Source organism: Muntiacus reevesi, chromosome 3 (assembly GCF_963930625.1).
Source record: "Muntiacus reevesi chromosome 3, mMunRee1.1, whole genome shotgun sequence".
Taxonomy (NCBI): Eukaryota; Metazoa; Chordata; class Mammalia; order Artiodactyla; family Cervidae; genus Muntiacus; species Muntiacus reevesi.
Genome location: NC_089251.1, coordinates 112013287 through 112153641, shown reverse-complemented (window position 1 = coordinate 112153641; position 140355 = coordinate 112013287). Strand labels below are relative to the sequence as shown.

General features: G+C 53.4%; 3 protein-coding genes across 10 annotated transcripts; all 3 read left to right on the top strand.

Annotated features, from left to right (window-relative positions):
• Positions 1 to 21951: 21951 nt before the first annotated feature.
• On the top strand, positions 21952 to 25577 carry IFI6 (interferon alpha inducible protein 6). Its single transcript, XM_065927563.1, has 5 exons — positions 21952 to 22100; positions 23412 to 23515; positions 23883 to 23969; positions 24056 to 24205; positions 25338 to 25577. The coding sequence occupies exons 2-5, from the start codon at positions 23443 to 23445 to the stop codon at positions 25439 to 25441; spliced, it is 414 nt and encodes a 137-aa protein (XP_065783635.1). The 5' UTR covers positions 21952 to 22100; positions 23412 to 23442; the 3' UTR covers positions 25442 to 25577.
• A 22446-nt stretch (positions 25578 to 48023) lies between these two features.
• Positions 48024 to 68535, top strand: FGR (FGR proto-oncogene, Src family tyrosine kinase). Of its 6 annotated transcripts, none has more exons than XM_065927561.1 (14): positions 48024 to 48218; positions 53266 to 53354; positions 55702 to 55764; positions 56722 to 56951; positions 57426 to 57528; positions 58299 to 58397; positions 61933 to 62036; positions 62494 to 62643; positions 63326 to 63481; positions 63609 to 63788; positions 64554 to 64630; positions 64868 to 65021; positions 65792 to 65923; positions 66030 to 68535. In XM_065927561.1, exons 4-14 carry the CDS (start codon positions 56732 to 56734, stop codon positions 66236 to 66238), a joined length of 1584 nt encoding a protein of 527 aa, XP_065783633.1. In that variant the 5' UTR covers positions 48024 to 48218; positions 53266 to 53354; positions 55702 to 55764; positions 56722 to 56731; the 3' UTR covers positions 66239 to 68535. The 6 variants fall into 6 exon arrangements, with proteins under 6 accessions (XP_065783633.1, XP_065783630.1, XP_065783632.1 ...); XM_065927558.1 differs by having other exon boundaries at positions 56719 to 56951; XM_065927560.1 differs by lacking the exon at positions 53266 to 53354.
• Positions 68536 to 75344: 6809 nt separating this feature from the next.
• AHDC1 (AT-hook DNA binding motif containing 1) lies at positions 75345 to 140142 on the top strand. Of its 3 annotated transcripts, none has more exons than XM_065930177.1 (7): positions 75345 to 75362; positions 76054 to 76151; positions 118891 to 119068; positions 124349 to 124460; positions 124594 to 124631; positions 125015 to 129925; positions 139718 to 140142. In XM_065930177.1, the coding sequence occupies exon 6, from the start codon at positions 125089 to 125091 to the stop codon at positions 129880 to 129882; it is 4794 nt and encodes a 1597-aa protein (XP_065786249.1). In that variant the 5' UTR covers positions 75345 to 75362; positions 76054 to 76151; positions 118891 to 119068; positions 124349 to 124460; positions 124594 to 124631; positions 125015 to 125088; the 3' UTR covers positions 129883 to 129925; positions 139718 to 140142. The 3 variants fall into 3 exon arrangements, with proteins under 3 accessions (XP_065786249.1, XP_065786247.1, XP_065786248.1); XM_065930175.1 differs by lacking the exon at positions 75345 to 75362 and adding an exon at positions 75567 to 75806; XM_065930176.1 differs by lacking the exon at positions 75345 to 75362 and adding an exon at positions 75567 to 75806 and having other exon boundaries at positions 124244 to 124460.
• The last annotated feature ends 213 nt before the right edge of the window (positions 140143 to 140355 follow it).

Below are 140355 nucleotides of genomic sequence, written 5' to 3'. Positions count from 1 at the left end.
GATCACTGAGGAGGTTTTGGCAGTCATCCAGGCAAGAGGCGATGATGACAGGTTTGAAGTGGAGATAAGTGAAAAGAGTCAAGATACATTTTGAAGATAGAGTCAACAGGTCTTAGGGATGGACCGGATTTAGGAAGTGGTGAGAGAAAGGGAGAGATTATAGTCTATGCACCCGGCTGTGTATGGATGATAGAATCATTTCCAGCAAAAGGAAAGACCAGAAGAACAGGTTTCAGAGACAAAGCCAAGAGTTTTATATATAAATAATTAAATTCATGGCAAATAGATGGGGAAACAGTGGAAACAGTGGCTAACTATTTTGGGGGGCTCCAAAATCACTGCAGATGGTGATTGCAGCCATGAAATTAAAAGACACTTGCTCCTTGGAAGGAAAGTTATGACCAACCTAAACAGCATGTTAAAAAGCAGAGATATTACTTTGCCAACAAAGGTCCATCTAGTCAAGACTATGGTTTTTCCAGTGGTCATGTATGGATGTGAGAATTGGACTATAAAGAAAGCTGAGCGGAGAAGAATTGATGCTTTTGAACTGTGGTGTTGGAGAAGACTCTTGAGAGTCCCTTGGACTGCAAGGAGATCCAACCAGTCCATCCTAAGGGAGATCAGTCCTGGGTGTTCATTGGAAGGACTGATGCTGAAGCTGAAACTCCAATCCTTTGGCCACCAGAAGCGAAGAGCTGACTCATTGGAAAAGACCCTGATGTTGGGAAAGATTGAAGGCAGGAGGAGAAGAGGATGACAGGTGATGAGAAGGTTGGATGGCATCACCAACAGAATAGACAAAGGTTTGGGAGGACTCCGGGAGTTGGTGATGTTCAGAGAGGCCCAGCGTGCTGCGGTTCACGGGGTTGCAAAGAGTTGGACACGACTGAGTGACTGAACTGAACTGAATTAAATTTATTTATTTTTAATTGAAGGTTAATTGCTTTACAGTATTGTGTTGGTCTCTGCCAAACATTAACATGAATCAGCCATAGGTATACCTATGTCCCGTCCCTCTTGAACTTACCTTCCACCTCCCTCCTCATCCCACCCCTCTAGGTGGTTACAGAATCCTGGTTTGAGTCCCCTATTATTATATTTCTTTGGCCACAACTTGCATCTTGTGGGATCTTAGTTCCCCAACCACAGGTCAAACCTGGGCACCTGACTGTGGGAGCTGGAAGTCCTAACCACTGAACCACCAGGGAATTCCCAGGAGTTTTATTTTTGACATAGTAAGTTCTAAATGCCAATGGGACATCCAGAGGGAGACATTGTGTAGGCAGTGACTCTAGTCTGTATATCTCTAGAGAAGAAATCTGGGATGACCACAGCTTGGGGGAAAATGATCCACATATATGTGGTATTGACTGCCTGGAGACTGGATGGTATTACCTTGGAACCCTAGCGAGAGAAGATAGCAGTGCCCCTTCCAGAGTCAAGAGGAAGTTCATCCAACAGAGGTCTGGTCAGGAGAAGATGTCTGCAAAGGAGCCATGAGCAAGAGAGTTCAGAGAGGAGAGTGGTTTCACAGAAGCCCAGAGGAAAGCAGGGAGACCTCAGTCAACAGTGTCATCAGCTGTTGTTGTGCTTAGACACTCAGTCGGCTGTGACTCTTTGCAACCCTGTGGTCTGTACCCCTCCAGGCACCTCGGTCCATGGGGACTCTCCAGGCAGGAATACTGGAGTGGATTGCCATGCCCTTCTCTAGGGGATCTTCCCAACCCAGGGACTGAACCCAGGTCTCCCCCATTGCAGGTGTATTCTTTACCAGCTGATCCACCATGGAAGCGAGGGCAGTGACTGATGCTTCCTGAACTAATCTGAACACACATCTGTGTTTGCTGAATGTCTAGCTGGTCAAACTTTATCCCTTCTTTCCTTTACCAAATCTCCCTCCTTGTATCTTTGGGTTTGTCCCTGTGGGAGCAGTAAGAAAAGAGAATATTTCTAGCAGGATTGCTCACATTAACAGAAGAGAAGGGCGGGGGTTGGGAATAACCATGAATAGAATAATGGATGTCTGAATTGTGCTGTGCTTAGGGTATTCTGGAAGTACACAAGAAGGGACCCTTGGTTTCAATGAGGTCAGCTCTCCTAGAATGTCACTACTTGCCTCTGATTCACAATCTCCTGAAAATCTTCATGCTAAGGAGGTGGTGTAGGTCCAGGGTGGGAGAGGGGGAGTTGATAAAAGTTGAAACTGGCTTCTATTATCAGGTGTAGATTCTTGATCCACAAACTCAGAAATAAAACTTTTCTAAAAACTGAATTTTAATTTCTTTTTTTTAAAGTTAATTTTAAAGATTTATTGAGAAATAATTGATATGTGGCAGAATTTAATTTCTACATTATTTATCAAATAAACATGCATTGCACATCTAGTATCTAGTGTTAAGCTTTGGAAGGACAGCAATGAATATGACCAAATCTCTGCTGTCATGAAGCTTACATCCCAGAGATGAGACACATGATATACAAGTCAGCAAATGTATAATATAATTTCAAGTGATGCTAAGTATTCAAATAAAAAATAAAGCGGGGAGGACTTCCCTGGTGGTACAGAGGATAGGAATTCACCGGCTAATGCAGGAGACATGAGTTTGATCCCTGGTCAGGGAAGATTCCATGTGCTCAGGGCAACTAGGCCCACCTGCCACAACTACTGAAATGCGTGTACTCTAGAGCTTACACACCACAATAAGAGAGTAGCCTCCACTCACCACAAGTAGCAAAGCCCGCTTTCAGCGATAAAGACCCATTCCCTTCTCTAGGGGTTATTTCTGACCCAGGAATTGAGCCCAAGTCTTCTGTGTTGAAGGCAGATTCTTTACCATCTGAGCCACCAGGGAAGCCCCAGCAAAGACCCAATGCAGTCAAAAAGTAAAAATAAATAAATAAAGCAGGGGAAATGGACAGAGAATGATGGGAGAGGCTCTATTTTAGATAGAATGGACAGGAAGGCTTTCCAGAGGAGGTGATACCAGACCAGGCACATAAATGAAGTGTAAGTATCAACCACCTGAAGATCTGGGGGAAAGAATTCCAGATGGAGGGAACAGTAAGTGCAAAGGTCCTGAGGCTAGGAACGCTGGGCATGTATGAGTAACAACAAAACCAGTGTGGCTTGCCCAGAGGAGTGAAAGGGAGACTGGTAAGAGGTTAGGGAGGCAGTCAGCAGCCAAATCCTCTAGGGTTTATGAGCCATGGTAAGGAGCCCGGATGTTGTCCAAGGGTTGTGGGAAGTCATTGGAAGGTTTTGAGCTGCAGAGTGTGGGATCTGATGTACATTTTAAAAGACTCCTTTGGCTAATCTGAGATGAGAATGGCAGCAGGGAGACCAGTTAGATGGACAGAGGTGATGATGACTGGGAGAAAAGGTAGAGATGGTAAAAGGTGGTCAGATTTGGAATACATTTTGTTTTGCTTCCTTTCTTTTATTGTGGTAAAAGCGGCTTCCCAGGTGGCACAGTGGTAAAGAATCTGCCTGCCAATGCAGGAAATGCAAGATGTGAGGGTTCCTCTCTGAGTTGGGAAGATCCCCTGGAGAAGGGGATGGCAACCTACTCCAGTATTCTTGCCTGGGAAATCCAGGACAGAGGAGCCTGGAGGGGAACAGAGGAGCCAAGAGGGCTAGAGTACCTGGGGTCACAAAGGGTCGGACACGACTGAGCATGGGCACAAACACATTGTGGTAAAATACATATAATTTGCCAGTTCAACCAAGTTCCGTCTAGTCAAAGCTATGGTTTTTCCAGTGATCATATATGGATGTGAGAGTTGAACTATAAAGAAAGCTGAGTGCCAAAGAATTGATGCTTTTTTTTTTTTTTTTTTTAGAATTGATGCTTTTGAACTGTGGTGTTGGAGAAGACTCTTGAGAGTCCCTTGGACTGCAAGGAGATCCAACCAGTCCATCCTAAAGGCGATCAGTCCTGGGTGTTCATTGGAACACCCAATACTGAAACTGAAACACCCAATACTGAAACACCCAAAAGCTGAAACTCCAATACTTTGGCCACCTGATGTGAACAGCTAACTCATTTGAAAAGACCCTGATGCTGGGAAAGATTGAGGGCAGGAGGAGAAGGGGACAACAGAGAATGAGATGGTTGGATGGTGTAACCGACTTGACGGACATGGGTTTGGGTGGACTCCGGAAGTTGGTGATGGACAGGGAGGCCTGGCGTGCTGCGGTTCATGGGGTCGCAAAGAGTTGGACATGGCTGAGCAACTGAACTGAATTGCCAGTTCAATCAGTTTTAGATCTATATTCAGTGGCATTAAATACATTCACAGTTATGCAACTCTCATGACTATCTATAGCCACCCATCTATCTATCTATCTATCTATCTATATATCCAGAACACTTTCATCATCCCAAACTGTGTTTCCATTAAGCAAGAACTCCCCAATTCTCCCTCCTTCAAGCCTCTGGTAACCTTTATTCTACTCCTTGTCTTCATGAACTTGCCTATTCAAGATATCTCATATAAGTGGAATCACTTATTGTCCCTCTGTGTCTGGCTTGTTTTCAAGGTTCATCCATATTATAGAACCGCATTCCTTTTTATGGTTGAATAATATTCCATTGTACATATATTTCACATTGTGTTTCTCCTTTCATCTATCGTTGGACATTTGGGTTTTGTCCACCTTTTGGCCACTGAATAATGCTGCTTTGAACATTGATGGTCAAGTATCTGTTTGAGTCCTTGTTTTCAATTATTTGGGGGTATATACCTAGGAGTGGAATTGCTGGATCATTTGGTAATTCCATGTTTAACTTTTTGAGGAACCTCCAAACTGTTTTTCACAATGGCTATAACGTACAGTACCACTAACAATGAATAAGGGTTCAAACTTCTCCATATCCTTGCCAACACTTATTTCATATTATTCTTCTTTATAATAGTCATTCTAGGAGGTCTGAAGAGATCTTCTCATTGTGGTTTTGATTTGTATTTTTCTCATGATTAATGATGGGTGTCTTTTGATGTGTTTGTTGGTCATCTGTACATCTTCTCTGGAAAAATGTCTGTTGAAATCTTTTGCCCACTGTTTAATTGGATTGTTTGTTTTTTGTTGTTGAGTTGTAGGAGTTCTTTGTATATTCTGGATATTAATCCCTTATCAGATACATAATTTGCAAATATTTTCTCCCATTATCTAAATGGGAATTTCACTCTCTGAATAAAGTCTTTTTTTAAAAAAAAAAAAGTTTAAAATTGAAGTACAGTTATTTTATAATATTGTATTAGTTTCTAGTGTATCAGTTCAGTTTAGTTGCTTAGTCGTGTCTGACTCTTTGTGACCCCATGGACTGTAGCACGCCAGGCTTCCCTGTCCATCACCACCTCCTGGAGCTTGTTCAAATTCATGTCCATCGAGTTGGTGATGCCATCCAACCATCTCATCCTCTGTTGTCCCTTTCTTCTCCTGCCTTCAATCTTTCCCAGCATCAGGGTCTTGTCTAATGAGTCAGTTCTTCGCATCAGGTGGCCAAAGTATAGGAGCTTCAACTTTAGCATCAGTTGTTCCAATGAATATTCAGGACTGATTTCCTTTAGGATTGACTGGTTTGATCTCTTTGCAGTCCAAGGAACTCTCAAGAGTCTTCTCCAACACCACAGATCAAAAGCATCAGTTCTTTGGCGCTCAGCTTTCTTTGTTGTCCAGCTCTCACAACCACATATGACTACTGGAAAAACCACAGCTTTGACTATATAGGCTTTTGCCATCAATGTAATGTCTCTGCTTTTTAATATGCTGTCTAGGTTGATCATAGCTTTTCTTCCAAGGAGCAAGCGTCTTTTAGTTTCATGGCTGCAGTCACCATCTGCAGTGATTTTGGAGCCCAAGAAAATAAAGCCTGTCACCGTTTCCATTGTTTCGCCATCTATTTGCCATGAAGTGATGGTACCAGATGCCGTGATCCTTGTTTTTTGAATGTTGAGTTTTAGCCAGTTTTTTTTCACTCTCCTCTTTCACTTTACTAAAAGGCTCTTTAGTTCCTCTATTTAGTTATATATATATATATATATGTATATATATATATATATATATATATATGCAAACTCCTAAATGTGGCATGTAGAATCTAGATCCCCAATCAGGGATCAAATGCAAGCCCCCTACATTGGCAGCTTGCAGTCTTGGCCACTGGACCACCAGGGACGTCCCTATTTTATATATAATAGCATGTCTATTTTAATCCCAAATTTTTAATTTATCTCCCCACCTCTTACTATCTCCTTTGGAAACCATAATTTGTTTCTATGTCTGTGAGTCTATTTCTGCTTTGTAAATCAGTTCACTTATATCATTTCTAAAGATTCTATGTATAAGTAATATCTTATGATATCTGTCTTTGTCTGACTTACTCCACTTAGTATGATAATCTCTAGGTCCATCCATGTTGCTGCAAATGGCATGATTTCTTTTTTATGACTGAGTAATAGGATAACGTCTTTTGGTGCATAAAAGTTTTTAATTTTGGTGCGATCCAATTTATCTATTTTTTCTTTTGTTGCCCATACCTTTGTTGTGATGTTTAGGAAACTGTTACCAAATTCAAGATCATGAAGATGAGATAAGTTTCCAGACTAGAACTTAAATGGCCAGCCAAGAGATTGGATACTGGTGTGAGCAATAGAGAGGAATAAAGGGTGTGTGTCTTGTTTTGGGCTTGAGCAACTGTGTGAAAGTGATGGCATTTACTGAGATGGAAAGAGTAGTGGAGGTGCTAATTTGGAAGGGAACAGCAAAGCTTCCATTATTGGCTATGATAATTTTGAGATGATTGTAAGATGAATAGGCAGAGATACAAATCTGGGGTGCACAGTATTAGAGAGTATAATCTGGAAATCATGAACATGTAGATAGTTTCAAAAGCCATGAAATCATCTGGGAAGAGTGAAAGAAGAATTCCAAAGACAAGCCTGGAGCTCCAAATATTATGAGGTTGGAAACTGAGGATGGGATGGAGGAGGCAGAGAGGAGTAATAAGCAAATGAGACTGCGAAGGTACAGCCAGTGAGGCGGGAAGAAAACCAAGAGAGTTTGGTGTCTCAGAAGCCAAGTGAAGAAAGTGCTTCAAGAAAGAAGTGACCACCTGTGGTAAACGGGGTTTGGTGACCCTGTCATGACTGGTTTCACTGGGTCAGCAGAAAGAAAAGCGTGCTTGGGATGGGTTGAAGACAGAACAGGGGAAGAAAAGACAGAGAGAGAATGGGAGGTGAGGCAGTGGAGTCAGGGAGTTATAGAGAAGCATCTAGAGAAAGTGGGAAACAAAAATAGAATAATAATTGAAGGGAAGCCTGGGGGTCAAGGGAAGTTGTGCCTTTTTTCTCAAATGGGGCTTATTACAGTAAAGGGAAAATTAATGCTACAAGAGAAGGAAGAGAAATGTGCAGGAACAAAGTCTTTGTGGGTAGTGGGGATGGGATCCAGTTTGTAAACTGAAAGTTGTTCATGGGCATAGCAGGAAAAATAATTTAGAGTGTTCCCCACACATTCCTCAGGGCCTGCATCTAAGCTCTAGAAGTCTTTTGAATCATAGACACAGGTGAAATGGAGCCAGGTAAGGAATATCTAGTCTTCCCTAGTGGCTCAGATGGTAAAGAATCTGCCTGCAACAAGGGAGACTCAGGTTCCATCCTTGGGTTGGGAAGATCCCCTGGAGAAGGGAATGGCTACCCACTCCAGTATTCTTGCCTGGAGAATTCCATGGACAGACGAGCCTGGGGACTACAGTCCATGGGGTTGCAAAGGGTCAGTCACGGCTGAGCGACTAACACTCTGACTTTCGATTCCTAGCATGGCCCTTCCCATCTGGTGTCGTGGTCCATGTGGCTTGCTGCCATGCCCTCCTCTTCACGTCTGCCAACAGCATTGCTACAACTAGTCTGCTCAAGGCTACCCCAGAAAGTGTGCCACTGTCCCCTGTGCACCCTCAGCACAGGGACTCACAACCTTCAGCTGTTCCTTTTCTACTGCTCCCGGATTGGGTTGGGTGTGGGGACCCAGGGTAAGCCTGGGCTGCCGTTACAAGAAGAAGGAACAATTGCTCAGCAGCTTGACCAAAATGGCAGTTCCTTTTTCTCTTATAAAATTGTAATGGACTGCATATGTCCTCCCAAATTCATGTGTTGAAACCTGATCTGGAATATGATAGTTATTTGGAAGTGGAGGCTTTGACAGGTGGTTAGCTCAAGAGGCTACCCCCTCACCGAAGGGATTAGTACCCTTATAAGAGAGGCCCTGGAGAGCTCCCTGGCTCCCTTCACCATGTGAGGACCCAGAAAACAGGAGCCAGAAAGCATGTGTCCTCATCAGACACTGAATCTGCCAGCACCTTGTTTTGCACTCCCCAGCCTACAGAACTGGGAGAAATAAGTCTCTCTTGTTGACTGGCCATGCAGTCTATGGTCTTCAGCTACAGCGGCCTGGACTAACCAAGACAATCGTGGTCTAAGACTCACACTCCAGCTCATCTGGTGGCCGAGCTTCCTGTTGTCCCCCGGGCACCTAGGGTCCCCCCCTGTCTGTGTGATTGAGACTGGTTTATGTGGGGTTCAACTGGCCAGGAAAAGGACAGAGTCCTGGGAGTCCTCCCCCTTTCAGTTAACAACAGTTCCATTTTCCCAGTTGTTTGGGTCAAAAATGTCATCCTTGACTTCTCTTTTTCTCATATCTCACATCTGGTCTGTCGGTAAATGCCTGAGGTATCCCTCACTAGTTGAATTCCTACTCTCCAAACTCAGAAACCAGAAAGACACAGATATTTAGAAGTGTTCTTTCAGTATCTGAGCCTTTACAACTATAACCATCTTTAGACTTAGGTCCTATGTTTTAGGAGGCCCTGCATATATCCCAGGTTTCCCCAGTGGTTCAGTGGTAAAGAATCCACCTGCAATGCAGGAGTTTCAGGAGATGCAGTTTCGACCCCTGGGTTGGGAAGATCCCCTGGAGGAGGGCATGGCAACCCAGTCCAGTATTCTTGACTGGAGAATCCCATGGACAGAGGAGCCTGGTGGGCTACAGTCCACAGGCTCACAAAGAGCCAGATGCAACTGAAGCATGCATGCATGCATAAATCACACACACACATTGAATAAAGAACACACAAGTGCCTCTGATTGTCAGGTTCTGAAGTTCAGCCCTGGCACAGAACAACTTATAATCAGAAATATCTGCTCTAGGACTAGCGCCATTCAGTCCTCAGGGAACGCTTCTAAAATCTCTTGACCTATGTCCTCAAAATAAAAGTTGACTGTGTTGATTGCTGTAAGGTTTACAACTTGTGTCACTGCCAACATCAGAGACAGACACTGCTTCAGAGTCTGGGGAAGATTGAGAGTTAGAAGAACTTACGCAAGAGAAACATCAAATTGGTTGACTTGCCAAATCCTTTCTCTCTGATACCATGAATGTAGTCATAAATCCTTGCATGACAAAACATTATTTACAAGTAGTGCCCAAGTGTCCATTTTCTTGCTTCTCTTCCAGTTTCAATTCCAAACGAGAGGTCCTCATAAATAACCTCGGCAAGCACGACAGCTGCGCATGGCAGCAAAGGGAAGTTTTCCAACTAAACAAGTCATATTACTCATCTGGGCTTCCCTCATAGCTCATCTGGCAAAGAATCCAACTGCAATGAGGAAGATCTGGGTTCAATCCCTGGTTTGGGAAGATCCCCTGGAGAAGGGAAAGGCTACCTACTACTCCAGGATTCTGGCCTGGAGAATTCCATGGACTGTATAGTCCATGGGATCGCAAAGAGTCAGACACGGCTGAGTGACTTTCACTTTCACTTTATTATTCATCTGTGTATATATAGATCTGGATCATATGTGAAGCATAGTACCAATTCTTTCTATTAGCATTTTCATAGATACTGCACCCTAAAGTGGTAGAAAGTTTTCTTTAAAAAAAAAAAAAGATTTGATAAAATCTTCCAAAATAAAATATATCACCTTTCAATTTTGATTTAAAATGTTATATTAATAGGTAGAGCTTGCTTTTTTATTTGTATTGATGATTTAAATCTTCTGGAGTAATTTTTAAAAACAAATATATAAAAATTTTTAATTTTAAATTTTCATATTTATTTTAATTTTTTATAAGAATATATACAAACTTGTGTACTCTGAAAAATTACATTTTAATTTAATTATTTTGCATTTTATTTTTTTACTTTATTTTTAACTGGAGCATAGTTACTTTATAATATCATGTTGGTTTCTGCCGTACATCATCATGGATCAGCCATAGGTATACACATGTCCCTTCTCTCTTAAACCTCCCACCCTGTCCCACCCTTCCAGGTTGTCACAGACCATCAGATCTGAGCTCCGTGGGTCATAAAACAAATTCCCACTGGCTGTTTTATATGTAGTAATGTATATGTTTCAATGTTATCCTCAATTTGTCCCACCATCTCCTTCTCCAGCTGTGTCCACAGGCCTCTTCTTCATGTCTGTGTCCCCTCTGCTGCCCTGAAAATAGGTTCATCTTTGTAGATTCCATATATATGTATCATATATGATACTTGTTTTTCTCTTTCTGATATATTTCACTGTGTATAATATGCTCTAGGTTCATCCACCTCACTAGAACTGACTTAAGTGGGTTCATTTTTACAGCTGAGTAATATTCCATTATATATACATGCCACAACTTTTTTACCCATTCATCCGTCAATGGACATTTAGGTTGCTTCTATGTCCTAGCTATTGTAAATAGTGCTGCAATGAACACTGGTGTACATGTGTCTTTTTCAATAACATTTGAAAATAGTGACTGTTCTCCATAGTAGCTATATCAATTTATATTCCCTCCGACAGTGCAAGAAGGTTGCCTTTTCTCCATGCCCTCTCTAGCATTTATGTGAAAACAGTTACATTTTAACTTTAATTCTTTAGCTCAGAAGTTGGTAAACTTTCCTATGTAGGGACAGAGAGTAAATATTTTAGGCCTTGTGGGCCATTATGGTCTTTGTTGTAACTACTTTGCACTGTAGCATGAAAACAGCCATAGACAATATGTAAATGAGTTAGTGTGACTGTTATCTGGTAAAACTTTATTTACAGAAACAGGCAACAGGTTTGATTTGGCCCGCAGGTTATAGTTTCCAAATGCTGTCAGGAAAACACAGATCATGTGAAAAGGAGTTTTAAAGATTTATTTAGTTATTTTTGGCTGAACTGGGTCTTCATCGCTGTGCACCAGCTTTCTCTGGTTACCGCGAGCAGGGGATGCTCCTCATCGTGGCGCAGTGGCTTCTCTTGTTTGGACCACAGCATTGAGGCTTGCAAGCTTCAGTAGTTGTGGTACACGGGCTTAGTTGCTCCTCAACATTTGGGATCTTCCTGGACCAGAGATCAAACCCATGTCCTCTGCGTTGGCAGGTAGATTCTTAACCACCAGACCACCAGGGAAGCCCTATGTGCAAATTTTGACTGTGAAAAATTGTTAGTAATTTTGCTGAAACAAAATCAAGAAAAACACATTGGTGCACTGGTACCCTTCAGTTCACCAGAAATAGACCTGTAGTTAAACAAGTTGGATTTATAACTCCCAGCAGTGAGGGAGAATACACACCACTGGAAATCATGGGATGTTTCAGAGAGTGTTAGGAAGAACCTGTCATAGGATCCTGGCTAGGGTTGAATGACTTGGGGGAAGGTCTGAGAAAGTGAGGATTTGCTCCAGATTAGACGTCAGAAAGCAAAGGCAATTCTGTGATTGGGGGTATAAATTTGATCTATAGATGGAGGTGACTAGCACAAGGGTAAAACTAGTTGGTAAGAAGTAGCCGTCACTCAGACTTCCCTGGTGGGTCAGCGGTAAAGACTCTTCCTGCAGTGCAGGAGACCCAGGTTCGATCCCTGGGTTGGGAAGATCCCCTGGAGGAGGTCATGGCAACCCATTCTGGTATTCTTTCCTGGAGAATCCCCATGGACAGAGGAGTGTGGGGGCTACAGTCCATAGCGTCGCACAGAGTCAGACACGACTTAAGCGACTAAGCGGCCGCAGCAGTCACTCATTTTAGCTAAGGGGGGTTGTTTGATATTTTATGGATGGCACAGTGACTTTGTTGTCTATGCTTAGACAAAATGTAAAGTGGCCTTGTTTTGTCTCATTTAATCATGGTCTCAGAGTAACTTTGTCTGAGACTGGTATTCAGTGTGGTCATTTATGTTCAATACCATGACCTAGCTGTGAGTACTAAGCCAACCTCCTTTTTTTTTTTTTTCTTTCTTATATGTGCTATGCGCTTAGTCTATCAGTTGTGTCTGACTCTTTGTGACCAAATGGACTGTAACCCGCCAGGCTCCTCTGTCCATGGGGATTCTCCAGGCAAGAATACTGGAATGGGTTTCCATGCCCTCCCCCAGGGTATCTTCCTAACCCAGGGATTGAACCCAGGTCTCCCATATTGCAGGTGGATTCTTTACCAGGGAAGCTTTTCTCATATGGAATAAATACATAATAACTTATTAATTGAGTATATATATTTTTTATTTCTCACCTAAGTATTTCCAGTCCATCAATAGAATACCCAGATATGTACTATGATAATTCAGTCATTTTATTTTTTATTTTAATAAATTATTGGTCATATAAAAACCATAGTTTTTCCATATATATTTTTCATTTTGTCATTTTGAAACTATGTTTGTTAAAGTATGAAGATAGAAGATGCCTTAATTAATAGATTTTTGTCTTGATTTAGAGTTTTTAAATATTTAGACATCAGGTAGATGAGCTTCCACTTACAGCATTGTCCCAGGTCCTGTAGAAGTGGGCAGTGGACCTTTTTGTTTCTCCTCATCAGACTCAAGGTGACATGACTACTGTCATATCAGAACTTACCATCCAAGCTCAGAAACCAAATAGATTCAGACAGTGAGGGATAGTCAGGATACTTTCAGAATTCAAGCACTTCTCACACCCTTGTTGTCAAAACTCTGGCCCAGTTAAACTCAGTTCAGTTGCTCAGTCCTGTCCAACTCTTTACAACCCCATGGACTGCAGCACACCAGGCTTCCAAGTCCATCACCAATTCCCAGAGCTTGCTCTAAGTCATGTCTATAGAGTCGGTGATGCCATCCAACCGACTCTGGCCCCAGTCATTTAAATTTATCCATTTATCCTCTGGGGTGGTGGGCTTTGTAATACGTCAGCTAAGCTAAGCTGCAACTATGTTTCCCAGAGTTCCTTTCCTTGTATAGTTTTGGGTGACAATTAGCCCCATAGGGAGATTTAGGCAGGGTCTAGAAGGTGAAATGAAGCTGCGGCCATGCTTATATTTGGAGGGCTAGTACAGGGTCAAGTGCTATGCATGTTTTCACTGATCTACTGCCCACCTCCCCCGTTGGTGTGAGGCTGCAGCTGGGCCACAGCACCCCCTTCCTGCCCCAATCTCTGTCTTCAGCTTCTCCAACTCCAGGATGTGTTGATGAAGGGCACCAGTTTCTCTCACTGGTCGTCATCAAAAGTGGAGACATAGAGGTGAGGAGAGAGAAATGGGGGGCTGTCTACAGATTCCATTCATCTTCATGGTGCCAGTTTGACCTTGCCCTCCACCATTTCATGTCCACCTTTCAGAACACCCATCATTTAGGACTTATGTGCTAACTCCTAGTCCACCATCAGATACGCAAGCAACAGCTATACATAAACTGTGTAACTAGCACCCATATGGTCAAATACCTCTAACAAATGCCCTCTTCTTATCATTCCTAATGGTTCTGCTTCTCTGATGGAACTCTGATGGATACATCTGGATTATTGCAATTGACTCCTAACTGGTCCCCTCGCATCTGTCCCTGCCCTCCTGGGCAGCCAGAGTGATCCTGTTAAAACTTTTCAGACATGTCACTTCTCTGCTCAAATCTCTCCAATAGCTTCCCATCTCTAAGTATATGCCAAAGTCTTCCCTGTAGCGGCACATATCCAGTTTAGATGTCTCTCAGCAGTCTGTATCCTTGCCTCATCTCCAAACTTGATGGGCTGCCTCAGCATCATCAGGAGGCAAGCGCTAGTCTTTGGCATGAACTCAGTTAAGCCTGCTACAGTAGGAACACCAGAAGCTTTGGCACTCACGACTGACCCAGCTGGATTTATGACGGCTCTGGCTTTCCCAGCAATGGGTCAGTGGAAGGAGTTAACACAATTCCAAAGTGCAGACTGTTAAGACCCTGTTGGCAAGCATGGGACTAGACAATGAAAAATTGCTGACATAAAAATTCCTCACACTTCTTCCTTACTATGGACTATTCCAAGACATACTGGTTTCATGTGACCTCACTGAAGAGATTCCATGTGACTGAGCAACTGACCTTGATTTTTGTGGAGCTCTGGCTAGCTAAGTAAAGCCCTTAGCTTGTATTTCTTTCCTTCCTTCTCTGTTTCACTTCTCTTCCCCCCCCCCCCCGCCCCCACTCGCTTTTGCTTCCTTGGGATTACAACCCCCAAGGAAGCATTAACATACAATCTTTTATTCAGGCTCCATTTTCTAAGGCATGCAGGCTGATATTTAATGCCAGAAGAAGTTCTAGAAAACAGACCTTTGGGTGTGATTTTGTAGTTGAATTTCTCACCCATGTGAAAGCAAGAGGGATCTCATTGCTGGTAGCAAAGGGAGTGATAATAACTTTGCCCTTCAGTTGGCATCACAATTAGTAAAGCTTTCACTTGTGAAGGGAAGGCTACATGGGGAAAAAGCACACCCAGTCACATTGTAAGTGGCAGAGTTGCAAAGGTCTCTACAGGTACAGTGTCAGTAGATGTCCTATGTCAGTGTCAGGGTCCTGATAGGGAAAGAGTAAGGCCCTGAGACCTGGGTTAGGGACGTCAGGGTAGACAAACCTAAGACTCTTTACCTCATAAGTTTTCCTGGGTGGCAGAAGCAGCTCCTGCCCTTTTGCTAACGAATAACAGCTTCTCCTTATCTTGAGACTATACAATAATCTCACATGAAGCAGGTCCCTCATAAGATATTTGTTCTCTTCAATACAAATGTCATTTCCATCGCACACTCAAATAACTGGGATCAGTTCCTAGCAACTCCTAAGAGGGGAGATTTATGTACTGACCCTGGAAAAATAGTTTCCAAATCAAAGGAATTGAAAGGCCTAGCAAATACATATGTGGGAATGACCTTGGGAGTTTTAGAGGAGGCAGGCATAGCAGGCATAGCAGAATATCAGACTGGTTTATGGTTTATGGGGAATCCATCATCATGGACCATTTTGTTCACTCGCCCAGTCATGTCTGATCCTCTGTGACCCCATGGACTGCATCACTATGCATGCCGCTAAGTCGCTCTGTGTGACCCTATGGACTGTAGCCCGCCAGGCTCCTCTGTCCCTGGGATTCTCCAGGCAAGAATTTTGGAGTGGGTTGCCCTGCTCTCCTTCAGCGAATCTTTCTGATCCAGGGATCAAACCCCATCTCTTACATCTCCTATATTGGCAGGTGGGTTCTTTTCCACTAGCGCCATCTGGGAAGCCCTCATCATGGACCAGTCTCAAGTAAATCAGGCTTTAATATGCATGCAAGGATGCCTGAGCTGGTCTCTGGTAGTTTTCAAAGCTTGTCACCACTGGGACTTCCCTGGTGGTCCTGTGGATAAGACTCCATACTCCTAGTGAGGGAGGCTGGGATTGGATTCCTGATCAGGGAACTAGATTCCATATGCCACAACTAAGATCCTGCATGCCAACTAAAGATTCTGTGTACTGAAACTGGAGACCTCACATGCCACGATGAAGGTCGAAGATGCCCTGTGCCCCAACTAAGACCTGGCATGGCCAAATTAATAAATAAATAAATGTTTTAAAAAATCCAACAAAGACAGTCATCATCAATTCCTTCCCTCCCTTTATGTACGTGCCACTCCTCACATCAGAAAATGGCATCTATTTCCCCCCCTCCTTGAATTTGGACTGGCCTTACAACTTGCCATAACCCACAGAATATGGCAGAAATAGCACTGATCCAGTTCCAGACCTGGCCTTTGAGATGATGGGCAGCTCCCATGTCCTCCCTCTTGGATGCCAACCACCATGTAAGAAATCCAACCACAGGGAGACACATTGTAAGGAGGTATGAGCTAGCCATGTGGAGATACCATACTGAGAAAGAAAGATGCCTAACGAGCCAAGATGTTCCATCCATTCCAGCTGAGCTGCCATTTATGTGAATGAAAAGGGCATCCTGAACATTTTACCTCCTGCAACACCTGCAAACAACAGATGAAGCATATGAACAATCACCTGAGCCTAACCCAGATTGCAGAATTGTCAGAAATTATAAATTGCTGTTGCTTTAAGCCTTCAAATTTTAGGTGGTTTGTTATTCAGCAGTAGATGATTGAAATATAATCTTAATAGCTTGCAAGTATGTTTGATTAAACCAGGATGATGACCTACAATAAATGAGGTCAAGATGTTAGAACATCCTTGGTAGAATATTTAGGAAGAGGTCAGAAAATTTAGGGAGGTGGGAATGTAAGATCTAAGAACTCAGCACCAATATTCTCTAGGAGGGCACACAGGACACTCTGCACTAAGTCAGTAAGGGGTTCATGATAAAGGGGACACCAGCATTCTGAGTAGCTCAGTGGTGACTGTTTTGGGTACCCTAGGATCAAGAGTAAGAGATGCTGCTGTAGAATTGGGATCACTAATGTCAATAGTAATGTTGGGATTCCAGAATGGCAGAGGTGGCATCCAAGACCAGGTAAATGTAACTGCTGTCAAGGGCAGCAAGGCCAGAGTGACAGTGAGGATGCCTCAATCTGCAGGAATCTATGGCAAGTTGATTATGGGGATGCAAGTTGATTATGGGGATGGGATGGATGGATAGCTCAATGGATGATCCTCTATTTTTGCTTTTTTTTTTTTAAGCAAGAGCTGGTAAGCAGAAGAGTGACATCAGCTGCTACCATAGAAAACCACCACAGTCCATCATCTAGATTCTAGATATAAATTTACAGAGCCAGAACCCCTTGGCTACAGGAGAGGCCGTTTCCCTTCAGAAACAACTCTACAGTGAGGCCATAATTATATATAGTAAATATTCCTCCACTCCTTCCCCAAAGGAATCTGATGCCATTTGCCAGGATAACTGTGTGTTGGAAAAAGGACAATATTCAGAATTTTAAAAGATTGTTAAAGAAATGGAGTCTGAGTTGACACAAAACACCATCACAGTTCTCTGGCTAAAGTGGGGAGTAAAGGAGGCCAAGTGATACAGATGGAGTTTAGTCTAAGTCCAGTGGGTCCTATAGAAGCTGACAGAATCCTGTCATTGGTTCCATGGTCTGTGGAGTAATGGCTATTATGACAGGAAGAGCCAAGCAGAAGCTCCTGAAACTCCCTGCTTTAGTCAGGGTTCTCCAAAGAAGCAGAACCAATAGGAAGTGTACATATGTAGAAAGGGAGTGATTTATTTTAAGGAATTAGCTCATGCAATTGCGGAGGCTGGCACGTCCACAATCTGCAGGATAGACTAGCCACCCGGAGAGCCAGGAAAGAACTGATGTTACAGCTGGGCCCAAAGGCAGACTGCTGGCAGAATTCCCCCTTCCAAGGAGGAGTCAGTCTTTTTCTTTCTCTTAAGGCTTTTAACTGATTGAATGAGGCTCACCCACATTATAGAAGACAATCTGCTTTACTTGAAGTATACTGATTAAATGTAAATCTCATGAAAAAACTACCTTCACAGCAACACCTAGAGTAGCATTTGACCAAATATCTGGGTACTGTGACCTAGCCAAGTTGACACATAAAATTAACCACACACTGCCCTACAGATGATTTGTGCAGTATTATTTCTGATCTAATACTTTGGCTAAGCTTGGATTCCCCATCATATCCCCATTCAATTCACCTGTCTGGCCTCCAGGAAAACAGATGGATCATGGTAGATGATGAATAGACTACTGTGAATTTAATCTTGTGATAACCCCCATCAGAGCTGCTTTTCAGGATGTGGTACCTTTACTGGAGCATATCAGCACAACTCCAGCACTTGTGTGTGTGGTTGTTGATTTAGCAAAAGCTTTCATTTCAACACCCAGGAGAAGAGACGATCAAAGGCAGTTAGTTTGCCTTTACATCACAATACTACAATGAGCACCTTTACTCTCTCCCCTAAGGGCTTTGTTAGCTTACCAGCTCTCTGTAATCTATAGTCCTCAGGAACCTCGACCACCTTGAGATCCCACAGAACATCATGTTGGTCCACTATACGGATGACATCATGCTCACTCACTGGACATGAACAGGAAATGGAAAGCACCATGTTCGCCAGAGAGTGGAGGATAAATTGCATGAAGATTCATGGTCCTGCTACAACTGGGAATATTTTTAGGGGTTCAGTGTTTTTTGAGGCATTCCAGGCTCAGTTATCTAACCCCACACATCTCTTAGAAAAATGCAGTTTTTGGCTAGAGCAGTGGAGAGCTCTTTGGAATTTTGGAGTCAGAATATACCCCCTTAGAAGTACTTCTCCAACCCTTTATTAGGTGACCTGGAAAGCTGCCAATTTCGAGTGGCGCCCAGACCAAGAGAGGGCTTTATAGCAGGTTCAGATCATAAAACAGCCAATGCTGCCACTTTGGATTATATGATCCTGCAGAGACAATGTTGCTGGAGGAATCTGTGGTGGATATAGTTTCTGTGGGGAGTCTCTGAAAGCTCAGATAGAAGGGCTGCAGTGAGGACCCCTAGGATTCTGGAGCAAGGCCATAATTACCATGGTCCATTTGAACAAAAAGGTTCTTCTGTGCCTCTGGGTCCCAGTAGTGACTGAGCATGTGACCACCAGAGGTCAGGTGGCTATATATCTAAAGCTAGATGTTATCAGATGGGCACAGCAGCAATCCAACATGATGGAAGTGGCACATTCAGGGCTATGCTCAAAGGATCCAGAGGCATGAGTAAATCAAATGAACAGACATCTCAGACTCCCATGTCATCTAACTCTATGGACCTGACACTTCTTTAACTCATACCTATGGCCTCATGGAGGATTCCCTGCAACCAACTGATAAAGGAGGAAGAGAGTAGAATACATTTTACAGATAGATCATTGGAGGCAGAAGATGCTTGCTCCTTGGAAGTAAAGCTATGATAAACCTAGTCATTAAAGTATTAAAGTATTAAAAAGCAAAGACATCACTTTGCCAACAAAGGTCCGTCTAGTCAAAGCTATGGTTTTTCCAGTAGTCATGTATAGATAGGAGAGTTGGACCATAAATAAGGCTAAAGGCCGAAGAATTGAGGTTTTTGAATTGTGGTGCTGGAGAAGACTCTTGAGAGTCCCTTGGACTGCAAGGAGATCAAACCAGTTAATCCTAAAGGAAATCAACCATGAATATTCACTGGAAGGACTGATGCTAAAGCTGAAGCTCCAGTACTTTGGCCACTTGATGCGAATATGCTGGGAAAGATTGAAGGCAAAAGGAGAAGAGGGTGGCAGAGGATGAGATGGTTAGATAGCATCACCAACTCAACAGGCATGAACTTGAACAAACTCTGGGAGATAGTGAAGGACAGGAAAGCCTGGAGTGCTGCAGTCCATGAGGGTCAAAAAGAGCTGGACATGACTTAGTGACTGAACAACAACAGAATAGGCACCAGATGGAAATGGACCGCTCTATTATAACCCCAGGTAGGAGTAGCCCCAAAGGACAGCAGTCAGTCCTCCCTGGGGGCAAAACTCCAAGCAATATACTTTGTCATTCCCTTTGTGTGAAGGAAGCAATGGACTGAAGCACAGACATAAACTAACTCCTACTAACTAGCAAATGGCTTGGCTAGTTGGTCAAGGGCACAGAAGAGGAAGGGTGGGATTTTGGACATAAGCAGGTCGGGGTAAGGGGCATATACATGAACTTCTGGGAGTGGGTGCAAGGCATGCAGATCTCTGTGTCTCACACTAATACTCACCAAAGGCTCTCCAGCCACAGGGTCAGATGTCCCACCTTGTGGAAGTCAACCATCGTCTAAACCTAGCCACCCTGCTGTTTTGCAAAAGACCCATACAAGGATGGGCCCAGTGGCAAGGATGGAGGCTATGAATGCACCTGACAACTTGGGCTCCCTTCCATCGAGGCTGATCTAACAACAGCCAACAACTAGCCAACCAGGCAGCAGCAGGCAGCTGCACGGAAACGTTGGTTAGGGAGAGCAGCCAGTCACCTGGGCACAGGTCAGTTACATCAACCACCTTCCAGCTTGGAGAAGGCAACGATTCATCCTTACTGGAATTGTTCAGTTCAGTTCAGTTCAGTCATTCAGTCATGTCCGATTCTTGGCGACCCCATGGACTGCAGCACGCCAGGCCTCCCTGTCCATCACCAACTCATGAGTTTACTCAATTGAGTCAGTGATGCCATCCAACCATCTCATCCTCTGTCATCCCCTTCTCTTCCCGCCTTCAATCTTTCCCAACATCTGGGGCTTCTCAAATGAGTCAGTTTTTCAGATCAGATGGCCAAAGTACTGAAGTTTCAGCTTCAGCATTAGTCTTTCCAGTGAATATTCAGGACTGATTTCATTTAGGATGCACTGGTTGGATCTCCTTGCAGTCCAAGGGACTCTCAAGAGTCTTCTCCACCACAGTTCAAAAGCATCAGTTCTTCAGCACTCAGCTTTCCTAATAGTCCAACTCTCACATCCATACATGACTACTGGAAAGACCACAGCTTTGCTTAGATGGACCTTTGTTGGCAAAGTAATGTCTCTGCTTTTTAATATGCTGTCTGAGTTGGTCATAGCTTTTCTTCCAAGGAACAAGTGTCTTTTAATTTCATGGCTATAGTCACCATTTGCAGTGATTTTGTAGCCCCCCAAAAAGCTGGAATTGTTATTTACTCCAAATATGGGTGGCATTTCTAGTTCTTCAATCATCACCATCCAAAGGTTGAAAGAATGCTCAATCCAATACCCAAGGCAAGAAGACCCATTTTATGGCAAAGGATCTGAGACAATGGCCTCATGAACATGGGCTTCACTGGTGTTACTATATACCCATCACCCAGAAGCAGCCAGGTTGAGAGAACAATGGAATGATTTCATTTCCACAAGCTTTAATCTCCTCATCTGCAAAACACGATTATGAGCAGTGATAGTACTTCTCAAGACTGTTGTGAGATTGGATATCTTTCCTGGACCTTGTGTGCAGCAAGTGCTTAATATATGACTTGTTGTTTAGTCACTAAGTCGTGTCTGGGGCTTCCCCGGTGTCTCAACAGTAAAGAATCTGCCTGCAATCCAGGAGATGCAGGATATGCGAGTTCAATCCCTGGGTCAGAAGATCCCCTGGAGGAGGGCATGGTAACCCACTCCAGTATCCTTGCCTGGAGAATTCCATAGACTGAGGAACCTGGTGGGCTACTGTCCATGGGGTCTCAAAGAATCAGGAACAACTGAAGCGACTGAGCACACACGCATGCAAATCATGTCTGACTCTTTTGTGATCCCATGGACTGTAGCCCACCAGGCTCCTCTGTCCATGGGATTTCCCAGTATTCCCAGAATACTGGAGTGGGTTGTGATTTCTTTCTCTAGGGGATCTTCCCGACCCAGGGATCAAACCCGAGTCTCCTGCATTGTAGGTGGATTCTTTACCTCTGAGCCACCAGGGAAGCTCCCCAATAAATGGTAGGCATTATTATTAATTCAATTAAATTGTCAGAGACTTTCTGCCTTAGGAGGAGCTGGTAGTCTGGCTTCACTAAGCCCAGTAGGACTGTGGATCCCAGTCTAGTTTGACCTGCTTTGAATACTCTGAGCTGTTCAGAAAGTCTCCAGCTTGAATTACATCTTTTAGCCCCGAAGCAGCTCTGCAGAGATGCTGTCACTGAGCAGAACTGGAAGGGAGGAGAAAAGCTGGTGCAGGGCGCGAGAAACTGAAACGAAAAACCGAAACTAGAAACTCTGACGCTGATTGGCCACTTGGAGGCAATCTGAAAGGGTGATAAAAAACCAGCCTGAGGACTGTTACTTCACTGCTGTTCCCTTCTAGCAGCAGGCTCCATCCAGGCAGGAAGATTCTTTCTCTGCTCTCCTCCAAGGTAAACCCAGAAGCTATAAGGTGTGGGTGTCAAACTGCCAACCTCTGCCAGGCTGCCTGCCTGGGAGCCTCATTCCATAAGAGCTAGAATGCCCATTCCTCAGGGAGGCTATACTTCTGCGTGCCCTGGACTAAGACTGGTCTGAAGGGATGGGTTGGTGGGCTTTTAGGAGCTTGGGTTGCACAAAACCCCGAGAGTCATGAGATTTAGCTTATAGGTGCTGTGTCAGAGGCCTGTGGCCTTAACCCTGTCACTTCATTTCTCTGGGCTTCAGTTCTATAAAAATGAGGATCAAGCTACTTCACCTGCCCAAAGGACTGGATGATTTCTGAAACCCCTTTATTATAGGATCTAATGTTATGGTGAGTTTATCTTTGAGGATAGAGGAAGGGATCTGAAGCAGATGTCCAAAGTGTGGGTGTGGCATCAGTTAACTGTGGCTATAAATCTTTACTCTGCTTCTCCCTAGCTGGGTAGGCTCCGGAGTGTCCCTTTTCTGAGCTTCAGTTTCCTTATTTATAACATGTGGTTGAGAACAATGGTACCTACTTCATGAGGTTGTTATAGGTATAATTAACCTTGTGCCATTAAGTGCTGAGTAAGTGCTCAGTCCAGAAGTTTTGGGGGATTTCTGCTTGCTTGTTTTTATTTCAAGGAAAATGCATTGAACAGACAAAGATCACATTAAAGGTAAACTGTGGTGGGGGCAGGGAACTGTGTTTCTGTTTTGTGGTGTAATGGTGCATAGGTTTTGGATTCTGCCGGTCTTGAGTGTGTGTCTAGGCTGCAGGATTTGGGAGTGACCTTGGGCAAGTTCCTTTATCCCTTTCTGCTTTCTGAAAAATGAAGTTAATCTGAGGCAGTGTTTGGTGCCTGTACATATTCAATGCACTGGAAGAATAATTCTATCAAGAACCATTGTTTAGAAAACCCTATGTGACAGGTCCTGTTCTAAATGCTAGAGATCCAGTGGTGCACAGTTGCAAAATCCACAGCCACCCCCTAAAATAGGCTCTATTAACACTCCCACTTTAGACTTAAGGAAACTGAGGTTCAAAGAAGTCCCAGGTATCCTGGTTAAGGTCACACAGCCAGAAAATTCTCACGACCACTAGAGGAACAGAAACATCAGCGTCGCTGGTGCAGCGAAGAAACGAAAAGCCTGCGGCTCCTTAGAGGGGGTCCTGGGCTTAGTCCAGAGCATCTTGATGCTTTTTGTGGACTTATCCTCGCATCGAAAGGGAATTACCACCGAACTTCGGGGCGTGGTTCCAATAAGAGGACCATCTCTTTCCTCTGCCCCTGTCCCAGGGACGGTGACAAAGCCTTGAGCTGCGCCACCATGCGGCAGAAGGCAGTATCGCTCTTCCTGTGTTACCTGCTACTCTACACCTGTGGCTGCTACGGGGAGGAAGGTAAGGATCTTGGGGCACCTAACGATTAAGAAGCGGAGAGTTTCAGGATCCCTCGTTTAGAGACCCAGGCATGCCTCTGAATGAGAGGAGCTATTCCAACGGACAGCGCGGCGGGGGTGGGGGTGGGGGGTGGTCCCTGTAGCCAGAGCCCCAGGTTTGAATCCCTGCTCTGTCCGTTCGTCCATTCTCTCGAAATGTATTCAAGCCAGTTCTGTGCCAGGCCCGGCGACCTGCGAAAAGCCGCTATCCTTCATTGAGGCTCTCCAAAATGGGAGGATGGTGGTCCTACCTGTCCGGGTGGCCTGGAGCTTCGGGCACAGAATAGGGGACCTTGCTCTCCACTGGGCCTTGTCCATTCTCCTTCCAGACGAAAAAAGACGCTCAGAGGAAAACACAGAGGAAAACAACGACTCGAGCTTCTGGGGCATGGTGACCTACATGGCCGTCGGAGGTGGTAGGTCTGCAGGGCGGGGAGCCCGGGAAGATGCAGGCGGGCCCTGCAGCCGGCGTCCCTCACCCACCGCCGTCCTCTTCCTGCAGGACTCATGGCCGCGGCACTGCCCGCGCTGGGCTTCGCGGGCACCGGCATCGCCGCCAACTCTGTGGCCGCCTCACTGATGAGCTGGTCGGCAGTGGCGAACGGGGGCGGAGTGCCGGCTGGGGGGCTGGTGGCCACACTGCAGAGCCTGGGTGAGTGCCGGCAGGGCTCCTGGAGGCGGGAACACCCCGGCCAGGGGCCTCCTTTACTGTCCCGAGCCCTTTTCACAGCCTAACTCGGCTCTACACACCGTGGGGAAACTGAGGCACCCAGCTGGGGATTAAGGGATTGACTCCAATTCTCCCATATAGTTAGTACCACCACCAGTATTCAAGCCCAGTCAGCAGGCCTTCTCACTTTCAGCCTGTAATGACGGAGGCCTCACCGATGCTCTGGCCAAGTCACAAGTCTCAGTTTCCCCATTAACCAGGATAAGCATCCTCAGTTTAACACTTTATGAAGCTCATCCAGCCCAGAAAATCAGAGTGGCAACGAACCAGTGAGAAGTGGCCCAATTCAAAGTCCTGCTCACCCTGGTCTTGCATATCTTGAGCATCATGACGGGGACAGATACAGAGAACAGAGTGGTGCTTCTGAAAAATCTGCTTTCACTTCTCTTTCTGTCTCCCCATCCAGCCCTTTGTTTTTTCTTTTCCCCTCTCTGCCTCTCTCTGAGGCCTCCCACATCCTTCAGAAAAACCACCCCTGACAAACTGCCCCTCTGCCTTTCCCTCCCTCTTCCCTCGGTTCTGGATGACAACAGCCCCAAGAAGCGGCCCCAGAGGCCAGGGCCCTTCTCAGAGCGGGCAGTGGGCAGCGGGCAGATGCAGAAGGAGCCACACCCCCAGCGGTGGGAGAGGAAGGGGCTGGGCAAGCCCAGCAACAGTCCTGTGCTGTGAGTCGGCTGTCCTCTCACATGTCACAGGGTCGTGACAGGTTGTCCTGTCACACATGGCGGGGACAAGGTGGACATATCTCACTTGCAAAGCGCCAGCACCCACCGAGGCCTCCACAAGGAGGTGGTTCGCATTACCCATAGCACAGCATGTCTGCTGCAGACATGAAGAGGATGCGCTCTTATTTTTGTCATTTTCATCTCGGATTTGAGATGGCAAGTTGGCAGGGTGGCGATGGGAGTCCCTTCGCAGAAGTCCTGTCCCCTCTGGGCCTCTGTTCCTCTAGCTGGAAATAAAAAGGGTACACTTGACCTGTTGTTTCCCCACATTTGGATTCGTGGGCCTGGTGCCTGGGCCCCAAGGGACCCGGCTGTCATTTGTGTTACAGGTGCTAGCGGTGGCAGCGGCCTCATGGCCAAGATCGGGGCCCTTCTGGGCTATACTGTCCACAAGCAAGTCGAAAGCAGACAGGAGAGAAAGGAGAAGAAGTAGCTAGCAGCTCCCTGGAAGCCCCTCCTTCCTCCTTGTCTTCCTTTTCCAGCTGCAGTCCAGAGCTTCCTCTGTCACACTTGGCAATGACCGAGGTGATAAAAAACACACACACAGAATAAATGTCTTTCAGAAAACACTCGGGCCTGCTGTGAGTCGTGGTTGCTATGAGAAGCCCAACAAGATCTCGCTCTGGTGTGCCTCGTCCACACACCCCACCCCCACACCCCTCCCCAGAGCCCCTCACAGCTCCTGGAGCTCGACCAGCTGGTTTTGCCTCTGAGCCTTGGTGAGTTCTGGTCTCTGGGCCTAGGACGTCCTTCTGAAGCTTGCAACCCACCTCACACATACCTCATCCCCCGGGACTCCTTCCCAGCAGAGCCTTCCTGCTACCCCTGTCACAGCCCTAGCGCCCAGGCTCCATTTCACAGGGTGTCTGGGGAGGCAGATTCTTTCTGTTTCCAGTGAGCAAAGCTTCCGGCTACTTCCCTGATCAAGTAGGGATGGATAAGCCAGATCTCCATTCCCCAAAGAATGGAGGGGTCTAGAGGGGTCTCCCTCAGATAAGGCCAGGCCTTTGTCGTGGGGAAATGGTTTAAGAGCAGCTTTTGAGGGGGTGGGGGTGGTCAGCGAGGCCTCCCTTCCTTTAGAGAGCTCTGGGGACAGGGTGGGGAGTTTGCAGCTGGAGCCCACACGCCTTCTGAAGGGGAAGGGGCAGCCCAGCCCTTGGGAGGATCTGAGGTTCAGGAGGCCCATCCAGGGAACCAGAGTGCCAGGACCTCAGTCAGGGAAGGGCAAAGAGGCCCCGGAAACCAGTCAGCAGTAAAGCTTGGGCTGGTTCTGGCACTAAAGCAGAGAGAGACAGACTCGAGCTCTGGTTCCGGCCTGAGTGGGCGTGCCAGCCGCGATTCCAGACCAGCCTTCTAGAGAGATCTGCACCCCCTGGGAAGTGGCCGTGTGTGAACCACAAAGCCGGTCACTAAAGGGCCCAGCCAGCTGTCCTCAGGCCTCCCCCACCCAGCCCCACTGCTAACCCTGAATTTCTCCTTCGAATACCAATGTGCAGCGGCAGCTAAGAGGCTGTATCATGCTCGCTCCTGTCTCCAGGTCCGACGCCACCCTGCAGATGGCAAACAGTTGGCCTCAGCTGGCTCACCCCAGGCCCCCAGAGAAGCCGGGTTTGTGAAAGGGGGCACAGGTGCTGGAGGCCCCGCCGGCACCACAAACACTGCCTCCACAGTTTGTTCCAGGAGCGGAAGCTGAGCTGAGTTCCCTGCCCTCAGACTCACCACAGGGCATCAGCTGAATCCCGCCTTGGTGGACTTTCGCCCACGTCTGGGAGAGGCGCCACACTCTCCCAGGCCTGCTAACTGCACCCCAGTTTGTCCACAGAGTTGATATCCCAGAGACGGAAGTGTGTTCCCTCAGCCCCTTCACAGCGGGCACTGCATCTCACTCATCTCGCCTCCCCAGCGCCTGGCATACAGCAGGTGCTCAATATATGTGGGCAGAATTGAACCTGAGGCCAGTCTCCTTCCGTCCACCAGCCCCTTCACCTCCCCCAGCCTTCACGGGAGGCAGGGGCTGGACCACTTGTTCTTTCCCTGGGGAGCCCTTGATAATACCCGCTGTCACTGCCACGCAGGCCTCGACCCCCTTTAACGCTGTGGTCAGGTAAACACAGGCCCCTAACTTTGGCTCAGTATTCTCTCGCACAGGTGAGGCTGGGTTTTCCATGAAGCAGAGGAGCAGAGTGGTTAAGGGTGTCCCTCCGAGCCCCACAGACCCGGGTTCGAAGCTGCCCTGCCCTCTCCGACCACGCTTCGTGCCCTGTGAGGTCCCCTCACTGCCCTGTGCTGCGCTTCCCTTCCCCGTAAACCGAGAACAATAACAGCCTCTGGGTGTTAGTTGCTCAGTCTTGTCTGACTCTTTGTGACCCCACGGACAGTAGCCCACCAGGCTCCTCTGTCCATGGGATTCTCCAGGCAAGAATACTGGAGTGGATTGCCATTTCTTATGAGACTAGATTAGATGAAATCATGAACAGAGTTTAGCACGATTGCCTGACAAATGCTAAACACTCAGTAAATGTCCATTATTATTATGAATAGGGACTTGCATAAAGCAAAGAGGAAATAGCCACATAAAACCAAGAATTAGATAATCTAACTTTGGAGTCTGGGTTTACTTTCTAGGGTTCACTGCCCTGGATCTTCTTTCTTCCTAAGGGTGGGCATCCTGCCCCCAGGGGCATACACCATCCTTAGATATCATACCGCCTTGAACAGCATTTAAAGCCAGAAAGAGGTGGACGACTCTGGCTCCAGATTTTAGATCTGAGGCCTCAGCAGTTCTCAAGCTGAGTGACACTGGCAATGACCTGTCTTTAAGGTGATCCTCTGCCTATCACAGGATCCCTTTGGGCTGGTGCAGGATAACTCTTGACTTTTGTCCACAGCATTTACTGGGAACTCACTCTATGTCTGGCACTGTGCCAAATATTAAGGACACCGCAGTGGAAGAGACCCAGTTCCTACTTACTTGGAGCCCCTGCATACAAATTAGAAGCTCCTCAGAATATTCATGACCACCCCCTCCCCCCGGTTCTCCTTCCCTGTCACCACCTCCTCGCCCCCATCTCCTTTCACCCATCCTGGCCCTTGTCAAATTTCATGGACTGCAATCATCTTGTCCATAAAATATGAGACAGAATGATGAACATAAACCCAGAATTCGCTGTGCAACAAGTCAGGAGACACTAATCACCTTTGGACTCCTCCTTGGCAATGGTCTTCAGAAAGACACAGCACCAAATCCTGGTCCAGCTCCAGAGTAGGGCGCTCAGGCAGGTTACTTGCCTTCCGTGAGTCCCAGCTTCCTCATTTTTAAAACAAGGGGAGGTTGGACATCCGAGTCTCTGGGCACTTCCTGCTCTAAAACTGCTGAGCCTGAAGCACAGACTTCTGAATCCCCTAGGTCTGTCGGTCCCAGCCCTCTGAGGTTTTATTTTTGGAAGCAGCCAAAAGCCATCTTGTGGTGCCAACTTTGGTGACTAAGGTGGGTGATGGTGCTGAGAGATGCCTATTTGGTCACAAATAAGGGTGGCTAGAAACTAGCAGGGCCGTTCCTCACTCTGGGACCGCACCCTAAGACAAATCCAAAAATAGATCCCATCTGTGTGGCTGACTTGATGGAAAACAACGTTGAGGTCCTCTGACATCATCATTTCTCTCTGGACCTCAAGGTCCTAGTCTATAAAACAGAAGAAAGGGAGAGCTGGACTCTCGTCTAGACCTAGAATATCTTTCCAAAGTGCTCAAGTTAGAGGTGTCTTGCTCTTTGATAAAAATCCCTTTATCCAGAGATTTATTTTATTCTTTAAGGGGCCCCCTGGCCCCCAAGACCCTTGAAAGTCCACTCACTCCCTCTCCGGGCAGGCTTCCCACATTTCCACTGTGCTATGCATGAGGATGACCACCAGGTGGCAGTGCCATCCCAGCCTGAAAGCCACCTCAGCCTGACTCATCCTCCCGCAGCTCCACTATGATCAACAGCTCTCCCTGGGGCCAGCCCCACCAAGGATGCTAGAGACCAAAATGATTCAGGCTCTGCGCCGGCTCTGCGGCAGGAGCTCCTGAAGCTCACAGGAGTGGTCAACGCTGAGGATGCCTGCAGGGCTGCCCTCTCCTCTCCTTCCAGGCCCTCGGTCCTGCAATGCTGGGATTTCCAAACTCCTGACCACAGCAATCAGGATACCCTGAGACCGGGTTTCACTTCCAGGCTCACAGCCTGTGCTCCCAGACCTGAGTCAAGGGGGATTTAAAGGCAATGAGAGGAGCACTCCACACAGGCCCTTCTTGTCGGGATGGGAGATGGTGATACCCGGAACAGGGCATCTCTGGACCCAGCCTTGAAGGGGACCTGGGCCAGGAGAGGGCTTGGGTCAGCAGCAGCTGGAGGGAGTGGAGGCAGAGGGGGCCTGTGGCTTCCTGTGAAGAACTGAAGAGCCACTTCCTTTAAGCTAGCCGGTGTGGGGGAGGGGCAGAAGGTTAGGGAGCATGGACTTCCTGGCTCAGGGGGAGAGGAAGGCCCTAGGAAGACCCTATGAAGAGGCTCAGAGCAGCCTTCTATTTCCTTTCCCTCTAGGGGTTTCCATGGAATAGACAGGGCTGACAGGCAAGGTCACACCTTTTCCAGGTTCTGTGAAGCCACTAGGAGGTCAGATTAGGGGAGGCTCATTTGTACCAGATCAGTAAAGAAATGGGGTCTTGATGGCTCAAAGAGACAGGCCCAAAGGTACCTCTAGGTATGTAGGAACCTAGGCTAGACTTTTGCCCAAAGGCGCCCCCCTACCCCCACCAACCTTCCAATGATAGCCTTCTTTACTCTGGGGTCTCCACTCAAATGTCACCTACTCTGAGAAGCCCCCCTTGACCACACTTTAAAGGAGCCTCCTTTTTTTCTCGCTACCACAGCAGTTCCCAAACTTATCTACAGCTGGAATTACCTGGAGGGATCAAAACATACTGATATGTATCTTACCCACATAAATTGTTATTTAACTGTTCTGGGGTGGAGCCTGGGCTTTGGAAGTTACAAAAAAAATCTCTGGGTGGTTTTTATGGTGCAGACAGACAAGTGTGGGAATGACTGGGCTAACATGTCATCCTGTTTTAATTTTCTGTATAAGGCCAGTAAAGAATTGGAGACTTGGAGGTCCTTGGTGGTCCAGTGGTTAAGAATCTACCTGCTAATGCAGGCAACATTGGTTTGATTCCTGGTCTGGGAAGACTACACATCCCTCGGGGCAACTGTGCCGCAACTACTGAGCCTGCATTTTACAGCTCGTGCTCTGCAACAAGAGAGGCCACCCTGATGAGAAACCTGCACACCGCAGCTAGCGCAGCCTCAGCTCACCGCAATTAGAGAAAGTCTGCATGCAGCAACAAAGACTCCACGCTGCCAAAAATAAATACATTTTAAAAAAATAAATTTTAAAAAAGAGAGCATCTTTAAAAAAAAAAAACAATTAAAGAATGGAGCCTTAGTTGCTTCAAGAAGCAGACCCAAACACTCAACCCCAAGTTCAAGTCTAAGGAACCTCAGAACCTGGTCCCAAAAACCCAGATCCAAGGTTTTACTTATATCACCTCATTTAATCCTTACCACAATCTTCTTAGATGTTATTAGGAGCTTCATTTCACAGAAAAGAAATGAAGCTAAAGAGATGTCAAGTCACTTCCCTGAGGTGAACAACTGGCAAGGACTTGAACCCAGTCAGCCTCACTAGGACAGTGCCTGGCCTCCAGAGGGCACTCTATAAGTAACTGCCCAACCAAGGAATTTAACTTTAATCTCCTTCTGCCTCAACCATCCAACCCCATTCAGCTGAGCAACCAGGCAACCTATAGATCTATTTTCTAATTATTTCCTGAGTCTGTTCACGGGTCTCCACCCACATGGCTCTCCTCTCAGCATCCAGGTCACTACCCTCAGGCCTAGAGGGCACCCACAAAGTCCTTCTAAGAGGTCACCCTGGGTCCACTCTTGATCTTTGTGTTCACTCTTATGTATTCTCCACACAGGGCCAAGGAGATCTGAAAACAAAGGAGATCAAGTGACACTCCCCCAAAAAACCCAACCCATCACACTTAGAATAAAGTTCCACTTCTTTATTTTGGCCTTTGAGGTCTTTAATAATCTGCTCCCCCAAATCTGCAGAGTCTTATCTCACTGTGCTTCCCCTCCCCCAACTCTTTTCCAGCCATACCGGCCTCTTTTCCCTTCCCAGAACCCTGCAAGAGCCTGCCAAGTTCAATGCCTTTCCACAAGCTCTTTCCTCTGCTTGGAACACTTTTGTTGCTTCAGGAGTCAGCTGGAAGGTAACTTCTCCAGAGACCCGAGCCCCCAATCTAAATTCAACACTCCTTTATTCCGGCAGCTGGTTCCTTATGTTCCTAGAATTGATCACGGTTGTAATAAAAGCATGATCGGTGTAAACATTTGTTACTGTCAGACTTGCTCACTAGACTTGAGCATTCTGAGATACAAGCACAGGGCTCATCGGTGTTTATCACCAGCACCCAGCTCAGCGCCTGGCACACGAGACGCCCCAAAGCTTTGGCTGAGCGGACGGTTAAGATGGACAGCTGGATGCACAGACCGATAAATGGGTGGATGAGTGAATGAGTGAATAAATAGGATACGACAGAAAGCCAACAGAATGGTGAAGAAGGCACGTCTACTCCTGAGGACAAGGAGAGTGGGCAGGAAGGGGTGGACAGTCTGGCAGAGGAAGGGACCAGTGATAGCAACACTGGCTCAGAAAGCAACAGCGCAACCGTGGAGGAGCCACCAACAGATCCCGTACCAGAAGACGAGAAAAAAGAATAAATGTTGCCTTGTTTTATGTGTTCTAAATAACTTTTTTAAATGAAAAAATGTTTTTTGAGTTTAAAAAAAAAAAAGAAAAGAAAACGATTCACCTGCCTGTACATTTCTCAGGGTATCTATAACGTGCGCGATTTACAAGGGAGTTATTTTCACCCTTCGACAAGCCCCACCCTCTGGCCCTTCGAGGCTTTTCCCAGGCCCGGCCACTGGGCGGGACTTCCAGGGCCGGATGAGTGACGTCACGGGGCGTGCCCGGAGCCGGCCGCTGCCTCTTGATTGGCGGGCGCCCCGGGCCGCGGCTCTCACCGCCACTGCCGTCGGCGTGGAACCGTGGGAGCTGAGCCGAGGGATCTCGGCGAGGTGTCCCCGTGGACCTCGGCGACGCCGTCTGCAGCTGCGCCGGCTTCGGCTCATCGGGGTCCCTTGGGGCACGTTCACGTAGCGCTGAGCCTTTGGTCAGGCTCTCCCCGTTCTGCTGGGAGATGGGACAGCGCAGGGGGCCCGCGCTGCGGCTGGACCGCTCCCCGCAAAGGGCGGGGCAGAGAGCTGGTGACCAGACCTTTGCGCGCTCGCTGAAGCGCCACTATTTCGGGCCTCTGACCTCAGCGAGGAAAGTCCCAGAAACACAGCCCCACACACCACCACCACCCCCCAACTCTTCTGGACACGCTTCATCTCTTCCCCAAACCCCCACCCCAAACTCAGACCCCAAAGATCTAGTAGCACTGGATTCCTATTGCCTCCGTCAGACTCCATGCCCGCCCTGTAAGGCGGGAGATGGTGTTCCCATTTTACAGACGCATGAGCTGGGGTTTCTGGTTGGATGCTTTTTATCTAAGGTCGCACAAATGAGATAGTGACCAAGCCAGGGTAGACTTGAAAGCCCAGCCTCTTTCTTCTACCTCTCAACTTGGAGCCTCTTGTCTACTGACCCTGCTTCCAGAAGCATCATGAGGTCCTGAGGGTCCACGGCTCCTGTTCTACACAGCTGGATCCCACCCACACTGGGGCCTCTGCAGCCAGCTAAGAGCTGACTATGTCAGGAGTCGCCCCTTCCTTCTGTACTTGGTCACTGCCCAAAACTACGGAGGGACCTAGACTAAAATTAGGCAGTGGCCAAGGAGCATTCTGGTAGCCATCAAGTCCCTGAAACTAGACTGGGCCAGTTATTTCCTACATGACCTTCAGTGGTTTCCTTTCTTGGAGCCTCTGTTTATCATCTGTAAAGGGGGAATATTATCCCTCCCCGGGGTCTCTGTGTGCCGGTTTTCAGGAAAACTGCTCTTCTTTCTCCCAGGTCTCCGTACTACTATAGATAATAATATTTAAATCCTCAATAATTAAAACCCTCCTGAACACTCTCAGAGAGCATGGCCTCCTCTTCAGGGTCCCTGTGATGGCAAAATGCCAGCATAAACTGCATATAACCTGGTCCTTGATGGAAGTCACAGATCCTGCGTGGGGCAGGCAGCAGTTGAGGGGAAGGGGCATAGCTTCCCAGCTTCAGCAGCTCTTGGCCTCCATATCTGCTGAGGAACTGCTCTCTCATCACCTCAACTCCCTCTCAGTTCTGTGGCATTTGCAGAGCCGTTCCCCAGGGGAACCCTGTCTCTTCTGCCTCCTTGTGTCATCCTCTCTCCCTTCTCTACCAACCGCCCCCCTCCCCCCCGCCCACAATTGTTTATCCATGCCTACTCTGTGCATCCGTCACTGAATAAGCTCAGTGCCAGTCCTTGCAAAGGAGGAGACTGACAAGGAAACCGAGTTATAATTCATGCACCCATCCCCAGTCCTATTACCCTCCCCGGTTCTGCCCTCAGCGGTGCAGTCTGCTCTCTACATCCTGATAAAAGGGAGGTCAGAACATGTCACTCTTCTGCTCAACCCCCTCCCACGTCTCCCCAGCCCAGAGGAAAAGCCAGCGTCCTTGCAGTGACCTGCACGGCCTGCCTGAGCTACCTCATCGCCTCCCACTCTCCCCTCTGAGAGCTCCATTCCAGCTGCACGGGCTGCCTTGCTGTTTTTCAACATGCCAGGCATGCTCCCGCCTCAAGCCTTTGCATTTGCCCTTGGTGCCGCTGGAATGTCTTCCCCAGGTATCCGGGTGACCTCCTCCCATCACTCAAGTGTCTCCAACTCTTTCAAGGGCTTCCTTGAAATACTGAATACTACTTCCTACTGCCTTCTGTCCTTTTATCTGCTTTATTGATGTTTTCTTGGCATTATCAAGTGACAGATAATTATTTGTTTATTGTGTGTTCCCCTACTTTCAAGACTGTAAGTCCCATGAAATCTCCTATAGTTCCTCACCCCTCAAGGGGAAAAAAAAATGAGGGAGGGAGAGAAAAGAGTATCAGGAAACTATAAAAAAAGAAAGGCAACACTCACCATACTACTATAGATAATGTTTAAATCTTCAGTAATTAAAACAACTTGCTTTGGCTGCAGGAAGAGACAAAGGAGTGGGCTGGGCTAGAATGTCCAGAAATAGACCCAACTGTACACAAGAATTTAGTACTTGATGAAAGTGGCATCTCAAAGTGAAGAATGGACTTGCTAATAAATAGTGTTGGGACAGCTAGGTAACCAACTGGGAGGTCAAATGAGATCTCTACCTCACATTAGAGCACTAGGATAAGCTCCAAAGGGGTCAAAGTTTTAAATGTTAAAAAATTAAAAGCACTAAAGGAAAACAGGAGAATCTGTAATCTCATAGTGGGAAAAGTCTAACTGATGACTCAAAAACTAAAATGTCATTAGAAAAGATTGATAAAGTCAACTATATAAAAATCAAAAACTTTTGCATGGAAAAAATCATATAAATTAAAAAATCACATAAATCATAAGATGAATGACAAAATAGAGGAAAAGATTCACATCTCAGATCACAGACAAAGGGTCATCTCTCTAATTTATAAAGAATTCCTGGAAGACCACTAAAAGGATCAATGATCTAGTAGAAATAGGCAAAGATATGAATTGACAGTTTGCAGAAAAGTAAATACAAATGGCTTTTAAACATATGGAAAGAAGATCAAACACAGTTGAAAAAATGAAAATCAGGAAAAACATGGTGGGATACCATGTCTTATCTGTCTGGTGAAAAATCCAAAAGTTTAATAATATACTCTGTGGGCCTTTCTGTAAGGAAACCATACTCTCACACCTGCAAATATAAATTGGTACAAGTCCCCAAAAGGGCATTTTGGCAAAATCTATCAAAATTACAAATGCATCCAGATATTCTACTTCTGGGAATTTATCCTTCGGATATACTTGCAGAAGTGAGAAATGATGTATGGACACGATTATTCTCGGCAGCGCTGTTTGCAACAGCAATAGACTGGAAACAACTCAACTGTCTGTTAGTTGCGCTGGGTTAGGCAGAGTACAATCCATCCACAAAATGAGGTACTATTTAACTATGAAAGAGAATAAGGGAGATCCATGCATCCTGACAGGGAAAGGATATCTGTAAGGGATAGTAAGTTTTAAAAGCAAGGTACAGGTACTTCCCTGGTGGTCAGTGGCTAAGACTCCATGCTCCCAAGGCAGGGACTCTGGTCAGGGAACTAGAGCCCACATGTTACAACTAAGACCCGACACAGTCAAATAAACAAATAAATTTTAAAAATATATATGTTTAATTTAAAAAATCTAGGTGCAGAGCAGCATATATGATATTCCATCTTTTGTAGGAAAAAGGGGGAGAATTATATATACAGTGGACCCTTTAACAATTCAGGGTTATGAGCTCTGAATCCCTGCACAGTAGAAAATCTGTGTACTGCTATGTCCGCCTCAAAAACGAAGGAATTGGTAAATGACTCACACAAAAGCAGGAAGTGGGGGATTCCCCAGTGGTCCAGTGGCTAAGACTCTGCGCTCCCAAAACAGTGGTGCTGGGTTCAGTCCCTGGTCAGGGAACTAGATCCCACATGCCGCAACTAAGACTCTATACAGCCAAATAAATAAAAAATAAATATTTGAAAGAAAAAGAAAAAAAAAAAGCAGGAAGTGAGAACAGTTCAGATAGAATCAGGATTCAACCTCAGTTCTTTTGATTCCATGGACTGGGATCTCTAATCAAACACAAACTTTCCCCCACACAATTAAGTTAAAGATCTATAAAATGAAATCCTTTGAAATCTCCTACAGATCTTAATATACCCATTTTACAGCTGGGGTTTGTCTAGGTACCATATTTATTGGGGAAAAAAATCCTTGTATAAGTGGACCCACACATCTTAAACCCATGTTGTTCAAATGCCGACTGTGTATTCATAATCTTACTGAGAGGCAGTATAACTGGTGATTCACAGCACAGGCTCAGAAGCCAGACTGCCTGAGTGCAAATGTACTTTTGGGTGCCAGGCTGGGTTCAATAGTGTCCCACCAAAATTGATGTCCATCTGGAACCTGGGAATGAATGTGACCTTATTTGGAAATAAGGTCTTGTTTGCAGATGTAATCAAGGTAAGACAAGGTCATCCCTACATTCAGTATGACTGGTGTCCTTATAAGAAGAAGAAAAATTGGACACAGAGACAGGCACACACATATGAAGACAGAGACTGGAGTGATTCATCTACAAGCCAAAGAATTCCGAGAATTGCTGGCAACCACCTGAAACAAGGAGATGGGAGGCTTGGAACAAATTCTCCCCAGAGCCTCCAAGAAGGACTGAACCTTGCTAACCCCTCAGTTTTGGACTTTTAGCCTCCAGAATTGTGAGAGAATAGATTTCGATTGTTTTAAGCTACCCCGCTTTTGATCATTTCTTCTAGCAACCCTTGTAGCTCTAGTGGTAATATAGCTACTTAGAAGCTGTGTCATCTTGGGCAAGTTATTTAGTCAACCTCTCTGTGCTCCAGTTTTCTCATTGGTTCTGGAACCAATCCCCAGCAGATACCGAGGGACAACAGTCACCAAGTCTCTATATTCTTGGACAAGTAATTCAGCCTCCCTGGGCCTCAGTTTCCCCATCTGTGAAACAGGAACAATGAGATTGACCTTTCTGTACATTTACTGTGCACAGTAACCCAACAGGCACCTCACATGCATCATTTCACTTCATCACATAGCAGATTTTATCAATATACCCATTTTACAGATGAGGAGGTTTAAGGAGTTTAAGCAGCTTGTTCAAGGTCACCCAGTAAATCAAGGAGTCAGGATTTGTCTAGAGGCCAATGTCAGGGTTATGGAGAGAAGGCAGTGTTAATCAGTTCAAGCAGACCTGGGTCAGACCCCAGCTTGTTCACTCATACACTAGTTGTGAGACCTTGGATAAGTTTCTGGAGCTCTCTGGCCTCTAACTTTATTCACTGGAAGAATGACTCTACTTTGCAGGGAGATGATGCAGGTAGAATGTCTAGAACAGGGCCTGGCATACAGTAGGTGCTCAATAAAAGTGTCCCCGCCCCCTTCCTTCTTTGCCTTCTCCCTTGCTTCTTTTCCTCCTCTGTTAGGGATTTCAGTCCTGTGGGCTAACCTAGCTGAATTGAGACACGGTTGGTGTTCCCTCCTCGCATACTGATGAAGACCGGAGGACTGCTGGGGGCATCCCCCACTCCCAGGGTCTCTCCATTCCCAGGGAGCCTCAGCCTGCGGCCATCTGGGGGATGGTCTCCAGTCTGATGCAGACACAGCCCAAGCAGAAGAGGAAGATCCCAGCCCCAGGCCTGACGCGGAAACCACAGCGTTGTGCCACCTCATTGCATAGTGTGTGTGTGGCTGTGCTGTGCACACAGGAGATAGAAGCGTTGGCACTGTAGCGGGGGCGGTGCGGGGGGAAGTGTCTGCCCCTCTGCTCTATGCTGAGTGACCTGCTGGGACCACGACCTGTTGGGAGGTGAGCGCGTTGTGTGGACGTCTGTTGGCACGGCCCAGCTGGTACTTGTCAAAGTGACAGCCCAGTTGGTCGCTAAAGCTACACATGGTGGAGCAAACAGGAATTGTACCCCGAGTGAGCCACACTGGCTCACTCTCTTCCTCCCACCACCCGTTGACACTGTCTACTTAGCACCCTGGCCCCCGAGGGCCTCCGGTCTCACAGGCTGCAGGAAATACCAGGGACCACTGGGGCAGAGTAACCTCCCCCGCCCCAGCAGGGCTCCTATACTCAGGAAATCAGCAAGCCCCCGGTAAAACAGGAGGGACTGCAGAGAGACGGCAGAGACACCCTTGGAAGCAAGGGCCTGAGCTCAGCAACGCTCCCCACTTCAACCGGGAGTCCCATACTTGAGAAAGGGTTGCTGCAGAAAGGAAAGGAGTCCTGCCCAGAGGCAGAGGGATGGCCAAGTTGACCTGACTCTTATCTGGAAGCTCCAGGGCACCAATGGGAGGCTACATCAGGACTGGCTTCTCCTTGGTGCCACCGACTTGGAGGCAACATTGGATATTGGACCCCAAGGCCTTGGTCACCAGCATCACCTTGGAAGCCACACTGAGGGACTGCGTGTGGCTGAACTGGAGTGCGATAACCCTGAGGGGCGGGACAGAGCATGAGACTGGGCTTCCAGGCACTCCAGAATCATTGGACTGCAGACTCGGGGCTGAAGGAGTTCTCTGGCAGCCTCCAAGGCCATACACCATCTCCACCACTATTCTCACTCACCTCTGAAATATCCCAGTCCACCCCATGAAAGACTTCAACTGCCTCTGAAGGACTCCTGGTCCCTCTGAAATAATCCAGCCTCCCCCAGAAGACTTCAGCCTTCTCTCTAACATTCCAGCTTCTCTCTGAAATGCTATAGATTCTCCTCACTCCCCATACTCTAGCACAGAGGTCCCCAACCTTTTTGTCTTCACAATTTTTTCCACAGACCAGGGGTGGGAGGATGGTTTCAGAGTGATTCAAGCACATTACACTTATTGTGCACTTTATTTCTATGATTATTACATCAGTTCAACCCTCAGATCATCAGGCATTAGATCCTGAGGGTTGGGGTCCCCTGCTCTAGCATCTTCTGAACCCAGCCCTCGATGAAGTCCTGTAGCTCACCCGCTCTTCATCAGACAATATTCCAATCGTCTCTGGAGTACTCCAGCACTTGCTTTGAAACTGCACTCCACTTTTAAACTGCAGCTCAACTTTCAATGTGTGCTCCGAGTTCAGTACTCTGGTTTTCTGTTTGCAATATGCCAACGTCCTTAGTACTCCTCACCACACTAGAGTACTCTAGTCCTCACTCTCATTATAGTCTCCATCCCCAGTGAAGATCTTCCAGCCCCTTCAGTGATACTCCAACCCCACGCTATAGCCCAAAACCTCTAGAATGCTCTGCCTGGCCCCAAAGATGGACTCCCGGGCCTGCCTAGGACGCAGTGAGAGGTAGGACTTGCCCTGGCAACTCAGTCTGCTGTTCCAATGCCCTCCTGAGCCTCATATGGCTCCTGGACGTCAGCATAGCACACAGTGTCAGTATCCCTTCTGGGAGGAGGCTCCCACCAGCTTCCTCACAGTCCTCCAGCCAAACAGACTCTCCTTCTAGAAATCTTCCCCCAGCTCTGCCCAAGTTAAGAGCCCCACTGACCAAACATGATTGCAGTCCCCAAAGGTTAGGGGCACCCAGGGTCTGGGGGACAGTACACCGCTGACCTGCCTGGTGGACTGGTCAGGAGCTCCCTGCCTGGGTCAGCCACCCAGGGTAATCCGACAGGTTCAGTCAGCCCCAGCGCCTGGCCGGCTTCCCCTTGGGCTGCTCTGAGACACCTGTCCTGTGGCTCCGTAGGTCTAAGATAAAAAAGCAGTTAGGCCAAGGCCAAGTGGCCTCTGTTCAAAGAACACAGTGACCCACTATGGCCCCTGTGTCACCAGGGAGCAGAACTGGGCCCGTGGGGAGGGTTTGGGGGGCCACCGGCCCTTTTCTTTGCTTAAGGGTCACCCACTGGGTCACCCTTATGTGAGGGTGAATGTAGCCAGAATCTAGCAAGTCCCTGACCACAAGGTGGCTCCATGGAAGGGGCTATTAATTGTGGGTTAGCAGATGGAAGGAGCTAGGTTCCAAGCCCAGCTCTGTTGTGTTACTTTAGGTAGATCACTTACCTTCTCTGCGCTTCAGTGGCTTAGCCTTTGAAACAGGTAATAATCTCTTTTTAAAAAATATGTATTTTTTGGGCTGCATTGGGTCTTAGTTGTGGCACTGGGGCTCAGTAGCTCCATAACATAGGGGATCTTAGTTCCCTGGCCAGGAATTAAACTGTGTCCTCTACATTGAAAGGCAGATTCTTTTTTATTTTTTTTTTTAATATTTATTTATTTGGTTGTGCTAGGTCTTAGTTACAGCATGTAGGATCTAGACCCCTGACCAGGGATTGAACTCAGGCCCCTGCATTGGGAGCACAGAGTCTTAGTCACTGGACCACCACGGAAGTGGTTCATAAGGCAGATTCATAACCACTGGACCACCAGGAGAGTTTCCAGATAATAACCCTTATTTTGCCCTGTACCAGTCTGCTTCAAGGCTCAAGTGAACTAGTAGTTACAGAATGAATATTTCATTTAATAAATATTTATTGAGTGCCTACTATGTACCAGATCTGCATCAGACATAGACGTAATATATTTATTATTTCTCCCTGCACCAACCAGTTAATGAGCATGAAGAAGGTAGGATACAGAGTGGTGGAGGAGAGATTCCAAAACTCCTGTTCAGACATCCCTCACTGGCTCCTAACAGCCTGTTGTACACCTGCTATGTACAAGGTACTTTCAAAGACATCATATCCTTTACTCCTCATTCTGGGAGATGAGGAGTTCTGGTTTTACTGATGTATAACTAAAGCTTAGAGTTGTTAAGTCATGGTCTAAGATAACATAGTAACTTATGGGGCCTAAACTTTGGTCCATCCTGCCTTTGACAAAGAAGAGATCAGAGCAGCACCACGCCCCGCTGCCCTCCATGAACCAGGTCTGTTCCTGGAGCCAGGACCACTTCTATCCTCTGAGAGTCCCTGGTCCATACAAGACAAGAAGACCAGACTCCAAGCCAGACATCTGAAGGTTGAATACCCCTCATAGGGCATCTTGTCCCACCCCATCCTTGTACAGATCAGGAAACAAAGGCCCAGAGGTTGATAGACATTTGTTCGAGGTCACACAGCCCATGAGGGGCCCTGCTTCTTACCCAAGTAAAGACTTGTTGCCTGTAAAAGACAGTATGCCAATAACCTTCCTTCCCAGATGGTGCTAGTGGTAAAGAACCTGCCTGCCAATGCAGGAGACATAAGAGACATGGGTTCGATCCCTGCCTGGGTCGGGAAGATCCCCTGGAGGAGGGATGGCAACCCACTCCAGTATTCTTGCCTGGAGAATCCCATGAACAGAAGAGCCTGGCAGGCTTGGCAACCCACTCCAGCATTCTTGCCTGAGAAATCCTGTGGACAGAGGAGCCTGGTGGGCTACAGTCCATAGTGTTGCAAAGAGTTGGATAGTACTGAAGCGACTTAGCACAGTACAGACCAAAAGTGCTCGAGGGTCAGAGAAGGGGGAAAAAATGCAACCTGCCTAGAAGACTGAACCTGCACAAGAAAAGAGGAGAGAGAGGCTGCTGGTCAGGGGGACCTCTGGGTCAAGGGTTGGCAATCAGACTCGTGTGCATCACCAGGGGGTCCATCCCCTGCCCATACAAGAGGCCAGTCCACGAGGATCCCCTCTGTGAATCACCCTGGTGCCTCCTGAGACCAACCATTCTGCTGCTGAGCTATTCTGAGAACGTGGTTCTTCCTGCTCCTGAACTGAAACTCAGCCGCTCGAGGCTGCGCCCGCTGGTCAGAATTCTCCTGTCCGGATCTCCAGAAGGAGCATCAACCCAGAGCCACTGGGGTAGGGGGGCGGTTCTATCAAAGTTCTCGCCAGTGAGCCATCTCCTACTTCTCCTTGAGAACCCATCAGACACTCTCTCCTCTGGGGAGTCATCCTTATCCCTCAAGCAAGGTTCACTCCTTCCTTTATTCAACTTATTTTTATTTTTGGCTGTGCTGGGTCTCTGTTGCTCTGCCTGGATGCGGTAAGTGGGGTCTACTCTTCATTGCAGTGTGCAGGATTTCTCACTGCAGTGGCTTCTCTTGTTGCAGAGTATGGGCTTTAGGGCACGTGGGCTTCAGCACTGCGGCTCACTAGCTCAGCAGTAGTTATAGTCCATGGGCTCTAGACCGAGAGTTCAATAGTTGTGGCACAGGGGCTTAGTACTCCGAAGCATGTGGAATCTTCCCAGACCGGGGATTGAACCTGTGTCTCCTGCATTAGCAGGCAGGTTCCTATCCATTGCACCACCAGGGACGTTCCCTTCATTCTTATTTTCAACCAACGCCTATCTATTGATGTGCTGGGAACTATTGATATGTTGGGAAGATCCAGGGACAAAACCCCTGCCCTAATGGAGCCGAAAGCCTAGGAGGGAGAGGGGAAAACACATTGACCAATACACACCATGATAGGTGTGTTTTTCCCAAGAACTCTGGAGCCAAGTTTTATATGTTACGTTTGGCAATGATGTTGTCTTTTTGGTCTCTTTTCATATAGCACAATGACCCCCGTCTTGCCTTTAAAAAAAAAAAGACAACAAGTTTTTAAAATGACCAGGTCAGTGGTCTTCCAGAAGTTCCACATTATAGGTGAGTGTGAAGTTTCCCTCTAGTGTTGTTTACCCTCTTCCTCTAAATCCGGTATCACTTGTAAGTGGAAGTTAGGTGGAGAGCACAGATTGGCAGACATTTTCTGTAAAGGAGCAGAAAGTAAATATTTGGGGCTTTGCAGCGCATACAGTCTCTGTTGCAAGCATTCAGCGCCGCCACTGTAGCACGCACACAGCACGCATGGAGCACGGCTACGTTTCAGTGCAACTTTATTTCAGGATGTTGAAACTGAGATTTAATGTAATTTTCATATGTCACGCAATATTATTCTTTGATTTGGGGGGAACCATTTAAAAATGTAAAAACTGGGACTTCCCTGGTAGTCCAGTGGTTAAGAATCCACTTGCAGTGTAGGGATCACCGGTTTGATCCCTGGTCCGGGAAGATCCCACAAGCCGCAGGGCAACTAAGCCCACCCACCACAGCTGCTGAAGCCCCGACGCCTAGAGCCTGTGCTCCTCAACAAGGGACACCGCTGCGGTGAGAAGCCAGAGCGCAGCAATAAAGAGTAGCTCCCGCTCGCTGCAACCAGAAAAAACCTGGATGTAGCAACGAAGACCCAGCACAACCAAAAAAAATTAACAATTTTTTTGTAATGTAAAAACCATTCACAGTTCATGGGCTGCACAAAAACAGGCAGAGACCATCTTTGACCCATGGTTTGCTAAGCCCTGATTGGATTTAGGTTAAGCATCTGTAACAAGATTTCTTCATAGTGATGGTGATTATCTAACAGTCATCGAAGGAGGAGGCACAAGGGCCAACTTACACGAGTTACGGGTGAGTTATGGGATGTCCACTAAACCTCTCCATTGAAAAGAGAGAGCCTCTCTGCAGAAGCCCGTCAGCCATGCAGGATTCCTTCTGCATCACTTGAATACTATTCCTCACAACCTTTCACCGAGGCACTTCCCCGGTGGTCAAGTGGTTAGGAATCCGCCTGCCAAGGCAGGGGACATGGGTTCAATCCCTGGCTGGGGAAGCTCCCACATGCTGCAGGGCAATTAGGCCTGTGCACCACAACTACTGACGCCCACGTACCTTAGAGCCCATGCTCCAAGACACGAGAAGCCGCCACAGCCAGAAGCCTGAACACCGCCAGCTAGAGAGTAGACCCCACTCTCTCCAACGAGAGAAAGCCCACATGCAGCTATGAAGACCCAGCACAGCCAAAAATAAACTAATCTTTTAAAAAAGTTAAAAACAAACCCCTTTACCTAGTGTTCTTGGCACCTTCAATACACTGAATTGGGTCCCCCGTCTCAATTCTTAAGTCTAAGCCAGAACCCCAATGTGACTATTTTTGAAGATAGGGCCCTTGTGGAAACAATTAAGCTTAAATAAAGCCATAAGGAGCTTCCCAGGTGGCACAGTGATGAAGAATCCACTTGCCAATGTAAGAGATGCAGGAGACATGGGTTCAACCCCTGGGTTGGGAAGATCCCCTGGAGGAGGAAACGGTAACCCACTCCAGTATTCTTGCCTGGAGAATCCCATGGACGGAGGAGCCATGGGGTTGCAGAGAATCAGACACTGAGCTTGCATTCATGTACCCAAAGCCAGAAAGGTGGGGCTCTAATCCAGTGGGTATCCTTATAAGAAGAGACAGTGGAGAGTGCCTTCTCTCTCTGCCAGGTGAGAACACATAGAGACGGTGGCCATCTGCAAGCCAGGAAGAGAGTTCTTACCAGAAACCCACCTTAATCTGGAACTGCTAGCTTCCAGAACCGTGACAAATAAATGCTTACTGTTGGAGCCACAGAGTCTATGGCTTTGGTATGGCAGACTGAGGTGACTAGCGCAACATCATTGAGAGTTCTTGCCTAAATCGATTATCAGTTGAGGCAACAAGATGGAGCTTTTCTAGTTCTCAGATTCCTGCTAGTATATTAGTTGGCATTTTTCTACAAAGAAAAGCTTTCCTTCAAGTAGCAATGAACTGCAGCCTCTCCAAAAAGAGGCAGGATAAATGCTACATTTTCTAAAGGAAAGTTTCGAGTTTTTTTTTTTTTTTTTTTTAATTTTTTATGGGAACTTCTAGAACCTGTTTGTATGCTGATAGGTTAATTCTTTAGAGAGGGAGAGACACGGTGCAAGAGAGGAGGTCACAGAAGGCGTGAAGTCCTAAAAAGGTGGGAGGATGTGGAGTGCAAGTGGAGGAAGGAAGGGGAGGGCAGAAGAAACGGTGTGAACTGATCATCTGGGCAGATGTACAAGGCCAGCTTACTAAGAAATGTGCCAGAGGATTGCTGGGCCTGGTTGCATGCATGCTAAGTCGCTTCAGTCGTGTCTGACTCTATGCGACCCTGTGGACTGTAGCCCGCCAGGCTCCTCTGTCCAGAATTCAGAATTCCTCTGAATTCTCCAGGCAAGAATACTGGAGTGGGTTGCTATGCCCTCCTCCAGAAGGTCTTCTCGACTCAAGGACTGAATCCATATCTCTTACGTCACCGGCATGGGCCCGCAGGTTCTTTACCAGGAGCACCGCCTGGGAAGCCCACTGGGCCTCGTCAGTGTTGTTGGAAGCTGGGAGCTGTCACCCTGTCTGTCTGGCAGGTGCTTTTCCCCTCCAGACCCAGAGAAGGTGGATGGTTTGATTGCTGCAGTTCTGGGGATTTCCAGGCAAGCACCCTGGAGGGTGAAGGGCATGGCAAAGGGGCACCATCACAACTGATCGCAGAATCCAATATGGTTGAAAACAGAAGTGGGAGCAAGAGAGTGATGGCTGGATGGGAAATGGATAGGAGTGCGCAGCTGCTTGCTAGCCCTTGGTTTTTAGTTTTGATATCAGTTTTCAGAATTGATTTAAAGGAACATGCAAGCGTGGGAACTGTGAGCACTAATGACGGTGAGGGAGGGCGTCCAGCAGGCCCCTCCTGTGGCCGCTTTGTCCTGTACCCACCGTGGGGAGCAAGTGCCGCATGGAGGGCAGGGACTGGACCTGACTCCTGTTCGAGCCTCCTCCACGCAGCCTGGCACGGGCTAGGGACAGGGAAGGTTGAGTTTGATTGACTGAACTGAAAGAATGATAGCAAACACTTTATACAGCACTTACTACGTACAGGTCACTAGTACACATGTACTAGTCACTTACTATGTCTGAGCACACTGATTTCTCCCAAGACTCCTGTAAGGTAGACTCTTCCATTTTTCAGATGAAGAAACGGAAGCACAGAAAGCTAAAATAATTTGTCCAAAGTCATGGAGCTAGAAAGAGGCAGAGGTGACCTACAGACCAGGCAGTCTGGGCCCAGAGAGCCCGTATTCCTCATCACTAGGTTATTCTGAATGGATGAATGAGAGTCATAGAATCGGCTTGTCTCTGTGCTGGGTGAAGCCAGGTATCTCTTGTGATCAGAGCCCGGATCTGGTCAAGAGAGAGCCAAGACAATCATCAGTGAACTGAGAACTACTCTGTTCTAGATTGTGACGAGAGCCATGAAGGAGACAAACTCGGTGCTAAGGGCAAGAATAAAGGGACCTCCTTAGATGACATGGTCAGGGACGGCTTCTCTGAAGAGGCAGCACTTCAGGGGAAGGATAGAAAAGAGCCAGTGCTGTGAAAAACAAGGGAAAGAGTGTTCTAGGAAGAGGAAACTGCATATGAGGAGATCTTGAGGCAAAAAGTCAATGTATTCTAGGAACTGAAAAGGATTGCAGTGTGGCTAAAGAGGAAGATGGCCCAAAAGGAACTGAAGAGGTGGGCAGGGGCCACGACTCTTGCAAAGCCATGCAAAGGGTTTGGATTTAGTTATTTTTCACTATTATTGAATTGTATTTTTGTTATTCCAAGCAAAATGAGAAGTAAGCCATTAGAGTTGAGTTTTTGAGTTTGTTTGTTTGTTTGTTTGCCATTAACGTTTTAAGCAAGGAACTTATGTGGTCTGATCTGCATTTTAAAGGCAGAAACAGTTCTGTTCTTCCATTCATTTGGATATTCAGTCATTGATTCTTGGATATGTTCATTTGTTCTTTAGTTCTTACATTCAGTCATTTATTTTTTCATTGGACTTTCATTTGTTTGCCTGTTAGTTCCTTTGCTTCTTGATTGACTCATGCACTCCTGTACTCAGAGAACCTGCCTCTCTGTGCCAAACTTTGCCTGGACTCCAGGAGCATTGCCAAAAGCCAGACATAGTCCTTGCCCTTGAGGAAAACATATCCCACACCCCACACCCCAGGAACCAGTGGTCACCAGGCAAATGGTGCTGAGTGCTCTGCTGGAGATGAGAAGCCAGAACTTGAAGGATGCCAGAGCCTGATAGATTGCGGGGAGAGGGGGTCCTCAGGGACAGGGGTCAGTGTCCTTCATGTCTGTGGTCTCTAAACCTGACAACTGACCAGCAATGGTAAATATGTTTGTTAATTGAACAGGTGGGACAATGGTCAGGCAGGACGTGCTTGATAGTGGAGGTGATAGTGTCCAGCCAGGGTGAAGCCACCCTCCCCAAGACCCTGCACCTCCATCTCCTCCCCTGTGTCTTCCCCCCACTCTTCCTCCAATGAGAAAGGCATTCTTACCTGCACCCCACTGTTCTCTGCCATCCCGCAATCATATTGAGACACACCTGAGCACACGCATGTGCACAAACACACACAGGCATTCACATGCATCCCTGCTCACACACGCCTACATAATAGGTCCCCGTTGTTGATTCCAAAATTGCAGTCATCGTGTTCATTGCCTACAACCACACACTCACACATCTGTGCTTACACCCCCTCCCAGCCTCCCCACCATCCCAACACACATACTTCTCCACCAAGCAGCCTTCCCACACACATCTCATCCTCCCCAGGCAAGAGAGATTCTTGTGGTCCTGGTTGAAGGCTGAAGAAGTAACAGTGGTGGAAATTGAACCCCAGGTTGAGGGGAGGGGCCTCGAACCCTACTAGTTGGAAAGGCTAGAACTGTTGTGATAGAAATTGCTATACTTCGCTTTTCTAAAAGCGGGGGGGGGGGGGGGGGGGGGGGGGGGGGGGGAGGCTGACACCTACCGGCTTGCTCAGTGTAGCGGGATGACTGATTCCTCTCAAAAGCAGAAAAGGGTTTTCCGCTGCTCCTCACTCTCCTAGAACCTCTCCAGTGCCCACTCCCCAAAGATGGCGCAGCATGGTGACTGGAGACCAAGCGGCTCTGATAACAGCAGCCTTGGGTCAACCGGCTGTGAGAATTTGGGTTAAGGCCTGTCCCCGTGTGGTCCTCGATTTTTCTCAGTTGCAAAGGCCAGAGGGCCGAGCAGTGGTAGAGAAATGCCCCCTCTTAACCTCAAGTGCAATAATTCTAAATGAGCAGGTGGTTCTGGGTGTGAGGAACCTGCCCCTTTGAAGGGGGTCTCGCGGAAGTCTAAGGGTTCAGGTCAGCGGAGAGGCGCTGGGGTGGGGTCGGGGGTGGGCGGGGAGAGGCCTGGGAAAGCTGAGCAGCGGTGACTCCGGGGAGGTGGGAAGCGGGGGCGGGAGGGCCTGGGATGTGAGGGCCCCTCCCCGCTGCCGCCGGGCAGCTGGCTTGGGGCTGGGGCGTGACTGCAAATTCTCCCCGTCGCCACCGCCACCGCGCGCGCCGCCGCCGCTGCAATAAGAGAAGTCCGACGAGGCGGCTTCCTCCTCCCTGACCAGAGGGGGAACGCGGTCAGAGGCGGGCAGCACCCCCGTTTGCTCGCCCCCACCCCTTTCGGCACTCGTGGCTGCTGGGAGCCCCGGCCGGCTAGCCCCAGGGTCAGTCAGAAGCGGTCTCGTCCGGGACCAGGTAGGAGCCGTCGGGGGAGCTGGCAGGGCCGGCGGTGCCCCGCCCCCAACCCCTTCGTGGTTAGGAAGAAAGGGGGACCCGGGGTGCGGAGAGGAAGCCCTAAACTTGGGGAGGAGAGCTGAGGGAGTAGAAGGCCAAAGGGACCTCACCCCGAAAAGGACATAAACAGGAAAACGGAGAGACCCTGGAGAGTGAAAAACGGATACAATTTGGGGAGAGGGCTGAGGGAACGCGGGGAAAGTAGACTAAAAGGACCCGCCCCCCAAAAAGATCTGGTGGGAACCTGCAGAGACGAAATTGGAAAAGGGCTGAGTCGGAAGAGGGAAACTGGGGGATCCCCAAAAGGATCTGGGTTGAGAAACTAAAAGGGACCTTGAAAGTGAGAATCTGGGGAGAACCTGGGGGTCTGGAAGAGAGGAACGACTTTTAGGTGGGCGGGGAGGGAGTCTGCCAGAAAGGAGTCGAGGAAAACCGTTTCTGGAGGACGCGCAATGTGGGTCGCAATCCCGAGGGTCCAGGAAGTCTCTCTATCCGAAATCAGCAGAAGTCGGAGGTGGGGTGAGGCCAGCGGCCGGGAGGGAGGGGAGGCTATCACAAGCGCCCCCCTAGGCGCTGCAGCCCCGCACAGGTGGGCGGGTCCCGGCTGGCGCGGGGACTCCTGCAACGCGCAGGAGGCGTGGGTCCCGGTTTCCTGGGGAAGTCCCCGCCCTCGGCAGGGATGGGCCTCTCTGGGTGCCCCCTCCCCGCCCGCAGCGGTGATCTCGGTCCACGTTCCTCTCGGGATCCGGGAATTGCTGGCCGCCCCGACGGAAATCCTGCCTTTGACCGCGATTGCCGGGAGGGGCTGTCTCCACGGTTACAAGAGGGCGGAGGGACTGAGCCCTGCGCTGGGCTGCCGCGGGGCTCAACGCCCGCGCTGCCCTCTGTGGGCCCCTCCCCCGCCCCCATTTTGAGTCCTTAGTTGGGGGCGAGCTGCGGGGCAGAGAAGTAAGGCGACGATGTGCAAGTGTTCAGGGGTCGGGGTGGCGGGGGATCTGCAGTCTCAGGGTCTTAGCCAGACTGGAACCTTGATTGCTGTGTGACTTTAGGCAAATTATGGGGCCTCTCTGGGCCTTAATTTCCTCATTTGCATTATGTAGGAAATTATCCCTGCCCCTACGCAGCTTATCCCCAGTGGTGGGACTCGCGTGCAGCAAGCAGTTTCCCCCACCCCCATACCCCACCCCACCCGGTGTCCTGGGGGGTAGCCTCTTCCGTTTCTCATAAGCATAGAGCTGGACCAGAAAGCCTGACAGGGCCTCCAGGGACAAAAACACAGGTGACTTCTTATAAAATAAATATTTGTGGGTCTGTTGAGGCCCCATACTGGGAAAGTCAGCCAGTTTGAGACTGTCCTTGACCCTCCCCCCCCCCCTTTTTTTTTTTTTTTTGGTGATTTTTTGTGTGTGTGTTTATGATATAAACACTGGTTTGTCAGCAAGTTTTGCTCTTCTCAATTCCAAATAATGCAAAGTTCAAGAATATGCATTTTATTGCAACTTCGTTTTCTTTTTTCAAATTGTTTTATTTAAAAAAAATGCCCGCGTCAGGCGACGCCGCACGCACAGAGGCACCCGCGTCAGGCAAAAGAAAAAAAAATAAAATAAAATAAAATAAATGTTTGGCCATGCTGTGCCACATGTGGGATCTTAGTTCCCCAACCAAGGATTGAACCCATGCCTCCTGCGTTGGAAGCGTGGAGTCTTAACCTCTGGACTGCCAGGGAAGACCTGAAACTTCGTTTTATTGAAACCAGTGATCCCTGAGTCTTTTGACATCCTTCCATCTGTGAGTGTGGTGGTGGGAGAGCGAGGCTCTGTTCCCACTTCTCAGATGGGAAGATGGAGGTTCGGGAGTGAATAACTGACAGAGGTCAGCAGTAGGGACCCAGAAGCTGGGGCATCCTGTCCCTGATGTGGTGAAGGATGTACACAGAACTGAAGCCTACATTCCCTCCTCATCCCGACCAAATTCCATTGCCCTCTGGAGAGGAGAGGGGAGTCGGGGGGGGGGGGTCAGTGGTGAAAAAACATATGGGTTTCCTGGGCTGTGTGGCTGGTTCTTGCTTCCCAGTGGGTGTGAAACTGTGAGTGAGGGTGGAGAGTGTTTGTGAGCATGGTTTGGGCTGTGAGTGAATGAGCTTGAGCGTGTGAGCATGTGTGTGGGTGTTTGGGTGTTTTCTGCAGCCACCTGGGGCTGATGTGGCAAAGGAAGTGGCCAGACCTTGGGAGGATGGGCAGGGGGACCCCAGGGCGGGGGAAAGAGGACCCAGGGCCCTTCCTGCACAGTCACCCAGGCTGGCCTCTGACCGGACCTGGGGAAGGGGACTTCCTGTCTGGCCGCGCTGTGAAATTCAGACTCCTACTCCCTCAGTTCACCCTGGACCGACTTATGGCTTTCCATCCCCCAAGAATCTCAAGTCCCTCAAGATCTCTATTTTAGAGGCTAGTGGGTAGGTTTTCAGCAACCGATGAGAAAACACTTTTACCAACAAGAAGTGGAGAAAATTCAGCTGACATGGTGAGGACCCTGCGGACGGGAGAGCTAGTGTGGCCCCTCCCTCACCCCCACACACTGGCCTTACCAGAGTGACAGAATCAGAGCCGGCTTTGTCTTCTTAGCCCCTGGGTGTTAGGGGTGGGGGTGATAAGGCCTGAGTGATGTGAGATGGTTGGAGGTTCTATGAGAGATGAAGGCCTCAGTGAGGAAGAGGGAGGCTCAGGAAGGGCACTAGAACCAGGGAGGGGTGGAAGGTCTCAGTGAGGAATGGAAGCCTTCATCAGAGGGGCCAGGCCTTGGTGAGGGATGGGCTGCAGCGAGCCTGAGACTTGGGCCTGCCCACCGGGCCAGCCTGAAGCCCCGAGGAGAAGCCGGAACTCTTGCTGGATGGTGGTTTCCTGTGCCTGTTCAGTCCCAGTTCCCTTTTGGTGAAATCCCCCGGGCGGCTGGGCCAGCTCAGCCCTCCCACCTCACCCCGAGCACTTCTCTTAGCACTTCTCTTTCTTCTCTGCCCCGTCACGTCTCCTCCCTCGGCCTTGGAGGGGGCTTCCTCTAGGGAAGGGATCAGAAGTGAAAGTTCACAGAGCAACTACAGTGCACCCGGTGCTTTTAGGGGCTTGACCGCAATTGAGGCTCAGGAGCAACCCCAGGAGGCAGAGATCTAGATTCGTATTTTCTAGGCGAAGAAACTACAGCTCAGCGAGAAGTGAAGCAACCTGCCCAGTGTCTCAAGTCGGGTAGAATTTGAGCCGAAATCAGTCTCCAGATCCCACAGATACTTGGCAGAAGTCAGGGGGAAACAGGACATCCTGTGTCTACATCAAAGCCCTGATGTGCTGTTGGCAAGTATAGACCTCAAGAAAGGATGGGTGCATCTGGGGCTCCTATGTCCAGGAGGAGGGGTGGGAGGTGGGCAGGTTCTCCGCTTTGTGGCCAGCTGCCATATATATGGCAGGGGTGGTATGATCAGTTGTCCAGGGACTGGGTAGGAAATATGACATTCACCAATCAGGGAGAGCATGACCCCCCTGCTCAGGTTTTGGAGAGCACAGCTGGGAACAGAATTCTATACATGAATTAATAGTCCTGGCTTTGAATCCCAGGTCTGGCTGTTTGACCTCCAACAACTCACTTCCCCTCTCCACACAAGAGAGAGGTAGACTGATAAATCATCCCTGGGGGCCCTTCTAGCTTTGCTGCTTGTGGTTCTCAGCCTCCCTTAATTACACTGGCCAAGAGCCTTCCCAACAACTGCACAGAAGATAGAGATGCAAAAACAGAGGCTCAGAAAGCTGATGTCATTCAACCAAGGCCCCAAAACTCAGGAAGGCCACACAGAGGGGGAGATGCTGAAGGTGGGAACACCATGGTCCAGGATTGGACCTCAGCTCTGACATCCACAGCCTGATTTTGACCCAGATCAGACTTTGGAAGCCAACTCCTGTCAACCAGATGTTCAAGAGGCCTGTTTATTAACAGACTCAAGTCCCTGCAGTGACCAGAACGCTTGTGGCGGGTCTCTGAGCCGCTCCTTTTGTAAGCAGGCAAACCTATATTGGTGCTGTGAAAAGAGAGACCTGGATTCAGATTCTAAGGGCTATTGAAAATCGGTGGTTGCTGAGAGAACCTAGGCAGGTCACTTCCCCCGCGCTGGGCTGTAATGAGGATTCAAGGTGTGTAGCACAGGGCTTGGCACTCTGTGAGGGCTCATGAAGGTACATACTGTATTGATTTCATGAGGACTTCAAAATACAGCAGTGCTTATGATGGACTTTGGAGCCAAATTGATTGGGGTTGTGTTTTAACTTCCCCTTATTCGCTGTGTAGGTAGTCTTTGGGAAGTTATTTAACACCTTTGTGACTTGGTTTCCTTATCTGTAAAATAGGGGTAATAATAAAACCTACCTCATAAGGTCACTAAATGAGATCCATCATGGGACTTGCTTGGCATTGTGCCAGGCACAGGGTGAAGTGAAGAGACGTGAAAGTCGCTCAGTCGTGTCCGACTCTTTGCAGTCCCAGGGACTGTAGCCTGTCAGGCACCTCTGTCCATGGAATTGTCCAGGCCAGAATACTGTAGTGGGTGGCCATTCCCTTCTCCAGGGGATCTTCCCAACCCAGGGATGGAAGCCAGGTCTCCTGAATTTCAGGTGGATTCTTTACGGTCTGAGCCACCAGGGAAGCCCCAGGCACAGAGTAGGTGTTTAATACATTAGCGTTTTAAAACTAATAGTTGTTGCCTCCCCACCCGCTTCCCCAGATTTCTAGGAAGTCAAATTATGCTCCTAGGTAGGCATTGATAGCTTGTAGCTGAGATGAGAGCTAGGACAGATTCCTGGGGGCTGTTTTCGTGCAGATGCCGAGCAGAGAGGACCCTCCGTGTTCCCTTTCTCTTTTCTCTTTGTGTCTTTCATTCTGTCTCTACCCCTCTGTTTCTCAGCCTTTGTCCCCCTCTGTCTCGCTGCCTCTCATTTCAGTCCCTGTTTGTCTCTTTGTTTCTTTCTGGCAGTGGTGTGCTGGAGCCAGCTACCTAGTACCGGCCCTGGGGAGCTGATTCTGCAAATCTCTTTCCAGCCCAGCATTCAGCAAGTCACTTCGGTAACTTGAAATCGACTATGGTGGGAATATTTACACCATGGAAATCAGCAAATGCTACAAATCTGGGCCTTTTTATTCCTCCGTTTCTTTTAAGAGTCAGTGTACCAGCACGGACACGACTGAGCGACTGAACTGAACTAAACCGATACCGGCACACCCTCACCCCTGCCCCCGCTGCCCGCCATCAGCCTTGCCAGGGCTCTCCCTCTGCCTCCTTCTTGGAGGGTCTCTGAACCCCCTCCCCATTCCAGGTTTGCAGAATTCAGGGATCCCCTTAGGCTGATTTTTAAAGATGGGGGTAACATATAGCTGTGTATTGTTGGCCGTGGCGGCATCATGTCTAAGTGGGGACTCAAGAGATCGTGTAAGTTTGAAACTCGTATCAAGAGGAGCTCTGTGTGGGTCTGTGACTGGGGGAGAGAAAGACTACATATATCTCTGGCTTTCCTGGTGGAGGCTCACTACACCTGTGTGTGCTTGAAGGAATGGCTGGAATCCTCTGTGTCTGTGACCAGGCAGTGGAGAGAAGTGGTTCAGATCCTGGAACCAAACGCCAGGATACCTCATCTGTGTGGCCTTGGGCAAGTTTCTAAACCACTCTGTGCCTTGGGTGCCTTAGCATTAATAATAATACTTAACCTTGTAGAGTTGTCATGAGAATAAACTGAGGTAATACGTATAAAGTGTTTAATGCAGTGGCTGACATAGAGGAAGGCTGTAATGGGAGAGGCTCTGTGTGTGTGTGTAGATGGGTGAAGGCTGAAGGTGTGTGTCTATTCCTAGATGTCTATGTCTGTGAATCTGTATAGAGGAGCTCAGACACTCCATGTGAGGCTCTGCTGTGTAGCCGAGGTGATGGGGGTATCTGAGAATGTGTTGGCAGGGCTGTGTGCTGTCTGAGGTGTGCGCGTGTCTTCCTGTGAGAAGACCTCCATTCTCACCCTGTAGGTTGTGTTTTCCTCTTACCCCCATCTGTCCCCTGAGTGCCTGAAATCCCCTCCCTGGCTGGAGATGCCCCTCCTCCACCCCTGTGTCTATACTCTCCCTGAGCCTCACCAGCCCTGTAGCACCTTGGAGCCCTTCAGACAGTGGCTTCACCCCAGGGGAGGGGTCCTGAGGTCCTGAGGTGAAGATCTCAGCAATGGCTTGGTGAACAGGGGCTATTTTGGAGCTCAAACCACAGCCCGCCTCGTAGTTCACCACATGGGTGTCACCCCCTACACATACACGGGAGAACAGTTGCAGCGGAGCATGAGACAGGCTGGTGGGTCTAGAGCAGGGGTCACAAGGCACTGATGTGACAGGGCCATCAGCCAAGCAGCTAGATCTGGTGGATCCAGGAAGGCTTCCTGGAAGAGGTGAGTGGTGCTGGCTGGACAGGTGGGGCTGGACCCATAGAGAGGAGAGGGGGATATCCATAAAGGGAACCGGACTCAGGAGTCCGGAGTCGAGAAAGGCAAGGTGGGACACCTGTCCCGAGGGTCCTCTGGGAGAAACAAAGGCACACTGGGTTGGCCCCACCCTGGAGCTCACATCTGAGGAAGTCGAGCCCTTTCCCCAGCAGTTCCTCTCTAAGTGTTGCAATGGCGGAGTTTCTGGCAGGGCGTGGAGAGCCCTTGCTCAATGACCTGCCTGCCTGTCACTCAGAGGACACAGCTACCAGGAAAGCCTTGGCTCCCTTGGGGGTACCCCAGGTCAGACCTGGTGGTCCTGACTTCTGACTTGGGCCTTTCCATGGTGTGGAACAAGCTCTGGAGGTAGGTGTCCTCCTTCCCTCGGCTACTCAATGGAGTCCTGGGGTTGCTGGGATTTACCCAGACCAGGGTGGGTGCCAAGGCAGAGCCCAGAGGGAGGGCTTGGTTTTAGAAGACAGTGATCAGAGGCCTAGGGGGAACTGAACAGGGCTGACAGAGACCTGGGTCTAACCCAGAGATGTGCATACGTGAGTGTACGAGTCTATTAGCCCGAGCGGGCAACCTGTGTGCACGTGCATGTGTGCACGCTACCGTGCACCGGGGCTTGGGCTCGTGTGGCTTAGTTGTGTTGCTGTGTGGTGGTGCTGCTGAGCCCACTCACGCAGGGGTGCGTGTGCGTGTTGCGTGTGACTCTGCTGCTCATGTGCTAATGTGTCAGGTGGAGATGAGTGTGAGCAGGCTGGCGTGGGTGGTGGGTCTTGTGTGAGGGTGGATGTTTAAATGAGCCATGGAGCCCAGGAAGAAAAGAAAGGAGGAGTCCTGTCGGGGCAGAGCCCAGGCCCCTGGCTTCCCTGGAGAGGACGGGCGTGGGCATCTGGCCGCCAGAAGCCTGGCAGGGACTTCATCTTCCGTGTCCTCTGCCTCGCCCTCAGGTCTCCGGCCCCTCCCAAGGACCATGCCGAAGCCCCACTGACGCAGGAGTAGGGGCCTGAGGGGTGAGTGGGGGCTGAGGGCTCCCTGGGTCAGGAAATGGGGTGGCGGTGGCCTCTCTGGGCCCCACAATTCCTCACAGCCCCTTCCTCCTACAAGGGCCCTGTTGCTAGGTAACAGATGGGGGAGCCAGAGTGAGGCAGCTTGAAAGGCCAGAGGCTGGACCCACGACAGGAAATGGCCTTGATCCCCCTCTGCAGGGACTCTCCAGGTGCAGGCACACAGCCCTCACACGCACTCACACACAAACACGCATCGACACACAGACATGCGCACACGCATGGACACGCACATACCCACACAGACTGATGCAGACCTGCACACACAGATACACACACGCAGACAGGCACAAGTACTCCCACACAGGGCCACATGCATGGTCATGACACACAGACACACTCACTCACACACGCCTGCAAACACAGGCACACACACCCATGCTGACACAGAAACGCGTGCATATGGACACACTCCAACAGACATGAGCACACAGAGTCGTTTCATACAAGAACGTCCACACACTCACATACACACAGACAGAGACATTCACAAAGAGCTGCCCAGACACACACAAAGACACGCACCCACAAGCAAACTCACAAATACTCAGAGACACAAGAAAGATACACACACAAGCACGCTGAGGGGGTCATAGAAACCCAACACACTGAAGCAATAGGAGGCAAAAACATATAAATAAATACAGAAACATCCCGAAACAGAAAACCAGTCCCGTGGAGGAGATACATACTCTCCAGAAACACTAAAGCAGCTGTAGGGGTGGAGGGAATGGTGACCCCGCCCCCCCTTTATCCCTCCACTTGGGGAGCACCCCCTCCCCCCAGGCCTGGGCAAGGCAGCTGCACGCCTGTGTGCGTGTATGTCAGTGTGCGTGCACGTGTGCTTAGGGTGGCAGGTTTCACAGGGACCCCCGAGTGAAGCATGCCCCCCTTCTATAGCAGGGCACCTGGCATGGGCTGTGTGTTCTGCAAGAAGTTGGAGCCGGGGGCCAAGGAGGATGGTAGCCTAGAAGGGGACTTCAGGAGCTATGGGGCTGCAGACCGCTATGGCCCCGACCCTACGCAGAGCCGGCCTACGTCTTCCTTTCCCCACATCCCCAACTACAACAGCTTTTCCCCGCAGCCCGCCAGCTCCGCCTTCCTTGATGCGGGCACCATCCGGGGCATCTCAGGTGAGTCCAGGGGGCTGGAGGCAGGCACTGACTGGACCCTCGCAGGACCTCAGGGGAGGAGAGACTTGGCCTTGTCCTTCGTAACCTCCAGGATGACTTGGGAGACACAGCTCTGCTTTTAGTGTCCAGTCTGAGGGAGTGCATCCAGCCCTACCCTCAGAAACCCCCATCTGAGGGGCAGACAGAGCTCTGTTCCCCATCTGACAAAAGGACTCTGAAGACAGTTACCAGTGGGATGTCTGCTTGGTGGGGGAGAGCAGAAGGGACTCCCAGGGAGCCCCCAAGGGAGGAGGGATGAGCTCGATGGTGTGTGTCCTGAATCCGTGAGGTCCAAATCAGAAATCCATTGGATTCCAAAGACCTTTGAGCTCCAGGGCACTGTCACAGTGGGGAGGCAGAGCGCTTGTATGGGGAACAGGACTCTGGGGGTGCAGCCTCTGGGGGGCCCTCTGATGAGTAACCCTGGCTCTGCAGGGGTTGGGGTGACCATGTTCATCGCCCTTTATGACTATGAGGCCCGAACGGAGGACGATCTCACCTTCACCAAGGGCGAGAAGTTCCATATCCTGAACAACACGTAAGTGATCAGGCCCCCCCAGCTCAGGACCCAGAGAGGAATCTTACCTGGTCCTTGTCCTCAGGAAATGCCAGTCTAACTGGAGAAGGAGACATGACAATAACAATCTCTGGATAACTGCTACTATGTAGGGGAAGCCTGAGGAACTATGGGCACGGAAAGACTGCCAGCCAGGGCCTCGAGGGTAGCAGTGATCAGGGCAGGCTTTCTGTAGGAGGTGATTTCTAAACTGAGACTAGAAAAATGAAGAGACATTGAAAGAAGAGGTAACAAAAAAGGAAGAGAGTTAGAATGAAACTAAATGATGACTTCTGGAAACCACCAAGTGGTTCAGTATAGGAGGGTCATAAAGTCTGAAGTGCAGAACAGATCCTGGAGGACTGGGTGGGAACAGATTCCGCAGGGCTTTTTAAGCCATCTTAAGGAGTCTGGATTTTATCAAGAAGGAAATGTAGCCATTGGAGGGGTTTTTAATGGGGAAGTGACCTAGTTAGCTGTTCACTGCCTGCCCAAACCCCAGCCCAGCTGAGGTGCCAGAAAAGAACGCCAGGAGGCCCAGATGTCCCCACACATACTCCTTCTGCGGAGAAAAATCTCCCAGGGCAGCTGCAGTGGCTGGGGGCAAAACAGGCAAAAGCCCTGGGGGTGGCGTGTTCCGGGTGAGAGGTTGGCAGGGCCAGTGTTCGCCTGATCCTTGATGTGACCCTGGCTGGCCCCACGGTGCCCCAGGGGCTAGGTTGCCAACGAAACCCTCTGTTCTGTGTCTCCAGCGAGGGTGACTGGTGGGAGGCTCGGTCCCTCAGCTCCGGACACACTGGCTACATTCCCAGCAACTACGTGGCCCCTGTGGACTCCATCCAGGCTGAAGAGTGAGTAAGGATGGGGGGACGCCAGCCTTAAGGGCAGGGCTGCGGAGTCCAGATTCAAGGCCACTCTTGAGCAAGTTGCAGCTACACTCTGAGCCTGTCTCCTTATCTATAATCCTGTAAGGTCATTGTGAGGATACAAGGAGATAAGAGAGATGATACTAACAGTTGGTAATATTATCCAGCTCGTACCTTGTTCTGAGCACTATTCGGAGTGTTTTCTGTGTATTAACAAAGTCTGAAACTAATACTATACTGGTTTACAAATGAGGAAACTGAGGCAGAGAGAAATTAAATATCCTGCCCAAGTTCACATGGCTAGTAAGTACCTGGAGCTGGTATTTGAACCCAGCTAGTCTGGCTACATTTGCTAAGCGTTATATATATATGAAAGTGAAAGTTAGTCACACAGTCATGTCCAACTCTTGGCGATCCCATGGACTGTAGCCTGCCTGGCTCCTCTGTCCATAGAATTCTCCAGGCAAGAGTACTGGAGTGGGTTGCCATTCCCTTCAACCCAAGGACTGAACTTGGGTCACTTGCATTGGAGGCAGATTCTCTCCCAACTGAACCACTAGGGAAGACATATATAAATACATATTCTCTCAGCGATAACAACAGTGTACGAGCTTTTTAAAAAACTGTGAAGTGCTAAACACATAGAAGGAGACATTACTTAGAATTAATTCTGTTAAGGAATCAAAGAAATATCATTTTTTAATACCCTGATGAAATTGAGATACTGTGACAGGTACTTTATATACCTTGATTCATTTAATTCTCTATGGATTTTACGGATGAGGAAACTGAGGCTCACGCTTTTTATCTAGCTTCACATATACATCCATATATAGGAAAAGTAGAGATTGGAGAGACTGCAGAGTAGGAGTCACGAGGACTTGGTGACTGATTTGCTGCTGGGTTGCGGGAAGTGAGAGGAATCCAAAGTGACCCAAAGACTTCCTGTGGAGCCAAGTGGGTGCTGTTTGCTAAAGTGGGGAACCCAGAAACAGGTACAGATACATGAGGAGGGGTTTGCTTGTTAGGTGGAATTCATGGAGGGGAACACTCACAATTAGGTCAGCAGTTAGATTGGGTATGCTTTGTATGAGAACTGCCCAGCCCATGCTAAGCCATGTGCCTGCATTAGCCCAGATGAAGGGGCATCCTTTTCTAACCATCACTGAGATTCCTTAGTTTGTTGGCTTTGGCTCTTGCAGAGGTCACGCCTGGGCTGGGGTGGAAATTCAGGACTCTGTTCAGAGTGGAAAGAATCATCAGAGCTGCACAGAGGAGTGAAGGAAGAAAATGAAAGAGACTGGTCCTAGGACCCAACTCTGGAAAAAGCTGGACGTGAGGGAGAGGGAGCTGTTGGCAGAGCAGGCCAAGCCAAGTCAGAGCAACCCAGAAGGCAGAAGGGAGGTTTCAGGAAACAAGAGAGGGAATGTCAGAAGCTGCCACTGGATTTGGCAACAGGGTTGACCTTGGTCAGACATCCCTCTGCCTGAAGTCAGGGTGGAGGCCAGACAGCAGAGCCTGGGAGGGAGTGGGAGGTGAGGAAGCAGAGACACAAGTGTGAAGGGCTTTTTCAAGTGAAGGAAGGTGAGAGATACAGCAGAACATTGGTGGTAAGATAGAGCTTAGAATGGTTTCCTTTGGGGAAAGAAGAAGTGTGGCCACAGGCAGGGGCTGGTGGGATGGAGAGGAGGCAGGTGGGGGCTGGTCGCTGCGGAAGAGGTGTCCCTGAGCAGAGGCCAGCGGACGGGCTCCAGAGCTCAGACGGCAGGAGGCCTTCATCCGGAGACGGTGATGGGAGGCTTCTTGGAGGAGAGGAGAGGTGATGAGGCAGGTGAGAAGTCTGGGGGTCCACATCTCAGAGGCAGTGTCATGAAGCTCTGAGAGGTGCTCCGTGCAGCATTGTGGTTAAGAGTGCTGTCGTGGTTAAGAGCGCAGGCCGAGAGCAGACAGCTTGGGTTCCTATTCTGGCAGCACAGCTTAAGAGTTGTGCAGCTCTGGGTAAGTTGCTTAACCACTAGGTATTTCAATTTCCTCATCTGTCTAATGGGGGTTAATAACAGTACTTGTTTCACAATATTGTTATAAGAATGAAATGGATACACACATGTAAGACAGCAGAGCCTGACACAGAATAGGTGCCGTTATTGTTGTGTCAATGATTAAGGAAGTAGCTAAGATCCCGGTATAAGGAAGGGGCAGAGCACTGAAAAAACTTGAGAATGTGATCTGTCTACACAGTTTCTCCTTTCCCCACCCTGCCTGCCTGCCTGGACACTACTCGCCAATACTTTCCTTGTTCCCCAGACTGTGCTTAGTAACCAGGCATGGCTTGACAGTCCCAGAGTTCACTGAGACTGCCACCTCCCTTAATTTGAAAACTGTGCTCCTTTTAATTCAGCCCAAAATGATCATAAGCCGATTTACTGATCAAATGACACCTGAGTCTTCTGTGGCACCTATGGTCACTTTGGCTCTCCTCCCATTGTACTCTCACTGTTGGCTCAAGGCTACAGTTCAGTCCCAGGAGGTATATCCAAGAGATAACAGGAATGCTTGAGGTCTCAGTTGAAGTTGAGACTTAGAACAACATCCAGACTTTAGAAAGTGGAGGAAAAGCAGCAGTCAGAACTGGGGAGAAGCAGTTCAAAAGAGGGAGAAGGGGACTTCCCTGGTGGTCCAGTGGTTAGGACTCAGCGTCCTAACTACTGCCTTGGCCTGGGTTCAATCCCTGAAGCAGGGAACTAAGATCCCGCAAGTCATGCTCTATGGCCAAGGGGGTAAAAAAAGAAAGGAAGAGTAGAAGAAAAGGGTGTTGTTCTGGACGCCAAATGAGGAAGGGGTTTGAGGGGCATGTGGAGAGAGGAACCAGAGTGACTGCGTGTGATGTTGGGAAAAGAAGTAGGGTGGGAGGCAAAGGTTTTAGATAGAGCTCATCAGCTAGCCTTGTGGGCAGGTCAGTTCTCCTCTCTGAACCTCAAGTTCCTCATCTGTAAATGAGCCTATGGAAGGAACTGTAGTGAACCCCTGATGACGTCTAGCAGTTTTAATTCAGGAGACACTCAGAGAGGAGATTTCCCTAGTGGTCCAGTGATTAAGAATCCACTTTCCAATGCAGGGGACAGGGATACGACCCCTGGTCCTGGAACTGAGATCCCACGTGCCGTGGGGGCAACTAAGCCCATGCACACAACTACTGAGCCCGCCCTCTAGATTGTGTGAGCCCCAACTAGGGAGAAGCCTTCTTAGTGAAAGGAAGATCCCTTGCAGCCAAATAAATAAATAACTAAGAGGGAAACCCGGAGAGTGAAGAGGAGAAGCCTAAGCTTCATTGGGTAACTATGTGCCAGGCATTCTTGACATCTCTGCTCTGTGATCCTCCTTGTCAGGCTGCAAAGCAGATGTGTGATCCCTGTTTCATGGGTAAGGAAATTGAATCTTGGCTAGTGAGGTGACTTTTCCTGGGAGGCTCAGTTGGGGGTTGAGCCAGGTGTATCTGACTCTCCATGGCCTTTCCCAACAGGTGGTACTTCGGAAAGATCGGGAGGAAGGATGCTGAGAGGCAGCTACTCTCCCCAGGGAACTCCCGAGGGGCCTTTCTCATTAGAGAGAGCGAGACCACCAAAGGTGAGGGTTCTGCCACTGCCCACCCAATGGGGGCAGGCTAGCCATTTGGGTGGGGCTAGGAGCAATGGGCTTCCCTTGTGGCTCAACTGGTAAAGAATCTGCCTGCAATGCGGGAGACCTGGGTTCGACCCCTGGGTTGGGAAGATCCCCTGGAAAAGGGAAAGGCTACCCACTCCGGTATTCTGGCCTGGAGAATTCCTGTATAGTCCATGGGGTCGCAAAGAGTCGGACACGACTGAGCGACTTTCACTTTCACTTCACTTTCAGGAGCAGTGGGGTGGGGCTTGGGTCAGGGCCAAGACTGGGACAGGGTTGGAGGGGCTGAGCTAAGACGGGAACTGGATTCAAGGGGTGTGGCCATCCAACTTCAGAGTCCCCAGCCTTTTGGGCTTCTCCAGGCTCCCAGACTAGGGGTGGTAAGGAGGAAAGCAGACCCAAAGGTGATCCTTGCCCACAGGCGCCTACTCCCTGTCCATCCGGGATTGGGACCAGGCCAGAGGCGATCACGTGAAGCATTACAAGATCCGGAAGCTGGACACCGGGGGCTACTACATCACCACGAGGGCCCAGTTTGACTCTGTGCAGGAGCTGGTGCAGCACTACCTTGGTGAGGGCAGCCCTTCAGGCTGGCGTGCGTTTGAGATTCCTAAACCAATCAGCTGCGACTGAGGTGCCCAGGGAAGGGAAGGGGCTCCCAAAACAGTTGTGCCTGGACCGGAACTAAAACCCAAGTTGTCTGGACGCCTGGCCCAGGATCCTGCTCTGTAAGTTTCCAGAGGAAACTGAGGCGTAAAGCTCTGCATGGCCGGAGAGCGCCCCCGCTAATGTCTGAGCTGAGTAGGAGACTGAATGGACCTGACTTGGAGGATGGGCTCTAGGGTGGAGGAGAAGTTTAGCATCCAATCCCAGTTTTTGCTTTGGTTGGTTAGGCCAAGCATAAGTCTGTGGAAGGGTGAAGGCTTTGTGTCCACACCTTTGTCTGGAATTCCCAAGTCCATTTCCACCTGTCAGAATCCCATCTTATCCTTGGAGGCCCAGCTGGAGGCCACCTCTTAAGGGAAGGCCGTCAATCCTTACAGGAAGCATCTCTCCCTTGGGTGCCACCTCCTTCCCTGGGCACCAACATGTTCACCTACTCAGTGGGCTGGGTTGCCTTCTGCCCTGGCCTGTGACCCTCAGGGGTGCTCTAGTGACTTGTAACTGGTCTTGGAGGCTGGGGTTGGAATGAGGAATGTGTGGAGCATCCTGGCCGCCTTTGACCTTCAACTTCCCAATGCCCCGCTGCCCAGAGGTGAACGATGGGTTGTGCCATCTGCTCACTGCGGCCTGCACCACCATGAAGCCGCAGACGCTGGGCCTGGCCAAGGACGCCTGGGAAATCAGCCGCAGCTCCATCACGCTGGAGCGCCGACTGGGCACCGGCTGCTTCGGGGATGTGTGGCTTGGTACGGAGGTCCCGAGAGCCGGGGAGGGGGTGTGGGTGGGAGTGGTGGTGTGGGGGATCGGGCCGAGGCCGGGGCGAGGTCTGGGGGCGGCAGGGAGCTGGTCCAGACAAGGCTTTCCACCCAACAGGCACGTGGAACGGCAGCACCAAGGTGGCGGTGAAGACGCTGAAGCCGGGCACCATGTCCCCGAAGGCCTTCCTGGCGGAGGCGCAGATCATGAAGCTGCTGCGCCACGACAAGCTGGTGCAGCTGTACGCGGTGGTGTCTGAGGAGCCCATCTACATCGTGACCGAGTTCATGTGCCACGGTGAGGGGCGCGTCAGCACGCGGGTCTGGGAAGGCGGGGTTTGCGGGGGGATTCCCAGGTTAATGTGGGTTTATCTGGGGGAGGAAACCGGGGTGGCGGTTTGTGAAGGGACGAGGAACGCTGGGCACAGACCGAGTGAGGGGCCCCGGAAGGAGAAAAAAAGAAACACCGGGGGTTTGGGCGGGGCCAAGGTAGACTGGGCGGGGTCTGTGCCCGGGGGCGGAGCCTCGTGGGGCCGTCCAAGACATGTGGGCAGAATAGGGTTGTCCGTGGGAGTAGGGTCTGGGCGAAATCCGTGAGGGGTGGAGGCACCTGGCGCGATCCCGAGTGGGTGTGTGTGTGGGCTTGGGGGGCGCGCATCTAGGGTGAGAGGCCTGGGAGCAGGGGGCGGGGCCAAGCGAGAGATGGCAGGCCCTAGGCTGGGAGTAGGGTCTTAACTGCTGCTTTTCTTTCTTTCTTTTTTTAAAATTAATTTATTTTAATTGGAGGATAATTACTTTACAATACTGCGATGGTTTTTGCCATGCATCAGTATGAATCGGCCATAGGGATACATGTGTCCCCTCCACCCTGAAGGTCCCTCCCGCCTCCCTCCCTATCCGTATCCCTTCAGGTCCTCACAGAGCACCAGGTTTGGGTGCCCTGCTTCCTACATCAAACTGGTTATCTCTTTTGCATATGGTAATGCACATGTTTGGATACTAGTCTCTCAAATCATCCCACCCTCTTCTTCCTGCTGCTGATTTTCTGAGTTCTTCTCTCCAGGTAGCTTGCTGGAGTTCCTCAAGGACCGGCAGGGTCATGTTTTGAAGCTGCCCCATTTGGTGGACATGGCAGCACAGGTAAACTGGGACAGCCGCCTTTATCTCTCAGAGCCCCTCCTATTATCTTCCACAAACCCCTGGGTCCTCCAGCACCTAGCCTGCTCCTGGAAGTGCAGCCCCAATGCCTGGACCATCTGTGCGACCTGAGGCAGGACCCTGCCTCTCTCTTTGGGCCCCAGTCTGAAAAATGGGATTTTTTCAAATGATCGCTTACACAAATATGGTGTCCTCATCTCTCTATTCCTTCGCCCCCAGGTTGCTGAGGGCATGGCCTACATGGAGCGCATGAACTATATCCACCGTGACCTCAGGGCAGCCAACATCCTCGTCGGGGAGCGGCTGGTGTGCAAGATTGCTGACTTCGGGCTGGCCCGTCTCATCAAGGATGACGAGTACAACCCCCAGCAAGGTGCCCTGCCTCACCCCTCCTTCCAAGAGCTCTCCAGTGCACCAAGGGGCTGCCCTGGGGCCCCGCCTCCTCCCAGACCATCCAAGACACTCCTACTCCGATATAATGTAAAAGGCAACTCTGGGTTCAAACCCAGTTCCTCCACTTACCAGCCATGTGGCCTTGGGCAAGTCACTTAACCTCTCTGGGAGCTGTCTTTTCTCACAATGGAATTCTCAGTGAATAATCCCAATGAAAATACTCAGACAACAGATATTTATCAAGCACCTCCTATGTGCCAGGCACCTCTATAAATCTCAAGACCATAAAGTGTAATAGCAAAAACGCTGTAGCCAGAATGCCTAGGTCTGAATCCTAGCCCCTTGGAAGCTGCATGATTTGGGCAAGTTATTAACGACTTAGTGCCACCTTTTCCTCTTCTGTACAATCGGGATAATACTAGTAAAAAAAAAAAAGTAGTAATAAAACTCACAGGGTTTTCCTGAAGGTTAAAATGAGTTAATGCACGTAAATTGCTTAAAACAGTGCCTGGCACATGGTCGAGGCTATACGAGTGTTAGCTATAATTATGATGAGAATTATTACAATGTTTGCAAAGTGCCCAGCACTATACTACACCCTTAGCAAGTTCTGGCTAGATACCAGGTCCTTCCTGTTATGCCCAGAGACCTCTGTGCTTAGGGTTCCCATTCCTAAAGATGCCATTCTTTTAATCCAGCTATTCCCAGGGATTTCTTCACTAACTTTCCCTTCTCCCTCAATCTCTCCAGGGACCAAGTTCCCCATCAAGTGGACAGCCCCAGAGGCTGCCCTCTTTTGCAGATTCACTATCAAGTCAGATGTATGGTCCTTTGGGATCCTGCTCACTGAACTCATCACCAAGGGCCGAGTCCCCTACCCAGGTTTGCCGGGGGATGGGGAGGTGGAAAGGTGGTCATGGGAAGAGCTACTTCCTAGCTGCCTCTTCAGAGGGCTAGGCCCTCTGACTGACAGAGCCCTACCTTCCAGGCATGAATAACCGCGAAGTGTTGGAACAAGTGGAGCATGGCTACCACATGCCGTGCCCCCCAGGCTGCCCAGCATCCCTGTATGAAGTCATGGAACAAACCTGGCGTCTGGACCCAGAGGAGAGACCCACCTTCGAGTACCTTCAGTCCTTCCTTGAGGACTATTTCACCTCCACAGAACCCCAGTACCAGCCTGGGGATGAGACATAGCCTGATTGGGCATCAACCACCTCTCTGGGGGTGCCTGCCAACCCCTTCCTATTCCTAGGGCTCTGGTCCCAAAACCCCCAGGCCTAGAACCCTATAGAGTCCTAGCATGTCAGAGTAAGCAAGTTGCTTTAGGTTCATCTAGGGCAACCTATTCATTTAAAAAATGGGGCAAATCGAGGCTCAGAGATCATCCCTCACCCTCTCTGGCCCCAGCTCTATCTCTCCTCTTCCCACTTAAGCCCCTACATGCCTCTAGCCTTCCTGCCTGTGCCCCTTCCCCCAAAAAAAGAAATGCTGAGATTTTTTTCTAGTTATTTATAAAATTGTATATCCTTTCCCTCACTTACCTCCTGTCCCTGCTTTCCTGCCTGTCAACCCACCCTGGTCCAGACCCCCAGAATTCACCTCCTACTCAATTCCCTCATGTCTGTAAGTTACAAACACAGGGAAAATCTCTGTCAGATCCCTTTCCCGCTGGGTGGATGCTCTCGTCCACGACTGGGGTCCAAGTCAGGGTGAAAGAGAGGGCTACAGAGGGCTTATCACCTCTCTGAATCATGTGTGTGTTTACTGATTTTGTAAATAAGAAGAGTGACCATATGAATCCTTGAGCCATGAAAATTTCTTTCTGTGGGAGGGACGGTGGTCAGTGGGAGGTGAGTGGGCCTGCTTTGACTGCTGGGAGGAGGAGGAGGTTAAAGAGAGCCCTAATGCCTGCTAATCACAGGGCACCCAAGGTGTGTTCTAGGACACCCCAAAGTCCTGAATCTCATCCTCATATGAGCTTAGGATGAGCTGAGAGATGGATATAGAATCAAGTAACTGGAGATCAAAATATCCCCTTCATTACTGATGTGGCTTTCAGTCTGCATGCAGTGGTTTCACTAAGTCTTTACTTGATTTCAACAGATTTACTGTTCATCACAGGCACCTCAGCAGAACCTCAGGCCTCCTCCACTGAGGCAGGGGGAGGACCACAATGAATCCTCTGCAGCTCCCCAGAAGGGACAGAGGTAGGGCTGGGTGGGCAGAGGCCTGAGAGTCTAGCTCCTTGGATTTCACTTGGGGCAACTCTTCCCCCAAGGGGCTTTTGGAGAGGTTTGGAGGCAGTTCTGTTAGTCACAGTGATGGCGGAGGGGGGGGCTCCTGCTGGCATGTAATGGACAGGGAGTGGGGTACTTAACATCCTGACATGTACCTGTGCAGTGAAGACTTGTTCTACTCCCTGGGTCCCCCTTTGAGAAACTCCTGCAGCTAATGTGACTCTGGGTGGAAACAAGAACAGGGAATAAGGATTCCCACCTCTCCCATCAAGAAGTTGTTGACCCTTAACTCACTAAGGGAATAGCCAGGGGAAAGAGTCTGGGAACTGGGAATCAAGGCTATGCTTGGCAAACAATGACTAAGTATTGGCTCTGTGAAGGGCCCTTTGCTAGGCAGGAGCCTGGGAACACAGATCTGAACAAGACCTGTCCCTTTCCTGGAGGAGTTCACAGTCAGGCCTGGGAGAAATAGTAATAATAATAACTCATTTATTAAATGTCAGCTGAATGCCAGATGTCTTTACGGTCATCTTTTTGTTTAATCGAGTCCTGAATCTGATTCTATGATCAGCCCCCGATTTACAGGCAAGGAAACTAAGGCCCAGGGATTACCTGATGTACCAAGGTCACACATATATGAGAAAGAGCTGGGATCTGAACCAAGGTCCATGATCTCTCTACCAGACCTTGCTACCTCTGGGTTTGGGGAAAGGATCCTGTCTGCCCCAGTGGATGTTTAGGGGATGCTTCTGTCTCTAAATATTGGTAGAAGGATTCCCTGGAAACTCCCCAAGTTAAGCGACCTAAAGGAAACAGGATGAGGTGGCCAGTGCAGACGGAGCATTCCCTGTGCTCAGCCCTCTGCTAGGGATGGCTGAACTGGAGCAATAAGATGCAGAGAAGCCAAATGGCTGCTTAGAGAAGTGGTTGCAGTGTTGGGAGCCTTCGCTTTGCATACTCCAAGTCTCAGGGACCAAGGCTTCCAGAAGGCCGTGGTCTCTGGCCAACCAAACTCACAAGAACCTGATGTTTAAATCAGAGGCCCAGTGTTTCCACTTGCCATGGAGTAAGCAAATAATGAGCACAGCTCTGGAACTGTCGTGTAATGTTGTGACTCTTACCTCTACCACTTGCTAATTGTGTCATGTTGTACAAGCTATTAATCGCTCCAAGCCTCACTTTCTTCTTCTGTGAAATGGCAATAAAATGCACAACACATGTTAGTTGTCTTTGTCACTACCATTTATAGATCATTCACTCTATGTGAGGCATCCTATACATGCATGCTGCCATTTAATCCTTGGAAAGTCTTATGAGGAAATAGCTTTATATCTTAATTTTGCCAATAAGAAAACTGAGGCGCAGTGAAGTAGATTCTAGGACATAAATGGCAGAGCAGGGGTTTGAACCAAGTCCTCTGACTCCAAAATCAGTGTTCTTAGTCTCTAGAGTCTTTTTTTGGGACCAGAATATTCCTATCTGCCCCCAAGGGGCTCTGCCTGGTACCTGGATATCCGTTTAGTTTAGATGATGGCCCAGCAGGGCAGTGAGCCACCTGGAGTCCTCCAGGTCCCCATGACTCCTCAGCTGAGATCAGAGCTGCCTGAACCTGGAATCCCTCTGTCTACTGGCTCCCCGTCCCTCCCTCTGATACAGCCGAATGAATTCTCCCTTGCACCCCCTTTTCTGTGCATCCTTCTGTTCCCTTTAGATAGAGCACAATGCAATTGATTAGGCCTCTGTTTTCTCAATTTCAATCACATCCTCGCCCTGCCTCCCTGAGATTACAGGCGGGTCACCTTGATTGCGGTTTCCACCGTTCACAAAACTCTTCACTCATTTACAAAACCATCTCTCGCCTCATTCACTCCCCCACCTGGCTCTTCTCCTCTGCGATGCGTGATTTTACTGGCTTGAGACTCAGAGGGCAATTTTATTTCCAAGTTCATGGTGGGGGAGGAAGACACCTAATTGACTAATGCTGGGTGTTTTACATGCATCATCTAATTCGAGCTTCACCATGAGGCAGTGCAGAAGTAGGATTATTCCTGTTTTACCAAAGTGGAAACAAAGACTCTGAAAGGCCACAACGCTTGCTCAAGGTCACTCAGCTGGACAAGAGTCAGGATTTGGACCCAGATTCGTGTGACTTCAGAGTCTCGGGCATCCCTCTGTGTCTCATTCCCTTATTTGATGGAACAGCATGGGACAGTGTGATACTAACCCAGAGTCAGGCCCAGGGAGGACATGCTGCAGACTGGGGTGGGGGTAGCCCCACATGTGCTGGACTGTTTTCAATAAAAGAGCCAACTCATTTATTAATTTCACACACATCTACTGATGTCTCCTGTAGGCTGGTCCTGACCAGGAGGCAGAACAGTAAACAATTACAACACTTAGGGGCAAGGTCAGTCTGAAGACCAAGGGAGACTTCTTGGAGGAAGTGAAAGAAAAGTGCCTGATGAAGTAGCCAGAGGGTGAGATCATCTCCCCCCGAGGGAATAGCTTGTGCAAAGGTCCAGAGGTGTTGTAGAGCAAGGTCAAGTCAGGCAAGTATAAATAATTATATTGGGGAGGGTTGAGGTGAAGGATGAGGCATGGAAGGAGGTTGGAAGGCCAGAGACAAAAGATACTGGGGGGTCAGGAAACCAAGGATTATGGTCCCTGAGTTGAGAAAAGTCAGACAGAAAAAGCCTGGGTGGCCTAGGACATATTGGGATGAGTCTATTCTGGATTCCACTGCTCCGGTACTGAGCTGGGTGGACCCACTATCCACTCCAGGAGTTCTCTCCCAGGTACCATATCAAAGTCTCCCTCCCGCTCCTGGAGATACACACACCCACCCAACCACCCACCCCTGGATGGTCTTGCAGTGATGTCTGTACTCTCTCTAGTGGCCATTCTGGGCACTACATCCAAAACTGCAGGAAACTTTCTGGGACAGAAGAAACCTTCAGAACCTTCCCATCCCTCAGGATGGGAGAGAGAGTCATTCAGTACAGTGCATGCTCTCAGAAAGTTCACAGTTTACTGGTGGTGAGCGTGAAGGGCACAGGAGATCAGGAGAGGGTCCTAACCCAACTGGGCAGGGGGACGTCTTCTCGGAGGAGGTGTTTCACTACCGGAGACTTGAAAAAGGAATAAAAGTTTGCTTGATAAAGAAGCAAGAGAGGGGCATCCAGATTTGATAGAATTAAGTAGCTCAGAGGCAGGAAATGGGACTGTGAAGAGAGTTAAAATTAAGTAGCTGTTGGGCCTGGTGCACTGGGAAGACCCAGAGGAATCGGGTGGAGAGGGAGGTGGGAGGGGGGATCGGGATGGGGAACACATGTAACTCCATGGCTGATTCATGTCAATGTATGACAAAACCCACTACAATGTTGTGAAGTAATTAGCCTCCAACTAATAAAAATAAAAGAAAAAAAATTAAGTAGCTGTGATTGGAGTGAACAATTTGAGGGGGATCTGTGGCTAAAGATGAAGGGGATGGCGAGGTCGGCAGGGGTTGTCTGCTGTGTACTCAAGCTAAGATTCCAAACCTTGGGTCACAGGAAGTCACTGAAGAGTTCTGAGCAGGGGAGTAAGAGAGTCAGATCCACTTTCCAAAAGGAACCCACTGGTGACCCAAGCGGAGGAAGGATAGGCAGGTAAGAGGCGGGAAATGAACACTCTTCTTGGACACAAAGAATCACACCAGGTCACACTCATAGGAGGACACAGAACTCTGGGCAAGCCTGTGAACCAGACGTTGTCACAGATGACAACACCTACAGACTTGTCAGTGGGACACCAGACTGAGCACCCAGACAAACACACACAAACTGACATATACTCAAACCCACAACTCAGGACCTCGAACCAAAAGGAGGCCGAGGACATACATTCACTCCCAGCCAGAGGCTGACAGTGAGAACCCAGCACTCCGATGGACGCAGGAATCCAACCGCACGTACTGTGGCTGTCAAGGGCTCTACCCTGCCCCGCCCCACCCCCACCTCTGTCCCTCACCACCTCGGGCAGGAACAAAGCTGACCTTTGCCCCCTGGCCTCTGGCCTCTCCTCCCACACCCCCTGCCCAGAGGGAGGAGCTGTTTGAAGTCTGGGCTGCAGCTGGGGTTTCCTGTTGCCTGGAGGAATGTGGGAGGTTGCAGGGAGGGGCGAGTGTGGGGAGGCCAGCACAGGAGGAGGGATAATGGGGACCTGGGGGCCTTGGTTCCCACTGTACCACAGTGAAGGAGAGCTTCCTGCTTCCACAGTCTCTGGGGCCCCAGCTCTGAGCTGTTCCCATCCAGAGGAGGGGAAAACAAAGGCCGTAATGGCTGCAGTCCAACGGGTCTCTTGTTCCCGAATCTGTAGCTCAGTGGTTCAGGATAGGCCCTCCACCTCTTTGGGCCTCAGTTTCTCCTTCTGGGGACTAGGTCGAATCCCTCTGCAACAATCCAGACCTTTCCTGGGGGTAACTCCAAGAATGAGGCCAGCCCCAGAACTTCTGTAGTCAGAGAGGGCAGTGGCCATTTCTACCCAAGGCTCACTTCACTTTGCCCTTTCCAGGAGCTCCAAGGGCCTGGTCCAGGCTGCTGTGACCTCTCAGTTATTGCTATTATTATTATTATATGGCTCAATAATCCCCCAGCATGCCGGTGCCAGTTTTTCAAACTGCTTTCATATCCATGTGTTCAGTAAATCTTCTCAACAGCCTTGCCTGTAACACAGAGAAGGGGTTACTCTCAGTTTTACACATGTGGAAATGGAGACTCAGAAAGTTAAGGACACACAAGCAAAAGCAGAATCAGAACCAGGTCTGGAGAATTCCCTGGCTGTCCAGTGGTTAGGACTCCATGCTTCCACAGCAAGGGGTCCAGGTTCAATCTTTGGGAAGGGAACCAAGATCCTGCAAACTGCTCAGCACAGCTGAAAAATAAAAAGAACCATGTCTGTCTGCTTCCTATTCCACATCCCCTCCAAATCCTTAGGCCCCACAACTTTTAGACCCTCTGGACTCTTACTTCTATTTCCTAGGTCTAGCTACATAACACCTTCTGCTTACATGGAGACAAAAGTTGTTGCAGTGAGCTGAACCTACAAAGGGATGATTTAGGTTCTTCCTCTCCTTCAAGTCTGCTTTCTCTGGGAGTTTACAGCTACCCTGCCCAGTCTGTGGTGACTCGAAATGCTGTTTTTAAAGACCGGGTAGCCCTCAGTCCATCCTAAAGGACATCAGTCCTGAATATTCATTGAAAAGACTGATGCTGAAGCTGAAACTCCAATACTTTGGCCATCTGATGCGAAGAAGTGACTCATTTGAAAAGACCCTGATGTTGGGAAAGAATGAAGGCAGGAGAAGGGGACGACAGAGGATGAGATGGTTGGATGGCATCACCGGCTCAATAGACATGAATGTGAATAAACTCATGAGTTGGTGATAGACAGGGAAGTCTGGCGTGCTTCAGTCCATGGGGTCGCAAAGAGTCGGACAGGACTGGGCTGCCGAACTGAACTGAGACCCCTTCAGATGAGGCTAATAAACAGATATAGCAATTGGACACTAGGTGGCAGCAGCCACCCACAGGAAGACTTTGCTTGAGTTTGGAGAGGACCCCCCCCCACCCTCTCCACAGTACAAATTATTATTTTTTTTTCCCACAATACAATTTAAAGAGGCTGCAAGAAAAAGACCAGTCCCCAGGTGCCTGGGAAACCCTGTAGAGCTTGGTTTCCAGCAATGCCCAACACCTTGGGGGCCAAGAGCACCCAGCCTCCCTGGGAAGGGGGCTGCTCAAGCAGACTGGGGTGGGAGGGGTTTGCATGGACAACCCCACCTAACTTCTATTCCCCTCTCACTTACAGAGCCATGGGCCCTACTAATCTTGGCTCCTGTACCTCATCAGCTAATCTCTCCTCTCCTGTCTTTCCCAAACTCCTCTTCATCCCACCCCACCTGGGGCTCCCTATCTCCCAGAAGCCATCCTGTATTGCCCCCCAATTCCCTCCTCAAACTTGATTCAGCTTAGGTGGGGTCTTCATGCCCTGGGGCAGAGCCTAATAGGTAAGGATGCTGTGAGGGTGTAAAAGAAAGGGGAACCTGGGCCTCTCCTAGCCTCCCCACTGCTAAAGTCTGACTAGTGGGGGACCAGCTGGGGCAGGATGCCAAAGCCTCAGCTATTTGTGATAACTTTAGGTCAGGCTTGGGAGCTGCAAAGGGCCCCTAATGACTTTAACCATTGCTTTCGTTAATATCTGATCTTACAATGGTTCCCATTCAATGAATAAATCTTTGAAGCCAGGGCTTGCCTGTAAGGAGAAGCTGCTCCCAAATGGGGGCCTCTGCGGCTGGTCAGCAGCCCCATGATGCCAGATCAATAGATGGAACTATTTAGAGCCCTAGACCTCTCCCATGGCTGTGGTGCGTCCAGTCCCTTCAAAGGACCAACAGAGTGTCCCCCAGTTCCCCCCCCCCTTTTTTTGTCTTAGAGGAGGGGCTTGGGAAGGGTGGAGGTGTAGGGAAGGTGGTGACAGGGAGCTGCCATTGGCAAAACGACACCACCTGCCTTTTGTCACACGCTGGCCATCACCTCGTATCACCCCGCAGGGCCAAAGGAAGAGTCCAAAACAGGTGGGCCAAGGACAAAGGCACTGCTGAAGGGACTTCAGACATGGGGCAAGACAGAAAAAGCCAGCCGACATTGGACAAAGGAATGTCAGACACCCAGATGAAGTGGGACTAGCACAGGACCAGTCGGGGCCGGTGTTGGTAGACGCCAGGGACAGGACAGCCACCATGCATTATTCATCTCCGTGTCCCCTGTGAGCTCTGCACACCTCAGTTAACATTTGTCGAATTGAAGTGCCAAGGGAGGACACACAGGCGTCGGGAGAGAAGGTCAGATGGAGAGCTGGGGAGTCATAGCTCCCCGCCTGACCCAGAGGTTAAGCAGTGAGCTTTGGAGTCGAACAGACCCTGGTCCAGGCAGGCTCTACCAACTTCATCAGTAGGGGTCATGGGCCTCAGGGCCCTCATCTCTAAAATGGAAATGAGAACAAAATCATTCTACCAGGTCTTTGCAGGACTCAAGATCACCCCTGCGGTGATCACAAGTGGCAGCACCAGTTCTCCTTCTTGGGCTGTCCAGAGACCTCTCCTTGGTAACCAGGCCCTGGCAGTGCACATTCCCATCTGTGGGGATAGGCCAGGCAGGGGGCCGGGGCTAGGGGCTGGATAACAGATGTGACCTGCAGAGGAGGTAGGTGAAAGCGCTGAGTCCAGCCCCCTGGGCACAGCAGGAGCTCTGGACTGTTGAATCTGAATGCTGCTTCATGACACCAGGAAGAAGCTCAGTCGAATTCAGGAAGGCAACGGTTGTGTGTGTGTGTGTGTGTGTGTGTGAGAGAGAGAGAGAGAGAGAGAGAGAGAGAGAGAGAGAGATCGGTGGAGAATCCAGGACTTCATGCTCTTGTCTTCCTCGGACTTCTAGAAAAACTAGTCTTTGGTGGGGGTGGCTAAACCCAGGGCTCAGAACTTGAGATTGGGGGTCCCTGAGTGAGGAGGAGGAGGTGCGGGCGGGCTTTGAGTTTTCTGGAGCAGCCCTCTCTCCATCAACCCTTGCGCTTTACTCAATAGGAAACCTTCCCTGAAGGGAGAACGCCTCCAGGTTCAGGGAGCCGGCCGTCTCCTCTTCCCGCTTCCCCTCTCATTTAATTGGGACGCCCCCAGAAAGTCTCAGGCCCTTTTAGCTAGTCCCTCGATTCCCCCATTCTACTCTCTTTCCATTCTCAGACCCCGCCCCTTCACTCCCACCCGCAACCTCCGCTCCGGCCAGAGACCCCCGCGGGGGGGACGAGGAACGTGGGAAACGTGGGCGATCCTTAGGGAAGGACGCAATCCCCCTTTGGGTAAAGAGGACGCGCGCCCTCGCCCAAGCGGCTCGGGCGCTGGGTGCCCCCCGCGGGCTCCCGGCCGCGTCGTCGGAGCTGCCGGCGCCGCCCCGCCCGCCCCGCGCGCGGAGCGGCCGAGGCGGGGACTACAAGTCCCGGCGAGCCGCGCGCGCGCTCCCCCCTGGGGTTCCGGATGGTGAGCGGCGAAGGTAAGGCGAGCTCGCAGAGGCAGCGGCGGCGGCGGCGGGGACGGAGAGAGGCAGGCAGGCAGGCGGGCAGGCAGGGCGAGAGACGGCGAGGGGAGGGAGCGAGCGAGGCAGCCCAGACAGACAGACAGGCGGGCGGGCGGGCAACGCGAGCCACCCGCCAGGCTGCGCTCAGCCCCGCTCGCCGCGGAGAGAGCAGAAGGCAGGAGGAGGGAGGGGAGGAGGGGGAGGGAGGGAGAGAGGGAATCCAGCTACCACCACCCAAAGCCAGCGTCTGCTTTCTGTCCTCATTTCCTTTCCCACCCAGCTCTGAGAGCAGAGAAAGGCAGAGGGAGCGAGAGATTGAGACAGTCAGAGGGACAGACAGACAGCCAGAAGAGAGCGGGAGGGAGGAGGGCGGAGGAGGAGGAGCAGGAGGAGGACTACGCGGGGCGCGTTCCCTCCCAGGTTTGCAATTGGGGGGGGTGGGGGCGGGGGTGTCCAGGGCTGTGAGAGTGTGTGCGCGGTGGTGGTTGTGGGGGGGTGCAAGGGGGGCGCAGAGAGAGAGCGAAGGAGTGATCGAGGTTGGGGGGCGCCGCGGGAGCTGGGGGGCCGGGTCCAGCGGAGTTAGCGGCGGAGAATGTGAGCCGAGGCGCGAGCCATGCTGTCAGCAACGGCGGGCGGCTCAGGGCTCCTCCACGACTCCTCTCCCCAGCTGCCGGGCGCCCGCGTCGCTGCCGCCGCCGGAAGACAGACGCCCCCCGAAGCCCCTCGCCTGGCTCGGACCCACGGAGCCGGCAGCCCAGCACTCCGGTGAGTGGCGCCTCCTCCCCAGCCCTAGACCCCCGCTGGGGACCGGCCGGCCGGGCTCTTTTGTGCAGCGCACCGGGGGGGCCCCGCGCCCCCTCCGCGCGCCCCGGTCCGGTCCGCCGGACCCCGTGGCTGCGGTGCCCGCGGTGCGATCGGTCTTTGTTTCCACCGGGGCCCGCGGCTCGGCTGGGCTCGGCTCGAAGCCTGGCAGGCAGCGCCGGGAAGGGGGAGGGGGAGGTGGACGAGAAGGGGGGGCGGGGAGGGGGGGTTCTCGGGTTTCCTGGCCGCCCCGCGGCTCCCCCGGCTCGGGGGCGAGGTGCGCGCCCAGCGCTGCCGCGCGCCCCCTCCTCCTTCCCCCTCCCTCCGTCTTTGGATTTAAAACTGCAATTTGCTCTCCAGCTTGCTGAGAATGTGGGGGGGTGGGTGAAGGGGGGGGACCGTGGGAGCGGAGAACAAGGCTGGATTTTAGGAACGGCGCTGGGAAAGGGGGAGACTGCGGAGGGGAGGAGCCCCTCCCCTCCAACCCCCAAATCCCAAGGTTCCGCTTGTGCTCTGGGAGTTGAGGGGCGGGGACCTAATGACCCGGAGGGGGTGTGGGGCGGAGGAGGGATTTGGGGGCGGCCGGGGCCGGAGGGGTTGGGCCGCGTGCCCGGTTACCTGGCGAACAAAGTCGGCTCACTTTTGCATAAATAAATAAATAATCGCCCATCAATGCGTTTCCTCTGAGGCTCTGATTGAATCGGGGGGCCCCCTCTTCCCCAGGGGGTGGGGTGCTGAGTGACAGCTGTCAGCCCCCTGGGCCAGTCGCTGGGGGGTGAATCGCTGAATCCCTCCGCTTTCTGGCTCCGGGCGCATTCCCCTGCTGGGTCTTGGTCCCCGGGCAGAGCCAGAGGGGCAGGGGGCTGGCTCCGAGTCTAGGAAATAACCTTGTTTCCTGTTCTACAGGAAAAGGGACAGCAACCCGGAGAGTTTGGGGGCTGGGGATGAAGACTGATGGGAGCCGGAGGGGTTCCCCAGCAGCCTGACCCCCCAGCCTCCTGCCAGGCGCAGGGGCCGGCCGAGGGAGGAAGGATGTGGGCCTTGCTGGCCCGAGGCGGGAGCTGGGGCTGTCCCCGAGGCGGGCAGCGGGCACCGAGAGGGAGGAGGGAGACAGAGCAGCGGGGGCGGGAATTCTCTACCGCAGACCCTGGGGGCCGGGGCCAGATGTGGAGGGGTGGGGAGTCTCCCCTCCCTGCTAGCTTGGGGGCCCCGGGGGCTGGGCTGGGAGGGGCCGAGCCTAGTGCCCTGGGTTCTGCACCAAGTGCCTGACTGGCAGGGCCAGCTGAATTTGGGCCCAGGCGTCACCCTGGGAGGCAGGGCCAGCCTGCACCAGCCTGGTCCCTCAGCACAAGGAGGGACCCTTGGGGGGCCTGTGCCTGTCTGGCTGGGCAGGCGTTTCCCGCCGGACCAGTTGGTGTCAGGCGGGACTTGGCCCCAGCTCCCTGGGCAGAGCTCGGGGTGTGAGGACAAGCTTTGCCTCTGGGTCAGGGTGGCCACATTTTGTCCGCTGCTGCTGCTGCTGCCGCCACTGCCGCCACCGGCGGGGCGGGGGCATGTGCCCGGGCCTGGGCAGAGTCCTGCCAGGAGCATTTGGGGTGTTTCTATTGTTGGCTTGTTCCTGTTCCGTGTGGCCCGGTGTGTGTAGCTGTGTGAGCTGGGGCTGTAAGTGAAAGATTACCAGTCAGTCCACCCCCCCACCCACACCCCCCACACCACCACCACCCCCCCTCCCCAGCTGCCCATCGTCCGGGGCAGGCTGGGTTGTGGTGGTGAGCTGTGGGGGACCCCCCCAGGTGGCATGTGCCTGCAGCTTGCCATCTCCCTCCTTTGAACAGATGTATATTTATTTTTATAGTAATGGAAAATCAAACTGGATAGTAAGTTGAATTCATTTTTTTTTCTCTTCTGCTGTGTCAATAGTTGGAATAACCCCAGAGACTTCTTGCCCCAAAGCTCCCACCCTCCAGAGGTTGCAGATATCAGTGAGGGCATGAGCTTTGGGGGAACAGTGGGCACCAGTTCAAACTGGTGATTCTTGTCCCTCTCTGGCATTGGGGCAGGTGCCCAGGTGGGCAGGCATCTCCCCCTCCCCAGGCATCCCCCCCACCCCTACTCCCCCAGTGTAGTCTGTCCTTTAGGCTACCTTCTTGGGCACCTAAGCTGTGCCCAAGCCCTCAGGGGACGTTCTCCTGGTGGGCTGTCTCCCCCTTCCTGGGCTCCTGGCCCACGTGCTGATATTTATTTTCTGTAGTAAAATCCATTTTTAATGCCGTTACTTTTGAAATAATATAGAGAGAAACAAATGTGATGTGTTTAAGTTGCCCTCTGTGAGTTTTTAATGTGATCTATGGCTGAGGTAGTGATGGAAGGAGCTGTTGGGCTTGGAGGAATTTGGTGTCATAAAGAAAAAGAGCTTACTGTTTATTATGTTTGCTGGGCTGGGGGGTCTGGAACAGGGTCGTGGGGGCCAAGAGCCCCAGCATCCCCAGGTGCCGTGATGGACAGCAGTGCTTCTCAGTTTGGAGGTGTGTGGTTTCCAGGACTCTTGCCTTGCTCCCCAGCCCTTGATGGGGCCTTTGGTGAGGGGGTCTGGGGGCTGGGGGATTGGTCCCCTCCCCCCCCCCCCCCCCCCCCCCGCCACAATTCCACCCCCTTAGATTTTGGCTGAGAGGCTTCTGGAACCCCCTGCTGAGCTAAGTGGAGGTGTGTTGTCGAGAGGATGGATTTGGACTCTCAAGGAGATTAAGAGATGGGATCTTGACCTGCTTGGTGTGCCTGTGCCGGAGGCTTGAGGGGCAGACAGTCCCTGACAGAAGACCCTTTTTTGAGGGGGGTTTGCTGCTGTGGACTGGCAAAGCCCCAAGGGACTTTGCTGGTTTTCAGGTCAGCCTGGAGCACTGGCTGGAGCCACTGCCTCCTGTCGCTTCTGTTCCCCATTGGACAGGGGCTTCCTCCAGGCAAACCTGACCCCCTCCACTTCCCCTCTTCTCCGCTCTGCCCCACCCCAGGGCAACTTTTTTTTTTTTTTTTTGGTTTGTGGAATACAGAGCGCTGTGTCTCATGCCAGCCACCCAAGACCACAGGGTGCCCTGCCTTCTTCGTACCAGATGCCCAGGCGCTTCTGGTCTGATTCGTGAGGTCAAGCAGACTCACTATTACGGGATGGAGCCCAGCTCGGTTACTGGGTCCCCTGGGTCTCTTGGGACAGAGCCGGGGAGGGGGAAGCCAGGATGGGGTGGAGCTGGGAACTGAAGAGAGGGGGGAGCAAGGGCAACATTGTTGCTAATGTCAGCAGATGGGCCCCCCAGGGAGAGAGCTGGAGTTGGGGGAGGTGGGGAGGAAAGAGACCCAGTCACACGCGAGGTGAAGAGAGGGAAAGATGGTGATGGGGGGGAGGCAGGCAGAGGGGGAGCAGAGAAAACAGTCAGGAAGAGCCAGGAGCAAACCCCAGGAGATGGGCATCCAGGCGACCTAGAAGGCCTAGGTGTGTGCCACTCCCCACCTCACAGCCCAAAATGAGCGGGCACTTGAGAGCCTCTCGCCCAAGATCAAATGCTGCTAGGATTGTGTTTGGAGAGGAGACGAGCAAATGTCTCAGGGAAGAGAGAAGAGGACAGACAGGTGGGAGGGGGAGAAGGGAGGACTCCCACAGGAGGAGGGAGAACGGGCAGACGGGGGGATTCCAAGGGTCACTAGACTGAGGTTGCTGCCCCACGCAGGGTCTCCCCACTGCTTTGCCCAGATGTCTGCAGATGGAGCCTGGCTCTTCTTTGGACCTGGGGGCGGGGCCGGAGGCAGGTACAGCACCCCACAGGTTGTGGGCGCTCTGCACCAGGAGGCATGGGCTTTTAAAAGCAGGGAACATCAGGAACATTAGAGGCACCAGGGTGCCATGCAATTGCATCCCCCCCTCCTTGTTTGACGGGAGGAAACCCAGTCTAGAGAGCACCCCCTAGCCCCTGCTTGTCAGGGGTCAGAGGCGGCAGAGCCAGATCTGGGACCTAGGCTCTTTCCCTCCACCTCTCTGTAGTTAGAGAGTTGGAACAGCTGCAGGGGGCCTCCTGGGTGCGCAGGGGGGGGCCAGAGCCCGGGGAGAGGAGCAGGCGGGCACCCTTGTGGCCAGAGCCCCCCCAGGGGAGGGGGAGGCGCCGCTGCCGGGAGAGAGAGAGAGAGAGGGAGGGGAGAGAGGAGGGAAACAGTGAGTCAGGCTTCCAAGAGCTGAGGATGAGAGAGCCAGAGCTGGGAGGGAGAGGGCAGGGAGCGCTGCTCCGAAGCGAGGAGAGGGAGGGGGCCCAGCCAGGGGCAAGGAGAGCTCTGGAGGGAGGGAGCCAGCCCCTGGCCCCGGCCCAGCGGCAGGGCTGCGCAGGGCTGTGCGCCCTGCGGAGAGTGCAGCCAACATGGACTCTGCCCACGGCGGGTCTGGAAGGAGCCAGGTCCTGCCCCTGCGGGGCCCTCTTGTCATCTGTGACCCCATCCCAGGGTCTCAGGAGCTCCTGACTGTGTTGACCCCTTCCCTTCCTCGGTTTCCCCATCTAGCGTGAGATCGGGACCGTGAGCTCTTCTCAGAGAGGGAGTAGGGGGAACAGAGACTCCTGAGAGGGGTCTGAGGGCTACCTCCTGAGGGCTGGATTCCTGCCGGGGACCCTGTTGGAGGCCGCTGCCAGTTAGCGTAGGGGGCAGGTCTCTGGAGTGGGGCTCCTATTAAGCCCTTTTGAGTCGCTGGGCCACAGAGTGGGGTGTTAGGCTGTGAGTGCTGGGGGGGCAGTGTGTGTATATGTGGGTGTGAGGTGCTGGGCTGGCTGTGGTAGGTGGACTGCCTGGGGTCTCTTGATGGCCAGTGCCTCGACAGGGCCACGATCTCTACATATCCAGAACCAACCTCTATTTGGGGAAGGGGGGAGAAGTGATTTCCACCCACCCCCCACCCCCAGCTCTGCCTGCCATATCCCTGTGGGTCAGAGGCTCTAGGGCAGTGTGGAGGTGGGAATGACCCCTGTGGAGCTGATGAGAACTGCATGTGCAGCCCCTCGTGTCGTGTCTGGAGCTGGGACCAGAACTGGAGGGGTCCCCAGGGACCACTGGGAAGGGCGGCGAGGCGGGGAGGAGCCCCCCTCCCACCCAGCTGACAGGAAGCTGCAGCTCCAGCCCCTTTTTTACCCAAGGCCTGGCGTCCCCCAACCCTTCCCTCCTGGATCCCCCGGCGTCTCTTGCATGGGCGAGGGGATGAGGAAGGTGGGCATAGAAGCTTCCTCTCCTCCAGGGCCTGGCTTTGGGGGGGAAATGGTGAAATGAGGGCAAAGTGAGGCCCCCTGCCTCCTCTTTACACACACACACACACACTCAGCTGCAGTGAGGCCCTGCTTTCTCTCCTCTCTGCTCTGGGGTCCTTGGCTTGGGAGCCCAAGGGAGGGATCGCTTCTGCAGCTGGCTGGCCCCGAACTCCCAGCTCAGCCCAGCTGCTACTGAAGCTTCCAGAAGCTGCAGCTCTGCACCCCCCCTCCCCACCCTCTGAGCCAGGAGAGGCCTTTGCTGACCTGGGGGAGGGTGCCTTGGTGAGTGAGCGGGTACCCTCCAAAGGACTCACACAGACAACCAGACAGATGGGTGGTGAAGCAGATGGACACAGACACCCACGCACAGGCAGGCGGAGAGAGACGGACAGATGGACCAGGACAGGGAGAGACGGACAGACAGAGGTGCTGGCAGAGAGAGGAGTCAGAAACATAGAAGGGTCTGGGGAGAGAGAAACAGACAAGAGACTTGGAGACAGGGAGATCCGAGGAAAGAGACAAGGTGCCTGAGATGGGAGAAGGAGAGATACGGGGAGAGAATGAGAGGCAGGAAGAGATAAAGAGAGGGGGAAACCCAGACCGAGAGAAAGAGAGAGAGGCTGGAGGCTGCAAACCACAAACAAGGATTTGATGAGAATCTGGAAGGTGTTTTCTCCTGCTTCCCTCCCCAAACCCCCAGGCCAGCCAAGTCTCCATTCCTTCCACCCCCAGCTCAGTTTCCAGCTGCTAAAGAGGTCAGGGAGGGAGAGAGAGAGGAAGAGAAAAAGAAACACACACACACTGGCCAGATCCCAGAGACCCTCCCTGCTGATCTCTTTGTGGGGGCAGGGAGTCTCAGAGGGCACCTCTCCTGGCCCTGACCCCTGTTCACAGATGTGCATATCTCTTGTCTCAGGAAATGTTCCAGAATCCTCCGCACTCACTGGGTGTGTGTCTCTTCATTTAAGTGCACCCCCCGCCCCATACTCATACCTGTCCACACAGGCCTGGCCTCACACACACTCACAAACACATGTTTTGTGGCTCTCACACTCCTCTTGAATCTCTCAAACAGAACGCAGTGAACTTGTCCCTGGGCTTCTCACCCACACGGGCAGTGACACCCAGGACTGATCGTGGGTTCTCAGGACCTGTTCCTACCCTCATACACAGTCACCCCACAGCAGAGAGAGGACCCTTTCTGGAGGGGAAGATCAGGGGTCCCAGGGAGCCATGGTATTGTGGGGGCAGCAGAGGGGGTTCACCCCCAACTCTGAGTTGGCTGCCTGGAGTGGAGGCCCTCTGAGCTGGCGCGAGCCCTCCTGGGAAGTGACAAGGCCTGTCCTGAACACTGATCAGCTGGCTGGTGTGAAAGAGCTGAGAGTTGGTGAGAGTGTGTGTGTGTGTGTGTGTGCACATGTACAAACCTGGGCACGTACATGCAGGTGTAAGGGATGGCGAGTGTCTGTTACGGTGTGTGTGAGAGACTGACTGCATGTGAGATGGGCTATGGGTGTGACAGGGAGATCCGAGGTGTGTGGCGTGTGGGTGTGATCACTACTTGTCAGGTGTATATGTGTGTAGGCATGTATATGTGACAAGTGTGTGTGGTCGTACCTGGCTTTGCAGCGTGGGGTGGGGTGTGATGGGCGCGCGTATGCGAAGGACTGGGACCCTGGGTCGCAGGTAGACGTGTGCCAGGGTGTAGTGTTCTGCAGATGTGAAGGTGTGGGGGCCGTGTGTGCGGGAGTGTAGGCAGGGTACATGTGTGAGGGGTAGCTGCCTGTGAGCCTCTGAGCGTGGAGCCTGGCTCGGAGGGAGGGCTGTTTTCCAAGGCAAGGCCGCCGCCATGAACACAGGCGAAGAAGGGGCTCCAAGGCGCACAGTCGGGCGCTGACCCACACAGACGTCCAAGGACAGACCCTCCCTTGCCCTCTCTCCCGGCATCAGTGGTTTTCAGAGGAGCCTCCGGGAGAGCTGTTTTCTCTGCAGAGCCCCCAGCCCCCAGCCTGTGTCTCTTCAAACACAGCAATGCCCTCCAGGCAGCTTTGTGGAGGCTCCTGCCTCGACCATCTGAAGGCAGATGGGTGGGCTGGGATCCGCTGCCGCACCCCCCCCAACCCTGGGGAGCGAGGAGGCGGCTCTGCTCCTCCGGCCTGGCCGGGCACAGGCTGATACAGATGGACAGCCGGTCTCAACACCCCCACAAGGGGGTCTGAGGGTGGGCAGGCACCCCCCTCCCACCCCAGCAGAGGGGTTCCAGCAGCAGGCAGCCCCCAGGTGGCTGCAAAGGCCAGGACTCTGCCCTTCACCTCCTCAGAGGGGTACCCCACCTCACCCTGCAGCCCCCCCACCCTGTCGGGGCAGCCCGGGGGCACCCAAATGCAGCCCTCTCACGCCTCCTGAGCATACAGCTACTTCCCCACTCATGGCAGCAACACCCCCAAACACACAGCCCCAGCTGCTCCACAAACACACAACCTCTCCACATTCCAACACCTTCCTCATATCTGCTGCCGCGTGCACTCTCAGCCCCAACACAGCACCACCACACGCCTACCCCCCCACACATAGTCACAACTCTAGTACTGAAAACCCAGATTTTTATGACCCCCAGTATATCCCCTAACACCCCAACACACACACACACACACACACACACACACACACACACACACACACACACACACACACACACACACACACGGCTTCTATCACATCCTCAAACATCAACTCCCCTCTCTAACCCAACACCTCCCCAGATACAACCAGGACCCCGCTCCAGCCCTAATACCTCCCACACACCCTGACTCTCAGAGCCCCAACACCTAACAAGACACCCACAGACTCTCCCTACAGCCCTGACGTTTCCCCCAGCTGGAGCCCAGCATGTCCGTAGACACCCGCTACAGCTTCCTACACCTTTCCAAACTCACAGCTCGCACCCCTCACACAGACACAGACACGCACGTTGCCTCACGCAGGCTGCCGCAACAACCACTCAAACGACAACACCTCCTGTGGCCACACCATTCACCCCAGACACACAAACATGGCTTCAGTTCTACTGTGTCTTTGAACAGGCAGTGTCCCCCCAGATTCTCATGCCTTCCTGGGCATGCATGTGCAACACACACACACACACACACACACTCCCCAGATCCCACAACATCTCAAACAAGCGGTCCTCTGTACATCCCCAACAAGCTCCAGCACCTTCCTCTGCCATCCAAGGGCCCAGGGACAGCCTCCAGCCCTCTCCAAAGGCCAGTCCCGCACTCGTGTACACACACACACACACAGCCCCAGCTCCATCACGGCCCTGCACCCGTTCACCCCTCAGAGCAGCGCTGCCCTATGCCCCCCGCACCCCCACCTCCGCCTGCAGCCCTCACTCCCACTGTCGCACATTCCAGCACAGCCTCCCTTGTTCTTCCCACCCCCCCGCCCACCAAACCCCCTCTGGATAACCTCAGCCTTGCACACACACACACACACACACACACACACTGGCCCACTCTTCTGTGCTGTCTCTCTCTCTCTGCTGCCCGGTCCTCCCCCACTTCCCAGTGCCGCCTCTGCCTGGGGAGGCATCTCCACCCAGCCTCATTGCCCCAGGCCTTTCATTCCTGGACAGTGAGGCTGTACATCTGGTTCAAAGCTGCCCCACCCAAGACCCTGTGCTCTGGGCACCCTGGCCTGGGCTTTGGGGGTTTGAGGCCTCTTTGGGGGCTCTTGGCACCTGGTCATCCTGGTCTCTCAGCCAAGAACTCTGAGTACCCAGCCCTGCCCTGACTCTGGCATGTATGCTGGGGGGTGGGGGGGGGTGGCCTGGGGCTGGGCAGGGGGATTTACCCCCAGCCTGCACTTTGTCAGGTGCTTGCCAAATCCCCCTCCTCCTTGGCTCACCTGAAGGGGGACATCAGGCCTGGGACTTCAGGGGAAGTAGATGGGGAAGGTGCTGGCTTGACCTGATACCCCCTCCCCAAACACACCCTCCCCAGGATCCCGGCTTGGGGCTTGGTCTCCCTGGGAGTCATTGGGGCTTGGTCTCCCTGGGAGTCAGTTCCGACAGTGAAGGTTACTTTACTAGATGCATGATTTTAAACGGAATCTCCACCATCTGTTCCACCCCCTAATTACAGATGCACAGAATCCGCCTCAGAGGGCAGCGTGAGGGAAGTGATTTAGAGGCTGAGCTGCTTCTGCCTGCATTAGGGCTGAGGAGATTGGGGTGGGGGGGGGGCTCTGGGTATTGCTTACAGCCCCCCAATCCCACCTCTTCCCCAGGGGCCCCTCGTGCCTCTTTTCTTGCTGGGGGAAGGCTCCTAGCAAGGTGCCCTGACCCCCTAGACCTGAAAGAGGAAGCAACTGCAGTGCCGAGGGAGGGGTCCCTGAGACATCGCCCGCGTCCCAGGCCCCAAGTCTGGGGATGCAGGCTCCATTAGAGCCTTAAAAAATTCAGTGGATCGATCTCCTGCCTGCCTCGTGAGCTCCGGGGAGCCACAGGCACAGGCCTGGCCCAGCTGTCTGCCCACCCCAGGGGTAGCAAGGAATTGGTGAGGTAGGGAGGGGGCGGTTAGAACAGAGGTGGGGACATCGGGGTTTTGGGCAGCAGAGGACGAGAGCAGGCACGTCAAAACCCACCAGGTGAGTTTGTGCATATGTGCCCCGGCTGCCTTGGCGCCACTGGCAGGCCCGACCCCAGCTTGAGCCGCGCCCTATGGGGCTGGAGGGGCACCAGGGGCCAGAGGGGATGGGCCAGGACCTGGGTCTCAGAGGGTCCTAGGGGACACTGGGCTACACCCCGAGGATGGGTCCTGGGACCTGGGCCTCCAGCAGGCCCGGCGGTGGCGGCCGCGGGCACGCTGCGGTAGGAGCTGGAGCCTTCACCGTGGGGAGAAAGGGAGCAAGGCCGGGCTGGAGGAATTTTAAAGATTGCTGCAGGCAGGAGGGTCTCAGGAACCCTGTGGAGCGGGCAGTCATGCAGAAGTAATCCTATCGCCGCCTGCCTGGAGGAGAGGAGGGGGGCAGGGAGGGGAAGAGCAGGCGGACGCCCCCTTCCCACCTCAGCCCCTGCCCCGGCCAGCGGTGGAGGGAGCCTGGGCCCCAGGGCACCCCTCTCCTGGGGGGAGGCACCACCCTTCCCTTCTCCTGCGGTCTGTGCCCCCTGGAGGGGCAGCACTGCAGCTGTTGCTGGGCCTGGAGCGCTGGGTTTTATAAATAAAGCAGCTTGGAGGTGGGGGCCAACTCAGCACCCCCCCACCCCCCAGTCACCTTGGGTCACCCCCTGGGGGCATCAGCTCCAACTGGCCGTCCTCTCTCTTGCAGCCTGCTCCTTTTCTTTGGCTGTGTGAGCTTGGGCCAGAGGTCCAGTCTCTCTGGACTGGACCAGGGGCAAAGGTGTGTGGAAGGACCTAGAATCCCCTGCCCTCTAGTACCCCGCCCTCCTCCCCCCCAGGCTTCACGGGTGGACTGGCCACTGGCTCAGCACATCCAGCCTGGGACGGGGGACTGGCCGTTCAGGAGCCTCCCCTGTCTCCAGCCCCTCCATTCTGCAGATGGAGTAAACGAGTCCAGGGAGGGCAGGATGGCCAAGGCCAGCCAGCTGATGAGCGCCTCCTTCCTGCCCCGTTCTGCTGTCACTCAAGACTCTTCTCAGCCTCAGCTCAGCGAAGAGCAGGGCCTGGGGGGGGTGTGGGGTGGGGGATGTTTGGGAAAGTGGTTGCGGCTGAGAGGTTGCCATGGCGATGCTGCAGGATGCCGAGCTGAAGTGGGGGTCCTACAGGGTCTCTGGGGCCCCCAGCTCTGCACCCCTCTGGTCTTCTCCTCCCTATCTCCTGTCCCCCCACCCAGATGCCTGTCAGGCAGCTCCGGTGACAGGCGGGGTGGGTGACAGGTGGTGCAGGTGATGGGCTGGGTGGGTGACGAGCTGGGTGGGTGACAGGTGGTGCGGGTGCGAGGCAGGCAGGTGACAAGCTGGGTGGTGACGGGCCCTGCTGGTGACAGGCAGGGGGTGTGGTTGGCGGGGATGCTGCCTCCTGGCTGGTGGCCTGTTGCAGCCCCCCACCCACACGCGTGTGCACATGCACAGACTCTGGGCTCAGAGCTTGGGGCTAAGATACTAATGAGGCTTATTACGTGTGGAGGGGCAGGTGCCCAGGCGCACTAATGAGAGGCCTTTAACGAATAGGGGAGACAGCTGGGGGGCTTCGAGGAATTTGGCTGGCCCTCCTGGGCCGGAGGATGAGCCAGGTCGGGACCCCTCCTCCTCTTCCCCCCTGGCCACTTGGCTTTGTGTTAATACTACCCACAGTCAGGATAGCTGCCATTGTCGAAGCGTTTGCTACACTGGCCGAGCCCATTACGTGATTGTTTCTCATTTCACCTCAACAGCCAGTAGGAGGGAGGCACTATTGCCCATTTTACAGATGAGGAAATCTGAGGCTGAGGAAGCAAGGGACTTCACACAGCAAGTGTCTGTTGCAGCTGGCATTTTAATCTAGGTCTTTCTGACCCCAAAGTGCATGCTCTTAACCATCCCACCAGTAAAGCTCTGGTCTTGGTGCAGACCCCAGGCCTCTCTCAAGGCCTCAGTTTCACTCTTCTAGAAAACAGATGTGTAGTCGAGTGGGGAGAATCACCAGGCTCTTCAGCTCTGAGTTGGGTGCCTTCAGGGACTCCTCCAGGTGACCCCAAGGCCTCACCCCATCTGGCCCAGATTCTCGGTGACAGTCCTGGACTGGAGAGAGGTCAAGGCTTAGCCCTGAGGGAGCAGAGCTAAAGGGGGGGACACCTGGGATCTGAACCACTTCCTGCGTCATGTGGTGGGGAGGCTGAGGTCTGGAGAGGACCAGCAACTGCCCAAGGCCACACACCCTGTGAACTATAGGCCCCCCTCCGAGATCCCAGGTCTCCTGGGCTGTTGGAACGGCTGGGCTGAGTGTGGTGCCAGGGCTGGGAGGTCACCTCCTCCTGGGCCCCACCCTCCAGCATAGCTTCTTCCCTAGAAGTTGTGAGCCCTTACCTCCTGGGAGGGTGCAGGGGGCTGTCCGGCTGCTTCTTTAGGACCTTGCCCCATCCCCATCAATCTGGGCCCCGCATGTCAGTTGAGCCCCCTCCTTTTGGGACCCGTTGGGGTGGAAACTCCCTGGCAACAGCTGATGGATGGGTTAGGACCTTGACATTGGCCTGGGGCCACAGCATGACCCTGGAGGGACCAGGCTAGGGCTGGGGGGCTTGGAGGGGAATTTAAGGGAGAAGAATTAGGCTCATAAATCTTGGAGCGTCTTGGTTCTCTTCTCCTCGACCTTAATCTCTTACCAAACCTGCTCTCCTTGGCTGCTCGTCCAAGGCCGGGGGTTGAGGGAGTCCACCTGGCTCATTCATTCTCTTCTCCCTCCTATGGATGCCTCCCCCGTCCTGCAAATGCACCCCCTATGGAGAAGAATGAGTTGCCACCACTGTTGTTAGGCAGAATTGAAAACCTGTATATCTTAGACGCCTGGATGTGGCCGCTGATTCATGATGGCAGGCAGGGCTGAAGGCGCCACTGCCTCAGTTTCCCCAGCCTTGGATTTGAAATCCTGGCCTGGTGCTTGACTGCTCAGTCAGGAAGGAATGCTAAGATCAAGCGGGACGTCACAGCTGCGGGACACATGGCCCTGTCCTGGGGAGCCCCATTCTGAGATCAGCAGAACAGCCCTGGCCTTGCGAGCCCTCAAACCCCAGAGGTGAGGTCTTGAACCCAGGCTGGGCGTGTGCGGAGGCTCAGGCAGAGAGTGGATGGTGCTGGGTGGCTGGTCCACAAGGGCTCTCTGAAGCAAAGGCTGCAGCTGGGGAGACGCCAGGAGAAGGGTGGCGTTGTGCCTGGGGGGCCAGGGAGCCGTCATCGATGGTCAGGGTTGGAGCCCGGAAAGGTCTGGCTTTCCCATAGGTCCGGACAGCTGTAGCCTCAAGTTCTGGGGCCCTCCTAGCTCCCCAGGGAACCCACTGCTGCCTGGCCCTGGGGACCCAGGCGTCCTGGCGGGTGAGGGCGGGTCTCCAGCAGGCGCCCTGCCAAGCCCCGCAGCCTGCTCACCAGGAATCTTGTTGCTGAGAGATGGAAAATCCCGACCGGGCCTGCAGCTCATCCCTCCCCTCCGGGAGGAGGAGGGGCCCAGAGATTCCTTCCTGCAACCCCCCCGCCTCCCATCTGGGGCAGGGCCCTCCTCAGCAGTGGGTGGGGCTGGTGGGGGCCCAGGACAGGCCTCTAAGGCTCCATCACATGTCCTGGAGCCTAGCCCAGCCCGCAGTGGGCACCAGGGCACTCTGGAGGCAGAATGGGCCTGGTGTGGCAGAGGAGAGGTGGGGGTGGGGTGCTGAGGCCACAAGGGGGTCTGGACGGGGGCCTAAGCCTGGCCCTGGCCCCACGGGCTCCCCCAGGGCGGAGGGTGAAGAGTTGGTTCTCTCCTTGGACAGGAAGACGAATGATCCCATTATGGGAGCGTGATTTTATTCCACGTGTCACGGAGTCTGAGATTAACTTGCTCACCAGTCTGTGACAAACCCCTCACACCCTCACATCCAACACACGCATCCACACATAGAGGCACACGCACAGATCCTTGGTCTCACAAACACACATCCCACGGGCACACAGGAGCATTTCCACATTACCACACGTGGCAGGAGTCTCACAAACAGAAATACAAGCACATGCTCACACTGAGGTGCCCCGAGGTCTAGACCCACAGCCTCAAAAGCACAATTCTCTCACTCACACCAAGGCCAGCCATCAGAGACGCAAACAGGCGGCCCAGGGCATGCTGGCGGCCCTCCTGAGGCATGCACAGCCCAAGGACACACAGCGCTCCACGGACACAGAAATACCCAGACGCACACACCACCCCAGAGACAGTCCTGTGGGCAGGCCCGGACCAACAGCCACACACACTGAGACAAAGGCCCAGATACAGACAGAGACAAAGACAGGCGGCGACACACAGCCGGCAGCGCGCACACAAGCACAGGCGTGCACACCCGGACCCAGACAAAGACAAATACATGCCCAGAGGTTTCGCTGTGGACACATGTGAGGCGCACACACACATCTGGGCCTCCTGCTCGACCTGCCTGCCTGGGGACGTGGTAAGCTGGCGCCTGTGGCTCGGGGGAGAACTCTGAGGAATCTTCTGCTCAGTCAGATTCCCCCCCTCCGCCCACCCTGGGCCCAGGGCCAGCCCCCACCTCTGGCACCGGGCCCATGGCCGAGGCCGTGGCAGCCACACCCTCAGCAGAGCCTGACGTCCCTTACCTCATTGTGCACGCTCACGGGCACACCATCTCCTCCGCACACGCTCACGACGCCCTCCACGCCCACACGCTGACAGATCTTCACTCACACCCCCCTCAGGTGCCCCGCTCCTGCTTATCTTCCTCAGTCCCTGCCCCCCGGCCCCACAGGCATGCACAACCCTCGGCCCCACAGCCTTCACGGCCCACACCCTCGCCCCCTCACATGGCCCCCCACGCCCGAGGATAACGCATGGGCTCTTCTTCCCAGACCCACGAGCCACGTCTGTGCGCCCCTGCACAACCTTCCTCGCCGCTGCTCACAGACTGATTCACAAATGCAGCGCGCGCGCACACACACACTCCCCCGCATACATCCCCACCACTTTCTCACATGCGTGCGTGCACACACACATACTTTCAGAGCCTCCCTCACACCATCACTTTCCTTCCTCTGTCTCTCACAAACACTCCCTCTGCCAAGAGGGTGGCTCTGCCGCAGAGCAGCCCCCGAAGTGTTTGTCACTGTTCTTCACGTCCTCCCTGGCCTCGGGCTCTTCCCTTCCACCTCCAGACCCGCAGACTGGGGCCTCCTGTTCTCCGGTCATTTCTCTGTTATTCAACAATAATACACGGAGTGTCCATTTAATTCATTCAGCATATGTTGATGGAGCACCGATCATGGGTTAAGCTTTGGCAATACTGTGGAGACGGATTTCCCTAGTGGCTCAGTGGTCAAGAATCTGCCGGCAGTGCAGGAGACACGGGTTTGATCCCTGGGTTGGGAAGATCTCCTTTGGAGGAGGGCATGGCAACCCACTCCAGTATTCTTGCCTGGAGAATCCTATGGACTGAGGAGCCTGGTGGGCTGCAGTCCACAGGGTCGCAAAGAGTCCAGCACAGCTGAGTGGCTTGAGCACACACACGTGCACACTGGTGACAGAGGTCCTTCCCTCGTCGAGCTCTCGGTTTTGTGGCCAATTTGTTGGCTGCTTGTCTCGTCTGACTCGATTTTTAAGGTAACCCTTGATCTCCGATGTTGAGACATGAGTAGGGATTCACAGGAGGAGGAACAGAGGGCGGGTGTTCTAGGCAGAGGGAACAGCATATGCCAGACCTACCAGTGAATCAGGGCACGGTAGGCTGGAAACCAAGGTGATGTTCAGAGACTGGAGGAACCGCTGCCAAGAGGGCAGAAGCCAGATGTCACAAAGCTCAGAGGCCATGCTCAAGGGTTTGGATTTTGTCCAGTGGCCCCACGGAGCCATGGGAAGTCTTCAGTGACAGGACAGGGTGCGGAGATGATGGTGGTCTGACCTAGGTGAGTGGGAAGGAAAGGAGACTCATCCAGGAGCAAGGCCCCGTGGTAGGGGTCCAGCTTCAGAGCTGTGACCTCAGGGAAGTCACACAACCTCTGTGCCCTGGGTCCATCATGGGAGAATGGGACAGGACAGGGGCTGGGCTTATAGTAGATGCTCAGTAAACTATAGCTGTTATTGTCAGTCATCAGTAGGACATGGCAGGGCAATCAGATGAAGAGGAGACTGCATACCTACTGAGTGCTGAGTACCGTGCCAAGTGCTGGGGCCCAGAGGCGAGGGTGGTCTGCGGCTTCGGGAAGCTCACATGCCACAACCACAGCTCACGTGGACAGCAGAGGGTCCTCCCCAGTGGGGTGGGGGCAGAGCACCTTGGAAAGTTAAGGGAGCAGGAGGGCTCTGGGGGGTCACAGAGGAGCTGGCACTGAGGCTGGGTTGAACTTGGACAGGCAGAGGTGGGAGAAGGAGCTTCAGTGAGGCGGAGCCATGTGAAAAACAGCCCAAGGGCAAGGAGCCTAATCCGGCTGTTGTGTGGGACACAGGAAAAGGGGGGTCATGGGATGGGATTATGGAGGCAAGACCGTGGTGGCCAGGCTAAGAGGGAGGTCAGCACGGGACTGAGCTGCACTCCAGAAATGCCATGTTTTGGTGGTGACATGGAATGTGTCCATTAGAGACTCAGCTCCAGGCTCTGCCAGGAAGCCATGGGGTGACGGAGAACAGATGCCTTGCCCTCTTTGACCTCGGTTTCCCCATCTGTGTGATGAAGTGTTTAGTCTTGTTTAGGAGGGAGTTCCAGTATCACGTCCTGGGATTGGTCCAGCCAGCTTTGCTGGACATGGGATTCTGGGCCTCAGCGGTGCTTCCTTCCTGAGCATTCTCAGCCAAAGAAAGGAACAAAATGAGGGGTTCCCTGGAGGAGGTTCTGGGCACTCCAAATGAGGGGCCAGGAGCCTGCACAGAAGGGAGAGGTCTCTACCAGGACCCAAATCCAGCCCCAGAGGGAACCCAGAAGAGAAGGCCAAGGTCCCTCTTCCCTCCTGCCCTGACCCGTATGGTGGCAGATGTGGGCCATGTGCCCAGGAGGGCACAGTGCCCAGTCCCTGGCCCAGAGGGCATCAGGACCCTTCTTGCCCACTGACAGAGGAGCAGGGCTTGGGTTCAGGAATGTGGCCGAGGGCTTAGAGTCCCCTGAGATTCAGGAGCCAGGAGGCCAATCTCAGGGTGGCAGAGCCAATAAATGCCCACGGGTGGCTGGGTTCATGGATACTTGGTGTTGCTGGTCTAAGGCAAGTCCTGGTGACCCCCAGCTGCCCGGGATCCTGGCTGCAAGGGGCTCTTTAAGCATCTCACCTGTGAGGTGGGGCTGGCAGAGAATTAATTTCCTGTGCTATTTTAATTTTGCTGTATTTAATTTGCTGTTTATTTTAATTAATTAACGGCGGGTAATGGTCTATCGTAACTTGCTGCCTGCCGCTGGCTCCTCTTTCTTTTCGGAAGGGTGGAAGTCCAGGCCAGGCAACTGCCAAGTTGGCAGTGGGGGCGCTGGACGGCCTTGGGGGCCTGCCCCTCTGTCCCTCACTCCAGGGGTCTTCTCCGTTCTCCCCAGTTCCCTGAAGGGGGGCCCTTGCCTCCCCCTCACTGGTAGCCCCTCTACTTCTTCCTCCTCTCCCCTCAGGCCTGCCTCAGGGCCTCAGATGCCATAACTTCATGAAGAGAGGCTGACACGAAGCCCCTGCCTGTCCCCCAAGAACTGTATTTTTATGTCATAGGTCATGGACTAAAGGACAGGGCGCTTGGCTTGCAACCTAAGCGGTGCTTACGGGCCGTTGGGGAAACTTATGAAGTGTGGGTCAGTTTTAAATAGCAGCTCCCTTCCCCACCCTGGTGCCAAATAGCACGCCCATTCCGTGTGGTCAGGCCTGTGAGACACTCACATGTTCAGATACCTGTGAACACATCCATGGGTGTGATGTCAGTTATCAGTTAATCTCTAGGACAGACTTCCAGGGGAGGATTATCCCCTGTAGAGAGGAGGAAGTGAGATTCAGAGAGGCTAAGTGACTTGTCCAAGATCACACAGCAACGAAGGAAAGCAGGGCCTGGACTCTGTCTATGATCAATCTGGCTGCACGGAAAGAGTTAATAGGTAGAGGGAAGCGAGGGGAAGTGGCTTGGGGCTTAGGGCAGGGGGATACTGTCAGGAAGGGGCCTGGAAATGGGGTCCTCTGGCTCTTGAGGATATGGGGAGAGGAGGAGAATGGGTCCCTGCAACAAGGGGCTTCCCAAGGTGTGAGGTCTCCGCCACCTGTTTGCATTTCCCTCGGTGTCTTCGGTTGTCTGTTTGGAACTGGGGCTTTCTTTGTCATTTGTACTGTACTTTACCGGGGTGACCCTTCTGTGGCTAGGTAGACGCTACGTTTACTTATTTAACAAACACATAGCACTTACCGTGTCCCAGATACTCTTCTAACTTTATAAACAGATATTCATTTAGTCATCATAATAGCTGTATTATTATCATCTTTATTTTACAGATCAGAAAAGTAAGGCTCAGAAAGGTTAAGTAACTTGTCCAAGGTCACACAGCCAGTACCTACCTGGTGGAGCAGCCTTGGAACTTGGAACACTGGGATCCATTAGTCCTTGTTCTGAGCCACCATAACCATCCCTCCCACGCTCTCCGTGGGAGAGGGGAGCCCTGAATTCCCAGAGATGTGGCATCTTCAGGGAGTCTCTAGCCTCAGTTGAAGGGAAATTCAGCCCCATACTCACCAAGCCCAAATCTCATAGGGCAAAGAGAGCCCACAAATCAACAGCTGCTTTGTGGGGGAAGCTGGCAGAGTGTCTGAGTGGGCCTGGCTGGGAGGCGCAGGTCAGCAGTTAGGAAGCCTCTGTGCAGCTTGGGCCTGCGGCCACAGTGCTGGCCACGGTAGGGAGTGGGGGACACAGAGACTGACAGAAGCGTTGGCTTCAAACTGAGCCCTCAGAGAGCTTACCATCGGACTGACTGGAAAAACAAGGCAGGCATGTGTGACCAATTAGCAACAGTTGTGTAAGAAAGTGGGAGAAAAACAGCATAAAGCCCGATGCAATTGAAGGAGTTTGGGCTTGGAATCTTGTGTGGCCTTAGCTATTTGACCTCTGCTGTCAGTCTCCTCACCTGTCATGAGGAAATAATGATGGCACTGACTTCATTGCATTTTGTGAGGCTCAAATGAGATGAAATGTTAAGGGTTTGAGCTCTGGATCCAGGGCCCAGTGAGCACCCATCTAAATGTGAAGACTCGACACCTGGAGAAAGAAAGGGACCTGCCCTTGGGGTTGGCCTTGGAGCAGATCAGGATGGGAATAGTGAGGATGAAGAGGCCAGTGAGGGTCTCGGCTCTGGAGTCAGACTGCTTAGGTGTAAGTCCCAACCATGATGAGTCACTTACCCTCTCTGGGCCTTGATTTCCTTGTCTGTAAAATGGGTATAACAATAGTACCCTCCCCATAGGGTATTCTGAGGATTAAACTAGTTAACTCATTTATTCAATAAACAATATTGAGGGGACTTCCCTGGTGGTCCAGTGCCTAACACTCCGCAGTCCCAATGTGGGGGCCCTGGGTTCGATACCTTATCGGAGAACTAGATCGCAACTAGAGCTACAACTAGAGATCCCACATGCTGCAACAAAGATCGAACATCCGGTGTGCCGCAACTAAGACCCGGTACAGCCAGATAAATAAATAAACAAATAATAAGCAATATTGAGCACCTGCTGGGTGCCAGACATATCTCTATTCACCGCAAATAATAAACAGTCAATACACGTTAGTGATCTTATTATCTTCATCAGTCATTTTCAGAGGGTGGGGAACTGTTTCAGGGAGGAGAAAAAGAGGAGGCTGAGGGTTTTCAGGGTCTTTGCCTAGATGGGGAGGCACGACATGCTGATCACAGGTTGATAGGCGATGAGTGCTTACTATGTGCTGGGCAGGTCAGCTCACGAGACAGGGGATCAGGTCATCCCCCTTTCCCAGGTAGCAGACAGGTCCAGAGAGGTGCAGTGACGTGCCCAAAGAAACACAGCTAGTTGGGGTGGAGCTGGGGTTTGAGAGACTCAAAGCCAGGCCCTTGTTTTACAAAGCTTTAAACCTGATTGAGAGATGGCATGGGGTGGGGGCAGTGACCCAGGAGAGGAAGGAGGGAGAGACCTGGGCAGGAAAGGGACAGACGTGGGCAGATAGTGAGGAATGGACCAGGTCAGCATCTGCCTCTCTGGTGGGTTTTCCCAGCAGTAAACAACTGAGGGAAGAGAGTGAGTGAAGATTCGCTGCCAGGCTTCTCAGAAGAGGTGGGTCTTGAGAAACAAGCCGAGATGAAAGTGATGGGAAGCCAGTGCCTTCCTGGCAGAGCGCACAGCATCAGCAAAGGCCCTGAGGTCAGCACACAGCGTGGCACGGGGCTGAGATGTGGCAGGAGATGGCTGAGGGAGGTCAGAAAGAGGACTGGGAGGGCTGGAGGCCTCAGGGGCCCAGGGACAGTGACAGCCCCAGGGAGATAGGGAGGGTGACAGATTCAAGAGGCCCAGCTAACGTAGAAATAGAAATAACCTCCCATCTGGACAGGAAGTAGAGCACAGCGATCAAGAGCAGGTCCTGGACATTCTAGTCAGGCTACTTCCTACCGTGTGGTCAGAGCAAGTCGCTTGATGTCTCCTCCTCAAAATGAGGTACCTCTCTCCTAAGACAAGACCATCTGTTGGGGGCGGGGGGCACTTTGTGCAGTGCTGGGCATGTAGAAAGTGCTTGATTCATCCACTTATTCCTCAACCACCAAGTGCACCCTTGGTGTTGAGCACTTTTCTGGGGCACACAGCAGAAAACAAAGTAGATAAAAATCGCTGCCCTCAGAGAGCTTACATTCAGAGGGTAAACGACACAAAACCCAGTGAAATACGTGGTTTGCTGGATGGTGATACGTGCCAAGGAGAAAAATAAAACATGGAAAGCACTTGGGGACTGCCAGGGTTACGGGGTGGTTGCAGTTTTAAGTAAGCTTATAAGTGGAGGCTATTGTGTAAAATTATTGTATGGCTATATTATAACATTATTTGCAGAACAGGTTGTAGCAGAAAAAAGTGCCTTCCAGTTTATGAGGTATTTATCCTTCATTAAAATCACTCGAGGTGTAGGTATTGCAGTTCCCATTTTATAGATGAGGATGTTGAGGCTCAAAGAAAAGACTCTGACCTTGGAATCATGACTCTGAGGACAGGCTGCAGCGCCTGACTCCTGATGACTCCCTGTGACAAGAAGAGTGTTGTTCCTGAAAGTCTAGAGGAGAGAGAGGTTAATTGGGGGTGGGGGGGTGGGGGTGGATATAGACAGGGGCCAAGGTGGGTCAGCATCTCGGGGTGGGGCTGAGCTGGAGAGGAGTGGCAGAGGCCTCCTTCCAGAGCCAGAGCTGTGGTCAGCATCCCTCGGTGTGGCCTGATCAGAGTGGGTTCGAAGTGGCCGGACCCAGGGGCAACCCTGAGGGCAGAGCGGGGGCAGCAGCAGGCTGGCCCTGAGACACTGCATGATTGAACAGAGGGGCAGAAGCTGTCCAGAACTGAGTGAGTGTGGGGGTGGTATGGAGAATATGGGGGAGGGGGGAGAGCTGACCAGACGAGAGAGAACAGAGAGGAGGTTGCAGAGCCAGAGCTGGCCGTCCAGCTCTTGAATATCAGGGTAGAGACCTCGGCCTTGATGTTGTCGTCAGCGGTGGGGAGCTCTTAAAAGTTGTTGGAGCAGGGACACAGGTGTCATGGGGATGAGATTGAGGAAGAAGAATCTAGCGTTAGGTGGAGCAGGTTCAGGGGAGGCATTTGGAAGTGAGGAGCCCTCTGGGGGACTACCATAGCTGACTGGGCAAGAAGTGATGAGGAAGTCAGATCAGAAAGACCGCTTGGGCTGATGGAGGACAGAGTGAGTGGGGCCTGGGAGATGCTACTCCTAGGTGCTAGCCTTGGGTCTGCCTTGCATTTGCTTTTTTTTTTCTTGAATGCGCCGCATGCTGCTTGAGGGATCTTGGTTTCCCTACCAGGGATCAAACCCAGACCCTCAGCAGTGAAAACACCGAATCCCGCAGGGCACTCCTTGCCTCTCATTTTCTGAGGGACCCAGGGCTAGTCCTGTTCCCTGTGTACCTGTTTCCTCATTTGGATTGAACTAAAACTCTGCCCCCCACCCTTTTTTTAACCCTGTGGGCAAAGAATCCATTTTGAGAAGATGATGGACCTCTTCAGAAAAAATACTAAAACACATTTTGGCTAAAATTTGCGTGGGGTTTACAAACTTGTCAAAGACCATTCATGGAGGCAAGCTAGATCTTCAGTAATAGAAAAAATAGCAGCCAGCATTACAGGTTTTTGGTGGGGAGGGGAGAGGGTGGAGCATGCCACAGCATGCGGGATCTTAGTTCCCCGACCAGGAATCAAACCTGTGCTCCCTGCAGCGGAAGCATGAAATCCTAACCACTGGACTGCCAGGGAGGTCCCTGGCATTACATGCTTATTATGGGCCAGGTGCTGGGCAAAGTGCTATATACATCATAATCCTGTTAAGTCTGCTCAACAACCCTGAGGCAGGTACCATTGTTTTATTCTGTTATCAGATGAGGAAGCTGAGGAAGCCTAGGCCTAGAGAGGTGGAGTGACTTGCCCAAAGTCAGAGCTGGAATTGAAGCCTGGCTGTGTCAGCTCTAGAACTTGAGATCTTAGCTGCTTAGGTTAAAGGCTAGGATTTTAGGATGGAGGAAGGAGAAATGGCAAGAGGAGAGTAGATGTGGGAGGATTTTCAAAGAAAGCCATGGAGAAGCAGCACAAGAGTAAAACCATGGAGCCCTGAGATGACAGGCACAGGTGGTTGTAGGGGAAGATTCCATTTGGAGGTGGCTTGTCTAACTTCAGGGGGTTGATATCTGTCCCACATGACCCCCAGCTAAATGACCTTCTCTGGAGCCTGCTGGGAAGGGAAGGGGCTTTTCTGTTTTCTTGACTTGATCATGTCCTGCCCCCTTGGCAGGAAGAGCTTACCCCTGACTCTTCGACTCAGCCTCCAGTGCTGTCTCTGGAATCTACCCTCCCTCCCTCTTCCCAAGGCCACTGACAAGGGCCAATGGGCCTTGATCTCTCTAGGAAAGTTCGGGAGTGGGAACACCCTTTCCATCCCAGAAAAGAGTACTCAGCCCATCTCCTGAGATCAGAGTGGAATTTGGAACCCAAACAGCATGGGTGTGTGTTAGGTTCTGGTTTAGATCCAGGTCAGCAGCACCATCTAGGGGGAGGTTTTCTGGATTAGACTAGGCCATCATTTCAGGTTGGAATCTAGATTTATGGTGGGTGGGACTTGTTGGTCATCTAGAATAGGGATTGGAAACTTTCTGTAAATAGTTTAATAGTAAAAGTTTTAGACTTTATAGACCATTGGGTCTCTGTCATGACTACTCAACTCTGCCACTGTACCTTGAAAGCATTCATGACAGTACATAAAATGAATGAGCATGGCTCTGAACCAATCAAACCTGAATCGTAAAAACAGAGCAAGCTAGATTTGGCCCTTGGGCCATAGTTGCCAACCCCTGGTCTAGAACCTTATTCTTCCTGTAGATGGCTAGATCTCAAATATGACTAGACAGTAATCTAAGCAAACAAGACTGGGTGATCTAGAGCCACTCTCTTGCTGGATCTAGATATTGGGAACTGGTGATCTACAAATGTACTAGACCGTGCTTTCAAGCAGACTAAAGCATAATCTCTGGCTGAGCCAGATTCACAGAAAGCTGGGGAGGGCTGGTGTGGGGTGGTAAGATTTAGACCCACACACAAGGCTGTGGTCTGAACATGGGGAAGTAGATGAGCTAAAGCCACACAGATATTGATCTAGAGCAAGCAAAGTCTTGGTCCAAAGCCAGAACACCATATGATCTAGGACAGGACTGTCCAATAGAAATGTAATAGGGGTCACATATGAATCTAAATTTTCTAGTAGCCATGTTAAATAAGGTAAAAAGAAAGAAGTGAATTAATGTTAATCATATAGCTTATGTAACCCAATATATCGAAAATACAATCATTTCAACATAAAACCATTGTAAAAATCATTGTGCTATTTTATATTCTTTTTTTCATATTTATACTTCAAAAGCTAGTGTATATTTTATACTTAGAGCACATCCCAGTTCCAACTAACCACATTCCCAGAGCCCAGTAGTTAGTTTCTACCACATTGGGTGCATATTCATCCAGCATTGGGCAGTTTGGAAGCAGGCTTTTCTTTGGGACCAGGGTCCAGAGGAGTCATGAGTCAGAATGCTCTGGAGTAAATAGAGCTGGTCACACCAGAGGTTATATTCTTAGCAGACCTGAACTGGGTATAGACTGGCTTATCCTGGGAGAGCATCTAGGCTCCGGATTGGGAGGAGGAGGTGGTGGTGGTGGTGGTGGTGTCCCTCCCTTGGAGTCCTGACCAACTGGCCTCCAACTCTTCCCTCCCTCCTCCCAGTGTCACCTCTGACTCTGGAGTCCGGTCTGGTCTGGCAGGTGGGGGTGGGGCAGGGTAGCAGCTGGACCCTTGAGGGAGCAGGAGCTCCACCCCTCCAAGCCAGCTGCTGCCAGCCTTCCTGGACTGACTCTGTGGAAACAGGGGGCCCAGAGACAGAAATAAACTGCCAGGTTTCCGGGGCGGAGTAGGGGGCCTGCCAACCTTTGTGCTTCCTTGCTAAGGGGTGGTGGAGGGGGACAGGAAGCAACTCCAGGCCCTCTCCCAGGCTGTTACCCCTGCATGTCATCTCTCCTCACCCCCACGTGTCCTCACCCTCGTGGGGAGGCTGGGCTAAGTCTAGAATTTGGTGGATTAGTGAATCCTGGGGGCATGGGAGTCTGGGCCTGACCCTTGGGAGCAGAGCATGATCCCTCAGGGCCCTGGATACAGTTCTGTGCCCATTTCTGGATCCCATCCTAGGGCCACATCCACCCCAGGGCAGGAGATGAACAGCTTCAGAGTGCTGCACAGGGCATTGGACTAGGAGCTGGAAAATCTGTGTTACACGCTCAGCTCTGCCACTAACTGGCCAAAGGCAACTTGGGACAGATCGCTTTGAGCCTCAGTTTACCCTCCGAAGAAAAGGGGACAGTGTTTGTCCTGCTTGTCACAGGGCACTCTAGTTCAGTGGTTACTCAGACTCTGGAGCCAGAGCTTATCTGATTCTGGCCCCTGCCACTCTGTGACCTTTGGCGGGTCACTTAACTTACCTGAGCCTCAGTTTCCTCATCAGCAAAAAAGGAACATTACCTCCTTTATGGGAACTTTTTAATTAAATGAGTTAACTGAATGCAAATTATACAGGGCAAGCGCCCGGTGCTGGTTCTTGCCCCTGGGTAGTCCATGAGCTCAAGTGGGTTGTAAGTGAAAATGCATTATTCAAATATAAGGGATTCTTCCTCTGTTAAGAGTCCTCTCGGATTCCCTCATTTTATGAACGAGAAAACTGAGGCCCCCCCAAAAGAGAAGGCGTTTTGGCCAAGGAGAGGCATACGGCAAGCAAAACCTTTATTTTCGTAACCCCCCTTGTAAAACCAGGTAAGGCTCATCCCCAATTTACAGGTAAGGAAATCGAGGCCGGTGATTGGCCACTGGTGCGTAGCCGCGCCATCCAGTAAGGCCTGAGTCCGTCGCTGGGGAGGGAGTGCCCTGGCCGCCCGTGTTCACCGGAGGAGGGGCGTGCAGGTAGCGGGCGCCCTGGAGCCGCAGCCGGAGCCAGGCGCGCTATTAATAATCCCGCCGCTCGGCCTCGGCCGAGAAGCGCAGGTCTGCACCGCCGCCGGGCGCCTCCCGGGCCTGGGCCCGGGCCGGAGCCCCAAGCCGGATCGCGGCGGCCCTCCCTTTCCACCGCCCCCCCGCCACGTGACCCCCCCTCCCCCCCCCACTCCGCGGGCAGCCGAGGGCCCGGGCTGGCGGGCCGGGGGCCAGGAAAAAGCCAAAAAACACCGAGGCCGGGCCGCTCCCCTTCCCGCTGAAAATAGCCCCCGGCCGGGGCTGCCACGCATTCCGTTGGGCCCGGGGCGCGGGAAGGGGCGGCCGGCCGGGCCCCCCGCCCGGCCCGACGTGGCTGCCCGGCCGGGTTGGAGGCGGCGTGGGGCGGGGGTTGGGGGGGAGCCGAGGGCGGGCCGCGCGGCCGGCCGGCATGTGGCTCTCCTTCGGGGAGCCTTGGCAGCCCGGGCTGCGCGCTGCGCCGGGATGATGGAGAGCTTCTGGAATTTCCTGCAGCTGGAGAGCGCGGCCGGCCGGGGGAGCGGGCTGAGCGCGCGGCCCGGGAAGGGGCGCCTTGCAGCCCGACCCTAGGGGGCGCCCCCGCGGCGAGGGTAATCGGGGGGTGGGGTTGGGGGGGTAAGAGATCTCCCGCCCCGCCCCTGCACGGCGCGCCAGGCGAGGCGGGCGGCACACACCGCCTTCGGGTCCCCCGCCGCGCTTTTTCGGGGGTCTGGCGGGGGTCCAGTCCCGCCCCCTCCCGGCCGGGGCGGCCTAGAGGGACCAGGTGCAGGCGGCGCCCCTCCCCCAGCCGCCTGGTTTCCCTCTCGGCCCGTCACCTCCTCCAGGAGTCAGTAGCGCTGCGGCCTCATCTGGGGGGGGGGGGGGGCGGCAAGGCTCGGGGGCCGCGCAGGCCTGCCAGGTAGCCGGAGAGGCGGCGGCGGGAAAAGGCGCGGACCGTTCGGGCCCGAGAACCGCTGGGCCTGCAGACCAGAGCCTCCTGCTCAAGCTCATGGCCCCCCGAAGGTTTCTAGGAGGGAGGTGAGGCAGCCAGCTCACAAGAACTCCCCACCCCCATCCCTCGTAACTGCGGACCCCGTGGGGGTCGGGTATGCCGGAAAAATCCTGGATGGTTTTTTCGATGGTGGCCGCAGCTTTCTTTGGGGGGCCCGCCGCTTTGCACCTTGCAGGTCTGGGAGTCCAGAAAAGGGCTCCTGGGAGGGCTTCCTTTTACAAGGAGCCCTGAAATCCAGGGGAGTAGGCAAGTGACCTCTTAGGGCTCACTCTTGGCACGCTGGCTTGCGGGAGGGAAAGAGGTCTACCTTGCCTTTTGTGGGGGAGGGGAAGGGATGCTTTCCCACCACTTCGCTAGTTCCAGTACCATTTGGTGCTCTGCAAACCAAGGAACCGTTTGGCAACTCAGCAGGCGCCTCCCCGTCCTGGGTTGGATCCCACCCCCGCCCTTACCGCGTGAAAGAAGCCGAGGGGATCGAAGGTACAGTTCTGATACCTTCTCTGCCGCTCCATGGCTGAGTCACCTTGAGCAGGCCCCTTCACTCCTTAGTCCCTTTGCTCATTTGAAATACTGGATGGTAGAAGGTAGGCCACAACAAAGATATACAAAACAATAACGAATTAAAAGGTAGTCCGCGGCCTTGTGGGACTTAAAGTTGCACAAGATTTAAAGCAATTCCCATAGTGTCTGCATACAGTCAGGACAGGAAATAAAGGGCACCTGTGTATGAGACAGCCAGCCCCATTCAGAGCCGTCAAAAGTGTTTGAATCTCTTCTCCAAAAGCCCTGAGAAATTTGACTGCAAGGTAAGTGGTGCCTCTCAGTTGGGCTGGGAAAGATGGAAGGAGGTTGGTTTGGTTCTATTGAGTGTTCATTTATTCACTGAACACACATTTACGGTTATTCTCAGCTCCAGTTTAGGGGAGAGACTTACACATTTGCTCTGGAGACTTGAGAATCAGGATGGTCACCACATTGTTAAAGCTGCAAGGGCCCTTAGAAATCCTTCCTGCTAGGCTTTCTTTTTTTTAACCTGGGAATTCTCTGGTAGCTCAGTTGGTAAAGAATCTGCCTGCAGTGCAGGAGACTCAGGTTCAATCCCTGGGTCGGGAAGATCCCCTGGAGAAGGGAATAGCAACCCACTCCAGGATTCTTGCCTGGAAAATCCCATGGAAGGAGGAGTCTGGCGGGCTACAGTCCATGGTATTGCAAGAGTTGGACACAGCTTAGTGACAAAACCACCACAGGCTAGCTCTTAGTACAGATGGAGAAACTGAGGCCCAGGGAGGGGGCGAGGTCTCCTCACTACTTCTGCTGTTGGGATGGGGGCGGGGCAGGGGCTGGCAGAGAGCTCTGGGCCTGAGAAGTTGGGGCAGCCCCTGGCCCAGCTCCCTGGTGTATGGTCCAGGCTGGCTAAGAAGCTGATGGAATTCTGCTTTCCTCTCCCTCCCATCTTGCTGACCTTTCACTCCACCTCAGCTATAGTGGGTGGGGGTGGAACCCAGATACCCAGATTCAAATTCAAATGCTTGTTGGCTACCCCTCAGCCCAGGATGTTGGGCCTGGGCCTGTGTCAACTCCCACCCTTCCCTCTCCTCCTCCCCTCCTCCCCCCAGTTCTCCCCGTTTCCTGTTGGATGGGCCTTCCCTGTGTACTGGAAGGAACTCAAGGCTCCATTTGTTGTCTCTGTGAACTTGAGCAAACTACACCACCTCTGTGAACCTCATTTTGCTTTTCTGCAAAGTGGAGTTGAAATAAAAATTACCTTGCAGAAAATCTCTTTCGCAGCATCCCAAAGGCTCCCTGGCAGAGATCTATTTAAATAACAAAAGGCAGGGACTTCCCTGGTGGTCCAGTGGTCCGGACTGTTCCCTTCCACTGCAGGGGGTGCATGTTCGATCCTGGTCTGGGAACTAAGCTCTCCTGTGCCACTGCCAAAAAATAGTAATAATAATAAAAAGGCGGGGATTCCCTAGACATTCTAGGCTAGGCACAGGGAACAGAGCAGTCCCTTTCACCTTTGATTTGGGGTGGGAGCTCTCTGGAGCCCTGGAATAGGAAGTGGGTTGGGGGTGAATGTGTACCAGATCATTTTGGCAAAGTACAAATTCGAGCAAATCTATGTAGACCCCAGATTCCAGGGCTGCCGGGGCCCATGTATCTGAAGATACCGCAGGGCAGTTCTCATAAGCTCTCCAGGACTGCAGACCCTCCCTCTCCCAGCTAATCCAGTTCCATCTCACTCTGGGCTGAGTGTCCTCCACCCCCGACCCCCATTATCACAGAGGCCTCTCAGAGACTAGAAAAGAAGGGCTGTGTGGCTTTGGGCAGACGGCTTCCCCTCTCTGGGCCTCGGTATCCTCCTGCCTAGAGGAGGAGGCTGGATTAGTGACTCCCTAAGGCACCTTCCAGCTCTGACAGGCTCGGAGCCTATGTTGACTGATGTATCCTAGGAGATAGGAGCACACAGAACCGAGTCAGCTGGGAGATTCCTGGTGAGGTATATTCCACCACCCCCCTCCCCAGAAAGCTGGAGTGCCTTCCCTCCCCAAGACACACCCTCCAGGGATACTGGCTGAGATTGTGGTGGGTGGAGGGGGGCATATCACCCAAGTGGTGCTACTGATTCCCTGTCAATAGAGAGGCCTGTGCCTAAGAACAAGAGCTGGTGTGAGGGGGGAGCTGTGAGACTCCTTGCTTCTAGGGGAAGGGAATGTGTGTGTCAGTGACCAGGCAGCCTCCAGGGAATGGGGGGGCGCGGTGCATGAGGCAGCTAACTTGTGGGATGGTGTGTCCAGAAGAGTGGTCACAGGGCCAGTTTACTGGTGTGTGCAAGACAAGGAGGCTGACAATGGGAGGGAGGGAAAAAAAAAACATGAACCACAGAGCCAGGTTTTGGGTTAGGGCAGGCTGTTGGGGAGGCACCAGCCTCACGGGGAAGTGTTGGAATATTCAACAGTCTGACACAGTTTTGCCTGTGCCTAGGATTGTCAGCTTGTTTATAGGTGCTGTGCTGAACCGCACTGTTCGGAATTACGATTGTCACATTCTGATGTGGGGGTATCTGTGTCAGGGTGTTGTCAAGGTTTACTGAACAGCAAGAGTCTGGCTGTTTGCGGAGAGTATCTGTACAGGATGGCATTATAAGGCAGTTAGGCAGCTTTTGTCTATTTGGGATGCTATCAGATTGTATGAGGGGCGTCGGTTCTGGCTGCTAGGAAGCCTTGAGCCATCTTGGGGACATTGCCAGACTGTTAGGGAGAGTGTTTTCAGGCTGTGTGAGCATCCTGGCCATGCTTTAGGTGCCTCTTCCTCTTCCAACTCTTACACACTGGGAGAGAGGTCTGTCTTCATCAGTCCCTCCGCAGGTAGGCTAGCAGGCAGTCACAACCCGCTCACACTTGCAGTAATTTTACCACGGTGCCTAAATCAGGAACAGGCGTGAATTGACCTTTTAACCCCTTCCCCGCCAGGGGATTAGACTCTGTTTCCTGTTCAATCTCCTCCAGAGCCAGTTCCATCCCTCCTGGGGGGGGGCCCCCCCAAGGAGCGGATAAGCAGCCCCCACCATCTCTTTTCTTCCCCTCCACTGTGGAGCCTTGGGGAGGGGCGGTGGGCACGCGGGGTGGATGCTGAGGTCCAGGCTGGTGCAGGGCCTGGCAGGAGCTGAGGGCCCAGGCGGGAGTGATAAATATTGAAGAGGAGGGATTTCGGTGTGGGCTGGAGCAGCTGCAGTGGTTCGAGTGTCACACTATCTCTCCCCAGGTTTACTGACCCATTTCCATTCACGCGGCTGCCGGTTTCCTAGCAACGGCAACAGTCCCCCCAGAACAGGCGGAGTGTGTGTCTGCCATTAGCGACTGCCGCAACTGTGTCAAGGTTACCCTGCTCCCTGCAAACCCACCCGGGCGGGTTTGTTTTCTGCCAGCGCCTGGCACACACCGTGCCAGCCAGGGAGGGGGAGGGAGGGGGCCGGGGGCCAGCCCAGGGGCTTGGGTGGGGGTGGGGGGCCGAGGAGGAGCTGTAGTTCCCGGTCCAGTGGGAGCCAACTTGGACTCAGGCCGAAGCAGCCCCCCCCACCCTTGGCTGGTGGAATTCCTGAGCCCGAGGGGAGCAGGGGGCGGGGCTGTCCCTCAGCCCTGACCCCCGAGATTCCAGAGCCTAGGGGGAGGGGTGTGGGCAGAGGGGCCTCCGGGAAGCCTGCCCGATCTGACCCCACCTGGCTTGTTCTGCTCCTGCCCTGGCTTCCTCCCACTTCTGCGCAGCTCTTCTCTGCTCTCAGCTCTTTGTCCCAGCCTCTGGGTCTGGTCTCCCTCCTCAGACTCCCTAGGGCGAGGTTGTATTTCTCCCATCAGACTAGGAGCTCCTGAGGTTGGGGTTCATGATACCTCCTTTCCTTCTCTTCCCTCAGCTCCGGTTCATGACTGTTTTTCTAAATGTCATGGGAGATGAGACTAAACATTTGGGGTAGCAAAGGATAAGTTGCTTTAACAGGGACTAGCAGGGCAAATACCCCCATTCCACCTCCTGGGTGAAGTAGGTCCTGCCTGCACCGCCCAGGCTGGCAGCACTTGTAGGGGAGGGGCTGCTGGAAATAGAGGAGGACTCTTCTTTTTCACCCTGAAAGCCTGGCTGCAAAGGGTTAAAGCAGTTCTTCCCCCTACCTTGGTATGTAAGCTCCCCCCAGGCAGGGGGGGGGGATGGGAGGAAGGGGGGGGGTCTGTCGCCTTATAGCCACTCATGTGGTCAACTCAGACCTGACCAGTCACATTCCTGCCCAGGAGGATGGGGCTTGAGGTGGAGGGGTAGGAACCTGGAGGGGGCTGGGTGTAGGATTTGGGGGGGTTGGGGTACCGAGAAGGTGGGGCATGGGGCTGCTGGGAACTTGGAAAGATTGTGCAATGTAAACCTCTGGAAGCCTGAGTCAGCCTCCTGTCCCTCTGGAACTGTCTCCCTGTCTTTCCTCCTAGTTTGCACCCCCAGAACATTCCCGTGGTCCCCATCGCTGTGACACAGGTACAGATGCGGTCCCAACTCTAAACAAAAGAGAAGTGTGTGGCGGAAGTAGTTTCCCACATGCAGGATGGAGCAGAGATTTGTGGGTAATCTCCACTGTGACTTTCTGGTGCTTGGAGGAGGTCGGCTGGATTTTTGGCTGGGTCGGAGGCTCTAAGATCTAGGGTACAGAGCAGGCCGTGCTTGACAGTAGAAAGAGACCTGGGCGGGGACCCAGGCAGCCTGGTTCTCTGCCCAACCTTGTGCTTGACTCCCCGTGGTCTTAGTCTCCCCATCTGAGGGGCTTAGGCCAGTGGTCTCTAACAGCCCTCCCATCCTATTGGTCAGTGGTTCTGGGTGAGGGATGAGGAAGTGAGGGGCAGTGGTCTGGAGGGACTGTGGGAAGCTGCCAGCTCCAGGGGGAGTTTGCAACGTGATCCCAGAGCGAAAATAGCCCAGGTCATTTTCAGCTGCTTGGGCGGAGGTATCTGATCCCGCCAGGGCAGGGCAGCTTGGGCAGGGGGCAGGGAGGAGCATTCTGTAAAGCTCTCTGGGAAACCAGACCCCAGGATGGGAGGGTGGGGAAAGGTTGGCATGCCCGGCTGGACTTCCTGAGGACCCCCCCCACCCCCACCCCATGGGGGCTCTGGAATTTTAAGATGAAGAATGCACAGGGTTAACAGGAGGTGAGGGCTGGACTCCAGCCCCCTTTGGGTCCTGGCCTGGATGAGGTGAAAGGTCAGCCCCAAGGAGTCCAGGCACAGCTGGGGAAGGAGTAACCCGATCCTTCTCCCTAGCCCTGCTCAGGGGATCACAGAGCTGCCTCCCCCAGGAAAGGTACTTTGACATCCCCAGGAAGACTTTGTTTCGACTTGTTCTCTGCAGGCAGTGAGGGGTAGGGGAGGGTCGTGGCCCAAGGGGTCAGGGAGAGCTCCTAGCCTGGAGCCCTAGCCAGAATGGCACTGCTTTGTCATCCTAAGGTCAGGGGAGGTGGAGGTGAGCTTGCTGGAAAGCTTAGAGGTAGCGTGTTGTGGACCTGCTCCCATTCTGTGTCCCATTTATGACTCTGATGGCCAACACTGAGGATTGAGGAAGCTTAAAGTTAGGAGACTACCGGCCCTCAACACACATACACTGATTAGTGAGAGAGGCTGCCTGCTACTAGACAGTGACATTGGGATGTGTATGGGGTGGTGAATTACCCTGATTCTGAGATGGCTTTGCTGTGTGTGATGGAGTCCTTATATAGAGTGTAGGATGGTGTGGTGGGAAGGCAGAGATAATACATGGAAGAACATGGACTCTGAAGTAAAGCCTGACCTGGGTTCAAATCCTTGCCTCTGTCTCAAATAAGCTTTTTAACCTAAGCCTCAGTTTCCCCAACTACAAAATGGGACTGATCATCTTCATCATAAAGGGCAATCGTGAGGGTTGGGAGAGAACAAGTGCTCAGTAAAAAGTAACCCTTAATGGGCCTTATTGTGTCCCAAGACTCCAGAGGAGGTGGTGAGCTACAGCTGGCCTGAGGAAGAGGAGAGTTAGGAGACTGTAACGGGGTCAGTGTCCCCAGGGCTCTGCGTGAGGCTGTGGGAGTATCCAGGTCACTTGGGGTTGGATGGGGTGAGGTAAATGATGTTTAGTCTGTAGCAGGGGGTGGTTGGGGCAAGGTTCTTCTTAACAGCCGACCTCTGAGGCTGGCGACAGCCCCTCTGCTGCCTACCCCTGCGGGTTTGTGCAGCCATATGTGGGTGTAGCCTGTCCCCGGAGTGTGGCTGTAGGTATGTTTGAGAAGGCGCAGGCATCCCAAGAAAGAACAAGTCGCCTTTTGTACAAGCCCAGCCCCGGGCCGGGTTGGGCCCTCTCTGGGGGATCCCCTGTTTCTGCGCCCGGCTCTCAGCCCACGGGACAGCGCCCCAGCCGCGCCCGCCACCTGAGGGGGCTGCGAGGCTGCCTGAGCGCCCCCTCCCGGGAGACCCACGCTTCTGGCTTGGAGCTGGGGGTGCGGGGTGCGGGGAGTGGTCTGGGGCAGGGGGCGTGTCCGGAGGCCTGCCCCGCCCATGTGACGTCACCCCAGGTGCTACCAGTCTCCGGGAGTCGTGCCCACGGGCGGCCCGCCCCTTCCAGGCTCCGCGCTCTGAGATCTGGAGGCGCCGTGGGTGGAGGCGGCGGCAGGGCCGGCCCACGGGGCGGGGAGACCATTGAAAGGCCTCGCCCTTCCTGCCTTGGGCGGGGCTGAGCACACGAACCCTGAGAACGAACCGAGCTGCTCTCTTTGAACCTCACAAGACCTCCTCGCTTCCTGGAGCACTCAACCTTCTTGCCCATCTGTCCAAATCCTACCAGGTACCACTTTCTGCAGGAAGCCTTCCAGAACCGACCTCCCCTCCACCCCCCACCAACCTGTTTTCTTATTACCCCTTTTAGCGACCCTCAGGCATACCAGTACTGACGGCTACTAACCCCAGCAGCTGTCCACTGAGCCATTTACTGTGTACCAGGGCGTTGCGTGTCTTTCATGGAATACCTTACCTGATAGATCTCTGCTTTCCACCTTGTGTTATGAGCCTTTCTCGCCCACTGGATTGGAAGTTCCTCTGGGAAGTGGTTCCAGACATGGCTAGGCTCAGAATAGGCACTGCTGAATGTTTAGGATGGATAATAAATGAAGAGACAGGCTCATGGAGGGAAAATATCCTGGCAGAAGTCCCACAGCAAATAGGTAGAAGAATCAAAGCTAGAAATGAGGTATCCAGGCTCCATTCAGGCCTTTAGTTCTGGTGTGTGACTAAGAGTAGGGAGTTGCAAAGAAGGATGGCATAATCCTCCTCTCTCCCCATAGGAGGGCTTCTCCCCCCCAACTCCACCAAAGATCAGAGGAACCCGAAATCTGTTTTCTTCTGCAATTCACACACCTTGAACCAGAATCTCTGGCTCTTGAGAGGATGGGGAAGAAGCAGTGATGGAGGAGCTGGGAGGGCTTTTGCAGGCCAAAGTGGTACCTCTGGGCGTAAGGAGTAGTGTGGTTCCAGTAATTGGGGGTACCGGTTCTGGGGACATAAGGCATTTAGTTTGCAGGTGGGAGGTTCCAAGTTGGGCCACAAGGAGGGTTGGGAGCCAAGGTACGTAGGGATTGAGTGCAAGGGAGGCAGGGTTTGTGCTGGGCCAGCACTCCCCCCCACCGCGGCCAGCCTGGTGGAATGCTGGGAGGCCCGGGGGATGGGGCCAGGCAGCCAAGGTGTCTCTGGTGGTACAGAAGCAGTTAAGAGCTGCCTCAGCCCGTTCCTTCAGACAATTAGTGACATCTCGCTTGACAACACCACACTGAGCTGATGCAGACCTCAACCCCCCTCCCGGCCCCCCCACAGCCGCTTCAGCTGTTTATTCTTGGGCTTTAACAATTGGGATTCTGACTTGGAGGAGCGGGCGCCCCGCGCTGCCCTCTGACCCTCCGTCGCCTTGGCAACTGGAGCCCGGTAGGCCTGGGCTCTGCGTTAGGATTACAGATCCTGAATTCACAATCTTGCTGCTCCCCTGCAAGCAGCAGCAGCAGCATGTGGGATCTTCAGCTAGACTGGAGGGGATGAGAAAGAGGATCCCCAGGGGCCAGCCCGAGGCACAGGTGGGAACCAGGGATGCCCACAGTAACCCAGAGCATGTGCGCCCCCCATGGAGTGGAGCAGGGCCCAGAGCCTGCCTTCGTTCCCAGCATCTCCCATCCTCTGGAAACTTTCTTCCTGGTAGAGCCCCCAGGGCAGGGACCGGGCTTCTGCATCACCCTCCCCCTGTTTTTCCCCCCAGTCAGCCCCCTACCATGCCCAGACCTCCAAGTGCCAGCAGACTGTGCCCCTGCCGTGCCCCTGCCGTGCCCGCAGCCATGACAACAGGCCCCCCCTTCTGAGCTCTCCTCCTCATCCCCCCCACTATCCCGCCCCCCCACCCCCACCCCAGCAACCAACTGCCCCAGCTGAAACCGGAGCCGACGCATCTGTGAGCCTCATGCCCAGACTCACATTCCATTTCTGTCCGCTGTCCCCCCCAGCTCTGGCGACGACATCTCCCCCTCCTCCTCTTCACACCCCCTCCCTCCTTGCCTCTGTCTGCTCCTCCTGCCCCCACCCCACCCCACCCACACACTTTATCACTTAGTGTCTCCCCCTGCCTCCCTTTCCAGCCTGAGTGCCTCTCACCCGCTCCTTCTGTCTCCGGTGGCCTTTGGGTGTCGGTCAGTCCCTCTGTCTGTCTCCAGTCCCCTGTGCCTTGCCCCGTCTGTGGCAGCCCCTTCTCCATCTCCTTCCCCTCTGCAGGTGTCTCGCTTGCTCTCTCTGTCTTTGTCTCTGCCTCGTTCTGCTTGTCTCTCTGTCTCTTTGTCTTTTTCTTCCTCCTCTATCCCTCTCTCCCTGAAGGGAAGACTTCCTGTCTCTTTCTGGCTCTTTTCCTTCCTCAAGCTTTTCTCTGTCTTTTTCTCTCCCTCCCCATCTCTGTCTTCTTAACCTCACTCTGCCCTGTTTCTCTTGCCCGCCACGTGCTTCCTCTTTCCGCCTCTCTCTTCCTGAATCCGATTCTCTGCCTTGGTTTCTCCTTCGTCTCTCTTCTTTTGACTCTCTCCTCCTAAAATACATAGATTTCTTTCCAGTCTTCTTTCTCTGTTTCCTAGTTGGCCATTCCCCTCATGGCCCCTGGGATTGAAACTGGGATGGGGGGCCCCTCTGGAGTCACCCCAAAGGATTCCTCTTTCAAGATAATCCTGACGCCCATTGGGCACGTGTAGTTGAACCTGAGATGAGATGGGGAGGTTCTGAGAGCAAAGAGTCAGCAGGGGTGGGGCACAAGGAGCCAAGATTACCAGACCTCTCTTCCCTTCAGAGGACGGGCTCCATCATCTAGTTTACCTTCGCCCAGCCCAGGTGAGGGCAAAGGATAGTTCTTAGGGGCTGAACTGGCCCAAGCAGCCCCCTGGCTCTAAGGACTCTATGAAGAGCATGTTTAGGCCTCCTCCCCTGATTCCTGGGACTTGTTCCTCCCCCTCATACAATGATGGCTGTCTCAGACTGTGCCTCAGTTTCCCCTCTGGTACAGAGGGTATACTCCCCTTATTCTACCTCTGACTCCTCTAAAGTGCTTTGAGTTCCTGGAGCAAAATCAGGGTTATAAAGAACAGGGAAAGGGTGGAGTGACTTCCGCCGCCCTTGCTCACCAATACTTCTGTGCTGGAAGGGGACTTCAGAATTGGTTTGGCTCAGGGCTGGGGTAGAATAAGGGTCCTGTCTCCTTAAGTGTCTGGTAGAGGACAATGCCCCCGCTCCCCCCAACCCACACGACTGGCAGGCCTTGCTGTCAGGCCCTCCTCCTCACACCCCCTCTTTGGAATGAGCTCGAAGTCATGGGAAACAGACCCTGGGATGGCGGTGCCAGGCCTCCAGGGCCTAGCCCTTGCCTCTGGGTGTGATGAGACCTGGGCGGGCAGACAGTTCTAGGACCCCTGGGTCTGGGCACTACTCACCAAGGGGCCAGGCGGGGGAGTAGGGGTGCCTGGGGGAGGCGGGTTGCACGCAAGGCATGCTGGGCCCCCTCGGCGGGTGGGTGGGGGGAACAAAGCTGGCATCGAGGCCTCAGCTAAAATTAGCCGCTTCCCTGCGCGGGAGCGAGCATGCCTGCCAGCCGCCCAGATCGCCGCTGCCTCGGCAGGCCATCTGTCGCCACGTTTTGCTCAGTCCCTCAGGGCCCCCCAGCTCCAGCCACCCCAGGGGCTAGAGAACTCTGCTCCGAGGCTGTCCCTGGCCAGGACGCTGGACACTGCTGCTGTCATGCTGTGTGACCTCAGGCTAGGCCTGTCCCTCTCTGGGCTCCTGTGTAACAACAGGGCCCGGACGCTGACATCCCAAGACCCGCCCCAGTCCTTTCAAGCACCAGGTGCTGGCGCCACTCATGGGGGCTGGGGTGCAGGCTCTCTCCTTCCCTTAGAGCTAACCTTCTGGTTTGAAGTCTGCAGGTGGATCACATGGGGTTTAGGGTAAAAGTCGGGCTATATGACAAACTCCTGTCCATTTTCTTGATCTTCAGTGGACAGGAAGGCAGCTCTGTAGGCAACAGCACCCTGATACACACACACACACACACACACACACACACACACACACTCACTCACTCACTCACTCACTCACTCACTCACTCACTCACTCTCACCCTCCAAGCAGTCCTACAGAAACAGCTTCAGCCTGGAGGCAGAGGCTAGGTTCAACTGATACTAACTTGCCCTGTGGCTTGGGCAAGCCTCCTGCCCTTTCTTAGTCTTATCTTCCGCTCTTCAATAAGAAGTTCCCATTTCGGGACTTCCCTGGAGATCCAGTGGCTAAGACTGCACTTCTAACGCGGGGGGCATGCGTTCGATCCCTGGTCAGGGCAGCCTCTCTGCTTTCCAGTTGAGGCAACTGAACTCCAGAAGGCAGAGGTCCCTGCTGAGGAAGCAAGCAGTGGGCCAGGGGGCTGAGCCGCCATGTCCTCCTTTCGCCTCAGCGCTCCCCGGCTTGCTGCCTCTTCCCCCTCCCCAGAGCCAAAGAGACTGAGCCTCTGCTCCAAGGTCACTCTGCTTGGCCTGGGAGGAGCTCAGACTTGAACCCAGGCCTCTTGGCTCCTGTCCTCCTCACTTTCTGGCCAGCAGGCTGGGCCTGTTCCCTGGGTGAGTCATGCCCCTGGACTTTGGCCTCCTTGTCAGGCTCTGTGGCCTGAATTGGAGAGGGGGCGTTGGTAAGAAAGGGCTCCCCTGGCCTCAGCGGGCGTCTGAAGCGATCATCCCTCCCCATCAGTCCTGGGCCCCCAGGGTGTGGTGACAGCCACCCCTACCCTGCCTGACTCCACAGCCTCCAAGAAGTCCTGTTAGGACCTGCTCCTCAAGCCTTAGGGCCAGGACCGCCTCTTTGCCCTCTGCATTCTGTTTCCCCAGAACAACTACACGTTCAATTAGAAATGGGGGGGTACTGCTTGGGGAGGCGGCATTTTCAGGCTGTCTGCGCCCAGGCGGCCTTCTTGCCAGCACTCATCTTCCCGGCCCCGGGTTACCCAGGAGGGAGGCCACGGCGCCGCCCCTCCTGGTGTCCAGGGACCAAGGTCACACCCAGAGCCCTGTGCGCCTCCACCTCCTGGGGCCAGCGGTGTTTGTCACTGGGGCAACGTGTGGCTGTGCCCGGCGCTGGCAGTGCTGGGGTGACATTCATGCCCTGTGAGCTGTGACGCCTCTGCAGGCAGAGGACGGCACCACCAGGCTGGCAGGGATGGGGGCGGGGCCGGTGGGCTGTCACCTGTCCAGAGCAGCCCGGGGTGACATGTCCTTTACCCACCCTGCAGTCTGCAGGGAGGACTCCCGGGGAAGGTTGTGTCCCCGGCTTGTACTCGGTGTGTTGTGGGGAGGGGTCTGTGCCTTTGTCACACCTGGAAAGTGAGGCACACACACGCGCGTGTGTGTGTGTGTGTGTGTGTATGTATCAGAGAGAGAGGGACAGGTTCTCTGCATTTCACACCCTGTTGGGGTCCTGATTGTATGTCGGCCCCACCCTCTGGAGGGTGACAACCTGTGTTCCTGTCTCAGACTGTCTGGAGGTTATCAGGTGTGCCCATCTCAGGCTTTGGAGGAAGTGACAGGTTCTGTGCTTGGCCCATCCTGTTAGGAGGGTGGTCACCCACTCGTCCGCCTGTCTCTCTGACTGTTGGGGGTGTGTGTGAGATGTCACCACGCCCGTCTCATGCCAGGGTGGGGAGTGACGTGTGATTATCTCGTGCTGTTGGGGGGCTGTCAGGAATTTGGGAGCTTGTCTCTCGACCCTAAGGAGATGACATGTTGCCCAGTGGCGTGGGGCTGTCAGTGGGCAGGGCCTCAAAAAGCAGGCCAGAGCCAGCCCGCAGGCCATGGGCACAAGGACAAGCTGGGATCGGGGCAGGGGTGCAGGGCAGGAGGGAGGGTCTGGGCTCCCCAAGACCTAACTTGTGACCCAGGTGCCAGCCCTTGGGACCGTTCCCCGGGAGGAAGGATCCGCTGTTTTCCAGATGGTGTGGACCAGGGCTGCTGGGCTGGGGCAGGTGCGACCGGGTAGGCGGGGCACCAGGCAGGGCTGGCATGGGGGGGCTTGTGTCCCCACGAGTCTGGGGGACCCTGTGCCTCGCCTCTCCTGCCCCTGAAACTGTTAAACTAATTAAGGCTGTGGAGCCGCAGGATTAATCGGGGCAGCTCGGCGCGGGCCGGGAGCTCAGGTAGTCGATTAGTGCGCCGCGGAGGATATTGGATTTCTGAACCGCAAGTCAGCACTATTCGGGCCTGTTATCTCTCCCAGGCTCCAGGGTCAGGAGGCGGGAGGCTCCGGGGCTTGCTGGCCGCCCCCACCCAGCTGCTCCAGGGCAGGGCGGCCACTCCCCCTGCCCACCCATCGCCCCTGCCCTCTCTGACCCTGCATCAGGTTCCCCCTGAGTCTCCCCTCCATCAGGCTTGCAGCCCCAGCGCCCCCCACCCCGCCCTCTCCCCCTCAGTCCTTCCAGGCCTGACTAGCACCCTGCACCTCCTCCACGCTGACACGCTCCTCAGCCACTGACCAGCCTCTCTCCACCTTGGTCTCCTTACCAGTCGCTGGCCCTGTCCCCCACTGTTAGCCTCGCCCATCATCACCCCGTCCTGTCTCTCTGCTTTGGGGTTTGTGTGTCCTTGTCTCTGCTTCTCCTGTCTCTCTGTCTCTCTCCCTGTGCATCTCTGTTGAGTCTTTCTCTCTCTCCCTGTGTCTTTTCCTCTCTCTCTCTCTCTCTCTCTCTCTCTCTCTGTCTTTTCCTCTCTCTCTCTTGTGTGGTCTCGGCTGGTGTCTGCAACCAGAACAAATCTCCCCCAGCCAACACCCCCTGAACAAGGAGGCCAGAGCAGCTAATGGGAAACATGTGATGCTGCCTTGTGCCTGGAGCACCGTGAAGGGAGCCTTAGTCCCAGCTCAGCCCCTGCTCCCACCACCCCCCCCTTGCCGCATTCCCCCCACCACGCTGTCCCCTGCCTTCCAGCCCGTGTGGGCACAATCACAAGTTCCCCAGTCATTTCCATCTCAAGGGGCGGGGAGCGGGGCGTTATCAGTTGGGGAGTATCAGGTTGGGGAGGGGCTGGGAACCGCTTCACTCCTCAGGTCGCCCCAGCCCCCAGGGCCAGGCAGACCTCATGCAGACTCCCCCAACCACCAGCACCATATGTAGGAGAACAGGGCCAAGATGAGCTGAGCTCCGGGGGCCTGGATGGGGGGCGGCCAAGCCACCCCCACTGGAGGGCTCTGGGGCCACCCAGATTTCCATCGTTTCCACCCTCCTGGGCCTCTGGGGAGCCACAGAGGTGGGGGCTCCCCGAGGGCTTGGGAGCTGCCTGGCTGCATTTCTGTGCCCACCCAACCATGGGGGGAGGGGGGATGGATCAGAGGAGGGAGGCTCTGGCAGGTTGAAATTCTCCTTCTCTGCCTGTGGATAAATTGTCCCTAATCCAGGCTTGGGGAGTTGTCTGGCTCCTACAGAGAGAGAGAGAGAGAGCAGGAGATAGGGAGGGAGGAGGGAAGCAGGCATACAAACACAGTGACACAGACACACACTATCACAAAGAGTCTCACATACACGCACACGCACGCGCACTGACAAGTTACATAAAGGTATCACACGAACACTGAAGCACCATTGTGCTGACAGGCACACCATGGCACACAGACTCACACGTGTTGACACTGACACACACAGGTGCACCGTGATGAGGTCACACAACACGCACATGCAGGGCCACAGTCAAGCACACACGGACCCGCAGTGAAACAGACCCGCAGGGACACTGACCAACCGCACCGTGAGCCTGAAAACCCAGAGAAAGGCAGCGGGAAGGAGGGAGACGGCACTGATCCAGACACCAGTGACCCCACTCACTGGCCTCGAGACTGGAAACCTGTGGGGACGGCAGAGGGCCCACCCGCCCCCACCCCCACCCCAATGCACACGCCCAGAGAATTGGAAATGGGCAGAAGTCAGTCCAGCTCCTGACACGGCCAGATGCAGAGTGTGTACACATGGGCACGCATGCCCCAATCACAGCTGGGTACACCTGCTCACACATTAGGCACATATACCTGTGTGTCCCCATAGGTGTGCAAACATAGACTTAGCTGGACACACACAGAGAACTGAACAAACCCAGATACACACACCCACATGTATAAGTGAAGACACCAACTCCAGTAAATATCAGCTCACACACACACAGGGCACTCTTAAACACACATATACTTGCATAGACATACGGAAATACACAGAGAAACATACAGAAGGCCTAGCAGACCCAGGAAGCCACATACAGGTGTATTTGCCCAGACAGCTGAATGCTCACAGACATGCAGGATCTCTTTAACATGCATGTACACACACATTCCCAGGCAACCAAAACCTATAAGCAGTCTATGAGGCCTGGTTCCCAGACCCCTCGGGGCTCAAGTACAAACCTCAGGGAGGCAGACAAATGGGCAGGAAGCAGAGGGGGTGAGGAGGGCCCTAGTTCTTAAAGGAAACAAAAGAGAGAACCGGTCTCGGATGGAGAAGGATAAATGCCAGCTGCGTATACACCCCTCATGAAAATCTGCAGTCACCGTCACTTTGAACAGTAACTCTCACACCTGCATTGTAAGTGAGCTCTTAACATTTATAGTTTGCCTAGAGCACTTCTGCCCGTTCATAAACTCTCCCTATTTTATAGATTAGGAAACTGAGAACCAGAGAGGTTAACTGACTTGCCTGAGATCACACAGGTGATGAAAGTTGAGCCAAGGACCATTCTGACTCCCAAGACCAGGTTCTTTTCACCATAGCGTATGTGTTCTTGTTCATGCGTACACATCTGCCCATGCAGATACTGCCTGGGGTTTCAAGATGTAGTTAATAGTCCCCAGTGAAATGAGGTTGGAGCCAGTTTCTGTGCAAGACTAGACCCACCTAGGATGGCCTCCTGGTCCCTCTGTCTGGTTCGTCCTGTATCCGTGCTTATGTCTGGGGTACTGTTTTTGTTTTCACAGATGGGAGCTTGCCTGCCTGTCTCCCCATTGGCCTGGACCCCAGAGCCTACCCAGCTAAGTGTGTGCAGAGGGCCCCGGGTTCGGGGCGATTCTCAGGCTGCCGAAGAGACCACCCTGGAATCACTGGCGAAGACGGGCCTTTGTTGCTGAGCTGGGTCTGTCTGCACAGCTTGCTCAGGTAACAGTGTACAGAGAAGCTGGGTCTGCCGGCCACCCCAGGAAGTGGGGATCAGGGGTACTTCCTTCTCAATCCCTCAATCCTATCAGGGATTCCCCCTTCCCAGCTTAGGCCAAAAAGAGGCCCTTTAGTATCAAAATACTTTAACCGCACTTCCTCAGACTCCCCGTTATCCAGAAAGGCGAGGTCCATGGATATACAGCCGGTTCCCCCTAGTCCTGCCTCCTAGTTGGGGGGCCTGCACCTGGATAACCTGAGAGAACTAGGAAGCTAAGGGGGTTGTGACAGTGACCAGAACCCAGGGCAGAGGTAGAAACCAGAATGCCTGCTGTGTGAAGCTGACCCCCCAGGACCCCTCTCTCCTAGAGTCTGTGGAAGCTGAGAGGACCTGGGGAGTTGAGGTACGCTGGGCTGCCCTCCTGGGATGAGATGAGGCAGGGGCAGGGGCAGGAACTACCTCCCTACCCTGGGCCCAGATAAGCCCACCCAAGCAGGCTGGAGAGCCAGAGACCAGGTGGAGAGGCAACTCCCCGAACTGACACATGGAGCCTCAGGCTCCAGGAAGCTCCCTAGAGCCCAGCCTGCCTGGGGACCCCACCCAGCTTCCAAAAGAGCATTCCTGGGGCCTGAGGTCTGGGGGGTGGAGTCTCCCGGGATTGTCAGGGTGGGGATGTCAGAGCTGGGTGTACCCAACTGTAAGTGTTCAGGGCACCTCGTGTGCAGGTACTCCAGCTTGTGTGCAAGCAGGCGTGTGTAGGGCTCTGTCCTGAGGTGTGCAGAGTGCTGTTCGTAAAAGTCTAGGTGGATTGGACTGGGAGATATTCACAGGCTGCATACGTGGTACATGGGAGTGAGTGTGCAGGACTGAGGGTGTGTCTTGTGCAGGTGTGGGGAGGCTAGAGTGTTGTGCGTGTCATGCTGGGTGGTGTTCTGGGCAGGGTGCTAGTGTACACTGGAGAGGTGTGTAGACAAGCCTCTGAATACACTGGGGTGATACATGAGTACACACTGGATGGGGTGGGTCATGTATACAGAGGTTCTTCCGCGTGTCACCAGGGAAGCGTTATGTTCAGGGTTCTGGCTGCACACACTGGGGGAGGTGTGTGCACGTGGCTCCGTTTGTGCTTTGGAGGTGGGCTGGGCAAGGCTTCAGCTGAGCTGGGCTCAGCAGTGCCCAGCCTTGTGGCCAAACTGCTGAAGTCACTTCCTTTCCAGCAGCAACTTTCCAGGAGGAGGAGTTTTTCAGACCTGGGCGGGGAGGGGTGGGGGGGCGGAACAAGGAGCTCTCAGGGGAAGGAGGTGGGCGGTGGTGAGGCTGTGGGGAGGGCCTGGTGGGGCTGGAGGAGGGGTGTCCTCCGGGAGACAGAAGGAAAGACAAGGACAGGAGTCTGGAAGGGCCAAGGGCAGGAGGGGATGGGGGCGGAGCAGGCGGGAAGCACAGTCCCTGGGTGACCTCGGAGAGAGGAAGGGAGGGCCGCCCAGCAGGGTGACCCTCGGGTTCAGCCAGAGCTGGCGGTGGTGCCCACACACCTGGCACCCAGGGCAGGGGGCTGGCAGGGGGCGGGTCTAGGGCAGACCTGCTTGCCAGGTGCCCTGCTCCGGGCAGGAAGGGGGTGGGCAAGGGCTGCACAAAGGAGCTCTGTGTGGCTGGGGGTAGGGTGGGGTGGGGTGTGCTGTGCTATTGAGGGGGGGTGGCCCTGATGATTCCAGGGGGTGGGGCGGGGCTTGCTCCCCTTGGGGGCATCAGTGGCTCTAAGGGGACACCTAGTGGTGAGGGAGGGTAGTGCAGTGAATGACCTAGGTGGGAGGGGTGAAGAAGCTGAGAGGAGGGGGTAGATTTAGAAGTCAAAAATTAGAACTGGTCGTTGGGACCAAGACAGTTCGAGGAAGCTGCAGGGGAGGGGGCTGACTCTCTGGACAGTGGAGAAATTTGGTTCAGAGGAGCTCAGCTAACCCAAGTGCAGACACACTTCCCTGTCATGGCTGTTTGCCCTTAAGGGCTTTTCTTAACCTCTCTGAGCCTCATTTACTTGCCAAATAAGTGACAGCTGCCCGTTGTTATTTTCATCATTGTTATTTTTTTGGTAACGATTCTGGTCCGGAGTCAGGTTGGAAGGAGATCTTCAGGGGTAGGTGGCTGGGAGGGGGCTGACGAGAAGGAAATTGGGGGGGGGTACATAGTTCCTGAGTGGGGGTGGTCCTGGCAGATAAAGGCCCCCCTCCAAGGGAGGTGATTGACGGGAGGTTTCACCGCAGCAGTGATAGCCCCCTTTGAGGCCTGGTTTTCCATTTGAGGACATCCCTGGGCCTTCAGTCCGGGCTGGGAGGGAAATGGTGTGTGCGGGGTGGGGGGGTGGGGGTGGGGAGGAGGCTAGAGAGAGGGTCATGAGGCCGGAAGTGAGAGCTGGGGCTGGCAGCCGGGCTCCCCTGGGGAGGCTGCGGGTGGGGGAGGGGGAGGCTGGCTGGGGAAGGGGTGGGGTGGTCAGAGCCGCAGCGGGGGAGGGTGGGGCTGGGGACTCAAGGATGTGGGCTGGCCCTTCCCGGCACTGCGCGCAGCAGGTTGGGGCCCCCAGCCCCCCTCCCAGCCGGCGGGTGTCCCCACAGGCAGGCTTAAGACACACTGACCCAGAAGCAGACAGACGACGGACAGAGGAACCTTTGCGACTTTGTTCTCAGACGTGGGGATAGGTGGTACCCTTAGGAGGGGGTCCAAGAAAACGTCTGCCTGGGTGTGGTGGGGAGGGGAGCCAGTTGCTTCCCTCAGATCCTGGAGGCTGTGGACTGTCAGGAGGTCTGGCAGGACGGCGCGCCCAGAGGTCTTCACGGGTGGGTGGAACAGAAGCAGCCGCTGGAGAGGCGGTTTGTCTCTTCTGCCAAGGTCACACCCTCAGGCCCCCGGTGGGAGGTCTCCAGAGTAGGGAGGGTTGGTGAGCCCCACCCTCCGCGAGAGAGGGGCGGTGGCTTGTGGTAGGCATCTCCGAGGGGGCAGCGGGAGCCACGGGTCAGCCGTGCTGTTGGAAGTAGGACCCGGAGATTCCAGAGGCTGAGCCCCTTCCCTGCTTCCTGAGTGTCTTACCCACAGTTCTTCCCGCAAGAGCGGCGGTGAGATCCTTGAAGCAGAGAGGGCCTGGCCTAGAAGGGGCCTGACAGCAGTCTGCAGGCGGGCACGAGAGAGAACAGAACCCGAAGTGATCTAGTAAATGGGACAGTGAGGAACAGCTGCGGCCTGGGCGCTGAAGAGACACGGGGGTGTTCTGCTTGGATGAGCAGCACCCTGCGGAGGCCCCCCCTCCCCACGCTATCTTGTGGTCTTGGGCAAAGTCTGTTTCCCTCTTCGGTCTTAGTTTCCTTGTCTGAAAAATGAGAGGGGCACGAGGTGACACTGGAACAGTGTACCCACTGGGGGAGCCGATTAAAAATGCAGATTCCCAGGGCCTTTCCTGGGTGAAGTGAAGTGAAAGTCGCTCAGTCCTGTCTTGACTCTTTGCAGCCCTATGGACATAGTCCATGGAATTCTCCAGACCAGAATACTGGAGTGGGTAGCTTCCCCTTCTCCAGGGTGGTCCAGTGGTTAAGACTCCATGTTTCCACCACAGAGGGCACAGGTTCGATCCCTGGTTGAGGAACAAGATCCCTCAGGCTGCACAGTGCAGCCAAAAAAAAAAAAACTCCACCAGATTCCGAGATGCCCCTTCAGATTTGTGAGTCAGACTCCCTGGACTAGGGTCTGGGTATCTGGAAGGTTACACAGCTCCCCAGGCCCAGGGTTTGGAAGCCCAAGGGTTAGGTGATTTTAAGGTTCCTCCCAGCCTTAATTTAGACTGCAGCTCTAGAAGAAGCACTTTCAGGAGTGGCCGGAGGAGCATTGCAGGAGCTGGGAGTGGAAGGAGGCTTTGGACTTGGCAGAATTAGAAATCTTGCCACTTAGCAGCTATGTGACTTCAGGCAAGTTATACAACTGCTCTGAACCTGCTTCCTCTGTAACATGGAGGTAATAATCCACGTCTCCCTGGTTCACTGAAGATGCAGTGGGTCATATATGTGGAAATGCTTTGTCGATGGCATGTTGCTGCCCACCAGAGGGGAGTGGACAAGTGGCCCCGCCCACACCTCCCTGTCCCCAAGTCAATCTACTGTCTTCCTGTGAAGTACAAAGTGATCCTCCCAGTGATCAGGGCCCATTCATCTTCCTGCTCCCCCAAACCAACTCCTGGGGATCAGCCAGGGCCCTGAGTCCCCAGGCTCCTTTGGGAGTCAGACCTGCCTGGATCTAAATCCCAACTCAGCCCTACCAGCTGAGGGAGTTGCTCAGTAAATGTTTCCGTAGCATCCAGAGCCCAGGCCCTGGGGTCAGGGGATACAACGGTAGACAAGACAGACTCTGTCCTTACCCCTGAGAGCCCACACTCGGGGAGAAGGCACACTGAACAGCCAGTCACACAAGTAATTGGCTACAGTCCTGGTAAATACTGTGAAGGGGAAATAAAGGGGGCTCTGAAAGTATGTGGCAGGGCCAAGTTGAGGCTAGAGGTGGCAGGGGAGCAGAGAATGTCCCTTTTCACGTTCTTAATCTCCCTCCCTCTTCCGCATCCTACCTGAGTCCCACTTTGGGGTCTGGAGAAGAATGAGAGAGAGCCTTATGGAGAAAGGCTGATTGCTCTGTGTGCCTATTCATTCATCGTTCAGTAGATATTTTTTGAAGCACATTTATGGGCCATGGTGTTGGGGGATATACACTTGACAGCAGGACGGAAATCCTTGCCTTCATGGTGCTTACCACCTTCCAATGGATGGTTTCCTTGACTGTAAAAGCGGGGGTGATAATCGTATTGATTTCAGGTTTGCAGGGGGGGTTAGATAATCCATATAATGAACTTAGTCCAATGTTTGACAACAGAGAAAGTGCCCCCAGGGCATGAACTTTTATTGTTGACTCCTGGTATGATTGTTGAACCTCGGGCCTCAGGCGCTCTAAAGTTTTTCTCTGCTGCTCTTATCCCACTAATAATTACGTCACTTACAATTGTCTCATTAGTGTTTGTCTACCCAGTGTTTGTGTACAGTAGGCACTTCACAAATAATGAGTATACGAATGAATGAATGAATGTTACTTCATCTCTGAGCCTCCATTTCCTCATCTGCAAAATGGGGTTATTAATAGCCCCTACCTCACAGGATTGATGTGAAGAATTAAATGAAAGGATGCCTGGACAGCTTCCAGCCCAGTGCCTGGCGCCCAATAGGTGCTCACTAAACCTGAGCTGCGATGGTCCTTTCCAGGCGCTGTCCACGCCCCGAGGCCTGGGCTCAGGCCAAAGTTGCTTCACAACACCCCCCGCTGACAGCCAGCGACTGGCAGAGCCCCCAGGCACGGGGGCCCTCTCTCTTCCAGGTCAGCCAGAGTTCCTGGGGTGCTGGGGTTGGGATGTGTGGGGAGATGGGGCCCCGTGGGCAGGTGGGCAGTGGTTGGGATCTGTGGCTCCCAGACCACTGAGATGGCTTTTTATCTGTCTTGTTGCCCACAGAGATCTCCAGTGTGACAGCCCAGGCGGCAGAGCCGAGGGTGAGTGGCCAGGGTTTGCCTGGGGGATGGGGCAAGAAGGAAGAGGCCATGTCCTTGACAGGACCTCCAGGCCCCCTCCTTAAATTTGATCTGGAGTGGTTGCTCCACCCCATTCATGAGTGTCTCTCTCAAAAGCAGGTGAATTATTCTCCCCCAGTCCTTAGCCTGGGTCTAGACAAAAGTGGGTGCACTGTCAGGAAGTGGAACTGGGGCCCATGGGGGTTCATGGTGCACATGGTGGCTTAGGAAATGCTGAGGGTCACCAGAGGGATTGGGCTTCGGGAGGGGACTCAGGAGAGGGGCGCAGGGGGCCACGGGGGACATGGGAAGCTGATGGGGCTTGGGTGTTCAAGGAGGGACCTGCTGCCTGTCCCGCCCGGCAGGTCCTGGTCCCGGCTTCTCGCACCCTCATGTCAGTCCCGGCCCCGCCCGGCGGCCCTCGGAGGACAAGGTCAGGATGCGTGTGAAGCCCCAGGGCCTGGTGGTGACTTCCAGTGCCGTGTGCAGCTCTCCTGACTACCTCCGGGAGCCCAAGTACTACCCCGGCGGCCCCCCCACCCCCCGGCCCTTGCTTCCCGCCCGGCCCCCCGCCAGCCCACCCGACAAGGCCTTCGCCCACACCTTCTCCGAGAACCCGCGCCCACCCCCACGCCGGGACCCCAGCACCCGGCGCCCACCAGTCCTTGCCAAGGGGGACGACCCGCTGCCCCCCAGGGCGGCCCGTCCTGTCTCCCAGGCCCGCTGCCCCACACCCGCGGGAGACAGCAGCAGCAGCTCCCGAAGGCGCTGGGACAACGGGCGGGCGACCCTGCGTCCGGTGGTCCAGCTGATCGACATCATGAAGGACCTGACCCGGCTCTCCCAGGACCTGCAGCACAGCGGCGTGCACCTGGACTGTGGTGGTCTCCGGCTCAGCCGCCCCCCGGCCCCGCCCCCTGGGGACCTGCAGTACAGCTTCTTCTCCTCACCCAGCCTGGCCAACAGCATCCGCAGCCCGGAGGAGCGGGCCACCCCCCACGCCAAGTCCGAGAGGCCCAGCCACCCCTTGTACGAGCCTGAGCCTGAGCCTCAGGACAGCCCCCAGCCCGGCCAAGGCCACAGTCCAGGAGCCTCGGCCGCGGCCACTGGTCTGCCACCCGAGCCTGAGCCCGACGGGCCCGATTACTCAGAACTCGCTGACGCCGACATCCTTAGTGAGCTGGCCTCCCTCACTTGCCCCGAGGCCCAGCTGCTGGAGGCCCAGGCCCTCGAGCCGCCGTCGCCTGAGCCCGAGCCTCAGCTCTTGGACCCCCAACCCCGCTTCTTGGACCCGCAGGCTCTAGAGCCGCTCGGGGAAGCTTTGGAGCTGCCGCCCCTGCAGCCCCTGGCTGATCCTCTGGGGTTGCCGAGCCTGGCGCTACAGGCTCTGGACACCCTGCCCGACTCCCTGGAGTCGCAGCTGCTTGACCCGCAGGCACTTGACCCCCTGCCCAAGTTGCTTGACGTCCCCGGCCGCCGCCTGGAGCCCCAGCAGCCCCTGGGACCCTGCCCACTGGCCGAGCCCTTGCGCCTGGACTTGTGCTCACCCCATGGCCCTCCGGGGCCTGAGGGTCACCCCAAATACGCCTTGCGGCGCACCGATAGGCCAAAGATCCTGTGTCGCCGACGGAAAGCCGGGCGGGGACGCAAGGCAGATGCCGGCCCCGAGGGCCACCTGCTCCCCCTGCCTATGCCCACCGGGTTGGCTGCCGCACTGGCCGAGCCACCCCCGCCGCCTCCTCCACCGCCGCCTGCCCTGCCCGGGCCAGTTCCCGTCCCGGAGCTGGAGCCCGAAGCCTCCCAGACCCCGGCGGTCCCTCCCCGCAAAGGCAAGTGCCGGGGCGTCCGGCGCATGGTGGTGAAGATGGCCAAGATCCCCGTGTCCCTGGGGCGGCGGAACAAGACCACGTACAAGGTGTCGTCTCTGAGCAGCAGCCTGAGCGTGGAGGGCAAGGAGCTGGGCCTGCGCGTGTCCGCCGAGCCCACCCCGCTGCTGAAGATGAAGAACAATGGCCGCAACGTGGTGGTGGTCTTCCCACCCGGCGAGATGCCCATCATTCTCAAGCGGAAGCGCGGCCGCCCTCCCAAGAACCTGCTGCTGGGCCCTGGCAAGCCCAAGGAGCCGGTGGTGGTGGCGGCCGAGGCGGCCACCGTGGCAGCAGCCAGCATGGCCATGCCGGAGGTAAAGAAGCGCCGGCGGCGGAAGCAGAAGCTGGCGTCCCCCCAGCCATCCTACGCGGCAGACGCCAACGACAGCAAGGCCGAGTATTCAGACGTCCTCGCCAAGCTGGCCTTCCTGAACCGCCAGAGTCAGTGCGCCGGGCGGTGCTCCCCGCCCCGCTGCTGGACGCCCAGCGAACCCGAGTCCGTGCACCAGGCGCCCGACACCCAGAGCATCTCCCACTTCCTGCATCGCGTGCAGGGCTTCCGTCGGCGAGGTGGCAAAGCAGGCGGCTTCGGTGGCCGGGGAGGGGGCCATGCAGCCAAGGCCGCCCGGTGCTCCTTCAGTGACTTCTTTGAGGGCATCGGGAAGAAGAAGAAGGTGGTGGCCGTGGCAGCCGCGGGGGTCGGGGGCCCTGGCCTCACCGAGCTGGGGCATCCACGCAAGCGAGGCCGGGGGGAGGTAGACGCCGTAACTGGGAAGCCCAAACGCAAGAGGCGGTCCCGGAAGAACGGGACTCTGTTCCCAGAGCAGGTGCCCAGCGGCCCCGGCTTTGGGGAGGCGGGCACTGAGTGGGCCGGGGACAAGGGTGGTGGCTGGGCCCCTCACCACGGGCACCCAGGCGGGCAGGCTGGCCGAAACTGTGGGTTCCAGGGGACCGAGGCCCGGGCCTTTGCCTCCACTGGGCTAGAGAGCGGGGCTTCAGGCCGTGGCAGCTACTACAGCGTGGCTGCACCCTCGGGCCAGGCCGAGCTCAGCCAGGAGCGCCAAAACCTCTTCACCGGCTATTTCCGCTCCCTGCTCGATTCCGACGACTCCTCTGACCTCTTGGACTTTGCTCTCTCGGCCTCTCGGCCCGAGTCCCGGAAGGCATCAGGCACCTACGCAGGGCCCCCCACCAGCGCCCTGCCTGCCCAGCGGGGCCTGGCCACCTTTCCCAGCCGGGGAGCCAAGGCCAGCCCAGTAGCCGTGGGCAGTGGCGGGGCTGGGGCTGAGCCCTCCTTCCAGCCGGTGCTGTCCGCTCGCCAGACTTTCCCACCCGGGCGGGCAGCGAGCTATGGGCTCACCCCGGCAACTTCAGACTGCCGGGCTGCAGAGACCTTCCCCAAGCTGGCGCCCCCGCCTTCCGCCGTCGCCCGCTCACCTACCACCCACCCGCCCGCCAACACCTATCCCCCGCAGTACGGCGGCTATGGGGCTGGACAAAGCGTATTTGCCCCGGCTAAGCCCTTCACGGGCCAGGACTGCGCTAACAGCAAGGACTGCAGCTTTGCATACGGCAGCGGCAACAGCCTACCTGCCTCACCCAGCAGCGCCCACAGCGCCGGCTATGCCCCACCGCCCACCGGTGGCCCCTGCCTGCCACCAAGCAAGGCCTCCTTCTTCAACAGCTCCGAGGGGGCCCCCTTCTCTGGTTCAGCCCCCACACCTCTGCGCTGTGACAGCCGGGCCAGCACGGTCTCGCCCGGCGGATACATGGTGCCCAAGGGCACCACGGCCTCTGCCACCTCCGCCGCCTCCTCGTCGTCCTCGTCCTTCCAGCCCTCGCCTGAGAACTGTCGGCAGTTTGCGGGGGCTTCTCAGTGGCCTTTCCGGCAGGGCTACGGAGGCCTGGACTGGGCCTCGGAGGCCTTCAGTCAGCTCTACAATCCCGGCTTCGACTGCCATGTCAGCGAGCCCAACGTGATCCTGGACATCTCCAACTACACCCCGCAGAAGGTGAAGCAGCAGACCGCCGTGTCCGAGACCTTCTCCGAGTCCTCCTCCGACAGCACCCAGTTCAATCAGCCGGTCGGCGGCGGTTTCCGACGTGCCAACAGCGAGGCCTCGAGCAGCGAGGGCCAGTCAAGCCTGTCCAGCCTGGAGAAACTGATGATGGACTGGAACGAGGCCTCGTCCGCCCCCGGTTACAACTGGAACCAGAGCGTCCTCTTCCAGAGCAGCTCCAAGCCTGGCCGTGGCCGGCGGAAGAAGGTGGACCTGTTCGAGGCCTCTCATCTGGGCTTCCCGTCGTCCGCCTCGGCTACTGCCTCGGGCTACCCGTCCAAACGGAGCACCGGGCCCCGGCAGCCTCGGGGTGGCCGGGGCGGTGGCGCCTGCTCGGCCAAGAAGGAGCGGGGCGGGGCGGCGGCCAAAGCCAAGTTCATCCCCAAGCCGCAGCCCGTCAACCCCCTGTTCCAGGACAGCCCGGACCTCGGCCTGGACTACTACAGTGGGGACAGCAGCATGTCCCCGCTGCCCTCCCAGTCGAGGGCCTTCAGTGTGGGCGAGCGAGACCCCTGTGACTTCATGGGACCCTACTCCATGAACCCATCCACGCCGTCCGACGGCACCTTCGGCCAAGGCTTCCACTGCGATTCGCCTAGCCTGGGTGCCCCTGAGCTGGATGGCAAGCATTTCCCACCACTGGCCCACCCGCCCACGGTGTTTGATGCAGGTCTGCAGAAGGCATACTCGCCCACCTGCTCACCCACCCTGGGCTTCAAGGAAGAGCTGCGGCCGCCGCCCACAAAGCTGGCTGCCTGTGAGCCCCTCAAGCACGGGCTCCAGGGGGCCAGCCTGGGCCACGCGGCTGCAGCCCAAGCCCACCTGAGCTGCCGGGACCTGCCGCTGGGCCAGCCTCACTACGACTCCCCCAGCTGCAAGGGTACGGCGTATTGGTACCCGCCAGGTTCAGCTGCCCGCAGCCCACCCTACGAAGGCAAGGTGGGTTCGGGGCTGCTGGCTGACTTCCTGGGCAGGACGGAGGCCGCGTGCCTCAGTGCCCCACACCTGGCTAGCCCACCGGCCACACCCAAGGCCGACAAGGAGCCGCTGGAGATGGCCCGGCCGCCCGGCCCACCCCGTGGCCCCGCTGCAGCCGCTGCTGGCTATGGCTGCCCACTTCTTAGTGACTTGACCCTGTCCCCCGTGCCGAGGGACTCGCTGCTGCCCCTGCAGGATACCGCCTACAGGTATCCAGGCTTTATGCCGCAGGCGCATCCCGGCCTGGGTGGGGGCCCCAAGAGCGGCTTCCTGGGGCCCATGGCGGAACCTCACCCTGAGGACACATTCACCGTCACCTCCCTGTAGTGCCAACTGAAGTGCCGACTGGACCTCGAGGTTTTGTTCCTGGGTGAGTCTGAGGATGTGGGTGCAGTGGGCAGAAGAAACCGGGGGGCTGGGGCTGGGGAGGTGTGAAGACATTAGAGCTTGGGCAGGGGGCAGAAGGATAGCCACGAGCCGGAAGGACTTGAGGGCAAGATTAGGGACCCGACAACAGGACAGGGAGTTGGGATTCAGGGAGTCTGGCATTAGCTGTTGGGAACAGTCTTTTTTTTTTTTTTTTTTTTTTTTTGGAACAGTCTTAGGGAGGAGGTGAGTGCTTGGGTGGGGAACCCAGCATGGGGCTTAGACATTCAGGGGTCCCATTACTGAAATGGCTGGAGGACCGTAGACTGGATGGGGCCATCTGGTTTGGTTCGTCAGGCGTCCATTCCCCTTAGCCATGCTCAGTCCTAAACAGGGACCACCTGAGTCCCAGCACACACTCATCACTTGATCTCTTGTAAGGGAGGGTGTTTGCATCACTCAGCATGAGACAGATGAAGGAAAAAGCAGGTTGGAGAATTACCCACGAAGGCCCATCCAGGATCCTGATCCTGCAGGCTTCTTTGTCTCCTTGGGAACTTTATTTAATTTAAGATGCAGTCTGACAAAGGCCAGGCTGAGGCTGTGGCTAGGATGTCCTTTTCTGGCCTCACAGGGTACCCCAAAGGCTGTTCTTCCACAGGGGTATTGGGATTTCACTGTCTGGGAGCCTCCAGCTAGTGGGTCTGTCCCCAGGTAGGATGTTTCCTACCTAAAAAATCCCAGGCCCTTTCCTGAAACCAAATTCATTCCTTAAGAATTCAGTTAAGTATTGTTAGGTATTTAGATATTGTTTTATCAGGTACTGTCACCTCCTTCAGTATTCTTTAAGATTTTGTGTTCAAGAAAAAGAAAATAAAAGAGGGGGAAATGCCCCCAAAATGGTCTAAAGGGACAGAGTTGAAGGAATCATTTTCTTGATGAACAGTCTGCTCCAGAAATGCAGCTATAACTGGCCCTTCATTTCCTCCTTTTGGAACAGACCTGTCGCAGAATTGACCTGGACATGGTGCATAGTGATGGAGTGGGCTGGGGGTCTGTCTGAGCCTCTCACCCCACCTCACACCTCTGTGCCTGCTGCAGCCTCCTGGGAATGTCTGTTCCTGGAGAAGGAATGGCAGGGCTTCTGGAAAGCCCCATCCCTGCTTGGGGAAGGCCATTCGAGGCCAAGGTGACTCAGGGTCCTGAAGTCATGTCAGTGGAAACTTATTACCCCCTCTCCGCCTGACCTCAGCTCCCTTGGTGCATGGAGATGGCAAAGGGCAGCACGTGGGAGTCAGGAGGCCTGGCGAAAGACCATTCCTCAATTGGCCAACTTGCTACGTGCCCTTGACCAAGCTTTTACCCCTCCTCCTCTCCATCCCCTGAACCTCTCTTTCCCCATCTGTTCAAGGAAATTGACTTTGGTAATCTTTTGGGTTCTTGAAACTGCATGGCATAGAGAATGGACCAGACTTTCTTGGGGGCAGCATATTTTTCCTCATAATGAAGCCAAACCAAGATTAAAATGGCCTTCCATTCCCCATGCACCTCATTGCAAGCGGCAGAGCCACAGATCTGAAGCAGGCCAGGGAGAAGCTGCTTAGGGCTTAAAATGTCAAACTCTTGATCCTTCTCACTGGAGGGAAGATGTCTTGTGGATAATCCAGAAAATGTGAAATAATCTGAAAACCTTTTCCTCGCGGGCTCTGGGTGGGAAAATAAACCGATGTGGGGGCTGGGTTATTGGGCAGGTCACGGCTCAGTGAGATACATAATGGAACCACCCAGTGAGGCCTGAACGCAGGAGGAACTGGGACGCCATCCAGCCCCACATTCTGGCCCGCTCCCCACTCAGAGCTGGGAGTTGACAGCACTAGTCCTCAGACCGAGGCACTCAGTTGTTCCAGAGACATCCGTCCAACACCCACTGCCTGCCAGGCGTTGGGGACACAGCAGTGAACACCACAGTGAGCCCCTGGTCCTCAGGGGGCTTCCAGTTTAGAGGGAAAGACGGGAAAACAGAAGAACACAAAGCATTTGGTAATTATGGCCATAGGAAGGACCATGCAAGAGAATAAAAGCTAGGAGGCTGTAAAGGTCTGCAGCCGGCTGGCCAGGTGCTGAGCTGATGCCTGAAAGATAAGGGGAAGTCAGCTAGATCGGGATGGGGGAAGAGCATTTGGGGCAGGGGGAACAGCAGTGGGTAAAGCCCGGAGGCCAAAAAAGCACCTCAGCTTTGATGACCTGATGGGAAGACAGTAACCCTAATGATGGGGTGAGGAGGCAGGGCCAGATCATGCAGCCATTGGAAGGAATTTGAAGTTTGTTCCAAGACAAATGGGAAACCATTGAAGGGTTCTGAGCGGAGGTACCGCGGCGGCGGAGCAGGCAGGTGCTGGAGGAGGGAGACCAGCTGCGGTAGCTCAGGCAAGCAGTGGTTGCTGGCTTAGACCGTGATGGCGGGAGGGCTGTCCCCCCTTCTTCATCGAAGATGGCACATCCGCCCTCATCTCGGGCAACCCCCGCTCCCAGTGCCAAGGACCGATTAAAAGCATTGTGAGGAGTGAGGAAGTGTTGGGGATGCAAGGAAAGAGAACGGTGAGGAAGAAGAGTTAACAGAGGGAGTGGCGCTTGTTAACAGAGGGAGTGTCACTGTCTACAGAGGGCTTAAACAAGGAGGACAGTGACACTGATTCACCAGCAGGGCAGCAAGCCCTTTTGACCCAGGGCCGGGTGCGGGAGAAGTCACTGAGCTCAACCTCGCATCTTGAGCTTCACCCCCACCTACCCTCCGATGCCTGTCCCGATGCCAGGCACAGCCTGTGTTCTCGAGGGCCCATGGAACCTAACCCAAGCCCACAAAGAGCCTCAAGCATCTGGGTGTGAGATGGTAGGGAAAAGCAAACCTCATGCACCAGGAAGGCGGGCCACGGCCCGAAGTCACCTCTCTGTCCCTTTGGTAAGAAAAGGGATGTGTATTCGTGCTGGGCCGTTTGTACAACACAGCCTCACTGGCCTTTCAGAACAGCCTGAGGGGTCAGTGCACTTGCCTCTTCCATCAGTGAGTCAAATCTCTTGGAACGCAGGTGCAGCTCCGAAGCTTGCCCAGGGAATCCACGGGTAGGAAACGGCAGAGTCGGGATTTGAACCCAGCTCCCCACCCTCACGGATCCTAGATACTCTGCCTCACTGGTCCCCCGCACCCCTGATTCCCCATCTGCAAAATGACGGAGTGGTTGGATGCTCCCCACAGCTCTTTCTGGGTCTGACATTTTAAACGGATTTTGAGGTTCTGTGAAAGAAGCTGCATCTGAGCTCAACCTTGAAGGATAGGCAAGATGTGGACACACAAGAGACTGGGGGAAGGGCGATTCCAGGCAGAGGAAACTGCGGGCAGGGGCAGGTCACATCCCGATGTGAGTTAGAAGAAGAAAGCTGGGAGGAACCAGAGTGGGGAATGTGGGACCTGACTGTCTGGGAGCTGAGCTGACAGAGAGGGAGGGGGGCGGGGGGCGCCCGGGCCGGCAAACATCTTCTCTAGTCCCTTAGATGGAACGCAGAGCCAGACAGACTGGCTCCGCCTTGGGCCTTCACAGCTGAAGATCAGCCCCTTCTAGACCCTGGGGACAGGCTGCGAGGGTGGGACGGGCCCCTCCAAGGTGTTCGGGGATCTCGAGTCCCCCTCTCCTCCCCATTCCCTCTTGGGCCTGGACCTGAGGCCAAGAGAAATGTCACAGGTCCTCCAAGGTTATACCAGCTGGGGCAGGAAGCAGCTTCCAAGGCCACCAGCCAGCCAGGGTCAGCAGGCATGCCCGGACCTGGGCCAGGCCCTGACCGCTCTGGGCTTTGTCTCTCCCTGTCTTGAAACCTCAAGAGGTCACCTGATCTTGCCTCTGGCCCTGAGCAAGAGGCCCACACCTCAGGGGTCAGGCAGGCTTGCCCGGGCTCCTCTCCCCACTGTCTGGGGCTGTCCTCACTCCCGGCCTATCTCTTGCCTCTCCTGCAGCCATTTTCAGGCCAGGCCTTCTTGTTCTGAGCCCTTATTTCCTGGAAACGTAATCTCTCCGTGAGCGTGCCTTCTCAGGCCCCTCCTCTCCCATTTCCCCGCATCCCTGCGGACCTGGAAGAACCCAAGAAGGCTGGAGGGTGGTGGCTGGGAGCAGGCCCGTGGGTGCAGACAGGCCTCTGTGCAGAGCCCGATTCCATCCCTTCCCAACCATGTGACCTGGTGAGTCATGTCACCTCATTGCGTCTCTTGTGGGAATTAAATGAGATTACCCGTGAAGCACTTAGCCCAGTCCTTGGCACGCAGGAAGCACGTAATCAGTGGTTGGTAGATGAGTGAATAACGTCCCTCCTCACAGTGTGTGTGAATCACACACCTCTGACCCTTTTCTCCAAGCTCAGGACTCTTGTAGCCAGCCCTCCTTCACCTGCTCTCCCCGCTTCCCTCCTGGGAAGGAGCTGGTATTCTAGTGTAGGTTTGGGGCCTTTGGGTTTGGGAGGCTGTGAAATACCACCTGGTTACATGCTTTAATAATGGGGCTGAGTCCTCCCTGGGGGGGTCCAGAGTCAAGGTGAGTCACAGGTCCCACCCCAGCGGACCTAAAGCCTGATGGGCAACAGGACCCAGACTGCTGCGTGATCCAGGTTGGCTGGAAACTCTCTCCACATAGTTATCCACACCTGTTCTCTGTCTCAGTCCAGATCATCTGAAAAAAAAAAGATTTCCTTGTCACTTTGTCTTCTAACTTTGGCTACCATAGTGCCCTCCGTTGGTGCCGGAGGGCAGGAGAAAGTAGGTTAACTCTGGGTTTAGCCCACACAAATGAACCACCTGGCCTGGGCCAGGCATTGCATGTGGTGCTAAAGGAGCCACTGAACAAGATGAGCAGTATCCTGCCCTCATGGAGTTTGCAGCCTTTAAATGGGTATTCATTACAAGCATCCACGTGGGCATCACTCACCAAGGGAGGGACTAAGACGCTCCCACCAGACCTACTAGAGACCACCCTCTTGAACCAGGGGCAGGACTGGCAGGAAGAGCTGGGGCGGGAGGCGGGGCAGCAAAATGGGTCTTGAACAAACTTGGCTCAGCCACTTGGGTCAGCCCAGCCAGCACCTGGCAGGTCTCTGCCCCAATATCCTCCCACTCTCCACCCCAGGAGCCCATACCCCCATTGTGGCTGCCAAATATCCTTCAGCTTTGTGGGATGCTGTGTCTGGACAGCTCCCCCTCCCGAATATTTACTGGATGAATTGATTCAGACATATCTGCTCTTGTGGCTTCATTGCTTAACACCTTCTGATTGCATCCTCAGCCCTCCAGCCTCTTATCCTGGTGTCTAGGCATTCGAGGCCGCTTCTTCAGCCCCAACTTCCTGCTCACACAGCCTGCCTTCCCAGCCCTAGACTGTGGGGTCTGGAGAGAGCTTTCCCAGCGTGCCTGCCCCTTTGCTGTTGGCCGTTCCCTGGCCTGGGCCGCTCTCTCCTAGCCACCATCCATCTCCCACCTGTCAGTTCCTATCTTTCACTCAGACACCACCTCCTCCAAGAAGCGTTCCAGGATCCTTCCCAGGCGCAATTAATCTGTAGCCTTTTATGCATCTGTGACAGCTCCTCCTGGGAATGACTTCCTCACTGCGCCATCAGCTCCTTTAGGCGGGTTACTCATTTCTATTCTCTGTCCCCTCAGTGTCTCATTGTGCCTGGGACATTTCTGAGGTCAGGGTTCGTGTTTTTTTTTTTTTCCCCTTGAGTCAAAGAAGGTCATGTAGACCACACCAGGGCGAATTGTGAGAGAAAGGGTTAGGCATTGGGGCATGGACATGATCTGGTTTCTCTCAACCCCGTTGTTACCAGATACGCTCCCAAGGATGGAGCAAGGGTGGGGTGTGTAAATAAACCAGTTCCAACTCTCATGGCTCACCGGGCTCCTGGAGTTCTCCAAGTGCAGCCCCTCCAAGTTTACAGAGAGGAAGAGGGACTCGCTCAGCCATCCAGGCAGGAAAACACAGAAACAAAGAGCCAGAGAGGACCCTTGGGATCACCCAGGTCCACGTTCTTGCCACTTCTCAGCTTCCATTCAGTTGCATACCCAACACATTACCTGTGGGTGACACCTGTCCTGACACAGGCATCTCCAGTTGGGAAGAGAGATGGGTGTTAGGGGGACATATATAACCTCCTCCCAGGACAGGTAAGGAGTGTGAGGCTCTGAGAGGTGAGCGATACACACACGGCCACACAAGCTGGGTGGGCAGCCATGGGTGTAAACCCCACTTTATCTCACTAGCATCCCTCCGTGTGCCCAGCGGTGGGGGGAAGCAACGGAGGGTCCCTAAAGAGGGAATGACTGGCAGAACTGGAGTTGAAGGAATGCCTCTGGTCACTGGTAGCCTGATTCTGAAAAACTCTGGAGCAGGGAGAGCCACACCCACCCACGCCACAGCCTGCCCAGCCCGTTGGGAGCTTCATCCCTCATCAATGTCTGGGTCCAGCCTAGCTGAGGGTATCCCCATCTGCCAGGTGTGCTTTGGGTCCTCTCCACATTTAAGGGACTCACAGGCCGGACTTTGCCTGAAAACCTCAGGGGTGGATCACCTTTGGGCAGCTGTGGTTTATCTCTGACCCCTTTGTCTTTGGCACATTATCTCAGTGCCTAAAGATCTTCGCCATTCCCTGTTCAACCCCCTTATTTTGTATAGAAACTGAAGCCCAGAGAGGGCAAGGACTTGACCTAGGTCACACAGCACATCGGTCTCTCAAATTCTCACACACTCTTTGCCTTCTGTTCCACTGTCATATTTGATGTTGAGACCCCCCCTTTCTGGAGGGTAGAGACTCGAAGGTGGGGCTATATTTTAGACTACCTCTCCGCTGGTTTGCTTGAGTGAATGCACGAACGCGTGCTCCTTTTGCCAGGGAGAGCAGATCTCTGGACAGCCTGGTTTATCCGTGGTCTTCAGCATTTTAAATTCCTGCTCAACTCAGCTCTCCCTTGGGGCCCCAAGTGCCAGCCCCCACTGACAGGCAGAGGCCACTGGGAGACCTGGCCCCACAGACCGGGTAAAACTGCTGGAGCACCAGACTCCGTGGAATATAGCTCTGCAGCCCTTCATTATGGAGGTACTCAAAGGTTAAGTCTCGTGTACAACGGCGGTGTCCTGGGGCGCTAGCCGCGTGCTGGCATCAGGGATGCCCAGGAGGAGCTCGGAAGGGAATGACAAGTGCCTCAGTAGCTATGGTAACAGGGTGGTCTGAGGAGGCGTCTGGAGGTGTGCAAGACCTGAGCTGGACCTTGACTCTCCCACCGGACGTAGACGAGTCACAGCTCCGTCATTCAGTCACTGTATACCATTGACCCCAGCGTGTGCTGGGCGCCCTGCTCCGAGCGAGTTGCAAGTCAGTCTCTCCCACCAAAGCCAGATGAGGTGTGTTCCCTGAGCCCCCCAGGGCTTCTTTTGCCGTACCCCCATCTCCCTGCCTTGTGATCCTCTGGCTTGGGGGTCTGCTTTGCTTCCTTCTCTGCCCTGGGAGCCCCTCCTGAGCAGGAACCAGATCCGTCTTCCTCTCTGTCCCCAGTGCCCAGCTCTGGGCCGCCTAGCCCAGCAGCATTGCTTCTGGGCCGGGGCGAGTCGCACCTAGTGAGGTCAAGGTTCTACATGGCCACAGCATTCTGCCTTCCTGGCTCAGAAGCCTCTGGTTTTGATTCTCTCCCCATCCCCCACCCCACCCCCACCATCCCCCAGATTCTGGCCAAGTCATGAAAGCTGGGGAGGGCGGTGGGAGGAGGAAGGTGAGACAGCGGTGGTTTAGCAGAGGGTGAGAAAGCCTCCCCGCTGCCTGGCCGCCGGCACCACGGGAATGGTTCTGGCAGGAGCTGCCTGCTGGGCTGAGATCACCATGGAGACCTGGCTTGGAGAGGGTCACTGGCAGTGGCTAAGGGCTGGAGGGGGGCGGGGGCGACAGGGATTTGTGCAGAGGCTCCCAGCCTGCCCTGGGGCCCGCAGGGGAAGCAGGGGAAGCTGGGGTTCAGTACAGTTTGCTTGTTAAGTGGTTTGGAGCTGCTCGTCCTGAATCTCCCCCTCACTTGTCACCCCAGTACACCATATCTGTCACCCCAACGGCCATTCCTTAGCTTGGCAGCTGTTCTTCAACTGCAGTAAAGCTGTCTTACAGATAGATGCCCCCAGCCCTCCAGCAGAACCTGTCCCCCCCCCACCCCGTTTATCACTCCCCTAACTGGAGTACTGGCACCCACCCCAACTGCATCCCTGGTCCCCACCACTCCAGTTGTGATACACCTGTCACCCTAACAAGCACACCTCTTACCCCTACGGCTAATTTTCCATCCTCCTCTCACCAGCAGGAGACCTGACAGCCTGACAAATATACAGCCCTCCCACTCACGCCTCTGCAAGCCACCTGGGCTGATGCACCAGGATGGGATTCTGTCCCACCTCCCAGGGGTCCACCTGGCTCCCCTGGCCCTTGAAGGGAGTCCTGGCAAGTCCAGCCTCAGGACAAAAGTCTTCCCCGGGGCTGACTGCCCGGCAGACAGCAGCCGGGGCTGAGCAGAATTTAAATGTGGCCCCATTGGAAAGGGAAGCCAAGAAAGAGGACGAGAGAGGAAAGGCTTTCAGTGGCTGCTGGTGGTGGGGGGAGGTGGGGATGGCTCCCTGAGGAGTCTCAAAAGGTGGTTCTAGCACCCCCCATGCCTGCCCGTTAATTTCAGTGGCATTTCACTCACCAAGTATAGGAGACGTGAATTTTAGGGCTCTGAGAAGAAGGAGCCCCAAAAGAGCCAGGCTAATAACTAGAGGTCTTGAGAATATCACCTCTTCCCCACTGGACATCTTCCTGCTCACCCCAGCAAAGCTGGGGGTCTGGATAGGAAATCAGGTCCCCAGAGCCCTGCAAACATAATTAGGACCATCTAGGGAAGTGGGTGACTTCATATCTCTAGTGTCTGATGACTGTAGGGACTGGGGAAGTTTCTGAGCTTCTGGAAGGCAGGGGCTGCAGACAACACAGATGCTATTGTTGTCTTTTTTCCTTTATTCTGACAGACTTCCTCATCACCTCACCTCTGTAAGGAACAGAATGGCAGTGGTAGGGAATGGGGAGAAGGTTGGATTCAGAAGAAATTAAAGCCGCAGTTCACACCTGTGCTGTGCTAGGGCCTTGTCTTCCCATTATGTCATTCCTCAGAACAGCCTCAGTAGGAGGAATTATTAAACTTACTGTTACATTAGGAAATTAAGACTTGGAGAGCCTAGCTGGCTCTCACTTATGATGCATTTATGGACCAGGTGTAATCTGCCTCAAACCACTGAATCTTCCCAACAAATACAGAGGATAGTTCTGTTATCCCCTTTTTACAGATGAGTAAACTGAGGCCCGCAGAGATCCACTGACTTGCCCAAGGTCATAGAGCTATGAAATGGAGGTGCTAGCATTTGAGCTCAGCTGTGTCTGACTCAGGAGTTCAAGTTCTTAACAGGTTGCTCTGCCTGAAACTCCACCTTCCTATCCAGCACGTCCTTTATCCTTCAGTGGTGTGGGCCTTGGGCACACATCTATCTTACCAGTGGGGAAATTGAGCTCAAAGCAGGCTAGAAGCAGGCCAGAGTTTCATGAGCAGGGCTGTTTGGAATTTTCTGGGAGGAGGAACCAGGCAGTTCACTTCTGGGTGAACTGGGTGGGGGGTCCTGCTCCTACGACTCCCTGTTCTTGGAGCTCAGAGTCTGTCCCTGCCACTGACTTCTGCCTCTTCTCTTGTGTTTCTTTGCAGCTTTCAGAAAACCAACGCCAAGACCCCTCCCAGCGTCCACATCGTCCTCCTCTGCCTGCCCCTCTGCCTCCTGCCGCCCACCCCCCGCCCGCACCCCCTGCAGCCCTGTCCCTTGCCTCCCACCCCTCCCTGTCCATCTCCTCCACGCAGAAGCCGAAGGTGAGCCCTTTCTGCACAAAACCAGCAATTGTAAATACTTTTTAAAAATGTACAAAACTTAAAAAACAAAACACAGTTTTAGAAAAAGACAAAAAAAAGAGAGAGAGAGCGCGCGCGTGTGCAAGAGGTTGCGAGCGGGGCTTCACGGTGTCCAGAGCCCCTGCAAGTATGCACTGAGAAATTTATCTACAGGTCGTTTGACAAAAATGAACAATATCCTATTTATTGTATATACTGTTTTATTATAAATCGTGGATTGTATATTGCATTCTGTAAACCTGCTGTGGTCCCGTGGTGTGCAAATTCGCATGGTGGGGGGGAGGGAGAAGAACCTCTTGCGGGAGCTTTTTTTTTTTTCTTTCTTTCTTATTTTTCACTCTTTTGGGTTTTCTCTTCTGTTGTTGTTGTTGTTTTCTGTTGGCAGGACACACCCAAAGATCCAAGTTTGTATTAAAAAGAAATGAAAAAAAGCAAAAAAA

Bases quoted from the DNA above. Each gene is read 5' to 3' on its own strand.
- IFI6 (XM_065927563.1), top strand. From the start codon at position 23,443: ATGCGGCAGAAGGCAGTATCGCTCTTCCTGTGTTACCTGCTACTCTAC. The intron at 23,516-23,882 runs GTAAGGATCTTG...TTCTCCTTCCAG, and splicing joins TGGCTGCTACGGGGAGGAAG to ACGAAAAAAGACGCTCAGAG. The intron at 23,970-24,055 runs GTAGGTCTGCAG...CTCTTCCTGCAG, and splicing joins CTACATGGCCGTCGGAGGTG to GACTCATGGCCGCGGCACTG.
- FGR (XM_065927560.1), top strand. From the start codon at position 56,732: ATGGGCTGTGTGTTCTGCAAGAAGTTGGAGCCGGGGGCCAAGGAGGAT. The intron at 58,398-61,932 runs GTGAGTAAGGAT...CTTTCCCAACAG, and splicing joins GACTCCATCCAGGCTGAAGA to GTGGTACTTCGGAAAGATCG. The intron at 64,631-64,867 runs GTAAACTGGGAC...CTTCGCCCCCAG, and splicing joins TGGTGGACATGGCAGCACAG to GTTGCTGAGGGCATGGCCTA.
- AHDC1 (XM_065930177.1), top strand. From the start codon at position 125,089: ATGCGTGTGAAGCCCCAGGGCCTGGTGGTGACTTCCAGTGCCGTGTGC.